Source organism: Triturus cristatus, chromosome 7, assembly GCF_964204655.1.
Source record: "Triturus cristatus chromosome 7, aTriCri1.1, whole genome shotgun sequence".
Lineage (NCBI taxonomy): Eukaryota > Metazoa > Chordata > Amphibia > Caudata > Salamandridae > Triturus > Triturus cristatus.
In genome coordinates this window covers 905,010,898-905,155,076 of record NC_140590.1, presented here as the reverse complement: position 1 = coordinate 905,155,076, position 144,179 = coordinate 905,010,898, and the positions used below count along the sequence as shown (strand labels likewise).

Genomic DNA, 144,179 nt, shown 5'->3' with positions numbered 1-144,179 from the left:
AGAAAAGAGAACCCCCTGTAACTGTGTGAGGAGTGACACTGTAAGACAAAATCATTTCATCCAAAGAAACTCAGCCCTCCTGCCTACATTAAGTTGGATGCACTCTTTGATCAATCGGTTGACACGCTCAACCAAACCATTCGCTTTTGAAAGGTATAAAGGAGTTTGAAGATGTCTAATAGAATTTTTTATGGGAAGCTTTCATTTGTGCAGATATAAATTTTACACTATTATCGGTGACAATAGTTTGTGGTATACCTTCACTTTAAATAACGTCATTTAAAAATGTAATCATCATGTTGGTATCAACGTTGTTCACAATTTTGACCACTACCCATTTGGAGTGATAATGCACTAAAGTCAAAACAAACCTTCCCCCTAGACCACTGCAATTCATTGGTTCAATTATGTCCAAATCGACATTATAGCAAGGGGTCACAGGCACATCCACAGCTGATATAGGATTGCATGTAACTCTCTTGCTCGTACCACTGTATGAACAACTCTCACACTCTCCAATGTTCTTCCCAGTGATCACATCCGTGCACGGACACCAATAAATGTGTTGTGCCCTGTTTTTTATTGGACAACAGCCTAGGTGACCCTCATGCGCAAAATTGATGATCTTGTCATACAGTACTTGACGTGGAACCGACCTGCCACCTCTATAAACATTGTTGTCAACAACATAGAGTTCATTGCAAACTTCCCAAAAGATTTTTACTTCCTCATCCCATCCTGAACACTTCTTAGGACATCACATACTAGAGAGGGGAAACCCTAAATGATGTGCGAATGTTTATTCTGTCCCCAGCAAGTGAGCGGAAAGCACCCAGGTAAATTAATGCCCACACCACATTTACTGGGATCTGTATACTATTTCCAGATATGTATGGGTCTGTCTGCTGACAAATCTCTGTATTATATATATATATAGAAACATATCATTATATATATATACATATATGTATAATAGGGTCCTTACCCACAGGTACCACCTTTGGCTTGCTTTATCATTGGACCCTCACTCATGTACCTTATGTGCATGAGTGGGCTTAGCTCGGTTGTAAGCGGAGCTCTTATAAATACGAGTTAAGGGAGTGAAATTGATTTAAAATTACCTCTAGATCCTCTATTGATGGGTTTCAGTCCATAGGGTCTAGGGCAAGATTAAAAATAGTCAGATGACATGTGGATGTAGTGTTCCAGGAAACCTATAAGGTCGACATGTTTCAGCCATATCTCTGCCCATGTAGGGTCAATAGGCTTTCTTCAGGACCTGCTATAACCCTGCATTAATTGTTTACACAATCAATATTTAGTGCAAAGTAAATATTTAAGCATGCACGCAAAAAAACAACCATAGACGTAGGACATTTTCCCGGTATAGTCTTTTATCTGAAAAAAAGAAAGCTATGTATTAATTCAGTACTCTTTATTCTGTGAATTTTTGCGAGTCCAACTTCCATTGAAAGTGCATGGAAAATCATGCTACATATGTGGGAAAAACCACCCCATAACAGAAAGAAAATATCTATATGGTCTAATTTGTTTTAAAAACAATGTGGGTACATATATTCACTCAAACTGTGGGCATGCAGTGTTGAGCGCAATTAAAAAATGTCATTTTAAGAAGGGCTACCTACATGGCTTGTTCAGTCAAAAAACACTGTGGGATACTGTAGGGAGAGACTGTCCTTGTAGTCACACACTGGAAGAGACAGTTGTTGAATATTTGTAAATAGCGTGGCATGTAAAGCTTGTGAGCCACAAGGAAGGGAATGGAGAACGGAGAATAGGGGATATTATATTAGGGTCCCATTTTACACACACAAAACAATAGAAATTCAGCAGTTATAATTAGAGTTATCTCACATAACTGTAAATCTTGCAGTGAGATAACTACAACTCTTGCCCCGCAAATGTTGCACAGATATTATCTTTGAGGCCATAGAAGATGTCATGAGTGATGTAATATGTTGGGTAATTGGCAGTACATGGCAAGGGCACAAGTTATATCACAGATTTGTGTTTGACCATGGCAACTCCATCCTCAAGGGCCGTCACTTAAGTTTAAAGTGAGGGAGGCCATGAGGCAAACTTTCCTGATCATTAAATGGCCCCAGGACCTTATACCCTGGACCTGTCTCACTTGCTGTGTCCCGGGGAGCCCATAACCAGGACACAGCGGTTTCTCTGTTCACACCAGCACGGGCAGGAAACATGTGTTTGTTCCCATCTGGCAGTAGCATTTTCAAATTTCCTGCCAAATGGGAGCAAACACTAAGTCTGCTTCCAGTGGACGGAAGTTTTAAAACTGGTAAATAGCTGCTACCTCTGGGCAAGTTCAATGCAGGCTCCCACTCCATGCAGCCACCTGTCTGGGGACGAGGGGTCCTGGGTCTCCCCCCATGGCCCCCAAAATGTGCATGGCGGGATAGGGTCCCCGAGGCATATTAGGCTCATGGAGGGAGGACCGCATGACCTCGTCCCCTTTTAATATACATACAGCTCTGGGAGATGGCATCCCCAGGGCCTAATGATGCTCAAGAATGGGGTTGTGCAGCTCCCAAGTCCTAATTAGGCTCAGGGATGGGGGTCATGCAGCCCCTCCTTACATTTTAAAATATGGCACAGGTCCGGAGGATGGGTTTCCAGTGGGTCAAATAGGCTTTGGGAAGCGGACGGTGCCCCCCCTTCATTAATTACTCAGTTCTGGGAAATGGGGTCCCCAGGACCTAATAAGGCTCAGGGAGGGGACCGCATGCCCTCTCCTCTTTTTATTTGGATGTGGCCCCGGGGAATGGGGTCCCTGGGGTCTGAAAAGGCTTGCAGAGGGAAGCTGTATGCCCCTTGCCCTGTTTAATTGGGTTTGGCCCTGGGGACTGGGGTCCCCAGAGCCTAAAAAGGCTTGGGTAGACCAGCTGTGTGGCTAACCCATGCCACTTGCAATGAAAGGCCGTGCACAGGGTGGAGTTGGCTGACAGCGGGGGTTAGACTGCCTCTGGGTGGGTTGGCCAGGCCCTTTTGCCAACCCCCTGCTGTGTACCACCAAAGGTCTTACCTGGGGGGTTAGTTTTACATTCATTAATAATATATACTTTTGTGTTAAAAAAACCTAGAAATTCACTGAAAAAACAGCGTTTACTCTATGGTGAGGATTTACTCTTTATCATATTTTTTGCAGACTGTGAAACTCTCATGAGAAATACACCATGGAGTATTAAAGGTATCTTCTAAGAACAGTATGCACTCTATGCAACACTTGTCAAAAAATACACTATTTGCTTAAAAGAACCAGGGTCTGAAGGTGTTCCATATTGTGGTGAAACTTTACAGATAGCCTATCTTCTGAAGCAATAGAATCACATGTAAATAGGTGGGTACTTGGTGCACACAGTCTTCTATGTTATATAGATATTGTCATACTGAGATGATTCTGTCTAGTAACTCAAGCCTGCTTACAACACTCAAGGGAAGATTTATCAAAACATCTTCCAACACAGCACAGCCCCCAGCGAGGCTGTGCTGTGTTGTGAGACAGGCAGGGAGCAGTAGAGCACCATATCTTCAAAGAAATGGCTGTCTCCTCCCCTTTCCCTTGTGCCGGCACTGACTCCAGCTACCTTGCACCATGCACACATATCAGCGCCATCGTGCTAGGGGGTGGGTGTGAGTTTAGCATAGGTTTTGTACAGGAAGGGTATCCTTCCTGTAGAAAATGTCATGCCTAGAGAAGATCCAAAGCTTTTCCCACTTTGTATGCATGCTGCACCAATTCAGATCGCATGAAAAGTTGGAAAAGGAAGGAGAGATTAAAGCGTTTCTCCTTCCTTCCTCCTACTTTAAAAGGGCGCAGTTTTTTCACGCTAAACTCAAGCTACTTTATTTAGTAAATTGGATTTAGCGTGAGAAGCCTTGGGTGGTTGCATGGGAATGCCCTTGGCACGCCCCCCATTGAGCGAAGTATTGTACAGCAGCACCATGCACTGCTTTGCATTACTTTTCTGTTATTTCCAGCGCCCAAACAAGTATAGTTCTGGAAAGTAAATTGGACAAAAAAGATTTTGCACTGATTTGCGTCACTTTTGTGATGCAAACACAGCGTAATATCTTCAAAAATCTCCCCCTAAGTATCTACTGCACAGAATATTTGCCCTGTTGGAAACTTATTCTGCAGAACCAAAAAACGTTTGTGCAACATACTAGACACAAGTTGTTAACTGTCAACGGCACACAGAGGTAGTCTTCAATACAAAGATTTATAACTTGTTCAGTTGCTCTACACCCCTATGATGCACTAAGAGTGAATGCGTTTTCTGAATAGCTACAACCAGTAGCTGGACACAGGCTATACTAAATCAAGTATCATTGCATGATTTCATCAATGATGTCATAAATGATGTCATAGAACATGTCATGAGCAATGCAACATTAGAGGTCGTAAGCAATGCATGACAGGGGCAAAAAATGTTGTTAGCTCAGATAAATAACAGGTGAATTTATGTGTTTTTTTTTAGTTCAAAACATTAATGTTGTCACTGACATAGTCACCTAGCTATAAGTTACTCTGAACTTTGCTTTTTTCAGTGAACTTCTAAGTTTTTTTAAAACAAAAACATATCGTTTTCTCACTTCTTTCTTTAATGTTTCTTTGATCTGTAGTCTCTCTCTCTCTCTCTCTCTCTCTCTCTCTCTCTCTCTCTCTCTATATATATATATATATTGGGCCACAAAGTGAATGGCCACCTATCCGTGACTGACTAATATAAATATAATTATGACTCTCTCTCTGCAGAATGAATGCAAATTGTTGATCTTCATAGAATGAAGTATTTTGAGAAATCTAAATGCTGGAAGTTAATGTGTTATAAAATGTCATGAACTAATTTATTTATGAATTAGGGTATTTTGATGAATTATGTTGTGCAATCTACCGCTATAAAAAACCTTGAATATAAGGATCATGAGACTGTGTTCCAATCATTTTTATTACTATTCTTTTGACTACTACAGTCTCTATCCTAGGAACGACATCGAGGACGCTTGTAAACAACTATTGTGTTTGTGATTAAGTCTGTCTTCATTGTTTACTAGTGCGCGCTGCGACGTGCCGAAATGAAATGTATATATATACTTCCTGGTTCAAAGAGGAGGTCATGTGACCAAGGCTGCTTGTCAGCCGAAACGCGTCTTTTGTCGTTGGTGTAATAAACTTTACACTATTTTCTGCAAGACTGGTGTGGCTCGTCTTCTTTCCTGTTGGATGCTCGGAGAGGACTTCTGTGCAATATATATATATATATATATCCATCCAGCAACAGAGTCGCTTATGCCCCAGCCAACTTGCATGAGGAGTGTGTGGCGAGGTAGCGAACCTCAAACATTCGATCCACAACTGTAATTACGGCCTGTCAGAGTTCCCTGGCTCGAATACCACGGTACCGCCACTCAATTCATTGTTCAGCGTGTATTTATTCAACACTTAGCAACCAAAACAATCCCCAATGGGTTTCGGAGTTTCCTCACTCCTTGGTCATGGGTTAGGTGTATGCTTCATTTTCCGCCTTATTTTAAAGGGCCGGATCGTACGTTTCAATATCAACAAATGACATAAATAAAATACTTTCATTGTTGGTCGGTACACTTCTCAGTATAACATACAGTGAAATAGCTTATGAGTATAAACATTATCATTATTATCAGCATTGTGTTTGGCATAATGATGCACAATCTTTCTGACCTTTGGTAATATTATGAGTAATACATTGTTACATACCAGCGCTATCATTTTATTTACCCCACTGCATGATATTACATCACAATATTGCCCACGTGGGCTGTCAGACGAAATCTGTGCGTAAAACCAATGATTCACTGATGTGAACCACCATATAATGGAGGTTCTTCAAGCCACCTTTCCTTAATCTTTTTACGATATCGCTCGGATTTTCGTAGCTGTCAATAAAGCGTCAATAAAGTTATACTGACAGCAAAAAATAACTGCAAAGGCGCAAAGTAAACAATAAAGCCCAAGCGGGCAGTGCATGAGTGTAATTCCTCATTATTTCGTAACTTAAAGACCATTTAAAATCATGATTTCAATAACAGGACAACAAATATTCTATAGCCAAATTCATAGCCAATAGCCAATTCCACCCAAGACTGCACTAGACTCTCAGTGAGTCAGCCTTCAAATCAGTACACCCTCTACAATGTTGGAGAAAATCTGCAAATCTAGTCTGCCTCCCAACTTTCCTAAAACAAACTTTTGACTTGTGGGCACCACCCAAATGCCACTGAGAGAAAGTATATAAGCAAAAATGTTGTTCCAGATTATGTAAGAACCTCATTTTGAGAAGATATACATGAACCTGTCTGGTGCATTATTTAATATTTGGAGCTGCAAACTACGCATCACCCTCAGAAAGAACAATTTCAAATTGTGATATTAAACTATTCTAAAATGTTGCAAAATATGAAATTAGCTTTAACATGTCATTGGTAGTCATGTTTTGATTTTGTCTTATTTCTCAAAATGACCTTGTTAGACTTGAAATCCTTGGCATGGTTTCACCCTGACTTTTTGCCATCAGACCACATGCTTCTGCTGTCTTCATTTTGCTGGCCTTAGGATTCTGCGCACTTTACTGCTGCTAACAATTGCTAAAGTGATTTTGCTCTTTCCCTAAAATGTGGTAGCATTGGCTTATACCCAACTGAGAAATGTAATTGACTTATAAGTCCCTAGTAAAGTGGTAATACATGTGTCCAGGGCTTGTATATTAACCTTAGTGGGTCTGAAAAGAACATTTTATGGACAGAATGCAGAACAATGTCATACATTCACACCAGTACAGAGATCTGGGCCTAAATCCATTGTTTCTTTTGCTCCCCATGCAATTCCAGTTTGAAACCAGCCATATGCAAATCAGGCTTGACCCTGAGCCCAATGGAACTGTCCAGCCCGAACTGCCAGGCCAGGTCCTTACTGGACTGGAAACAAGCATCCTAGGACCTGTTTCAGTGTTTCACCCCTCATCAGCCAGGATAGCTTGACTCCAGTGGCATGGAGAGCATGGGACCTAGGTCTAGGCATACCTGTCCCACTGGGTGAGAAATGCAAAAAGAACTAATGATAGACAGAATGCAGAACAAAGTCGTACATTCACCCCAGTACAGATATCAGGTCCTAAATCCATCGTATTTTTGCTCCCCATGCCATTCCAGTTTGAACCCAGCCATATGTAAATCAGTCTTGACCCTGCGCCCAATGGGAACAGACCAGCCATACTGCCAGACCAGGTCCTGGACTGGATGTTTTCAGAGTTTCATCCCTCATCAGCCATGATAGCTTGACTCCAGTGGCATGGAAGGCACGGGACCCACGTCTAGGAATACCCATCCCACTGGGGGTGACAAAAGCAAAATGAACAATTGATGGACAAAGTGCAGAACCATGTCATACATTCACCCCAGTACAGAGATTGGGCCTAAATCCATTGTTTCTTTTTTATCCCCATGTCATTCAAGTTTGAACCAAGCCATATTCAAATCAGTCCTGACCATATGTTCAATGGGAACAGTCCAGCCCGAACTGCCAGGCTAAGTCCACCCTGGACGGGAAACAAGCATCCTAGGACCGGTTTTGGGTCAGTGGGTCTGCAGCACTGATTGTACCACCTTCTTTAGTAGCCCGTTAAACATGTCTCAGGCCTGCAATTGCAGAGCCTGTGCATGCAGTTTAACCTACCGTTTCGATCTGACAAAATAAACCTGTTCCCAGGCCCAAACCCATTCTTTTTAACACATACGAGTCACCCCTATGGTAGGTCCAGACGGTCCCAAGTGCAGGGTTCAGTGTATTTAAAAAGTTGGACATGTACTTTCAAGTTTTACATGCCCTGGTAGTGACAAACTCTTAAATTCATTTTTCATTACTGGAAAGGCCAATCTGTTCCATAGTAAAACATTGTAGTTACATTATTATATTTTATCAATGCAATTGACAAATGGAAAGAGATACTTAATTTATGTTTGTTGTCTATGGAATCCTAATGTGAAATGCTAACTTATGGTTAAGTCAGATTTTAAATTACATATCTGAAATGTCCACCTTTTAGAAAGCTGATATTTTCTTGCCTGAGACATTGTGTGCCTTTTCCTGGGTAACATGATTGTGTGTAATTGGCAGTTGGGCTTTGTGTATTCCTCCTAGACAGCCATACACAGTGGGAGCTTAAGTGTGACTGGATGGGCCATCACTGGCAGGATGTGATGTGGGAGCTTGGCCTATCCTCTCTTACACCTGAAGGGGCTGTGTCCTGTCTCCACACAAATTACCTAATGATCCTGCATTGTCACTTTAGCTGGCTTAGAGCCAAGGCAGGGGTGGCAGGACATATGTGCACTTCAAAGGCATGCCTCTAGAAACGGTCCCGACAACTGTGTATAAAAAAGGACCCCAGCCACCATCACCTCAGTACACTTCTGGACCTTAGGATACTCTGCCGGGAAGAAGGACTGCTGTGCTGCTACAAGGACTGCCACTCTGCTGGACTGCTACTCTGAATGAGCTGCTGCCTTGTGTGCTGTCCTGCCTGGGGAAGGAGCTGCAACCGCCATCTTAAACCCAGGACCCCAGTGACTCAAAAACCTAGTCTGCTGGCAATCTGATCTGAATCTCCGGGATATGCCAGGCTCCCCCACAGCTCCTAGACCCATCTTCCGCGAGTTCCTGATCCTCAACAGGCACCTGTAAAGTCCTTAGACCTTGGTGTGGTTATCGAACTCTTACATTCAAGCTTTTGGGCTCTTGGCAACTGGAAAAGCACCACTCGCATGGAAATCAGCGCACACCACCAAAAGTCTATCTCTTCACATGACAAGCATCATCAGCCCATGTGGACTGCCAATAGAAGCTCCTGTCTGCCCATCCGCAGCACCTGGCCTGTCTTGTGCCACACTGACCACCACCAGTGATGCTCTTCTTACCCCCTGCAGCCCCATCCATTGTGAATGGGACTCTTGGCACAACAATTGACTAATCAGGGACTGTATCCAACCTGCACGCTGCTGTCAACCTGAACTTTTGACTTTAACCCAGTCCAGCGCAACCAGATAGCCGCAGTTGAAACTTTATGCTTTTAGGCACTATATTGCAGTTTTTTCTTTTAAAGTCATAACTCGGGTTCTACTGATTGAATGTCGGTTATTTTGGTAATGATTTATTGATCAAATTAAGCTCTATTTTCTATCCTGGTTCGGGATTTTTTTGTGCAGTGTTTTCACTGTTTTACTGTTTGCAGTGTTGCACAAATACTTTACATATTTCCTCTATGTTTAGCCAGACTTCTGTGTGCCAAGTTCCCAGATGGTTGAGCCCAGGTTAATTTGAGGTTTGCTTGTGCCTTACCCTGACTATAATTGTGGTTGCTGGTTGACCCGGGCTCACACACCAGTCAGCCAGTCACCCAGTTTCTAACAGACCTCTTTTATTTAAAGATGATCTAATATGTTTACTACTGAGTACTTCAATAATAATTCCTAAAGTTAACAGCTGAGTGTTGTTTTTGAAGTATTGCATGGATAAACAGCCATAGACTACATGTTAAATTTGACAAAAGTTTTCACAGCTCTGGGGAATTTCAAAATGCTGAACCTAAGCATATGCGTTACAACAAACAATTGATGGACGGAATGCTGACAATGCAGACATTCTCCCCCAGTCAAGAGATCTGGGTTAAATCCATCGTTCTTTTGCCCACTACGCCACCCCAGTTTAGACATGGCCATATGCAAATCAGTCTTGACCCTGTGCCTCATGGGAACAGTCCAGCCCGAACTGCCAAGCCATGTCTTCCCTGGACCGGAATCAAGCATCCTAGGGCCGGTTTCTGGCTATCAGCCGTCATCAGCCAGGATAGCTTGACTCCAGTGGCGTAGTGAGCACGGGTCCCACGTCTGGGAATACCCATCCCACTTAGGGCGAAAAGCGTTACAACAAACAATTGATGGACGGAATGCTGACAATGCAGACATTCTCCCCCAGTCAAGAGATCTGGGTTAAACTGGGGTGGTGTAGTGGGCAAAAGAACGATGGATTTAACCCAGATCTCTTGACTGGGGGAGAATGTCTGCATTGTCAGCATTCCGTCCATCAATTGTTTGTTGTAACGCTTTTCGCCCTTAGTGGGATGGGTATTCCCAGACGTGGGACCCGTGCTCACTACGCCACTGGAGTCAAGCTATCCTGGCTGATGACGGCTGATAGCCAGAAACTGGTCCTAGGATGCTTGATTCCGGTCCAGGGAAGACATTGCTTGGCAGTTCGGGCTGGACTGTTCCCATGAGGCACAGGGTCAAGACTGATTTGCATATGGCCATGTCTAAACTGGGGTGGTGTAGTGGGCAAAAGAACGATGGATTTAACCCAGATCTCTTGACTGGGGGAGAATGTCTGCATTGTCAGCATTCCATCCATCAATTGTTTGTTGTAACGCTTTTCGCCCTTAGTGGGATGGGTATTCCCAGACGTGGGACCCGTGCTCACTACGCCACTGGAGTCAAGCTATCCTGGCTGATGACGGCTGATAGCCAGAAACTGGTCCTAGGATGCTTGATTCCGGTCCAGGGAAGACATGGCTTGGCAGTTCGGGCTGGACTGTTCCCATGAGGCACAGGGTCAAGACTGATTTGCATATGGCCATGTCTAAACTGGGGTGGTGTAGTGGGCAAAAGAACGATGGATTTAACCCAGATCTCTTGACTGGGGGAGAATGTCTGCATTGTCAGCATTCCGTCCATCAATTGTTTGTTGAACCTAAGCATATGAGCATGCATCTATTGTTTCCCTTGTTAGGTATGATGAACCTGTTTGCAGAACCTGTTTGCAGAACCTAAAATGTTCAGATAACTGCAATGTTGAACCGAACCAACGTCCAAGATGGACAGAAAACAAGTTGTTTTCCTACATAGAGAATTGCTTTTACCCATCAGAATGATAGTTCTGAGTTGTGGGAAAATGTTAATTTTTATAACTTTTGTCAAGAATGGCCCTTGAGAAATAGGGAACTACCACAGAAATAAGATTTTCTACATTGTAATTGCATGATAATCTACAATGTTCCACCTTTTACAACACAGAAATGTCGGTGGGGGGTGAGGGGAATGTTTTGGGATTGAGATATGTCTTCACTTGTATTTGCTGATTCCCCTACAAACTGGCTCAGTTGAGAACTTCATAACTCACAAAGGAGGCTGTGGTATTATTGTCTAACAATTAGTACTAGAGACTTCTACCATGCCACTTATCTATGTTTTCAGAATGTGATGGCATGGGGCTGTCCAACTTTAGGAAATACCTTTGGTCGAAATTAATCTTTATTTCAATTATAATTGTTCTATGTGGTTTCTTCACTTTGCTTTTACAGTACCTCCCAGAAATTAGGCTTTGACTGCTCAACAAAGCTACTTATGATTGTCAAGTAGGTTTTTTGAAGGTCCAATCTTCTGATGGTGACCCAGAAGCCAACTCTCTAGACATTAGTATCCACATGAAGTTTCTCATTTCAGAAGGAGAAAAGGTGGCTTCGACAACTTCAAGGATCCCAGAAAATGGCTGCTAGCATTTGAGTTGTGTGCATGGGTGAAAATGCAGAAGATGGGCTAGCAAACTGGTTTAAATATCTAACTGCCTCTGAGGAAACTATAGCTCTGTGTATCTTTAATGATGGTGATATTAATGAGGAAATGGAAATGATGAGGCAGCCCACCTTTTATTTTATCAGCACGGCGCCTGCATCAGGGATGCCACTCTTCAGGTCGTCATCTTCTTTCCTCTCTGGCGTGGCTATGTGCGTGCCTTTATCCAGGGCTTTAAGTGGGAAAAAACTGGGGGTGCTCTAAAAGGGGCGGGGCAAACCTCTTAAAGGGGTGTGGCCTATCCAAGTTGGGGTGTGGTCTAAATCAAGATAACTAGCATTGTGTGCTTAAGAAAATCCCCTCCAATTATCCTACCTTTGGAAAACACTCTCTTTAAAGGATTTCCCTTCCCCTACAACGCGGCTCACCAGGCATGACGTCTTCACTTCTCAGTAGTGAGCGATGTGCATGCTCTCACTGCAGTCCAATTAAAAAAAAGAAAGTGGACTACCTTTACGAGGCCCCAAAATAGAGCCCGATAGAGACCCGTTTTGAGGCCCCCTGAAAATAATTGCCCATGCTCAGACCCCGACAGACCCAGCCCACTTAAAGCCCTGCCTTTATCTTATTTTATTTTCCAACTTGTGTTGTGAGCTTCGCTCTGTATCATCCCAGCCGTTGCACTCCTGGCGCTGCTACCTCACCTTTTGCATTGTGATTTAGGAACATTGGGGCATATCAACAAGGGCTTTATCTCTGCTTTTTTGGCTTTAAAAGCCAAAAAAGGAGAGATAAAACTAGCGCGCTATCAACAACAGGGTGCTGACATGCAAATTTGCATGTTAGCACCCTTTTACTCTACGCTTCCCCTTGCATCTCTAATGAGATGCAAAGGGGGCGTTCCAGAGTAAAATAATAGGAGAAATGTCGCTAAGCGACATTTCTCCTATTATCAAGAATGTCGCTAACCCTGTTAGAGACAAAAAAAACAGCGCTAACAGCGGTTAACGCTGCTTTTTTACGTCTGGTATTTTTCTGACTTAGCCATGATATCCTATGGAAGGAGGATATCATGGCTAAATTTGCCTGTCCCTATCAACAAGGTAACGTGAGATTATCGCTGGGTTTCCAGAGATAATCTCACGTTAGCCTGTTAGCGTGAGGATTTTTATCACTATTGAGATAGGCGTTGCTAATAGCACGCTATCTCAGCGATAAAAATTCACGCTAGCCGGCGATAATTATCCTAGCGCTAAGTGCGCTTAGAGATAATTATCGCCGGTTGTTGTTGATATGCCCCATTGTTTCTAATGGTTTTAATTAAAATCTGATTAAAAGATTAAAAACACATACCGTTTGTGTCAGTGAAGTGAGGTTGCCCCATCTTTGCTTGTGTGGAGTTTTACACAACGTGTTGCCCCCATGCACGCAAATATGTGCATGTATTTTTTGTTACTGTACGAAAGCGACCACCTCCACCACAGCAACACTGGTTCCTGTGACAGGTGTATGAGAAACAATTCGAAGATGCAGACAATGATACTTGTATGATCACAATGCATTTTTTTTGTCAGACAGCTGTGTTCCCATTTGCGAGTCCGTCTGACAGTGAGGCTGTGATTTTCTTTTTCCTTTCAAAGCATGTGCTTCGTGTGTGCTCCCGGGTGTTTGCATTTCCTGTTCACAGCTACTGATATCACCGTTTGCAAATGTGGTGTCCAGTGTCAGTGCGCCCTGCCTTCTGCTGCCGATGATCGGAGGAATGTGTCAGGAGGCGTCGCGTCAGTATCACCCTGAGACAAATATCCCATTTTACTGCGGCAAAGGAGCAACCCCTCGTGTGTTTCAACAGGCCTTCCTTCCACTTGACTCTGTTTAATCAATCAATCAATCAATATGTGTCATGTAAAGCGCGACTGGTCCCCTGTTAGGTACTCAAGGTGCTGAAAGTGATCTCCATTTTATACAGCGGATGGCATATGTGTGGTGATTGATACTGGCACAAGCAAGCATGAATGGAATGTAGGCGGCCAGCATTTGCATAGTGCTTCACCCTAGATGTACGCGTGCTTCGAAGGCCCTTCCATGTGTGTCCCCATCCAAAAGAATAATGTCACCAACAACACTTTGTTGCAGGACAATCATTTCACTTACTGCAAAAAGAAGCGTTTTGGCGTGAAACACACCTTTATGAAGTAATGTGCCTATTACATTTGAGAGGATGTGGCTTAACAGCCATAGCTGTCAACTTTTTATCTGGGGAACCAGGATTGCGTCTCGGCATCAACTCAATATCCTGTGATTCTGAGCAAATCACTTGGGGGCATATTAACAAGACAGGCGATAAAAATTATCGCCGCTTTAGCGGCAGAAAACTGCCGCTAAAACGGCGATAATGGTCTTGATAATATGCTCTATGGAATTCCAATTGAAGCCCATGTTAGATGTGAAGGACATCTAACCTGAGCTTCAATTGGAATTCCATAGAGCATATTATCAAGCCCATTATCACCGTTTTAGCGGCAGTTTTCTGCCGCTAAAGCGGCGATAATTGTATCACCTGTCTTGTTAATATGCCCCTAAATCTCCCCGTGCCTACCAAAAATGAATGTGTCCTTGTGTGATGTAACTAGTGCTCATTTAAAGCGCTTCAATATCTACGGGTCGAGTTCGCCCTAAATAAAATCTGGAGAGAAAAAAATCATGTAAACAAATATAAGGATAATTTCATAGACAGAGAAAAAATAAACATGTACAATTGTAACTTAAGCAGTTAAAAAAACAGTTCATGAATCCACTGTTATGATTTTACATCCTTTACCTGGTACATTCAGAGACGAAGCCCCTCTTGTATTTCAGAATACTGCTGTATGTCACATTAATTTCTGAGATGTGGAATCAGCGGTTAGTGTGCCATGATTGGACTCAATATCCCATGGTGCTATAACATTCGAACTCGCCCGTTGTCAGCCAATCAGGACAGCTAACCGACACATGACAATCCACAAATGGGCTTCATTACTGAGGGAGCAGGGGAAGTGTTCTTGCCAGTGCTTGGAAAAAATGTATAAAAAAAAGTCTGTAGCACACCCAGCACTGTGTGCGCTCCCGTTCCTTTTGAAGTGCATGAACTCTTTCTTCCGGTTGACCCATGAAATTCAAAATAAAGGACGTCCTTCTTTAAGGTATGCACGCGCGTTGTTGTTGCTGCACCTGGGTGGAAATATTCAGAGGAAGCCAGAAGAAGAAGAATCATGAATCTGACCAGTACTATCATTGAACGTTTAAGGACATATTAATGGCATTGTTGTCGCGCTCGGGGCCCACAAGCTGCAATGCTTCTAGCTACAGCATGCCCGCTCACCAGTGCCAGGTGAAGTAACAGTAGATGTTGTAGCTCCAAAGGAATAGTGTGCTGCATGGCTAAGTACTTATAAGATCCCAAAGGTGAGACCTACTTGCGATGCCAATGCTTGTTCTTACTCTTGCTGGTTATTGTATATCGGTCGTGTAGCGGTGTTACAAAGTCATCCCTGTGCCCTGGGCACTCCCAATTTTTTTTGCTGACCTGTACTGGTGGTAACTGACTTTTACTGTCCCTGGGCTCTACCTAACCAGGCCCAGTGCTATGCTGAAAATACACTTAGAATACAGTGAAAATACCTACATAAACTAGGGTACACTATGGGCTAGGGTACCCATATGATTTGCATGACCTCCCTATAAGGTACTAGGGCAGGTGATTGAAACCACCATTAAGTCCCTAGTATATAATAGAACACAGCAGTTTAGAGGCAAGTAGCCCTTCCTGCAATTGCATGTGTGCAGTGCTGAAGCCTAGAGCCCAAACTCGACTTTGGCTGTTGGGGGCACTTACAAATTAATAACCTACAATGTTTTGGCATATTAGGTACCCCCAGGGTCTCCCCTAGGTGTCCCAGGGGTGGGGGGGGGTAGGTATTTATAAGGAAGGTCCTTATAAAATAACTTTTATATGCCTTGGGGTTAATGAAATTGCACATTTCACTCCCCACATTGCAGTGAAGTGCTTCCCAAAATCGACATTTGTGCTAGGAGCACTGTGGAGTGAGAATCTGCAATATCTTTACATATTCAGAACCCCTAAAGTCTCCCCTAGGTGTTTCATGGGTGGGAGTCCTGTAGATATAGGCAGGGTCCTTATAAAAGATCTTTTATAGGCCCTGGTGTTAGAGAAATTGCCCAGTTCATGTTCACCTTTGAAGATCCCCAGCCACATAGGTTAACATGGTAAAACGTTATTAAATAATAAGTAACATCAAGGATGTCATAAACATGTAATTCAAAGACTTCCTAGAATGGTATTGATAAATCCAACAATATGCTATTGTTGAATCTATCCTAAAATGTACAGAAAAGAGGTTATGAGACTTACTTGTCTGTAAGCCAAAATTCAGCCTTCCAGTGATCTGTCCTGATTGGTCAGAGTTAAATGGATTAGCCAGGCTGCTTTGATGAGGTGCTAAGTAGCCCCTGGGGTTAGAGAGCCATTCTGGGAGGGCAGGGTTCTAGTACATAGGAATGTCGGAGCAGGGGAAGGGGTCGTAAACAATAATCTTCAATAGAAGGAGGAGGCAGGCAGGAGAAGCTAGTTTCATTTACACCCCTACTCTTTGAACCCAGCCAGATGGCAGGATTAAATTAGGAATGAGCAGAGGCAAGGGGGATGGACAAAAGGGAGATGTACCATCCTGAAGGTTGGCTTAGCTAACTTGTCTCTCTGCTGAAAAATCAGCCATGTTGAATTATGGGGAAATTGTGCTCTCTGGGAGGCTATACTGCCACACTTTGGAAGATATGGTCATACTCTAGGGTGTCACAATGCACCTCATTGGACAGAGTGCCCTCCTGCTAGACCCGGAGAACTTGGAATAAGTATATGAAAGGGGCAGAACCTCTCAGATCTGCTGCTTGAAACAAGAAGAAGGGTCCATGCTGAGAAGTTTGATTTGCACCAACCAGGCCCTGTACTCTGACTGACTACACCTGCTGCACAATCTGCAACCACAGCCCTGTTGAACTTCTGTGCTTCAAAAGGACTAAAGAGTGGACTCCCTGCAAGCTATAGGTTAACAGATCTCACCTGGACGATCACCACCAAGAATCCCCTGCCTAGAGTACTACCAGTGAATTTGGAAGGGTTTTGCCTGAATTGTGGGAAATGAAGCCTCAAACTTTCAAGGACCATCTTGGAGCATCCAGACCTTGGACATAACCTTTAGACACTTTGGGACCCTCAAAGGAACTTCAGGAAGAAGTTCCACACGTTTGAGGAACTGTGGATCAACTTTGGAATAAAGCTCCATAAGTGGACCAACTTGAGCTAGCCAGCCAAGCCGATGATCTGCAACAGCGAGCCGGCTGTCGTCCAGGTTTGTCCCGCTGAAAAGCTCCGGAAGTCTGATTTCCAGAGTTTGACTGGGAGTTTGCTGAAACCCACGCTGGAGAACCCTCACTGAATCCGGCCTGGTGAATAGCAGCGAGGAACCCCTGAAGAAAAAGCTCTGTATAAGTTTCTAAATCCGAATGTAGGAGAGGTGACCAGGACCAACCACGACAGTCAAGCCACCCACCTAAAACCTCAAGCCGGCCTGGATCTCTGGTTTGTCCCGCTGGAAAGTTTCAGAGGTCGGACTTCAACAAACTTGACCGGGTGCTCATTGCAAGCCAAGCCGGTGAACCCTAACCGAATCCGGACTGGCTAAGAGCTTCAAGGGACCACGGGAAAAAAAGCTCCAAAAAAGTTTCTAATTCAGAAGAGAATATATTTGATCAAGATCTACAACGAGGGGTAGCTGTGCAGGGCTCCATTGCGGTCGGCCTGAAACTTTGACTTTGTCCCGGTCTAGCGCGACCAGATGTCCCAATAGGCAATATAGACTTCTATGTGCTAGATAGTGCTACATCTTTAAAAATTAATATTTCGGTTCCCTACCTATGCTGGATTTTTTTTGTTTTATTGTTATTTTAAAGATACAGGTATTCCCTATTTTTATAAATTAGTTTTGTAATTTTATTGTGTGGTGTGTCTTTTATTATTTACTGAATTGGTGTTTGTAAATGCTTTATATACCTATCTTTGAAGTTAAACCTGTCTGCTCGCAGCCAAGCTACCAGGGGTTGAGCAGGGTAATAATTTTCTAAGACCTATTCTTAACCATGTATTGTGTTAGCGGCCTTATTACCAGTGGCAGATGTATATTTGCCAATACTAATAATTCACTTTCCAACAAGCGGTCATTCTTGTATCTTGTATTGGGATAGGTTACGTGTAAATTCATCTGGTCCAATTGGTATATGTTTCTTTCAGGGAAGCACTACATTAAACTGGTTCTCTAGTTCATAATACACGTTCTACATACAATTTTAAAACATGATAAATATTACGGGAAAATTACTTCTGTACAAATAGGTTTCATTTACATAGACTTTGTCTTGCTAGACTTCATACATCTAGTCAGGCAAAACTAGTCTATTTTCTCTGCGGTTTGGACTACTGCATAATTAACTATTCAAATCACTGACCAGGCAACTCTACCTATAATTGGGAATAATTTTTTCTTTCATTCTATAAAAGTTTGAAATTAAGTATTGTTTTTGTAAAATTCCTCATTTGGTTAGTGGTGACTAATAATTTATGTGAGCACTGACATGTAGTTTTAGGCAGTTTGCTTAGCTCCTAATAAAAACGTCATATTACGCATGTTGTTACTTTTGTTTTTAATAAGGGTGCACAGATTTTTGTCAAGACAAAGGTAGTGATGAATACTAGAGCGCTCTTAAACCCTTCAGAGTAGTTATTTATCATTCAGTGTGCTATGAATATATACGTACCTAGAAGGACGAAGAGGATCCGAACTGAAAATAAATTGTTTTCATAATACGGATAAGTATTCTTGATGTCATAACAGTAGGCCTGTACCAAATATCCTAGGAGGGACATTTCACAATCTGACAATCTAAATTGTAGTATGGTAAGGCGTGTTCAGAGGGCATTACTAGATCAGAGTGAATTTGAAAACAGGAACAGGCTTTTTGAACCACTGTGAATATTGCCTAATCAAGCTGGAGTCAAGCTTGGCATGCAAGGGTTGCTGTAAAAGAAATCACTGGTAAGTGCTTTTATCTGCATGATCCTTTACTAATGTGAACAGTTGTAATTCTGTGCTTAAAACAGTGAGTCGGTTATTCATTTTATATTCATATTTTCAGAACAGTTTAAACAGACTTTCAGAAGACAGTGAACGTTTTGAAAGAGATTTTCATACCTTTTATTTCAGTCAATACTCTGGAAAATATGTGTGGAATTTTGCAAATGCATTGACAAGGGTTTGAGTGTCTTCACAAGTCTTCTCAGTCAAAGGTTTCCGTGCATCTCGGCATCACTGTCTTATAGTCAATTTTCAGGTCGGTATCACGAGGAATAGCCTGGAGATGGCCTGCTAGAAATCCATCTGTCTGTTGAGGCAACCATTCTGCTCCTGATTCTCCAAGGTGCCACCCTCATATACTCGACTTGACTAGACATGCCTTACATCGCATTGCGTTCGACGAACCCAGCAGACAGAGCAAAAGCATCTTAAAAACAAATGTCACCTGGTGGTGAAGCCAAGAAGCATGCACTTGCTTGACTACCCTTAGACTTTTGTTGGAACACATTGGCTCATAAGTGGGCAGGATTGGGGCCAATGGATTTTCTCCTGCTGAATGCAGTACTGTAAAGTATTGTCTTCATGGTCCTCTGTAAGACCGTACCACACATGGGAAACTGCTTTAGAAACTACTGGAAGGGTTATATTCCCAGCAGACGCAATTTGGTTCTCCACTAGCAAATCCACTGTCTGCTTATAGAAGTACATGTACCTTGCAAATTCCATCAGATCTAGAAGTGACGTGACTGATAACTGGGTAATGTCAAACTTCCTCTCTTCTTCCACCGACTTGTTTTCTTATTGCTTACTGAGGTATCTGCTTATGGACGGTTTTCTGTGCTAGATTCAAGAGAAGCATTGCTGCCATTGGGCAATAAACTCTGACATATTCCACCTTCTCCTCTTCCAGGGTGCTTGGGTTCCCATCCTCTAAATGGAAAGACTTTTTCATCTGTGAAAGTGTCCAGCATGTTCTCCAGCTCCTGAATATAATTCTTAACTCTGCACAGAACATGCCAATTAGACACCCCATTAAACTGATCCATCTCAGGGTAGACAGTGTTGTGCAGTTGCCTGACGTGGTCTGAAAGGATTACCCCTTGACTTGCCTGTGACAAACTCTGCCTTGCTATGCTAGGCTCCAGCAGGTGCGAATTGAAATCAGAAAACGCCCTGGAGAATGAGCTGCTGCTGTCATTATCCCATGAATATTAAGTACTATTAATGAATTTGATTTACGATTTGATAATATGATATTAATGAAAACAAGAAAAATTTATTTGCAGTAGATCAATTTACATGTAAAAAATATGAATTTATTGTTTCATGTTGTAAGATGTGCACCGAAAATGACAAAAGAAAAGTAGGTGTTACACGGGTTTAATTAAAGTTGTTTTCATATAACTTTCCTCTAATGTACATTTTATATATGTGTGCCTTGAATAGCATTCATGTAAAGAGATTCATATGTGTAAAGTTGAGACTTAAAATGTTTTTTATGAGTACCTTATACTTATACAAATTAATTATGATTTGATTGGAGTGTTTATCAATGTATTCACTTATGAAATTAATAATGTTAGTTATTGATGCGAGATTTATAATTCACCATAACCCATCATGTATTAGCTGTATTTTATGTAGGCCTCATATCTTGCTCTTTTTTCAAACATGAACTCGTGAACTGAATAGTTTGAAACTTGTGGGAATATTCAGCAAATTTACCATTTGTATTTCAACTCTTAAATGTTTCCTTTGACATCCCCAGTACAGCTCAACTACAATTGCAACAATTTCTGTTACATACTAGAAAAGCTGCTTGGGAAAGGAGTATCAATGAGTTATCCTTTTTTTCTCTTTCTATCTGAAATATTTAATTGTTCATACAACTAAGCTTACATGATTTAAGGAAACTAAATAACTTGAATTACTTAATTCTTCTAGGTTGTATTAAGTTTACCCACATCACCTTCATCCCAAACAGAATAACCAATAGGACAGAGCGGTCTGACATTTCTGGTAATGATAAGGGGTGTCACCCCACAAACTTTTGGAATATATTTGCTCAGCTTTTGGGACAGATGCAGTGGCACCCATTCTTGGATTGGAGGTGGCTCAATTTTGGACATTCAGGTATTTCGGCCACTTAAGATATGACGCTGCAACTTGCTAACGTAGCAACAGACTGAGGCAGATTGTTGTCTTTCACAACCTAGAACTGGTCACTTGAACCTATGAACTTTCTGAAGGTTTGTATGAGGCTCAACTGATTTACTACTAACACATATGCTCTTTGCGTCATAATCTGCTGCGGCTGAGGAAGATACGCCCCATCATCCTTGAATCTTTGAGGCTTGGTTTTACTTAGTTAAATCCTTCACAAATTGATAATAGGGCAGTATGTTCTCATTTTAGTTAATACTGTTCTTTACTTGCAAATGAATAACTAAACATTTAACCCTTTCAATGCGCATGACGGAGCGGTTCCGTCATGCGCATCGGTCGCGCTGTGCGTATGACGGAACCGCTCCGTCACGGCCCCGCCCGCGCAACGAACCTTCAGCACGGCGCGGTAATCCGCGCCGCGCTGAAGGGGTTAAATTAAGTTCTGCTGATTTTGACTCATCATTTCTTGTGGGTAAATCCTTTGGTTTAATATCCTTACGGGTATTATTGAGCATTTTAATGGTAAGTAACATTTGAAGTTGGCAAAATATCCTATTCCTGATCCTCATTGGATAATTGCCCATCCTCCGAATATCCAGTCCCTTTCAGCACAGAACAAGAACCATCACAGGACCAATGAATTGTGATAGGTAGCAAGTGGTTAGAGATGAATAATGTAAAAGAGTAAAGAGTTTTTTGGGCCCAGTATAACGCTACAACAGTGTTGCTTTCTCATTCACTTGATGTGGCATTACTGGTTCTTTGCTTTACTGATTATGAGAGCATACATGTTGGAGGGATTGTTGGCCTTATTGTTCTGGTCAACAAAGTATGATCTTTGCTTTCAGATCATAAATGCATGTTGAGGAAGGTACACAAGACTATCTTGGAACACAGTGAGATTCTTTCTTAGGTTTGTCTACAGGCAGCATTTAATGTCTGGCAGGATATCATGTCTTGACTGCACACCAACACAACATACAGTAAACACACAGAAAGAGACTTTAGATTAGCCTTTGTCATCTATTGGCTTGTTTTGCTGAGTTGCCTTTAAATACTGACTCAATGGGTTGTCTTTTCTTATTTTCTACAAGCTGTTGGCATTTAGCAAATGTATACATATTTATATTATTCACAAAATGGCCCAATCTTTCCTCTGCTGCAGGGCTCTTGCATCCAAATGAGAGCATCCAGTAGCCCCCCCCCACCCACTTACACTTTTTTTCTCTTTACTGCTGGCTGATGTCGGTGGAGGTGTTATAACTCAACCACTCTGACCCCAATCACTGCTCTGCAACTGCTATTGGCCATTCATTCTGAAAACGCTATATTGATTGCATCATTTGTTCTCACTGATCTGTGTGCAAAGAAGACACAATTGCAATGCAAACAGTCTGGAGCATGACCCACAATTGCTGCATCATTACTTCTGGAGAGGTGGGGCTGCTTTTACTGGTGCCACCGGAGCAACATGTCAGGTTCCTTCTGGGGTGGGTGGGGCATCTTTCCTGTAGCAAATCATTGACATCCCATTAAGGCAGAGCCAATCCCATAAGAAGCCAGCCTTCCAGTCCACAAACAAGCTTACACCCAGGTAGTTGCATGCAACTGCTTTAATATGCCACACATATTTTAATTTATGGTCCCCTATAACTTTTTTTTTTTAAGTAATTTTTGTTTCTTGATTAAGAAGCAAACGAAGAAAACTCTGCTCTCTTTGAAACGACTCATACAAGCAAAGCGTTAAACTAATCTATTCCATTATATTGGTGAAATGTCCTGAGCAGTGTTTGATGTGAGAGCATAGATTATTCTCATGAATGTGTGTGTCTTTTCCTCCCTCTCTTGTTCATATCGCCACTTCACCTCTTGTTCCCTTCCTCCCGCTCTCTGTCTCTCTCTCTCTCCCTCAATATCTCTCTTCCTTCCCCCTACTGCTCTGTCGGTCTCTCTGTGCCTCTGTTTATCCCTCTCTCTTGCACTGCAATGGGAAACACTGTTTAGGTTGATACCTAACACACCTTATGGTGAGATAGAATTTCTTCTGTGGTCTGATTAAACAAATCAAAACAAAATAAAGGATTACGCTTTCTTCAAGCAATGACTGAAAGGGGTTACCTCAAAAAGAAACAATGCTTGTATAGGGCTCATGCAAGGTCCTTCTCTGTGTTGGTATTTTGGTAATGGTGACATGAGCTCAGGAAGATAGCTAAGAGCTGTCTGAGCTAGGCCTAAAAAGAAAATGTAATGCTGCAAAATGATGCACTTAACGTATTTTGGATAGCATCTTGCTGGCAAATATGCAAATAATGAGTACGCTGCTATTGCCATATTTTGCCTGAAATTGTAGTAGGTTGTTTTCTTTATGCACATGGTTTCAATGCAACAATATCTGGTATTCATTGGAACACTTGTTCATCTACAGTCTACGTATCTCTTACTAAATTTTCTAAAGTGAAGGGTAGATGAGCGAACACTTGATATATTCAGATGTAGTCTGAGCAGAAGACAATTGTTAAACTAGAAAAATAAATATGCCGGACCTTCAGAGCTTAAGTCAGATTGGCAAGTTTATGTATTACAGTATTTAGTGGATCCTTGCTTTGTTGATACTCTGGCTTTTTCGCCCTAACCATACTAATCAAGAATAAACCAAGAAAAACACAGCCCATAGAGAGGATCTTGAAAAGTGAACATTTCAAATAAATTGTAATAATGTAGTGTTTGCTTCATTGGGTGTATGCACAAGACTACTGCAGTTTGAAATGCTTTTCAATCTATATTTTGCGTCTTGCTTCTGGTCATCACTCATTGTCTAAATGCATTCTTCCTGATTCAAATGTGTTTTTATTATTTTACTGCATAAGACAAGACAGGTATGTACATACAAACGAAGTCCAGCCGCAAACGGAATAGATGAAAGATTAACAATTGAAAACGGGTTCCCAACTAATTCCAATCCTCCCCTGTACTTGCTTAGAAAGCAGAGGCTACTGGGTGAATGATGTCCTCTGCATTCTCAGGGGGCCTCGAGTAGGCCACGCTATGCAGGGGTGTATCAGGTGTCACGGACAATCGCTCACAAAGTATCCCCCTGTCACTCTAGGATTAAGCGGAGGACCTTCAAATATTTGGGTGAGGTCATCTTATTAAATTCTTAGGAGAGAAGTGAAATGAATGATGGCCATAATTTCTGATAAGAGTCAAGACTGTGCTCTGACACCAGAGTCAGTTTTCCCATGCGTAGGACTAGCGAGAGTCTGTGCAGCCAGAAGGTGTGTGTAGGAACTTGTCAGAGCCCCAGTGGGAAATAATAGCCTGAAGAGCCACCCAGATGGCCAATCCTATCTGGAGCCCTCACTTGGATTTAAGTGGGTGAGCCAGGGCTTTGGAAAGGCCAAGCACAATACATGTAGGGCGACGCAGCAACTGTGTATTCATTTGTGTGTCAATATCCATCAGCACCTCCTTACCATAGCAGGTCATCTTGGGGCAGGACCATAGGAGGTGCAGTTGGGTCTAGTGGCTCCACCGCCACACCAGCAAGTCACACTGTGTGTCAAGTTACCCAGATGCAATCTAACTGGAGTGAGATACCTGTTTGTAGCTAGTTTTATGGTTGATTCCGTGGTGGCTGTATTACACACAGTGTGACATGCATGGCAATAAATGTCCTCCCATTCCTTAAGCGTGAGGGGGCATCCCACTTCCCTTTGCCAGTGCAATTACCCTGCAGATTTCTCTGCTGCAATGGCTTGGTTGAGGAAGGCAAAGATTTGGGAGATAAGGCGCTTGTCTCTCTCCATTGAAAGCAACCATTTCTCAAAGGGTGTCAGGTATCTCAGTGCACCGGACCTTAAAGTGGTTTGCAAGTCCAAGTGATGGATCTGAAGATAGCGGAACTCCATAGTCCTCTTTCAGTTTGTCAAATGGTTTGATCCCATGGGAATCAAGGAAGTGGTTAATTGATTTACAGCCAACGCACTGCCAAGCAGAAAAGGCTGTGGGATAGAGACACAGGGAACAGTTTGGGTTGCCTAAAATCAGCATCATAGGGGAGAAAAGTGGGATCAAGCCTCTGTGAGTTACTATAGAGTTCCAGGCCGCGAAGGTGGCTCTAGTGACAGGCCATGAGGAAAGGCCACAAGCTCTAAGCTTACTTGAGATCTGGGGTACCTTCCATTCATGTGTTTCTGTCACCACTTATGAAGCACCATTACTTCTCCAAATCGCTCCAGTGCCATTGTACCAGATAATGAAGCTGCGCAGCCTTATAGAATTGTAGTTGGTTCAGGATCCTCAGGCTCCCCTCCAAACCCAGGTGACACTTCAAGGCCAGAGGCCTACTTGGACATGTACTGTTTATACCAAATGATGGAGCTCCACCTGCAGTTGCTTCAGCAAGCCCAATGGGTGCAAAAGCAGAAGGGCCTTAAAAAAGTAGAGAACTCTAGGGAGCATGGACATTTTCGGAGCACTAATACAGCATAACTTTTCCATGAAGAGAGGTTTAATATAGTGTGGTGAAGGGAGGGTGTGGTAGTTGAATGCCTCTACTGGCGAGCGTGTTGGCTAGCTGGACACCGAAGTAGGGGCATAGATAGAAGCACAGGTCAGGGAGAACTGGGCCGCAGGAAGAGAATGTAAAGGGTCGCCGAACACTAGCAAGAAGTCGAGGCTAATAGTATGGGTATCACCTCAGAATAAAAGCCCAGTGATAAGAGGGTTGTCCTGCATATGTTAGGCTAAGCGTTCCATATAGAGTGCAAACAGCTGACAGTCCTGTTGCATCCCCAACATATATGAAAGGGCTCCGAGCCAATATTGTTAACCCTCACAAGGGCTAGGAGGGCTCCAAAACCACTCAGGATCCAGCCCCTGAACCTTCTTCCAAATCCAAAGTGCTCCAGGGTCACTACTAAGTTGGGCTGATGGATCCTATCAAACGCTTTCTCTGAGCCAATATCCAAAAGCATACTCCACCTCTCAGTGCGTCTGACTTTGTCTATAAGGTGCAGATCCGCTTGGTATTGTCACCACATTGTCTGTGGGGGATAAATCCCACTGGATCTTGCTCAATCAAGAGTGGCATAAACGTGTTGAATTGGGCCACCAGGATGCTAGTGAGGAGCTTAGCATTGTCGTTGATCAGAGAAATAGAGCAGTAGGAAACGCAATTAAGTATGTCCTTCCCCGGTTTCAGGATTGCGGTTATAGAAGCTTCAGGCATTGACTAGGAGAGAGACCCCATGCCCACAAAGGAGTTGTTCAGCCTAGTGAGATGGGGTGCGATGGTCAGGCAGAAGGTCTTATAGAATAGAGGTGAAAAACTATCAGGGCCAAGGGATTTTAGAAGTTTCAAGTGGGCGATGGCTGCTATGACTTCCTAAATATAGTTGGACCGCTCAAGAGATTCCACTTGCTGAGGAGTTTGTTGGAAGATGCAGGTGCCCTGAAGGTATGCCTGGCTATCGGTATAACAGATGCACAGCTGTGTGTAGAATTCCCAGAAACACGCTGCTATGTACAAGTTGTTTGTCACCTTGGAGCCATCTGTTCTCCGAAAGGCCCTGAGCATACCGGTCTGTCGCTTGGTGCGCAGCCAGTGGGAGAGTAGTTTACCGCATTTGTCACCCCGGTGTAAAACTTATGTTGGTGTTGTAGCATTGCCACAGTGATTTGGAGCCCCCCACACGCATGCACATAACGACATGTGTGCAGCCAGTGTCTGCCACTTTATCCTCTATGATTCCCCGAAAGGAATAAGAGACAATTATGGTAACACCATCCTTCTTGGCGGGGCTGGATGAGAACTGGTGCAGGAAGTGTCAGGATTTCATTCTGTGCCAGGCCTGGGCCAGCAGGTGGTTTTACAGCAGGAGATATAATCCCCCCTCCCAAGTGCTCCATCCATGAGAGCAAAGCCTTCCTTTTATCTGTGCTGTTCAGTCCCCCCCCACCCCACCCCACCTTGAGGCTGACTATTAGGAATTGTACGGGCTTGAGTCTCCAGTAAAGAGGTCACTCTGGGTCTGCCTGACTGGGATAAGGGGCCCCCATGTGTAATGCCAAGGAGTGCGTATGACAGTCTGTTAAATTCCCAGAAGAAAATATAGCAAGAGGGAGTACAAACCCATTTCCTTCTTTAAAGAGAACAATAACTTTAGAACAGCATGAGTGTCCAGGAAACCATGGAATGAGAATTAGATGTCTGGAACTGACATCCCACAGAGAAGGTGGGTTTCCTTACATTAGGGTCACCATGCCACGCCGATTCCACCATGCAGAAGACAAGGGGCCGGCTGGGGTGATACATGTCCTCTATCTTTCCAGGTGTACTCCCCGGTCAGGTTGTCTAAGCCAGGGAGGAGTCTCTGGCTATCTAGTGCTGCTTGCCATCCCTAAACCATGGTAGCGGGATCCAGACAGAGGCTCGAGGAGGGTTTAGTGATGTGGCATCACTGTTGGCCTTGGCCTCCAGAGGGTGCTCAGGTGTCCCTATGTGAGTCGTTTGCGGTGGCAGGGAGGTGTAGGAGACAACAAGCCACATCTAGAGACCTGATTTGATGGATTTTGTCCTCCCAGTGAATGATGATCTGAAAGGGGGGGCCCTAGTTATATTCTATGTTAACGCTTCTGAGGAACACAGTAATTGGGTGGAAGCTTCTACATTTCTGGAGGGTCAGGTCTGCAAGGCCTTGGTATAGTTCTAATTTTTGATCCTTGAACAGGACTAGGTAGGTATTTTGAGTGGCCCTTATGATGCATTCTTTAGCTAAAAGTCATGCACACAAGAGAGAATGTCGGAGGTCTTACTCCCACAGCTCTTGCCTTGCCCACCCTCTGAGTGCGATTCAGCTGTATGGGAGTTGCATTGTCCTCCCTGAGGATATAGGGAAAGAGGCTTTGGACATATCCCACTATGTCTGTGCCCTTCAACCCTAAAGGCGCCCCACTGATGTGTGTGTTCTTGTGACAGGAATGATTCTTCAGGTCTTCTACATGGGCTTGAAGGGATGGATGCCTGCTGGTTGCGGAGTCAGAGGACCTCTTGCTATAGGGCTTCGAGTGCGATCACTTGTGCAGTGGAGTTGTCCTCTAATGCAGAAACTCTGTCTCCATCACTTCCAGATCTTGCCACACTACCATCAGGTCCTGGGAGAGCTCCCTTTTCACAGCTTTGAGGTCTTCCCATAAGGAGAATTACAGTGACTCCATGAAAGACCTCGTGGGGGATGTCTCGGGGTCATTGTAAATCTCGGCAGTGGAGCAGTGAAAAGCTGGCAGGTTGTCGTCAGCTGTTGATGTGCCTCCTGTGCGAGTGAGCATATCCTTGAAGTAGCGACCTGCAATCTGGGCCCTTGAAGATGGCTCGCTGAAAAGCCAGAGGGTCCATTTGGCCTCACACCTAGGTCACCTGGGGAGCACTACGGCACTTGTTGCAATGTGGGGGCCTGGTGATGGTGCATGTGTGCATAGAATACAGTCTCCGGCCTGTGCTGGCCAGCTTAAAAGGCGGCCCTGGAGTAGCCATGTTTGCTGAGGCCTGTTGCTGCCAAGTGCGGCCCTGATGGTGTCTGGATGTGCCCCAAACATTTCAGGACGGGAAGCCATAATGGGGGGTGGATAATGCATAGGACCCACCGGGAGAGGCCAATGTGGGCCTCAATCTGGCCCCCATAAAGGCCAGCCTTAGTTAGTGTGCTCATTATGACCCCTAGGTCACAGCCTTGTCTGCCCAACACAGGACTCCTTCTACTGGGTAAGGTTAGTTTCTTGGAGACCGCTGTACGCAGGCTGAAATTGCTTTGACTGTCTGTATGCCATTCAGGAACACAACAGTCTGCCACATAACCAAAGTGCTTTGGGTTGTACTGTTCCGAACTCTTACAACTGCACTTTATTGTTTCGGCAGAACAGTGACATGATGTACTGAATTGTTTTTTGTCAAAAGAAAATATTCCGAAAGAATGCACCAGTATAGATTTGGACACGTAAAAAAAAATGAAATTGTAAGTTTTACAGCTCACTCCTTTCCCTCCCAACACCTCGCTAGTGCTTGATGATAAACTCCCAGAATCATAGGCCATTAAATACAAAGCTCTCCGATTGGACCATGAACATGTTGTGTTAATTGATAACAAGAGCGACCTTTGGTTAAAACATAGTTATGTAGGAGGTGTTAACATTTTAATGCACATGTGGCCTTTCCCTGGAATCTTGTTTTAAAGATAAAAGGAAAAAAAGAGATCTTTCATCCGGTGGTGCATATTTATAAGTTGTATTATGTAAAAACAATAATGACATTAAATGGTGACCTTTCTCTGAGTTTTTTTTTATTCCTCTCTCATTGGCTTTGTTTAGCTCCACCACTGATGAACCTGCAGCAACCACGCACAGAAAGAAGCATCCCCCATGCAGAGTGAGCTCCATCTTCTGCCCTGGAAGGCTGTGGGATCACAGCACTTAGGCATAATATTACTATACACCCCTCCGACTAAACGCACTTAGCCATATTAGCTTTAGAAATTGTATGGGAAGATTTAATATTGCGGCGGTACACTTTGAGATCTGCATTGCTTCGCAATTAGCAGGCATAGAAGATGATTTAGTCACTGCACGGTGGCGCACTTTTAAAACCTAATCACACATTCACATTGAAGCCCATAATGAGTCCACCAGGAGTAAACAAATTAGACTCCAGGATGGAGCATGCATTAATTAATCAAACTAATAGTCTTATGAAATCTGTAATAGCTGGGAATTAGATTTAGTTGCTCATTTTGTCAAACAGGAATGGAGAAAAACTGTAATAAATTCCGCGCAATAAGAGAACCAACACATAGCAAATTAGGGCGACAGTAGCTAAATCATTGGTACTTTACTCATGAAATTCATTGTAGCATAGCAAAGGTGTTGAGCAGGAATGATATGGATTTCAGACGGATCTCTTTTATTGTTCGGCCAAACACATCGTCGTTCCTAAAGGGAACACCTTTATCTTAGTCTGGGCCAGTAGTTTTAGTTGCAAATACTCAATAGACTGCTTGAGGGCCAGTGGAAAAGCAAGCTGTAATAGGTAGTCCCTTAGGGGGTTAGAAGCTTGAGGTGTCTCAGAATTACATAGGGACATTTTGCTAGGTGAAGTGGTTGGTAAAAAAGACACTTGTCCTCTGGCAGCAAAAATTCTAGAAGTGACTCTAGGCTGCTTTGAGTTTATTGACCTATTGATGGATATATTTACACATCATAAAAGTGAACCCCATGCACCTTTATGTCATGGAATATGCCCCTCCCGTGTTTGTTCAATGCCTGCGCAAAAATTGGAGAAAGTGTCCGACACAGTCGAGCCAAGACACCCCAGCATTCCAGAGATTAAATGTACATATTTCTAAAATTCACCAAACACAACGCGTTCTAACTAGATAATTATTGTTATGAAAATTTCCCTTCGCAAAATCTAGTGCTCAAACCCGTAGTCCTGTTTAGACATATAGATTTTCATGGCCCTTTCTAGCACATTTAAGTTTCTGGTCACAGCGCCATGCTCCTCGTATCACAGCATTTTATTGACGCTCTCTAGATGGCGTCCCCATTGAGATATTCTAGCCTGTACTGGGATTAAAAAAAACAAAGTCCGTCACACTTACTTTGCCCCTCAGGTTGGCAGGGACCACAAGAGCTTCCCTTTAGCTTGAGACAGCAACTCCTTTTTAGTAGCTGCTTCTCTTGCTTGCACAAAAGTGTGCTAAAACTGAGATATGAAAAAACACACCTTTTGGCACCACTCCACAAAGACGTCCCCTTTTTATGACGGTCTCTTTTGATGTAATATCCATCTGACGCGCAGCACTTAGTTCAGCTAGAATGGCGTCGAAGCCTCTGTATGCACTGGAAGGTCTTCTTGGAGGACTACAGGGCACGCACATAGTCAGTACTTTGGAAGACACCTCACTTTCTGAGGCTAAAACACGCAGGTAAGTCTGAACCTCTGTTTTGAGATCTCTACTGACTGTCAGCAGGGCAAAGCCCAGGATCAAATACGTTAGAGTTACTTTAGCCTCATACAAGGGAGTCAATCTGGCCTCATTCCCAAGCAACTCAAGCTTCGATTCCAGTTCAAGCATTGTGACAAAATGGCAGATAAATGGCTGAGGCATTGGCTTCATCTTCCTGACCCCGTGATGCCATTCGTGAAAGTCAGGCACACATGCAGAGCTACTCCAACAGAAAAATCACACACAGAATACAAAAGTAATGTTTTTTGTCGCTTTATCAGCCCACACGCTAAATTATAAGCAGCAAATGATGCCACAAACTCAGTAGATTTCCATCGGTTACTTGTTACTCCTACCTATACACATACCTATACAGTGAGCCCTTCTATGTACCGCCTCCCCATAAACAATAAGGCATGAATGGGTGGGGGGCAAAGTTTGATTTTGTGCGCAGTATCACAGTTTGATTACTGTCCCACATAGATAGCTGAGTTTTTTTTACTTTTAGTTTCGCCGTGCCCTACCAGCGTTTTTCCATGCAATCTGCTTAACTGAGTGTTGGTGAATACTGAATGGGAAGGCACCGCTTTCCTTGGAATTAGTGTAAATACATTTTTTGCGCCCTTGAGAATGGAGGGATTTTGGTTATTTTTTCAGAAAACAAATTAAAAGTGGTACATAATGCCAGTTTTAATAAGAAAGCCAACGTGCAACAAACTTCACGAGCTACATGTATTATTGATGTATTCATAACAATTTCAAGGCGTTTGTGAGAGAAAAGCTTAGCAGGTTTGCACAACTTAAGGAGGAGAGTTTGGAGAGCACATTCGCTTCTAGTGCAAAATGCATCGGTGCAGCAGGTACGTGATGCTGTGGGTAATCATTGTTAATAGAGAACAGCTCCCTTAGCTTGGGGAGGGCAATGCGTATTTCTGTTTTCTGCTTTGATGGAAATGGAATTGTGAGAAATGGGGGTCCCTAGTTGGCAATGGTAGACACCTTTGTCCAAATAGGGACCCATGCTTCTAGTCAGTGAAAGGGGGATACACTTCTGAATAACCCCTGCTCACCCCCTTGATAGCTTGGCACGAGCAGACAGGCTTATCTCTGAGGCAGTGTGTAAAGCATTTGTGAACACCTACGGTACTACAGTGAAAACACTACAAATGGACACCGCACCAGTTTAGAAAAATAAGTAGTCTTTACTAGACTTAACACAAGACCAAATGACAAAACTCCACAATACAATATCAAGAATATGACTTTAAAATGGTAGAAATTACTTAGTTCAATGTAGATGGTAAATGCAACACTTTACTCTCAAAGTACCTTGGATGCGTCACGCAAAACAAACAAAAGGGTCGCAGGGAAGGTGATGCGTTGATTCTTTGCTTTGAGGGAGGTGATGCGTCGGTTCCTTACAGCAGCGCAGGGGAGGTGATGCGTCGGTTCCTCACTGGAGAGGAGGTGATGCGTCGGATTCTTACTGCGTTCTGGTTATGATGTGACAAGATGGCACCTCGATGCGATGCGACGATCCTGTGCGAGGCGACAAAATGGCATCTTGGATGCGAAGCGACAACATTGGATGCGATGCGTGCACGCCCAACAGCCGTGCGGTGAAATTGATGAACTTTAGAGCCATGACAGGCCCTGCGACCCGCTTCTCCAGTGATGCGACGGCGACCTCTGCGGCAGCGGCACGCTTCCCCGGTGATGCGACCCACTTCGACTGCAATGCGACGGCGAACAGCTACAGCGGTGGCACGCTTCTTCGGCGATACATCAGCAACTGCTGTGGCGGCAACACACTTCTCCTCGTTGCGTTGTGCTTCCAGCTCCCAGTGACACACAGTCTCTCAGAGGGCCCAAACAACAGCAGGCACCTCACTGCAGGTAGAATTCCCAGCAAGGGAATTCAGGGGGAGCTGGTGGTGAAGTCTTTGTGGCCCTGAGACTTCAGAACAGATGGCAGGCTCAACTTCAAGCCCTTGGAGATCTTACTCAAGATAGTAAAAGTACAAAGTTCCTTTTCTCCTTTCCTTGGCAATAAGTAACCACTGCAAGCCAAACCCAAACCAGTAAACAGCACAGGGGAAGTCTCCTCCTTCAGCTTCCTTGGTTTCTCTCCTTGGCAAAGGGTCTGTCTTGATTCCCAGAAGTGATCTTAAGTTCTGGGGTCTGAGCCCCAATATTTATACTGCAAAATCCTTTGTTCTCTGAAGGCAGAGAGTTTCTGTACCTAGTCAAACCCAGTTCTCTCCTCCTGGGTGCAGCTTCCTGGCAGGAGGTGGAGACAGCATTGTTTGCGAGCAGACCTGGCCCAGGTAGCTGAAAGGAAATCTCCTCCCCCTACTCTCTATTCTATGAGGGCTCAGGTCAGTGAAAGGAAATCTCCTCCCCCTACTCTCTATTCTATGAGGGCTCAGGTCAGTGAAATGAAATCTCCGCCCCCTACTCTCTATTCTATGAGGGCTCAGGTCAGTGAAAGGAAATCTCCTCCCCCTACTCTCTATTCTATGAGGGCTCAGGTCAGTGAAAGGAAATCTCCTCCCCCTACTCTCTATTCAATGCAGGTCCTATTCAGCCCAGCCCTAACCCATCAGACTGCTGGAGCCAAGGACCTCTCCAGCCCCCTGTCACTCACAAACCAGACATGGAATACACAAACCTAGCAGAGACATAATGGATGGTTAGGCAAGAAAATACCTACTTTCTAAAAGTGCTTTTTTCAAACACAGAATGTAAAAATCACCCTCACTAAAAGATGTATTTTAACATTCTGAGTTCAGGCATACTAAGCTCGAATTTCTACCTTCTTCCCTGGGTCAGTTAGGATTATAAGATGTAATAATCAAACTGCCCATTCTGGCCCAAGGGAACAGGTAGCTTTGCAATAGTGAAAAACGAAATTGGCTGTAATTCACAATCAGGACATGCCACACACATCAGGGTATGTCCTACCTTTTACATAACATGCACCCTGCCCATGGGGGTACCTTGGGCCTACCTTAGGGGTGACTAACATGTAGAAACTGGAAGGTTTAGGGACTGGCAAGTGGGTGCACTTGCCAGGTCGACATGGCAGTCTCAGACTGCACACAGGCTCTGCAACGGCAGGCCAGAGCCATATTATATAAGCTGCTTCTGTGGGTGGCACAGCCAGTGCTGCAAGCCCACCAGCAGCATTTGATTTAAAGGCCCTGGGCACACATGGTGCACTGTACTAGGGTCTGACAAGTAAATTAAATACGCCAATCATGGAGTCACTAATCCATTACAACAATTTACAATAGGGAGCACTTGCACTTTGGCACTGAATAGCAGTGGCAAAGTGCCCAAAGCATCTAGACCAGCAAAAACATAGGAGGTAACAGGAAAAAATGGAAGGGAGTCCCACGCCAATGGTGCCAGGTCTAACAGGAATGATTTGTGTCCCTACCAGCGTCTGTAAAGAGGAATCCCGGTCATGGAAAAAACAAGCACTGGGTGGCCCCTTATTACTAAGCAAAATCACACTTTAAGTCACAATTCTGTATGTTTAGTCATCATTTCATCACTACGTACTCCAAAGTACCTGCACAGTGGCAGTTAAACACACATAGAATACAAAGGACTTTTTCTCAAATATTTTTATGGTGATGTCAGTCATAGACAGTGAACCTGAAATTTGGTCTAATTCTTACCACACCCATGGACATTATGATATTTTTTTATTTTTTATTTTTTTTATTCAGAGAGGTATTACACATATAATTACATCCATTGCTTATTCATTACACAATGTCAATTACTTCCATTAACATCACAATCAATTTTGTATCTTAAATATAGATTCAGGTAATGACAGATTCAGAAATACACACAAAATTAATTGTACCCCAGTTTCTCATAAACCTGGTACATTTTAAATAGAGATCCAAATCATAGCAGATCACAAATAAATGCAAAATGTATTGTGACCCAGTTTCTCATAATCCTGATACATTTACCCTACCCCAAGCAACCAGTCTGTTATTGGGAACCAACGTTTCTTCCCCCACCTTTTGGCCCGATGCCCTTACATTCGTAAAGAGCTTGTTCTAATTTATAGATTGCAATTAAACGGGCCAGCCACTCATGGAACCTAGGGGCTCCGAGTCCTTCCATCTGGTTGCGATTATTAGCCTGATACCATGACTGAGATAAATACAATAATGATCAGGCCTTGGTCCAGCCCTATACTGTTATCATACCCCACCATCATAAGCGAGGGGGTTAGGCCCACACTTTTGCCCAAAATCTTCTCCCAATATATCTCCAATCCCCCTTTCAACGGGTCTAACTAAGAGCAGCCATAAAACAGATGTTTCGCCTCTGCTGGTCTGATCCCAAACCTGGGGCATTTATCATCCTCTTTTTCCACCTATTTAATAGTTTGTCAGGGGAAAATATAGGTTAAAGATCATCTTGAAGTGTTGCGCCTTTAGATTAGCTGATAGAAGCTGTTTTTTTGCCAGCAACAATTACACATCTATATCTTCATTCTATAATCTGCTGGCCCATTTCATCTCCGTTTTCTCCATATCATCAGGGGCTTCCTCCATTATAATACCATATAAGTGTTTTATATTTCATACAGATCCCCCCAAAGTCTCAAACAGTGGAATCTTAGCACTTGAAATCGCCTGCCTCCGTTTACCAGAGAATCCCTTCATTTGTAGGTATTTAAAATAATGCCTGTCGGGGATTCTACACTCTCTCTGCAAAATGGGAAAATGATATAGTTGATCTATTGCCTGAATATCTCCCATTAACCTCAAGCCTAGCTGTTCCCATTGTTTCCCAATAGCATCATAGAACGCCAGGGGAAAAAAGGACAATCACCAAATAGGTGTATACCTTGTGAATTTCTCAATAGTTAAGTGTTTTTGGATTTTTCCCCAAGTTTTCCAAGCATTCCTAATGATTTTGAATAGTGCCTTTTTAAAGTAACTGAGTTCAAACTGGCAAAGCAACAGCGCACTAGCACCTCCCCCAAGTGCCAACTCATAAATTGTTGGGAGACCCTCGGCCCCTACAGCTCTGTCTCTACCATCCTTTTCAAAGAAGAGTATATTCATATACTGCAGTAACGCTGCCCAGTGATAAAAAGTGAGATTAGGAGCGGCCCAACCACCCCGTGTTTGCGGCAAAATACGGAATTTCTGGGATCTCCTAACCTTATCATATTGCCAAATGAAATTACTAAATTTAGAATCTAGTGCTTTGATTATTGACCCTTCAATGTCCACTGGGAGTGCCCCGAATAAATATAGTACCTTGGTAATCATTACCATCTTGAGGACGTTGATTCTCCCTATGATGGTCAGGTGTAATGAGTTCATCCGCCTGAGGTCCGATGCTATTTTATTGATCATTGGGTCAAAATTAATTTGTGTGATCCGATCTACATCCGGATTGATCCTGACCCCAAGATAAGTAGCCGTGGGTACTCGTCGACTATCCTGAAAGATAATGTTTTCAGTGCATATTATTTGGGTCGTAGACCTATTGAGTAGGTACCCCGACTCCCTTCCAAATATGATAGCCATGGCTTCTATTTCCTTTATTGCCTTATCTGGGTTAGATGTTAATACTGCAATGTCATCTGCATAGGCTAACACTTTAGTTTCGAACCCCTGGGTTACAGCCGCAACGATGGCCCGATTCTCTATAATCTGTTGAATGAACAGATCAATGTATAAGGCAAATAAGATTGGGGAGCAGAGGCACCCCTGCCTTGTTCCCCTTGCCACTCTTATAATATCGGATTCTTTGCCCATCAGCTGGAGCTTTGCGTATGGTGCCCTATATATTGCTTTAATTGCTCTAATGACCCAAGGGCCGAACCCCTTGGCAGCTAAAACTCCCCATAGGTATTCCCATGCCAACTTATCAAATGCCTTTTCCACTTCCAGGAGGATCATAGCCAGATTCCGGTTGGTTTCCTTGGCGATGTGAAACAGAGCCACGGCTCACCTTATATGATCTCCCCTCCAAGAATCCGGCAGGCTTCCAGAATATTGCACCCCCAAAAATAAATTCAGCAACAAGGGAGCTAGCTCTGCTTGAAACATTTTGTAAAATGTCAATGGTATCTTATCCGGGCTCGCTGCCTTTCCCGAGGCCAGCTGCTGTATTGTTTTTTGCACCTCATCCAATACCAATTCAGATTCCAGCTTATCCCTCTCGTCTCCCCCAGCCTCCTACCCTCTTCATTTTGAAACCTCACCTGTGGACTTCCCTGAGTGTCCTGTTCCTCCTCAGTGTAAAGGTCTTGATAAAATGTATGAAACAGAGTATTTATGTCCACCGAATCTGTATGTGACCCCTTCGCTTGTTATTGAAGATATCTGGCTCTTCGCCGATTTTTGTCTCATCTTTAGAGCAAGAAGTCTCCCCACTGTTTCCCCATACTCATACCTCTCGGCCCTGTGAGTCTGATATCCTGCTGCAGCTTTCTGGGAATATTACGAGGCTATCTCTGCTTTAGTCACAATAATATCTAGTCGTAGCCACATCCCCCCTCAACATCTTAGCAAGATGTTCTCTTTCTTAGTCCCGAAGCTTGGCTTGTAACTGCTTACTCTTCAGCTCCAGTTGCTGTTTTTTATGTGAGACAAAGCTGACCATCTCCCCCCTCAGCCCTGCCTCGAACGCATCCCATACCATATTACGCAAAGCGCTATATCTATTCATATTGAAGAAAAATTGTTGTACCCGGGGTGTAAAATAAATTTAGAGTCCCATACATCCACTGATCCATGACTTTTCATAAATGATGACAAGGTTCTGTATACATTGGGCTTCCGTCCTTGATATCTCCTTGACATAGAGCTCTCCCTTCCTAAATGAATATTCAAATCCCCACACATAATCAAGGGAGTGGGCCAGGATGCAAGCTCTAGTTCCAAATCCTCTAATAACTTTGGCTCATCCTGATTTGAGCCATAGACTGTACCTATCGTTATTGCTGGTTCTAGTTCTACCAAAGCCCATCTACCACTGGCATCAAACAATATCCGTTTGACTGATCCTATTTTATTCTTTGCTAAAATGGCCACCCTTCTGATGTTGGAGCTTTGAGAAGAACATGCCAATAGGGAGCACCCCTTTGCAGTGATTAACCCACTTTTATCCCATGGTATATGCTTCTCTTGGAGACAGACAATATCCGTGACAATACATTTTATCATCTCCATAACCCTATACCACTTGTTCCTAGCCACTAGACCCCCTAAGTCAACAGAGCAAACAGTAATCTTACCCATTTGGTCTTCATGAATGATCCTTCTTACTTTTAACTCTAAGCCTTTTCCCCCACCTCTGGAGGGGACAATTTATTCCAATTTCTGTCATTGGCCTTGTTTACAGCCTTGCGTAGAAACCTTACTGATTACCTCTCTGAGTTTTTACCCTGCTTTTCCCCTCTTCTCCCCGTGCCCCCACCCAAAGAGAACCCTTAACCTCCCACCCCCTTACCTCCCCGTTCCCCTCCCCACCCTGACCCTTCCCTTTCCCCCTGTGTCCTCCCACCCTCCCCCCTCTTTGGGAAGAATCTAGACCGCACATGGGTATGTTGGAAGATGAAAAGCGAATTGCCAACACCGTGAACTGTTATGCATACTATGTTAAAATAGTAAAGAGAAACAGAAAAAAGGGAGACAGAGAAAAAGAACAAAAAGGGGAAAACAGAGAGCAGCCCCCCGCCGGCTGAGAATAGAAATGCCCGGATGCCAAGATCCCATCATAATCTTTCCTGACTTCCCTTAGTCTGATTTTATCCCGAGTCATTAGGGTGCGCTGGCTTCAGCCCTGCCAAAAACTCTTTGGCTTTTATCTCTGACGTAAAAAACCAAGTTGCACCGTGCCAAACTATTTTTAGGGAAGCTGTATTTTTCAGAAATGCATTGGCACCCTTATCCTGGAAGGGATTCATTTATCTGCCAAAATTGCCACCTTCTCTCAACGGTGGCCTGACAAAAGACCAGTCGGACAAAAAATGAGACATCACCTACATTTCTCCTGGCCTCAGACCTAGCTTTTTCAAATACTGCCTGCCTTAAGAGAAAGTTCCCCAGAAAAAACAGAACGTCCCTTGGCTTGGCCCCTTCCCTGAGAGGATGTCTCAGGGTAAAAGGTGTCCTGTGTACTCGTTGGACCTCTTGCTGCCAGTTCCAGTCCGAGAGCTCCAGGAATGCTTGCAGAAAAAGATCTAACATATCGCTCCTGATGTCCGTTCCCTCTTTCCCTTCTGGAATTCCGAGGACCCTCAGGTTATTATGCTGCTGGCGATTCTCACTGTCCTCTAGTTTCCATTGAATATCCATTATCTGCTTCTCTTGATCTTTAGATTGTGTACGTTTGTCAGCCACCTCCATCTCGACATTGCTGACTCTGGTTTTGAGATCTGTACGGTGCTCCCCTATTGAAGGTTTTAGTCATTTTTCTTACCGCGCCCTGTACTTTCCTTGCTGCACTCTGGGCTTTGCGGGAAACTGCCTTGGTCTCTTAACGGTGTTGCATAATCATTTGAAATACGGTTTCTAAAGTCGGGGAATGTAAGCCAAGGGTGCCCTGCAGTGATGTAGTTTGGATGGTGTTTACAAAGTCGGTTAAAGAGTAGTCCCATTTCAAGCTAGCAGCCCTCTGCAAGTGATGCCCTGTTTTCTTCCCCGGTCTGTCTTGCTGTCAAAAAGAGGGAGTTCCCAGCCACATCTGGGTCACTATCATTTTCACTTGAGGCGATAGAGGATCCTGAGACGTCAGCCGACCCTTCTGGGCCACCAGAGAGGGGGAAAAAACAGTCACTAGGGTCTAGCTCAGCCTCAAGATTTGCATGTGAAGTGCCTTGATCCTGGGACTGGTCTATGACATCCGCTTGCTGAGCTGCTTTAAAGACTGGGGGGCCTTTGCCCATTGAGTGCCCCCTTGGCTCTCCTCCCCCTGCCTGCTGTGCTCCCTCATTCATATCATCCTGCATTAAAGATAGTCTGTCATGTCCATGCCCCCCCTGCTGACTTATGCCCCAATGTTTTAGCAATAGTAGGGTTCAGTACATTTCCCTCTTTTAAAGTACTTACACTCTGGCTCCCCGGGTGTAGCTCTTCCACCATACTTGTGTGAAGACCAGCCTCTTCAGTAGCCACTGGTCCACTCCCTTGCACCGATCGTTGGGAGAAATCTGTTTGCCTCTGCCTCTGCTGCAACTACAGCTTCCACTTGGAGCACACAGCAGTTACAGCACTGTAGCACCCGTGAGGCGTTGTCCTCAGGAAACCCCGCCTCTTCCTTTCTCTGTTTCCGGCTCATTCTCCGGTGCTGGCCGTACTGAGAGAGGCGTCCGTTTAGAGCCTTGTCTACCTTTGCGGCCATCTGGATCTACCATTGGGGGCACGACAGACTTCCCCTTTGTGGCACTGACAGTCTTGGTGCCCATCCATGCGCTCGCTTTTGCTCGGCAGCGCCAACAGCCTGTGTAGGCGAGCACCAGCTCCGTCAGCCAGTCGAGCACCTAACGGCACTCCTGTAGCAGTACGACCCCCGGGCAGCTTTCAAACCCTGATCGGGAGTCGGCGATGGCGCTGGGGATCACTTTAAGCTCCTGCCGATATGTACGAGCTTTTAATCCTTTTTTTCTCCCTGTCCTTCCAGGTCCATTCTCATGGTGCTATGATGGCAAGTTCGCCTTAACGGCCTCAGATGGCCACCATCTTGCTTCCCACTGCTCTATCGTACATTATGATATTTCTTAGTGACTTTCAACAAAATATTTTAATTCATATCTCCTGTTCCCCTCATCTGATATTTGTCATCATGATCTTATGTTATTAATAGCATTTATTTTCTTTCATTTTTTACTAAATTGAGTTAGGAGTGTTATTGTTTAAATTTCTGACTTTAATGTTGTTAAGTTGCTCTTTACAATAAAACACATTTCAGTTTTCCGAGTAAACTGGGTTATTCAAAACAAGGTTTTGGTTTGCCAACTTTGTGTGAGTCCATACCTGGCTCTTCCCCGAGTTTTTAACCCCCAAAAGTGTCATGTATCTCAAAAACAAATAGTGGCAGCATCTGCAGAACAAGCATTGGCATAGCCAATAAGTCTTGCCTTTGGGATCTTATAAGTGTTTAGCCATGCGGTACATTATACTGGCTTCTGAGCTATACAATTACTAGACACTGGGTCACACAGTCTGATTCAGGAATACATGCTTGATTCAGGAAACATTTATGGAAACATTCTAAGTCTTTTTAAAGCACAGACAGAAAGACAAGTTCCTCGATGCGAGTCAATAGCACTATAACATTCTTTGTGCAACGGCATCACTAGAGTATTGAACAGTCTATGAAACCAACCCCTGGGGTATACGAACACTGGACATAGAAATAACAACAGAATGCTCCCATTTGTTAAGTAGAGGGGAAATAATGACTAAACAGGAACAGCGTCGGCATCCCTTAATCTCTGCGCGCTTAAAACCATAAATATTAACCTGACCTTGTATAATGGAACCACCACTTTTGTAAAGCACTCCAATACCTTTGGGTCAGTCGAGTTCACGCTCTATAAAAATGCATCCAAAAACTACACTGACCTTGTGTAATGTAACCAGCGCTCATGCAAAGCACTACCACATCTTTGGATTGCATGAGTTCACATTATATAATACAAAATGTCTCACAGTCCCTGGGGAGCTGCCGTGAATATGCTTTGAAATTAGAACTCTGAGAGGAGGAGGATGACAGCAAGAGGCAGCGGTGCGGGCAAGCAGCCACATGGGAGGAGGTAGGAAGGATGAATGCTGATCCCATTTGTCAGATAGAGCCAAAATAATGAATAAACAGGACAGCATTGGCATCACTTAATCTCGGCGCACCCAAATACAAACAAATGTACCTGACCTTGTTTAATGTAACTGGCGCTTTTAAAAAGCACTCCAATACATTCAGGTCAGTTGAGTTCCCACTCCATAAAAATCCCTCAAAAAAGGATCTGACCTTATGTGATATAATTAGCACTCACGTAAAGTGCTCCAACACCTTTGGGTCACTCGAGTTCACATTAAATAAACAAGGGTCAGAAAAAATGTGATTGGAGTTGCCCAATGTGAGAAGTTGGCCTGGTACATGCTGTCCACTAGTTATAGTGGGCACCCTGTACCAGTTCAAACAACCCCTTATTGATGATAGGTTAAAGACAGCCTTTATTGAAAGCTATCCTAGTGGTAGCCATGGAGAGCAGCCTTCAGGCTAAGTCTTGAAGGAATGTAAAGCAGCTTGTTTTACCAGTCTATAATCTCTTGAGTGGCTAAATGAAAGAAACCACACCAGGTATATATATAAAATATATGTATTTATTTCTAAACACACCCTCCTAGTCTCTTTATGAGGCTAGAGGTAAAAACACATAAGTTACACTTCAAATATTACAGTAAAATAGCACAAATACACGTCAGGCCTTAGGGACGAGCCAAACCATATACTAAAATAGTGGTATAAGAAACACGACTTAAGTAGACACAAGGCCTAGAGCCTGTAGAATCACTAGAACCCCAAGGAACCACCCAAGGTAGTGACACAGGGGACCCACGGGGGCCGTGTGCAGTGTGAGAACAGAGCAGCGAGCTCCTGTTAGCTTCTATGGGGAAAGTCGCGGTTAGATTTTTAAAGATTAGGGACACTTAGAAATGAGTCAGGACCAAACCCTTTGGGACTTAGGAAGTTCTTGGGTCAACACCCACGGGAGCACCAGAGTACTCACGCAGGGAAGCCGGGTGCATAGGTGTCAAATGGTGTCGGGTCACGTCGTCGATTTCAATGGGAGCTGGCAAAGAAGTGCTGCTGCCGGCAAGATGCGAAGTGTCCGAAGACATCCAAGCCTGGATCGAAGTCGAGAAGGACCTGAAAGCAGAGGGGACAGAGTATGGGTCACTGGCCAGTGACCAGGAGGAAGCCAGGCGGATGCCCACCGATGTTGGGTGATTTTAGGTGAAGAAGGTGAAGCTTGACTCTTCAGCCACGACAACCAGGAGCTGGATTTGAGCTGTCCCACAAAGGATGTCGAGTGCTGCAGTGTCGGTGCCCGGATTGGACACAAAAAGCCTTGGCAATGGCAACCCACGCAGAAAGGAGAAAGACGCTTCGGTGCAGACCAGTAAGGTCTGAGGGACTCACCACTTGGTAGGGTGTCAGGGCCCTTCTGGAGCAAGCAGGGAAGCCCAAGGAAAATCAAAGTTGCCTTCACAGGGACCCACCAGTCGACAGACCAGGGATCGCAAAGGAGCCTCAAGAGGAAACACAAAATGGCGGCCCACAGGTCCCTCGGGGTGACTAGGCTGACAATCTTCGGTAGATTCTCTGTTCGAGGTGGGGGCTGCAAGTAACCCCAAGGATGACTTCAAGAGACGTCGAGAAGTCAATGCACTTGCAAAAGTGCACGTTGACCAGGAATTCTGGTTCCACGCTACTCATGAGGGCTGCGGGTCTTAGTTTTGCTGGGGCCTCGGGTCGGCCTCTGAGATGTCTTGAAATCCTCCTCCTGGGCTGCAAATGCTTTGGAATCCAGTGGGAGCTTCGGAGATGCAGACCGGCAAAATGCTTTGTTGGTGCCTGCCAAGCAGGGGAGTCACTCCTTGACCCCAAGGGAGATTTCTTCAGTCCTTTAGTCTTTAGTAGAGCATCGAACTTCCAGGATTCAGCTTCAGAGTTTCGTCCAGGGATATCTAAAGTTCTGGTTACAGAGGTTCCTTACTTATACCTAACGAAGGGGTTGGACTAGCTCTAAGGACCCACCAATGGGAGGGTTTGGAAAGAGGGGGGGCTACACCCATTTCCTTTATCCAGTTTCACGCCAGAGCAGGGCTGGAAGCCCCAGAACCGGTTTGAGCTGGACTATGCACAGGGTCACCAAATGTGCCCCCAGTGCAGGACTTCAAAGCACTCTGAGAGTGCTCCCACCCAGCCCCAATACACATAAGCCTGTCTGGGAGGTGGTTACACCTCCCTGTGACAGGAAACCTATTGTTCAGACCTCCCCTGCTGGAGTTTCGGTCAGCAGAAGGAGGCCAGACCCGTGTCTGTGGCTGCAGCATCCATTTTGTGATGCCAGGGCTCTGTTAAGTTTCTACCAGGTATACCAGTACTGCCATGTCTCTCCCTCTAGAAGGGTGGGATCATATTCTCACACCAGGAATTGATGTGGGGGTATGATTCCAAGGTGTTTGACACCTAACACGACCAATTTCCGTGCAGCCAGTCTAAAGTTAGCATTAACCATTTAAGATATAATGCACTTAAGAGTATATTGTCAGGCTGCACCACTGACAACACCGGAGAAGAGATTCCGAAGGCTGCAGAGGGGCTCAGCTCATGCCTGGGCACCCTCCCACATATAGCCAAGCACCCTGCCTTCGGGATCGAAAAGGCCTGCCATAGGGGTGACTGATAGGTTACTATGTGCAGTGATAGGTGAGGTATAGTGAACCTATACCTCAGTAAGGGGTGCATGCACCACCTTACCCAGGCTGCAGTAGCAGACCTGTGGTGTCATTTGGAAGGGATTTCCAGGGGTGGCACAATAAATGCTTCAGCCCCCTTTAGGCCACCTATGCCCTGGGTACATAGTATACCATATACTAGGGACTCACAAGGGTACCCCAGAATCCAATCTGGAGTGTACCTAAAGTACATGCAATCAATTTTGAGAGGAAGCAGCTAGACTGGGGCCCTGAATAGCAGGGTCCCAGCCAGACTAAAGTCGAAAAACAGTGAAACACCAGCAAAATGTGGGGGTAACCATAAGAGGCAGATCCTACTCTCCTACACCCAAGCCTTGCCCTTAACTGTGCTGCACGGTCGAGTTGCTGAAGGCCATGTGACTGCTGCTACAAGCAGTGTAGCAGGAGGGATTTCAGGGAAATCCTTGCACTTTAAACTCAGAGAAAATTAAAGAGACACCTCTGAAAACCGCATCAGAAGAGTCTGACATTTCATGTCAGTATTTGAACAGGAAGGGGAGATTAAGTGAAGGGCACCAAAGCTGAACCACCGAAGATGGACAAACAGTGACACAAGCAGGAATAAAAGAAAACAAAGTCCCTAAAATGAACACGTAAGCACATAAGTGTAATGTTAATAGTATTTGGGCAGTGCTCTGTGGGAGGAAACCATAACCAAAAAGGAGGGACAAAAAGGAGGGGTTAACCATTAGCAAGTAAACATTTTTGAATGACAATCAAAGGGACGAATAAAAAAGCAATGGGTGGGCTGTAAGCCTAGAGAGTGAATGCAGAATGTCTCAGAGAGACAGCACATGTGCTGCCTAGGCTCAACCTAAAAAGGAATGAACTCAGAACAGAAAAAAATTAGTGTTTCAGCTTAAGGCCCCTATGTATTCTATCTGCGCCACTACATATTTATACATTCGCATATGACAAACATCAGTCACTTATAGCTGTAGGGTATTAATTATATCACATGCAATAATGTCCAATGCATATTCAGAAGACCCTGGTATCATTAAAGACTTGTATATTTGATATTACTCTGTAAACTTGCCCAGGTAACCTAGTCACTGTGCACTTCTGGAGCCCATGTTTTGGGTTCTTTGAATGCTCAAAGACTGCCTTGAATTTCTTTGAATGAGTGGGCCTGAGGTTTGACTATACTTGCACCTAGAGATTTGCCCCAACCAAGCAACCACCCTTCGGCAATAGACAGTGTTCCTGTTATAGGTCTACTCTTTTGTGTCTGCATTGCCTTGCTAATGAATATTGACAGCCCATTCCCTTCTACAGGAAAAGGTGAGTTCAGAGACCTTGGCAACAGAGAGGCTGGTGCAGATCACCTATCTATCACACAATAGTGCAGCTCTAGGACGTAATAGAGAGACTAATAATATGTGCATCTACCCCCTGAACACATTCATCAGCATAGCACATTAGCATATTATTCTCAATTTAAGTTTGGAGGGATGGTACATAACCTACTACTGCAACTTTAACTGTTCCAGAGGTGATGAATTGTACCAGAGAAATACCACTCCTCACCATCGTCCGAGGCTACATATAATAAATATATAACAAAACAATGGGAAACGCAGTTCATGATCAGAGACTCAAAAAATATAGTTGTTTAAGTTTTTCAAAGACAGTGGGTGGTTTGAACTTTCCTGTTGACAAAGAATGTTATATTTTAATAGTATAATATGTCCTCTGTTACATTTCTTGTCTAATCTAACAAGACATGAGTACAGCTCTCCTGCAACAAAACCTCCTCATGGGACTCCAGTTTTGGCCGCTGGAGCAAGGAGCAACACCCACACCCACAGACCATGAAAACAATCGAAGGATTATCCCCAATGACAAGCTCAACATGACCGCTCAAGTCAATGCAGTGTGCATCTCTTGCTTCCACATCCTATGCATGCTACGAAAGATCATAAGATGGTTGCCTCAGAACACCAGACTGACCATCATGCAAGCACTCATCACCAGCAGGATGGACACCAGACTGACCATCATGCAAGCACTCATCACCGGCAGAATGGTCTACAGCAAAACTATCTACTCCGGAATCTCCAAACAACTCCTACACAGACTCCAGACCATCCAGAACACAACTGCAAGACTCATACTTGACCTCCCATGCCTCACCCACATCACACCCCACCTCAAGAAGCTTCACTGGTTCCCCATTCACAAGCTCAGCCAATTCAAACTTCTCACGCACACATACAAAAGCCCTATACAACACAGGACCAGAACACCTGAACACACGCATACATATTTGCCAATCCCCCAGACACCTATGCTCTGCCTCCCTCTCACTTACACACATTTTCTGCATCAGCAAAAGCAAAACTGAAGTTCGCTCTTTCTCCTACATCACACCCGAAATGTGGAATGATCTTCCTCAACATATCAGAGACTCCTCCTCACTTCTTGAGTTCCGCAAGAATATTAAGATCTGGCTCTTCATATAAGCACCTTGAAGCCTACTCACCTACACACCTGACCAAGCACCTGGATACCCTCTTGGATGATTAGTGTGCTGTACAAATCAATATAACATAACATACCCTTGACTACAGATAAATTCTGGGAAGATTCCAGACAAAGAGGGTGATGGTGATGGAGCACAACACATGGTAAACCAGCATGTCAAATTGAGATGGTATATACACTCCTTTAATTGTCCATGCCTAGTACCTCTGATTGGAGATGGTTGGATAAACACATTTGTGAATTTCATGGGAATTGACATTGTTTGTTCATGTCTTGAGTTTTGTGTAAGGGTGACATGAACTTTTTGTTGGTGCCTTTTAATGCATAAAGAACACATAAATCCCAATGTCTATTTCCCTACACAGGTGATGCTTCCACAAAATCCTTTTACAAAGTCTGTCCAAGGTTGTCAGAGCTTGGAAAGTTATATTATTGCTCAAATTCTAAGCCATCTTTCTCAGATACAGTAAAGGATGCAAGAACACACTGCTGTAGCTCTGTATTGATAGTCACCTTCTATACACTTTCCAAGGAGCTATATATAGGGTCACACTACAGCATCCCTGAAAATGACAACTAGTTATACCCCTGTTTCTAGTAATGCTCATTTGTCTAAATGTGCAGCAACACCTATTCTAAAGACGTCTGACCCATTAAGGGTCAAGGACCACTTGGAATTATTTTCTCCTGCGTTTTCCTAAGATCCTATGTGATGCAGCTCCAAGTCTCACCATTTTGTTTAAAATCACTTCAAGTGATTTGCCCACTTTTCACCAGTGTTTTTTCTCTCATTAATCCTATCTTGATTAGTTTGCTAGGCTCACCTTTTGTTCATACCATAGCACTGACCCAAGAAAGAAGCAAAATCGCAGTGTCCTGTGCTCCAAACCAAAGAAAATTACAACATTTACAAAGATCACAAAGTTGCTGGCTGGCAGGCATTCCAACCTTTTGTTCATACAATAGCACTGACCCTAGAAAAAAGCAAAATCGCAGTGTCCTGTGCTCCAAACCAAAGAAAATTACAAAATTTACAAAAATCACAAAGTTGCTGGCTGGCAGGCATAGCAACTATATAAGTGGTTGCTAGCCCAGTGAGAGCTTCTGGATCACTGAACAGACTCAACTTGGCAGCTGCTCTAATCCTGAATGCTGCTTCCATCTGCTTATTTTGTGAGCAAGAGGTCTTAAACTCTTATTTGTGAGTAGCTCCTGATCACCAGCAAGACAACTGCCCCTCCGCCCTTAAACTCCACAAAACCACTTAGCCTGCCTTCAAAACTGCTTTTGGTGTGTTTTTTTGCACCAGAGCCACATTAGGTGCAAGGCATTATCAGGTAGCCACCAAACTGGAGTAAATGTAGATGTATCATTAGGGTAATTGAGAAATAAAAAATCATTTTGACAAGGATATGATAAGTTCTTGTACAACTCCGGAGTATAAAGTGAGATGCGGCTTCTTATTTTGGCAATGGCCAAGTGTGAAACTTTTAATGATGCCATCAAGAAGTCAATATGTCTGTAATGTTCGGCAATGAGTTTGATAAGATTGTGCCTGTTAACTGACCTTCCATTCATTTTCTTAAAATATTTAGAGTCAGTCCTAATTTTTCAGGCTGTTCTATTAAACGGTGTGGTGCTAGCCCCTTGAATATGCGTAAATAATCATACACACATATTTTACATCTATGCCTATGTCCTAGCTACTATAACAACTCAAGATATAGCTGTCACACTCCTTACAAAACTTTCTTTAATTACTGTTAATAGATAAATAATTTTCTGTGATGTCTTTATTTCAAATAATATCTACTGAACACATTTATATGGAAATCATTTACAGTTCGTGTAAAGAGTGCCTATTCTGAAGCTGAATATTAAAATAATAATAATTGTAGACGCTCTTGTGATTTGCATAACCGCTGCCAGTGATATTTTTGGACCAGGTTGTAATGTTAATCCGGATTTTATACATGTACAGTAGACCACGCTGGTAAGCCAAAAATGTGTGCATGTGCAATGCAGCACACATAACAGCTTCATAAAAGGAGGATTACTTGCAAAGCTCTAATTCACTTCAAGTATGCCGAGCAGTTTCTATCATCTGAGCCCTGAGATTGAATTTCATCTTAAGTAGTCAGTGCTGCCTTTCATTATTAATTATCTTTTATACAGTACACGAGGATATATATTGGAGCGCTTAAGCATTTTTCAAACTGTGAACCGGGCAATATGGGAGGGGGAATAAATGTGTCTCTTGACAATAAATCTCTCTGCCATTATGAAATGTGAGCGCCTGCTTTAAATTGGTTGTGCTGAAGATATAAATGACGGATTTAATGAAGGAGCAGGCAAATATTTCACTGCAGTAAGAACATTTCCACATTAAGCACAGATCGAGACTGGGTTTTCAGATTACCCGCCTTATTTGTATGATGAGAAATGCTCATATTATAGTGCACGTTAGAGTGTGTAATGTCCCTGTTGTTATTTTACTCTTCAGAGCATTGAAATGGTTTGACAGTGGCGCCACTGAACCTATAGGTCTCATAATTATTTTTGGTTTGAGGCGATTACAGTTTGCTTGTTTGTTTACGGCTATATTTTGTAATCAACTACTATTTACTCTTAAAGTTTAGGAAAATACATCTTTCTGATATCTATATTTGTACTCTTAAATCTTGGACTTAAATTCTGTCCCGTTTTGGTTTTAGAGTGCCCCGTGGAGCTGTTATTCCAGTGGGTGACGACACTGGGGCGGGGGTGGAGGGTTAATACTGACAATAAACGAAATAGATAAGTCATTCGATCTCTACTGGTTCGTTTTTGTTGAGACTGATTGTTCTGGACTTGCATTTTCCTCTTCACTTATATAATTAGAAACTTCCAGTAAGGTAATGACCAGCATGGTACCAGTAGGTGGATGCCATTAACTATGAGCAGTTCATATTTGGCACCCACATCCTGGCTCTCAGCATTCACATAATGACATGAGCATCAAAAGTGATTAATTTAATAACTAAGGTATGAACAACAGTTGTGCCTGTAGAGTTAGTCTGCTTACCGCATGCATTGCTCCTAAAGATTTGTCATTAGACAATCTGTGCCTTCAATACTGGGTCGTCAGCCGTTGCTTCATTAGCAAAAAAGCATGTACCCCATAATGCTGAATGTCCCATCAATATCCATCGAAGCTAATCAGTGGATTGTACATCACTATATACTAATACCAGCAACCAACTGTTTATTAGTTTTCAGACATGTGCTTCTTTGTCATTGTAATGTCACCTGAAAGCTGCTTATACTGCCCACTTTAACAGATGCAGATCCTCGAAGCATGGTCCGTATTCAAAGTTACGTAAGAATAGGCAAGTATCTAAGTGAACCTGAATCAGCATTGTCCAAGCACTGGAAATACTTCAGTCCCACTGCAAGAGTTTGAAGCTTCTCAAGAGTGGTATGACTCCAACATCACCATAATTTCCAATGGCTACCTGTTGCAGGCCACATCATCACTGCTGATAAACCATTACACAAGTAGTAAAACTTTGCAGAACAGAAATTGTCATGTAATATTTTTTCTGTTCAAAAGAAAGTGAAACAATCTGTTATTATTGCAGTGTCTTGTGTATTATAGATCGCGGGACCCCTATGGTCCCTAACGGACTCCGTAGTCTACCGAGCTCATTGCGTAGTGTGATTAATTTACTTGCCACCGGGCTGGGGAGGACACTACAACTGGTGATGAGATATGCGATACCTAAATCCTGCAACCTGAAAAGTCGAGAGTGCGCTCCCAAAGAGTACATCAAACTTCTTGTGCGTGCCACGTGTGCCTAAGTCGAAGTGAAGAATTGTCGATTGGCACCTGTGGAGTCAAAGTACAACACAACTCCAGTCAGTACGAGACCTTCAAAGAAAGTGAAGGCCCCACGGAAAGTTTCAGTTATAGTCAGTCTGAAAATTGTTAATAAGACCAAGATAAGAAGTGCCACGACTTAAAACAGAGCCATCATTCATACAATACGGTAATGCTAAAGGCACAGAACATCAGGACAGAAAGCGCAATAAACAGCAATAGGCAGATGCACAAGAACACTGTGATGGGAAGCAGATAAATGCAAAGAAAGGCCAAAGGTGGAGAAAACTGAGTACAATGCAGAAGGTTGAGAGTGGTGAAGAACAAGAGCAAGAGACTAAACTGCTACTCACATCTAAGAAGAAGAGGGTGCTTCAACACCTCCGTTCGGGTACAACGGACCAAGCACTCGTTAGCAGGCCGATGCTTGCAGTGGTGACACCGGGCCAGAAGACGCAGTAAGTCAAGTACGGCCCGAACAGCAAATAATCCTGACAGCAGCTGCAGTGAACAACACAAAGTATGATGCCAGCGTTTTCTTAAAATAGCTGTCCTTATTTGACACCGCCAAAAAGCAGAGTCTTGGCGCTTGATGGACTGCTTGGATTGAAATCTTTGATGATTTCATTGATGTGCTTGAAATAACCAATGGCAAAAACATAATCCAATATCTTAAAAACTTAGCATGAGAAGGAGTAAAGGAAGTGATAAAGAAGATACCACAGGTTGTCATTTGTGTAACTGTTTATGTCCCAAAACAACACAACATCCTTTGAACATGTCAGATCTTCCAAGACAGGTCTGGGAGAAAACTGCAATTGACTTCTTTGGACCCCTTGAAAATGGCCATTAGCTCATGGTAATTGTAGATGAGTACTCCTAGGTTTCTCTGGTGGAAGACCTCTCATCAATCACTCATGATCGAGTAATTGTAAGACTAGAAGGCATATTTGCAACCTGAGGTCTTCCGTTCATTCTTAAATCTGACAATGGCCCACCATTCAATGGTTGGGAGGTTAAAGACTTTCTTACTCATTTGAATACCAAGCATCAGAAATGCACACTTTTATGGCCACAGGCTAATGGCGTTGTTGAACGTTTTCTGAGCACTCTTAAGAAGTCTGTCCAGGGCGCTGCACTAGGGAAACTGAAGCTCAAGTATGTTCTCCATTCCACTCTTCATGCCTGCAGATCTGCCCTCTATTCTGCAACCCGTGAAAGCCTGGTCACCCTCATGTTTGGATACAAAACTGCCCCTGGTGGTCACTGAAAGAACTATTGATGCTCAGAAAGTTCGGCTCACTGATTCATCTCACAAGTCCAGAATGAAGACTTATGAAGAAAAGTGTTGATATGGTTGGGACATTACGTTTTCAGAAAAGAGACTGTGTGCTTGTCAAGCAGTGGCAGAAACACAAATCTAATGCTCTATTTGATGCCAATACATTGTAAGTTGTGACTAGTAAGTGACATCCGGAGTGAGACTTTGTAATCAAAGGTTCAGGAGAGACCCTGAACTACATCAGTGTCTAGATCACCAGTGCCTGCTGTGGTTATTTCTCCTGTGTTTCCTCAGCCTCACACTACACTGACCGAGCGATTTGAGCACCTCATTGAGTAACTATGATGTGTATATATGTTACATCTGGCATCTTTTGGCATGGTTTCCCCTGTCTTTTTGCTTCTGACCACCTGTTTTTGAGGTGTGCTGAATTTCATTTTTGCTGGTTTTAGGACTCTGGACACTTTAATACTGCTGATCAGGGCTAACGTGCAAGTGCTCTGTGTCTAAAGTATGATGGTTTCTCTGTGATTGGCATATTTGATTTACTAGTAATTCCCTAGTACAGTGCAGTATGTGTGTCCAAGGAGTTTAAGTCAAAATCTACTAGTCGACCTGCAGCACTAATTGTGCCACCCACATGAGTAGCCCTGCAAACATGTCTCAGGCCTGCCACTGCAGAACCTGTGTGGCCAGTTTTAAACTACCATGTTGACCTGGTAAGTGCACCCACTTGCTAGTCCACAACCTTCCCTTTCATTACATGTAAGGCACCACTAAGGTAGGCCATAGGCAGCTCCAAAGGCAAGGTACAGTGTGTTTAAAAGGTAGGACATATATGTTGGTGTTTTACATGTCCTGTTAGTGAAAAACTGCTAAATTCGTTCATTTAGCCAGGCCTATCTCTCATATATGTTAGCATTGGAGCTACATTGTAGCATTTTAAAAGTGTATCTTCCAATTGCAAGCAAGCTGATTGAAAATGGGAGTTTGGAGTCTCTGTACTCACAATTTAAAAGTACATATTTTAGTGAAGTTGTTTTTTTAAATTGCAGGTCTGAAAATTCCACTTTTAGAAAGTTGGCATTTTCTTGCTAAACCATTCTGTGCCTTTGCCTGTCCCTAGAATACACATCTGGGTTGGATGACAGTTGGGCTTTATGAATTTACTTTAGGCACTCACACAGAAAGGTAGCTGATGTGTGCCCTGCTGATCCTGATGGCTCCTCACCAGGCTGATGGGTCTTCTTGAGCTGGATTGGTGGGAGGAGTTGGCACTGACACCTGAATAGGGCTGTGCCTGTCCCCACACAAATCAGTCTCCACACCCCTGAAGTCTGTCTGGAGCCTGGGTCAGGAAAGGCAGGGTCTTGTGCACTACAAAGACCTTTCTTGCCTATCTAAAAGGACAAACTGGGTATAAGTACTGGACTTCTAACACCATACACTCAGAACACTTCTGTATTGAGGACATTCTGCCAAAAAAGAGCTGTATGGCTGTCAAAAGGGACTGTCACTTTGCTGCTTGTTTGCTTGCCTGTTGCTTCTGTCCTGGAGGTAAAAGGACTGGACTTTGATTTTCAAGTTTCTCCAAGGGCTTGAGTTGTGCTGGCCTCCTGTTAGAAGTCTCAGGGCCATCAAAGACTTCACCTGCAGCACCTCGGCTTTTTTTTATGAGAGTTCTACTCTGCCAAGTAGTACCAATTCCAGTTCTGGTCCCTTGGGAGTGAGTTTCTGTGTTAAAAGGAGAAACCAATGCATCGACTCCAAGTGTCTCTTCGGAACAGGCGCATCTCTGCGAAACCTGACACATCGCCGCTATCTGCACCGAAACTGTGGTCCCTGTTCAACTCTACGAGCACGACTTACAATGCAGGCCCCGACTTTGCCTCAAAACTTATGAAGAACCGCCACTGCATAAGTCTAGAGCACAGCTTCAATTAAGTCTGCGACACACCGGTCTGACTCTGACGCAGCACCTACATCGATGCCATGGAATCAACGCATTGCGGCTTAACCTTCAACACTCATCGACGCTGCACCACCATCAGTACCGAAGTCTCCCCGAAAGTGACGCATCACCTCCTGTGCGCAACGCATCATCGCTGACTTCATCATCAACACTGCACCGTAGTAAAAAATCAAGGTATCACATCTGGAATCAACGCATCACTTCCCCAGTGCCTCTCATCATCCCCATTTGCAGGTCAAGGAAGTGGCATCACTTTCAGGAACCAACGCATCACTTAGTACAAGCGATGCATCACCTCCATTGAGCAACGCACCATCACCGAGCACCAACATGCCAACGACCTACGCAGCATTAAAGAACTGACTCATTGCCTGCTTTAACCATGCCTCACATCCCCTATGCCTTGCATTGTCTTCGATTTTTGACTCATCCAAAGTATTGTACCAGGGTCTACGTGCTTCCTATAGCCAGCTTGCACTCCATTGTGGTCAGACTTAACTTGTGGATATGGCCCAGTCAAGCATGACCAGCAAGCCCCAATTGGAGCTTTTGTTTTCTAAGTGCTATAACTTTATTTTATCTCTGAAAAAGTATATCTTGGCTTGTGTATTTAGATGTTTGTGATCTTGGTCCTGTTTTATTCATGTAAATATTGACTATTTTTCTAAACTGGTGCGGAATACTTTTGTGGTGTTTTCAATGTGTTACTGTGTGCGTATACAAATACTTTACAAATTTACTCTGAGAATAAGCCTGACTGCTCTTTCCAAGCTACCAAGGTGGTGAGCATGGTTGATTCTGATGGTCTAACTTACTTACCCTGACTAGGATTGTGGGTCCCTACTTAGACGGGGTGCATACTTCAGACAGCTAGAGACCCCATTTCTTGCAATATATGTGTGTGTATATATATATATATATGTGTGTGTGTGTGTGTGTGTGTATATATATATATATATATATATATCTATATTATCTACTGGCGGTCGCCAGTAGATAGTTATAGTTAGGACCGTGTTTCCATAGGAAATCCGCAACATTCTATTTGGAATAACTTTGGCGCCGGTTGACGAATCCTCGCAAAATTTTCAAAAAAGGTGGGGCGCTCCGCTCCGCTCCTACCCTGAAAGTCTCGGGGTGATTCGTCAAGCGGGGGCCGAGAAAAAAGGGGGGTCCCAAAACGTGTTTTCCCCATGCATTTTTCCATAGGGACATTTAGTCCAAGGTACAGCCCGAACGGCTGAACAGAATTACTTGAAATTTGGCAGAGAGGTAGTCCTCAGGTCAGGGAAGTGCCTTTTGCAGGTCTGGTGTCAATCTGTTCAGTAGTTCCTGAGAAAATCAAAAGTAAAATCATATATATATGTGGGCGGAGCCTAACCACACATCTCATCCTGAGATCTGATTGGCTGTCAGCACTTCATCCAAGAAGTGTTGGCAGCCATCCTGGGACCAATATACATGATAGCACCTCTTTAAAAAGCATTGCAGTTAATAGAAGGTTTTAAGACTTTAGCTACATTATAAATCATTTGTTGATGGTACCATACTCATTTTAGGAATTGTGGTATGTTCTAAGGTGATTTCACCATGTGAAAAAGCCTTCTGCTGGGATATCATGACTGAGAGAAAAATATTTTCTCATGCTTTTCCCACAGAGGTTTGGAAGGTGATCTATAAGCTAAACTGAGAGCATATTTTCTGTAAATTCACATTATCTTTCTCAGTCATGTGAGAATGAAGTCTGACATTCTCAGTAAAACATGTACATCCAACAAGGGCAGAGACTGTCAGTTGATTCCTTTGTGTTCTACTGCAGCTTCCCAGAGTGTTCCAAAAAACAACTAGAGCGCTAACAGTCCTACTTATGATAAACGTATGGCACACCTGAAGCCATCTTGCTTGGATTAAAGTGGTAACTCTTAAAACATTTAATTTAAAAAGGAACAAAATGAGGGGGTTCATTTTTCCATAAAAAGTATGATTAGTGCTGCAGAAAGAAAAATTAGGGCACATTTTGAGTGACTTCTCAAATCCTCTTCTATTTCATTAAAAAAGTCTGACATGCAGACTGAAACATGCACTTTCAATACCAGCAGCAGTTTTCCCTGGTGAGCAGTAGCTTTACTACAGTGATCTAATGAGCAAAAAGTGTGCTAACATTCTAAATTTAAGGCAAATGTGTGACACATCTGAATGCCTTCATGATGGAATCAAAGTAAAAAACTGAAAGTATTTCCTACTGAGGAGACTGCAGTAAATGAGGAAATTAGGAAACTTCATAACAAATAAGTCTTCCAAGATGGCCACCAGAGACAAAAGAGCCCAAATGTAGCCCAAATATCACCCAGATGTAGCCCAAGTATAGCCCAATGACAGAATGTCCCAGAGTGTTCTTAAAAACAACTAGAGCGCTTACTGTCTTCATTATGACAAAAGTATGGCACACCTGAAGCCATCTTGATTGGAATAAACTGGTAACACTTAAAACATTTAATTTAAAGAGGAACACAGTGAGGGGGTTAATTTTGCCATAGAAATTATGATTAATTCTGAAGAAAGAAAATGAGGGCACATTTTGAGTGACTTCTCAAATCCTCTTCTATTTCTTTAAAAAATTCTGACATGCAGACTGAAACATGCACTTTTAATACCAGGAGCAGACTTCCATGGTGAACAGTAGTTTTACTACAGTGATCTAATGAGCAACTAGAGTGCTAACATTCAGAATTTATGGCAAATGTGTGACATATCTGAATACCTTCATGATGGAATCAAAGTAAAAAACTGAAAGCATTTCCTACTGAGGAGACTGCAGTCCATGAGGAAATTAGGAAACTTCATAACAAATAAATCTCCCAAAATGGCCACCGGAGACAAAAGAGCCCAAATGTAGCCCAAAATCACCCAGATGTAGCCCAAATATAGCCCAATGACAGAAGTGTGCAAAACACTTATTATTTTGTGTTTTTGCAGTGTTATATAGTGCAGACTTGTCAGGTATTGGAGTGCTTTACATGAGCATTGGTTACATCACACAAGAACAAATTCATTTTGGTTGTAGACATGGGGAGACTAAGTGATTTGACCAGAATCACAGAATGTCGAGCTGAAGCAGAAACTCCAACCTGGTCCCCAGTTGCAAAGTCTGCAGTTCTGGCAGTAACACCACATCCTCTCCCCTAAGTGCAACATTTAATCAAGTGGTCAACTGGATAAAAAAACATAAAGATAACAAATAATTTAAAAGTGCTTTGTCGCTATTTGAAAACTCAGAAAATATGTCCTTATTTTAGTCTTTTAGAGCACTAACCATAATTTTGATGCCAATAAGACCCTCTCATATATGTAATTTCTAAAGGAAATGCTCTAGGTATTACAGTTTTGATTACATCAAGATGACGTCAGGCGTTCCACACTATAGAATGTTAGCAATCTAGTTGTTCATTAGGATACTGTTGAGAGGCAGAGGCCAGGGGCACGGACTCTGAAAATTGAAGGCAGGTAGGAGGGTGCAAAGGCAACAATTTAACCACACTGAGCAGGCAGGAAGAGCCGTGGCAGCACAACAGACTATGGAGGGCAGTGGAAAGGGGGGCAGGGGCAACAAACCAACAATACAGGACTTGCAAGAGAGGCTGTGGCAATGTAATAGACCATTGTGGGCAGAAGGAAGAGGCAATGGTCGTACAACCATACATGCCAACAGACCCGATTCAGCCAGGAAACGTCCAATGTTTTTAAGCTCAAATGGGCTTTATTTGATCTGTCTCCTGTCTACAATCTCCTCTTTTTCAATGTAACTCAAAGGGGAAAATCAATACCCCAGTTTTTTTTCAAAATCTCCCTCTTACCAAGTTCAAAATGTTCGCAAGTATGGTACATTGGATCATGGAAGGAAATGGGGTAGGGACATGGACTTGGATAACAGAGGACAGGAGGGACATGGAGAGGTGCACCAAACTGACCCTGCAGGGCAGGCATCAGGGTTTGCAGCAGCACAATACACCACACAGGGCATGCGGTACGGGAGTGCAGCACAACAATCCATAGAAAGCAAGAGGGAGGGGACAGGACCATGCACATGGACAACAGAGTACAGAGGGGCAAAAGGCAATGGTAGCTAGCTGACCATAATGTACAGACAGGTGAGAAAGCTGCAGCATAACAGACCATAAAGGGCAGGAGGGACGGATCAGGGGCATTACAATGGAACAGACAGGCCAGGAGGGAGGGAGTAGGGGTCTGCACATGTAAACAGAGGGCTGGGGGCAAGGGGGCAGGGCAGGAGCAGCAAGATAGCCATGGAGGTCAGGCAGGATGGGCACTAGAAGCAAGACACACCATGAAGAGCAACAGTGAGACTGTGATGGCATACGCACAGACCATGGAGGGAAGGTGGGAGGGGGTCAGGGGCAGCTAACTGACCACACAGGGAAGGTGGGAGGGGCCATGGCAGCACAGAAGACCATGCATGGCAAGTGGGAGGGTTAGTGGCGGCACAATGGCTATGATGGCGAGAAGGAGGGTGCAGGGGCATGCACAAAGGACGATGGAGGATAGAAGGGAGGGTCAGGACCTGTGCACAGACAAGAAAGTTCAGGGGAAGGTGCCTCACAACAGACCGCACGGGGCAGGCAGGAGGAGCAGTTGCAGCACAACAGACCAGGGAGGGCAGAAGGGTGTGGCAGTACAATGGACCATGTGGACAGGAGGAAGAGGATAGGGGCATGGCATGTGGACAGGCAGGGTGGTGGTGGGAGGGACAGGTTACACTCATCTGACAATGCTAGGCAGGTGAGAGGGGAGTGGCAGCTCAACAGAACACTCAGAGTAGATAGGAGTGGCAGGTCCATGGAACATGGTGGGCAAAAAGGATGGAGCAGGGGCATGCACAAAGACATCGGAGGGCAGGGGGAAGGAGAATAGAGGCAGCAAGCTAAGCACAGAGTTTAAGCAGGAGGTCAATGATGGGACATAGAATTGGGCAATGGAGGGCAGGAGGAGTGGACTGGTACATCATACTAAATTGAGGGCAGTGGCAGCACATCAGACCATGCATGGCAGGAGGGAGGAGGCTAGTCCATGGATTCACACAACAGAGGATAGGGAGGAGGGGGATGGGGCAGCAAGCTAACTGTTCAGAGAAGGCGAGTATTAGGAACTTTATTGTTTTTAAAACATGTGTCTGTGCGAACTACTTAAAATATGAACAAGTATGCAGCATAATCTCACTTTTATTCAGGAAGAAGAGGACGTTTGTGACTGTGACTCCGGGCTCACTTGGCAGAAACACCCCCTGACGCTCCACCCCTATCGCAAAATGTAATGCCCGTGAAAAGGGTAGGTGAACACAGTGTTATATAGAACATAGTCCTGAGAGCACGATTGAAAATGAAAACTACATATAGTGTATGGTATAAACTATGCACCAAAAAGTGTGATATAAGATGAACCGGGTGTGAAATATAATATGCAATACATTGGGCGCAATGACAGATTAATTGGAGAGCACGAGATAGCACAGGCACTAGCGCGTGCTATGCGATATGCGCCTTGGAGTGTAATATGCACAGGGCAGTGTTGTGTAACCTAACTAGTCTCTAAAGTTGTAATATAAAATATGTGCTGGGGAGTGTAACGTTGCATATGCACTGTGACAAAGATATGGATCCCAGATTGTAATATGTATGGCATAGCACTGTGCGTTATAACATAGGCATCGAGGAAGGCACGTTAGATGGAGCAATATAACCCGTGCGAAGACAAGTGTGGCATGACATATTCACGGGGTGGTGTTACAGTGCACATGGGCTAGAGAGTGTCATAGCATATGCACTAGCCAGTGGAATACAACACAGAGGTGTGTGGCACTCAGCAGGCAATGGTGGGTGTAACACAGCATTGGGCTCTGCCAGGAGCGCGCTGTGACTCTCAAGTGATGTTCGTCCCCTTTCCAGAGAGTAAAATAAAAAGTATTACACATCCAGCAGTGGATGTGTGTTTTATTAATCGTGAGGAGGGTTTCTTGCATAGTTTTGGTCGAATTTTTGTCGAATCCCCTTTGAATGGCTTGGTGTGCATGTGTATTAAATGTGCCCGTCAATAGCTACCCATGTTTTTATAAATAAACGACAAGGGTGTCTACCGGGATTAGGCACGGTAGGGCATCAGACATGTCAGAGCTTCACTAGTGGTGTAAATACATTCCACGTGGATTCATTGTATGCATAGTCGCCTTTTAATGTATATCACGCAAATCGTCATGGTGATAGGTACGTACGGTTTGTCCAGCATGTCCTAGGTGTGTCTATAAATATATATTTTTTAAAAATAATAAAAAACAGTGGCCGGCCCTGAGGATTGGGGTCAAAAAAATATAATTAGGAGAGAGGCCCTGGGGGATGGGGTCATCAGGGCCAATAAATTAGAATAAGAAGGGGAACCACACAGCCCCCCTTCTTAAAAAATTAAAATAAATAAAAGACTGGCATCGTGCCGGAGGCGACGCCCCCTCCTTGCAGCACTCTGCAAACGCGCCCCCTGGCGAGTTGTAAGTTGGGGAATTAATTCCTCTTCAATACTGAGGGTCCCTGAGGGCCAACTAGCCCAACAGGCATCTCCAGTATGCGCCAGGGAGCTGCGCTGCAGACAGGTGTTCTGAGGCCAAGCCCCTTTTTACACCTCTCTGCAACGCAGCTCTGTGGCGCTTACTGGAGGTACCTAGTGGTCTAGTTTGACCCTAGGGACCCTTAGGATTCAAGGGGACTTAATCTCTCAACTTAGAACAGCCACAGGGTGCGTTTACACAGTGGTGAAGGGAGGGGACGGGGCCTGAGGTGACGTGTGCAAACACGCACTATGGCACGTTTTAAATTGGGGATATAATTTCCCTTCAATACTGAGGGCCCCTGGGGGCTAACTAGCCCACCAAGTGCTTCCAGTAAGCGCCACTGAGCTGCATTGCAGAGAAGTGGTCCAGGCCGTGCCACTTTTTACACCTCTCTGCAACGCAGCTCTGTGGCACTTACTGGAGGTACCTAGTGGGCTAGTTGGACCCTAGGGACCCTCAGGATTCAAATGAACTTAATCTCCCAACTAAAAACGGATGCAGGGCGTGTTTACACAGTGGTGAAGGGAGGGGACGGGGCCTGAGTTAACGTGTGCAAAAACGCCCTGTGGCCTGTTTTAAGAGGTAGTTTTAATCCCCCTGCCCTATTATATACTAGGGGCTTACAGAGGAGGTCATGCTAATCACAGGGGGACCCCAACGCATAATGTTCCCTAGTGTATGTAGGTGTTTTCACTGTATTCTAAGTGTCTTTTAACATAGCACTGGCTCTAGGACTGGTTAGTCAGACTCAGTTACCACCAGTATCCGTCTGAAAAAGTTGAGGGTACAGGATGATTTTGCAACAAGGCTTCTTTCTGCTCTTCTTTTTGTTCTTTCTGCACGTTATCCTTCTTCCTGCACTTTTCTTCGTCTTTGAGGACTTCTGTTGCTTCTTTCTGCACTTCTTTTTTTTCTTTCTGTACATTTTTTCTTCTTTCTTCACATGTCCTATCTCTGTAGGCATAGTTAGAAATTAGCATTTAGAAAACCTTTGAAATTCACAGAAAAAAACCATAGGTTTCAGGCACTTTATAGTTAGGAATTAGCATTTAAAAAACCCTCAGAAAATCACTGAAAAAACCATAGGTTTCAGGGGTGTTATAGTTAGCTGGACTTTTCACTTGTACAAAACCATTGAAATTCCCCCGTTATAGTTAGTTCAGCTAACTATAACTCGCGCGCCCGCAATGCACTGCTGATGACGTCACATATTACATCACTCATGACATGGTCAGTGACATCACTCATGACATCACTGATGACATCTCAAATGCAATTTGCATGGGAACACCCACCGCATAGTCCATGGAATGCCTCCTTTGTGCAGAGTTATGCAATGCAGCAATTTGCGCTGTGTTGCATTACTCCATATTTTGAAGCCTTTTAAAGCCACGCAAAGTGACTTTTCATGGCTCCATTAATTTGACTTAGAGGTTTGTGTTGTGTTTGTACTACATTGTGTGGTGTAAGAGCTCTCCTAAATATGCCTCCAAGTCTCTATGGCATCCACCAATACATAGCACAGCCACTACTGGACAAACCACCAACTAACTGATTAGTGGTTGTCCAGGACATGCCAAGATTCCAAGTGATGTACCCAAGACACAATATGATACAGAAGAATTAAAGGGGCCGATGACAGGCCAATAAAAGATAGGTCATAGCTCATTCCCCCAACTATTAAATAATTAGTCGCCACAACGCTACCCTGCAGAGCAATATTTATGTGAAAAGTGTCAAGTGTCTCCTTCACAGGGTCCCAATTTGGGGAAAATTGCCTTAAAAGCCAGTAAAACTCCTTGGCAATATTTGGGATTTTTGACTGTAGTTGGCAGAGGCTGAAAATAAGCCATCAAATCAACCCTCCAATTAGGGTCAAGATAGAGCCCTGCATGTTCTCTTCCAGAAAAGTAAACCTTAAGAAAATCATTTTAAAAAAGAGACGATAATCAGGGTGTTAGACCTGTCAGCCATAGGGTGGTCTTCCTCCAAACCTTTTGCCTTACTCCTCAATTTTTGCTGATCTCATTTCTGTTGGTACTAGGACTATGTGCCCTTTATCACTGCTGACCAGTGCAAAAGTGCATGTGCTCACTCCCTTAAACATGGGACCATGGGCTTACAAACATTTGCCACACTTAATTTACTTATATGTCACTGGTAAAGTGTTACTGCATGTACCCAAGGCCCATTAATTAAATGCTACTAGTTGGCCTGCAGCTCTGATTGCGACACCCACTTAAGTAGCTATTTGAAACGTGTCTCAGGTTTTTCATTGCAGCTTGTGAGTGCAGTTTCAAATTACCACTTTGGCAAAATAAACCATTTTGCTATGCCTGAACCTTCCTTTGTAATTCATATAGGTCACTCCTAGGGTAGGCCGTAAGCAGCCGGTAAGGCACGGTGCAATATATTTACACTTTTAATGCAATATATTTAAACTTTTACATGTCCTGGTAGTAAAAATCTCCTAAAATCATTTTTCACTACTGTAAGTCCTACCTCTTCTATAGGATAGCATTGGGCGACCTTACTACATTTAATAAGTGTTAACGTTCAATTGGGAGCAGGAGGGAATATCGAGTTTGGTGTCTCAAGAATTTGATTAAAAAACGTCTTCAATGGTAAAGTCGGATTTTAAGTCACAATTTTCAGCTAACACGTTTAGAAAGTTGTCATTTTTTTGTTCTAACCATTTAGTTGTGTCCTGGAATACATAACTAGATGTAGCTGGAAGTTGGTCTTTGTGTATTGTTCACAGACAGAGTGACAAAGGGGGACTTGTTGGCAGGATGGACCATCTCTGACTTGATGATCTGTCAACTACCACACATGCACATCACAAAGGCTCTGCCTCAACATACTCACACAGGGTTTCACACCAGAAAATCTGGGGCCAGGGCAGGGAGGCTGGATATTCCAAATACTTCTGAGGGAGGAAACCTCCAGAACCTTCTCCTACTTTAAAGCTGGTACCAGGTATAAATATTGGACCATATGACCCAACGCTTATTTACACCTCTGGCCCTGTGGAAGTCTCAGAAGGACTGGTGTGTTACTCCACTACAAGATAGACTGCTACTCTGCTAAGTGTAAATGAATGGACCTGCATTTTGAGCCCAGATCCCAGTGACTCCAAGGGCTTGTTGGCTGGCATCCTGATCAGAACCTCAGAGACAGAAAAGGCTCCAACCGCCCTTAACCCAGAACCTGGACTTTCTCTGCTGTGTGTCTTGCCTCCCAGTGGCACCACTCCAGTCCTGGCCACATAGAACTGGGTCTGAAGGTGCTCGGCCAGCCCAGATGTGGGCTCTTGGGCAGAACCGTTGCAGTGGAATGCATCTCCTCGCAGCTCTGCATTGGAATCACCATATCTTGACACATCCCCAATGAGGACCTTGCGTCAGAGCCCGCAGCTCCTCGTAACTCCCACTCTGCGATGCATCCCTGATGCGGGACTTATCATCGGAATGCTCTGTCAGTGGTGATGGAACAGGGGTTCGAGAAAAGAAACCTGCTCGGATTAATACCCCCATAATATGTACTAACAGTAATTAGTAAATAAAAACTAACATGCACCTTACACAAACATGTGGGAAATAGCTTTGCGCATGTATGCACTTATGAAAAATAATATATGAAAGAACTAAAACGTATTTGCAATGTGCTTTGAAGAAAACGAAAAATAATGCATGACTAGGCCGCATGTGCATTTCACAGTTTGCGTGTTGCACTTTGCTTTTAAACAATCTGTAATGCTGCTGTCTGCTTAAAGCTATGCTAGGAAACCCACTAACAGGGTGCAAGGGAGGGGGGTACACAGTGAAAACTACATTGTCATATAATTAATAAATGTTCATTTTCCATTTGCTATAGTGTACTGAATGAAAACGCCATTTTTTCGTGAATTGTCTGAAGAGGGAGGGGTGAACTGAGGAGTGGATCTGATCTGTCAGAGGCAAGACAGATGCGCTGTGCACAGCAGAAGAGATACACGGGTTGAAGGCCAATGTGATGAATGTCTGTCAAGTGATGGAATCAACCACGGGACCAGAGTCTTATTCTGCGGAAGTTGTCAAATTTATGAATACAAATGTTTAAATGTATCTTGTATAAGAAAACGTGAGAACGAGTTATGAGCCAAACTATGAGAAAGGATGGAGAACAATAAAATTACCAAATTGTAAGTGAAGTCACCATGGTGTGACAGATCCAACTCCTAGACCCTCCAATCAGCTGTCTAGTTTCAAGAAATGTTTCAAATGATGTGGGACGGACATGTAGGTATTAGGGTATAATTGGGGTGCTTTTAGAGGTGTGGTTTAGACTTGCGGGGAGGAAGAGAAGACTGGTGAATGCATTGCTGATCATCGGTTTATAGAGGGCCCTAGCTGTTTTCCTGTCCTGTTCCTGGGTTCTGAAATCTTTGTTCCCTGATTCTATTTAGGGAACACCCACCATCTCCTAGGCCAAGTGGGTGGTTTTCCCACAGACCATTAGGTTTGTATGTGTTGGACTTGGCCCTTTTTGGCTAAAGTTCCTTAAACTTTTTGCCCTCCTCCTAGACCTTTTTCTGACATTGTGTTGCCGACTTAGATGCTTTGGGCACTTTGCCACTGGTGATCAGTGTCAAAGTGCAAGTGCTCCCTGTATAAAGTGTTATGGTAATTGATTGTCCATAATTGGTATGTTTGTCTTACTAGTAAAGTGCACTATGTGGGCCAGGGCTGGTAATGTAAATGCTACTAGTGGGCCTGCAGCACTACTTGTGCCACCCACATATGAAGTCCTAAGAAAAGATCTTAGACCTGCCACTGCAATGCCTGCTCACAGTTTGTTAACTTCCCTGTTGTCCTGACAAGTGCACCCACTTGCCAGGTCTTACCCCTCCCTTTCTATGCACATCAGACACCCCTAAAGTAGGCCCAAGGTACCCCCCTGGGCAGGGTGCAGTGGATGTGAAAGGTAGGCCATGTACTGAGGTGTGTAGCATGTCCTGACAGTGAAATAGTTCCAAATTCGTTTTTCACTGTTGCAAGGCCATCTTGCCCATAGGACAGAATGGGGAATGCTGTGTCCCATGTTTTCCAGCATATCTTCCCATAGGAATAAGATGGAGAGGTAGAGTTTAGTGTGACTGAATTCAGAATTTAATAACACATCTTTCTATGAAGATGGTTTATAAATTGTGTGTTTAGAAACCACACTTTTAGAAGTGGCTGATTTCTTGACCTGACCATCCTGTGTGCCTCCGCCTAGTTGTGTATTGACTGTCTGGGTTTGGATGTGACAGGGTCTGGGGTCCTGACACCAGGGAGGAGTAGGTGAGGCAGCACAGGCTGGCCTGCATTTGGTGTGGGGGGAGGAGTAGCGCCTTTGAAGCGAAGAGGATTGTGCTGCTGCCACAAAAGAAAGGCTCCACCTCCTGTGGAGTGTCTGGGGCCCAGACCCCCACTATCAAAGGAAGAAGGTGTGCACTGGCAGGAAGGCACCCAGAAAACAAAGACTTCAAAGACATTTAGGGGTATAAATGTAAGCGCTGAAACCCCTGACACAAGGTTGAAATTCTGACTGAAAAAGGATTGAAACTACTATGATCAAGAGGATCTTCTGCCAAAGCAGAACAGCTGAAGAGACTGAAGAGAAGGACTGCCCTTGCTGTATATTCTTGGGCTGGTCTGCAGTTTGCTCATTTGACTAAGGAGAGGACAAGGGACTTTGCTGTGTGCTGCGGCCCCCTGCTTGAGAGGACCTTGCTGTGTGCTGTGTCCTAAAGTAACTTGTCTCCAAGGGCCCGAGGAGAGCTGATCCCCTGTTGTGGAAACTCAGGAATATCAAAGTTTCCAACCGTGTCTCAGTGGCGCTTGGTGCGTGTGCTTTTGCACGCCTGAGACTGCCATGTAGTCCGTGGTGCTGTTTACGAGGTGCCCCGTGACCGCATTGCCCTTGCAGCGTGAAACATCATCCACGCTACTGCATTGCTGTTTGTGGCATAAGTGAGGATCGCCGCCACCAGCCCGAGCCGCAATGTGCTAAAGGATTTCTTGAAGCTAAGGAAGCTGCAAGGTGAAAGTGATCGTGATCGTTGTTCGCCGAGAGGAATCTGCCCAAGATCGTCAACGAAGGAGACGGCAGCGTCGTAGACCGTCCGACTACAGCGTCGCCTAGCAACGGAGCTGCAACATCGTCGGTGCCACCCAGCAGGACTTTCAATGAGCGGAGAGAGAGAGAGCGGGGCAGCGCACCCTCCAGGCAAGGCTTGGACTCCGGCCGGGAGCCGCAAGCGTGTGTGGCCTGGGAAGGCGTGCAGGAGGAGTACAGGAGTGCTCCAATCTCTCTTCCACTGCACCGCGTGAAACGCGGTGAGTGCCCAAGCGCCTGATAACTGCCTAGCAGTACCGGGGCCGCCCCTTTAAGCTTACGACCGTTATCTCTGCGGTTGGGGCCTAGCGGTGCCCGAGTTGATTGCGCACATTGGCTTATAGCATTATTCCCTGCATTACAATCTGCCTGATTCTTGCATTACGAACCGCATTATTCTTGCATACGAACTGCCTGATTCTTGCATTACGAACTGCTTGATTTTTGCGTTACGAATCGCATTATTCTTGCATTAAAAACCGCATTACTCTTGCATTACGAACTGCCTGATTCTTGCATTACGAACCACATTATTCAGGCATTACGAACTACGTTATTCCTTGAATTACGAACTGCATTAATCCTACGTAACGAACTGCATTAGTACTTGCATTAAGGACTGTCTTATTACTACATTACGAACTGCATTACGAACTGCATAGCATTGCATCAGGATTGCATTAGATGATCATGAATTGCTCATTAATACCGCAAGAACCTACAAGTGATTGTTGGCCTAATAACCGGCAAAGTGAAATATTACGAATACGCATATGTTGGATTTCTATCATCTGGTCTCATCGTATTCCTTTTGATAAAGATACAGCTATTTTTATAAAACCAGTGTGGTGTCCATTTGTGATGTTATCACTGTGTTACTATGAGTGAGTTTGCAAATACTTTACAAATTGCCTTGGAGATAAGCCTGCCTGCTCGTGCCAAGCTACCGGGGGGGTGATCAGGGGTGATCTGAGAGTGTGTCCCTCCTTTCCCTGACTAGAAGCAAGGGTCCCTCTTTGAACTAAGGTACCTACCTCAGCCAACTAGAGACCCCAAGTTCTAACAGTATGTTACTGACTTAATCATGCAAAACTATTTGCAAATGTATTTAGTCTCTGACACTTTTGTCTCTTCACCTATCCACACTGTCATAGGTACATTGATACATATTATTTTAGATGAAAACTATTGTCTCGTCATCTATCCCCCCTGTTAGGTGTATTTTGTTTTGCATTTGAATTTTGCTTTAACTTTTATCTCTTAATCTATCCACTCCTCTATGCAACATGTCATTGCTTATATGATGAGTTTGTATTCATTTGAAGTTGCTGATGTTTATCTCTCCCTTTGTGAGTTTCATTATTTGCATTTTGTGACCGTATACATTGAGCATTTGCAATAATATTGAGATAAAACATTTTAAACTTTACAGAGTGTCTGTGATTATTTAGTCAACTAAAGGGTTAGTTAGAGAGTACTATCATTATCATGAACTATTCAACTAATTGGTCCATCAATCAAGTAGAAGGAAGTTGATATATAAATTAAGCAAGCATTTTGTGACATTATATACAACTTCATTAAAACAAACGCCTTTTAAATATGAAAATTCTGCGACCGGAAGACCAGCGGCAGCGTTGGAGCCGAAAACCTCTGCGTAAATTGGTCCTTTAAACAAGATATTGGCCCCTGTATACTCCGGGACCTGATGTGCAAAATGGTGCCGGCAGCTAATTAGCCCGATGCCAGCCGGGCTGAGAGCAATTACAGACTCACCGGATTAGACCTGTAACTGGCCCCCAAAACGACCGGACAGTACAATCCCCGCTGAGCTTCTGGAGCGATCTGCACCTAACTGCGCGGCAGAAGCCCGAGAACATCGTCGGGGCTCCGGCCCTGGCGGCGTCGGAGTCGCCCTGAGCAACACCGAAACTGACCGGCACATCGAGGTGGGCATGGTGAGTGCGTGCAGGGGCCTGGGGGTACAGCTGAGGCCAGGCAGATTGCACTGTGTTTTTGTGGACACTCGTTGGGCCCCACATGAGCCTCAGATGTGGCACCTTCCTGGATCAACGAAAATCCAGGAGGTCGGATGGACTCACAAGTGTCTTTTCATCAAGAAGGGCAGAGACCGAAATGCTGTGACGCAGCTGCCCTGTACCGGTGAGCTTGAACGCCCTATTTCTTCTCCGAATCTGCGTGTGCTCCTGACCCCGCAGCTGCTCTCCTAGTCCGGTTTTGCTGCATGATGAATGCCCGCGCTAACTCTCCCTGACGATGACGACCCGTTAATGATTTTGTCGACCTCCGACCTTCCTCCCACCAGATCTGGTGACTGGCCTTCCTCATCCAGCCCTTCTCATTGGATTTGTTTCTTTTTCTTTAACCTTGTTGTTGGATTTCTGTTCTACCGCAACTCCTCCATTTTGTTTTGAGGTTCTTGGGGTCCATGACTTGGATCCTCCATCTTGCGGCTACACCTGAATCTCATGATCGATTCTTGCCGCTGGTCACCACCTTTGCCGCCAGCCTGACCTTTTCCTTAGTTGGACCCCTTCTTATGACTCACACACCCCTCACTTCTTGTTTTGGTCATAGTAAAGCACCCTTGTGGCTCGTTTCAGACCCATGCCTTTTCTTTCTTTTTCGACCCGACGCAGTGATGGTATAAGGTACTAGATGTTGCTCTTTCACTGAACCCTTACTGGTTTATAGACTCGCATACTCTGACTTTTGTTGTCTCGTGAAGTACTTTCCTCCATGACAGATCTGCCAGACCAGATCTGCTTTCTAATCCCCTTTACTTTCCCCCCCCCCCTCCATGATCTATAGAATTTGTTCTCTATTGTTATTAAATGTACTAAGTAACTGATTTCATTTTGAAATCATGTTTTTTTCTCTATGCTATGTTTATGCTCCAGGAACTTATGTAACCCTGTAACCCACTGTAAACCTTTCTCATGTTAAGCGCTCTGATACCCCCGGGTCAAGCCAGCGCTTTCTAAACATTTTATAATATACTTATCTCGGTGCCCGAGCAATGTTGGCCGAAGTCCTGTGGTGCTGTCCTATGCAGTTTATTGAGGAGTTTGGCTCTTGTTCACCCCTTGGCCATCACCTACCCAGCCGGACATCGGACATTGTTTTTCTACGTCGGCAATGCCATTAGACCCTTTTACAGGGAGTGCCTTTCCGTACCAGCTTGACTCCCTTAAATGGCCCCCATAACTATGCCCTTTTCCAAAGCACTCCTACTCCCCTTGTTGGGGATGGATCCAGCATCTTTGCCCTGGACTCTCAGAGACACCTCTGAGAGAGTCCACAGTGACAAGGGTGACACACATAGTCGAGGACTGAGATTGATCCTCTTACCACAGGGAGCCGTCTCCTACCCTGCCGGACATCGGACACTGTGTTTCCTGCTGGGTTTCCCACACCTCCCCCACCTCTTCCCTCCTGCATTCTTCAGAGTGTTATTTCCCCATCTCCATACTGCGCCCCCTACCCCCTCCATCTCCGCTTCTTTCCTTCATTGTTTGGCGACCTCCCGTTTTCCTTTCCTCTCCCCCTGAATTCATCTCTACCTGCCTGCTTTGTCTATCCTTATGCCTTATACTCCACTTAATCTCCCTCCCCTCACCCTTCTACATTACCCCCTTACCCCTCTACACGCCAAGAATCAACGGATGTAACTTGTAACTGTTGCACCTTTTGTAACAATGTGTAATTTGTAACCTATGTAACTCTCCTCATTTAAAACACTCTGATACCATCGGGTCTAGTCAGCGCTATATAAAACTCAAGTAAATAAATAAATGTCATTGGATGAATTGAATATTGATCATTATCTACAAAATACAAATGTAAGAAAGAATTAAACATTTTAATTCGATTTTTTTTTGCGAAACCCTATAATTGTACTCTTTAAAGGAAAGAACAAAATGTAAGAAGCTGAAATTGCGCAACCAAAGATCATCATTGATGCTGAGTAAGTGTTTTTACCATGTGAATGTATAAGTGTGAAGAAAATAAGACGGAGGAGAAGCTTAAGGTGCTGTACGTGATCTCACAAAGCACCGAGACTTAGTTTCACAAACACCAGACAAGCAAGATCTTTACAGTGTGTCTCAGCCAGGATCATCATTGGCTAAGTGTAGGATACCAATGCGTCAAATGCCTGATATTACAGTTTTCTGTGATCTCTATTCAGCTAGCATTGGGACCTTGTGCAGCATAGCTGGAATCCTGTAACTGCAGGGATCATTCTGACATGCAGGGTTCAAACAGGAGAAGGTGTAGACATTTTATACACCATATTGTATTATTCCTAGTGTTAGACCTGGCAGCCTTAGGGTGGTCTTCCCCCAACTTTATGCCTGCCTCCCTCATTTTCGGTACTAGTTTTTGCTGGTTTTAGGACTCTGACCACTTTGCCACTGCTAACCATGTCTAAAGAGCAAGTGCTCTCTCCCTTAAACATTTTATGATTGACTTGAGCCTGTTTGGTATATTTAATGTACCTGTAAGTCCCTTGTAAAGTTGTATACCATATACCCAGGGCCTGTACATTAAAGGCGACTAGTCCACCTGCAAGCCACACAAGTAGCCTTTCAAACCTGTCTCAGGCCTGCCAATGCAGTGCCTGTCTGTGAAGTTTACTGCCAATTGACTTGTCAATAAAACTACTTGCCAAGTCTTAAACTCCTTTTTTTTACATATAAGTCATCCCTAAGTAAGGACTTTGGTAACCCAGAGAGCAGGGTGCTGTGTAAGTAAAACGTAGGCCAAGCTTGCTTATGTTTTACAAGTCATGGTATTGGCAAACAGCCTATTTAATATTTCACTACTGTGAGGCCTATTCCTCTCCTAGGCTAGCATTGGGAAGTCCTCAATAGACTTTAAGCTGTAATTACCGATCAGAGAGGAGTAGCTATTTCATGTTTCATATTATGGAATTGTCTTGATTAATCCTCTTTACTGGTGACATTGGATTTAACATTTCTACTTTAGAAATTGCACTTTTAGAAAGTGAACATTTCTCTGCTCTTAGATCTTTTTCCAATACACTTCTGGGTTTGGTGACAGATACACTTTGTGCATTCCCTCTAGATAACCACAAACACAGGAAGGTGAGGCTCACCTGCATTCTGAGAAAATTTCTGCATTCACCTACATTATCACACTTCAATAGGGAGTGTCTTGTCCACAGACAAAGCACTGATTTACCCCCTGGGTTAGCCAGGCAGACAGGACTTGGCTGAAAGGGGCTGTGTGCACTTTGGAGACCAACCTTTGATGCCACCTCCACTTCAAAGGCACAGTTGGGTATCAGTACTGGGTCTCTGACCCCATCAGATCAGACACTGGATCTTGAACTGAACATCTGTCTGAAGCACTGCTGTGCTGCCTAAAGGGCTCAACTGGACTGCTTTTCTGGATGGGCTGCTTTTCTGCTTGGTGCCCTGCTGCCTGCTGATCCCTGTCTCTGTTGAAGGAGATCTGTACTCTTCCTTCCCTCCAAGTGATCTCCAAGGGCTCAGGGTTGCAAAAGACATCCTGCAATTCTGCTAGTGCTGCCGGACTCTGCCTTCTGTGAGTCCTACCTTTGCCGGAGGTGCCCTCTCCAAGTCCTGGGCTTCAGAAGTGGTTTTTTCCACATTGAAGTCAATGCAGTGGTGACTTTGCGCTGATCAGAACCAACACATTGCCTTAAACAACGAAACAGGGGGTGTTTGATGACAGCGATTCTACAGCCAGTGCGGCTCGACACCGGCAGACAACGTAGATTGACATTGACATAGCAATTGCATCACAAAGGGGTTCGACACCGAAGCTTCCATCGATGGTGCAGATCAGCACTGATGCTCAACTCCATGCAAGGATTGCCACTTTGAACTCTTGCCTCGAGTCTTTGACATTGACACTTTGATCCATCATTGGTACTTTGCTAGTGGGGCCAGTAGCCAGCCTGCCCTCAATCGTGGTCAGACTGAACTTTACATTTTCCCCAGTCTAGTATGACCTCAAGTAACCTTTTAGCCCTAGTGACTTTTAAGCACTGTTTTTGCATTCATATCTGAACTTCTACACATTAGATTTTGGTCAATGTGGTCTTATTTTACTCAGATATATATTCTTTATTTTACTAAACTATTGTGGAGTCTTTTGGGGGTGTATTTACTGTGTTGGTGTATGAGTTATTGCACACATACATTACACATTGCCTTCTAAGTTAAGCCTGTCTGCTCTGTGCCAAGTCACCAGAGGGTGAGCACAGGATAATTTAGGATTGTGTTGTGACTTACCCTGAGTAGGATTATGGTCCCTACCTGGATAGGGTGCATACTTCTGCCAACTAGAGATCCAATTTCTAACACCAAGTAACCAACTATATCTAATCTTCTAGTAGTGTATTCTACCACTAATTCCCCAGCACTGTTTCTCTCCAAGACCTTTCGACAGAAAACCAATAATTTCCCTAAGATCTTAAGACATGACCTATAATGTATGGACCCAGCCTGCCTTTCAAATAGACAAGATCATATTCTAAAAGTATTTGTGGATCATCATCATCATCATCACCAGCACTTGATTCTTCACCTGGATTAAAATTAAAAGCATGTTCTACCAAAATATTGAGATGTGAAGTTAAGAACAGTAAGTCAATACTTACCTCTCTGTAAAAAACAGGTAAAACTGTGTCAGAGCATCAGCTTTTATCTCAGCCACAGGCTGTAATTGCATCATCCAAGTGTTATGATCAACAATATTAAATGAAGCTGTAAAGGTCTTGTCCACAGTGATAAGAAGACCTTCTCTGATAACAAGTAAGACCATCTCAGTACTGTGATGCATTTACCAAAAGGTATGGGCAAGGAGCTAAATAACATTGGACAGACTTCAGCCTCCAAAAGTCCCAGCTTAATTAAATTAGCCAACAAAGGTGAAGGCAACCGTTTTTGGGTTAATAATAATATTATTGGAGCCAAAGGCCAGTCCTCCTTTGTTACATCCTCCTTTGTTACATCAATATAATGTATCTGTCTAATAGTAGGTACCCTATCAACAAAACAAAATTCTACAAACTGGCTTATTAGAACTTCTGAGGGGATATTACCAGAATTAATTGGCAATAGATTCATAATCAACTGTCTCAGGATCTTGTGCAAAATGCATGAGTATCCTAAATTTAGTTGCTTTTCCAACAAACTCATGCATGCAACTAAAATGGGTACATTTCCGTATTCATATTATTTTCAAGTATTAACAGCTTTACACATTGACGACCTATTTAAAATTTATAAATCAATAACTATGAATTGTATACCTCCTATTCATGGGCTTATATGCTTGAGGATAAGGAGTTTACTAAATGATTATTCAAATTATGCGACAATAAGAAATTGGAGGATTTAGTAAGTAATACCAGGCATTTTTTAATTGCAAAAGCAGTTTCCATAGTTTGCTATTTGAAGATCATAGTGGAGTGTCACTCTATTATTGTTATGTTCAAATATAATATTGTCTGCACTTATTGCAAATAAAGAACATTTACAATTGTGAGTATATGGAACAAATAAACCTTATGCATTTATGTAATAAAATGTTGCACAAACTACCAGAGGCGGCCGGCATAGGTAAGAGCGGTGAGGCGGGACAGGGTTGGGGTCTAGTAAGTTGACATAGAATGGGAGAATTAAAGTTAAATAAAAAAATTAAACCACTTACCTTGTGCTCGCTGCATCGTCAAGTCGGTGATGCGGCGAGCTCAAGGTAAGTGGTTTTATTTTCCCGTCGTATGCCGACTTACCCGACCCCCGCCCCGCCCACCGCTCTTACCCGACCGGCCGCTACTGCAAACTACATTCCTTGTCTAAGAAATTGAGTTAATAGTTGAGAGGGTGGAAGTCCCACTCAGGCAACAACCAGAATCCTTGTCAGGTAGAACCTCAAAAGTCATTACAATAACCTGTGCTTAACTCTTTAGTAGCCTGACACAAAAGCAGACAGGCCTAACTTACAGGCAATGTGTAAAGTATTTATGCAGCACACAAACAGTAATAAACAACACAAGAGAAATCTCACACCAATCTGGACGAATAGAGCAACATGTAATTAATAATTTACCCCCAAAAAATGACAAAAATCCAATCAGTAAAAATGGAGTTATGCGATTTCTAAGATTTATGGTAAGTATAGAGCCTGAAAACACAAAGCTCCACTCATAGTTATCTGGTTGTGTGAGACCAGGTGGAAGTCACAAGTTCAGGCTTACCTCAATGGAGTGTGGGCAGGCTACAATTACCAGGTTAGTTTCGCTGAAAGAGCTATCTTCAGCACACAAACAGTAATAAAGTGAAAACAGAACACAAAAATAGATTCAAACTAATTTAGAGAAATAGTGTAAACTTTAATAAATAAATTGTTACCAGAACCACAAAAATCAGTAGATCCAGAGATATTGTCTTTTAAAGATTTTATTGAAAATACTATAGTGCCAAAAGCACAAAGTGCCAACTGTGGTTATCTGGTCACAAGAGACCAAGACAAAGTCATAAATCCAGGCCAACCGCGATGGAGTGCGGGCCCTGATGCAGGGACCAGGTAGTCCCACAGAGAGTTGTACCTTCTGTCCTTAATGTACTGCTAAGCATCACTTGGAATCAGGAACTGCACAGTGCTATGATGCAAAGTCATGCATTGAGTTTCATTGCACTGTATCGGTTCCATTTGGAAGCTGTGAGGACAGCAATGCGAGGTTCCGTATGGAGTTCTGTCAAGCTGCATTTGTTCAAATGAGGCTGCCAATCAGGACCTGCGAGAAGCTGTGATGTGAGGTCCTGCATCAAAATGCATCAGATTTGATGAAACCCACAGTTAGGAGTACACTCTGATGCCGGTCAAAGTTCCAGGACCTGTCTAAGAAATTGAGTTAATAGTTGAGAGGGTGGAAGTCCCACTCAGGCAACAACCAGAATCCTTGTCAGGTAGAACCTCAAAAGTCACCGCGAAGGAGCAGGGAGACGCCGTGACCACGCTTCCTTGTGTGTGTCGTGGGTTACCAGCTAGCGAGGGTGCTCCTGAAGGGGAGGGACTGCCGGACCGAGAGGCACTTCAGCGCGTCTGGAGGAGACGAGGAGAAGTAGGTGGAAGCTTATCCGTGGCATCGAAGTCAGCGGCAGGCATTGGGCGTAGTACAGTACTAGAAGCACTGACGGGAATGAGCACCGCGGCTAATGCCAACAAAAACAGGTTCAACAACAGAAGCTGTATATCTGGGGGTAACCCTGCAAAAAAGGCCAGGACCCACACATTGACACAATATTGGTTTTAGGGAATTAGTCTTCATAGGATACACTATTTTTGTATTTTGCCGATTATATTCTGGAGAAAATGGATTATAGCCACAGATTGAAAATACCTGTCTCCATGGCATTGATGAGACCACTATTAATTGCAATACTATTATTCTTACTATTCAAAAACCTAACCAAGTACTAAATGTCCATTTACTTCAAGACTTAGTTTCAATTCAAAATAAGTATGCACCCTTAGGGTGGTTGGAATCTGAGGGCAATGACTTTAGCAAACCTACAGAGAGGGAAGAACTGGCACAGGAATCCAAATCTATTGATTTAATTGTCACAACACCATGGGCAACGGCAGCATGTATACATAATGTTTCTGATACGGTTGTCCACTTGGTCAGTCATCCCAGCAGGTGAAGAAAGGGCTGGCCACAGTTCACAGAATAAGTTCCAATCGACTACCCAGGTGAATCTAAGGAATGGTCTAGCCTTTGGGAAACTGATGAGAGGATATTGGAGCTCATAACAACAGAGGGATATCAATGGCAACTTGATTTGGGCAAGTTGATTCACTATATGCATGATAAATTAAAACATGTTGATGTAAAAATGTTTGTCTTTTTTTAAGGATTTGACAATGTGGATTGAAAGTGATTTAGACTATTACTACATGTAAGAGCTGACATGATAGGGCTTTAATGGCTTAAATTAAGATCTTAAAAATAGATACTGTCATTATAATTTAAGAGACATCAACATTCCAGAAAGTTTTTATAGCCCTTCCATTCTTATTCTAATGCTAAATGGCCTGATATATGAAAATATTTTTGAAAGAAAGTGAAGAAGGCAATAAAGAATAACGGGAACCTACTGTGTCCCTTTCCAGCCAAAATCTAATAGGGAATATTTCTGTGCAAGAAATATGTCCAGCTTCAGAGTCAATGATGGATCCACATTCACTATCTATCCAGACATGACATTTGAAACAGTACTACGTAGTCTGCATATGCAGAGTCTACCCCTGAGTTTACATTGGCTCAGGAAGTGGAGGAGGCATTGGCGTATATATATATATCTAAATAAAGAGAAGTATGTAAGTCCAAATAGTGTACATTGATAAAATAGCTGTTGAAATCCTCAGATGATGGCTTGACAACTGTACCTACTTTCTTCCCACAAGATGCCTATCAAAGCATCCTGTAAGGAGAAAGGGAGAAATGGCTACTTCCTACCTACTGAGAGTCATAAACTATGGATCAAGGGTGGATTATACATCGGAAGGGTTTTAGGTTAGGAAGGGGACTGGAGAGGACACAAGGGTAGAAAGAATGAGATGGTAGAACTAAATAAGGTGACAAAGGTGTTGGGTTGATACGTTTGTTTTCCTTTATTAGGTCTCGCTGAGCCCAGCGCATGTGCTGGTTCGGAGAGACATTTTGTATGTGAGTTTTCAAAGTGCTGCTGGCTGGCCTAGCGCTTGCGTTCATGCGACCGTGCACGCGCGAACCGCTAGCCTTCAGCAGCACTTTGAAAACTCGTGCGCGATCGCGATCACTTTTGCTTTCAGAGTGATCGCGATGACGCACGCTTTCAATGCTTGTTTTCAATTATGAAGCGCGATGCACGCCTTCACTTTTACATTGTAAAAGCATCTGAGGCATTCTACGTTTCAACTCACATTCCATTCAAAGATGGCTTTGCTGCCTCTTAATCACGCCCCCGTCGTTTGCAGCTCCCTATGTGTTGGTGCGCATGCTTAATATCAAAAGCATGCACACGAGGTTTGCGTCGTCCCGATCCTCAGGGTGCACACGAGTAGGACATGCCTCCCCCAGAAGACCAGCGCTGAAGTATCACAGCGGCTCTGCTTGCAGAGGTACCACTTTTTTTTAGATCCCGGACCACCTCCTCCAATTACTGTTTCTTTGTTAAAATGAAAAGTGTTTCTCAGGGCGGAGGTGGGCTATGTGAGAATTTCTCTCCTTCAACTGTGTCTAAGGCGTTTTCCCATTCTCTTGTTGCCCAGTAAATAAATACTGATATGTCGCGCATTTGCAATGCGTGCTTGTTTTAGGTTGCAAAGTGCACATTGCTCATGTTGCACTGTCCCTACCGTACACCTCCCGCTCCATTTGTTCGACCCCAAACCCGGCTTTGCTCCCATCCTGCTTTCATGTCCTCTCATTCCCCCAAATCATTGTTCCCTTAGTGCTGCCGCCATTCCGTCGTACTTTTATTTTTTCAGTGAAGGACATTCTGTTTATTTAGTTCCTATTGCCATTTCTTTTTGGCTACGGAGGCAGTGTAAGAATGACGTATGGCGTGTAGCAAATATGAATGGCTTGCCGGGTGTTGTAGTTTTACTCCCTGTAACCCACCCCGCAGCTTTGCTCTAGTTATTCTAAACGTGTCTTAATTAGCGCTCGTGTTTGCCTGTGCCTTTTACATTGGAGCTGCGCTGACCGGGGTTGATTCTTGGCTTGTTTATTGTGCACTCTTGTCCTGCCGCGCATGCAGAGGTAATCTCCCTGTGGCGATCCCTGAGGGCAACAGTCGGCCACCACCCCAGTTGGCAGGGTTTTATTCTAATCTGTTATCAAGCTCTCATGACAAGTTTCATATTTGAACCATCTTCTATTATGGCATGCTTGTAACAGGAATCGTGTTGTTGTTTCCTGCAGGTGTGCTTTGGCATATTTAAATGTAGTTTATTCATGCATTCATTCACCTTTAGAAGGTTGTGTGGAAATCTCGTTCTAAAATTTATATCGTTGAAGTTAGCTTCGAAACAACCCATAACTAGTGATTTCTTCTGATATTATTTGGCTTCTCGGCTCCGCTGACTGCTGTTGTTAAATACTGAAAGATGACATAAGAGACTGGACACATTGGGTAACAGCCCCTACATTTGGTAGAATCCCAGTTACATATATTTTCAAACAAATTTCATTTCCTTGAGAATTCCCATAGAAGACCATGTTTTGGTGTCAACATGGGCTTCTATTGGAATTCTCTGCGGCATATTATGAATCCCATTATCGCCGCTTTAGCAGCAGTTTTCTGCCGCTAAAGAGGCGATAATTTTAACGCCGTCCTTGATAATATGCCCCGTAATACATATCTGTACATTTTCATGTATTTTGCAAAAGATTTGGAGCGCCTCTCCTCATAATTATGGATAAACGGAGCATAAGGCTGTTGCCTTTCTTATATTATTGGTTATACTTACAAAGTTGTATTGCTTTCACACCTGTAAGCTGCTCAACTCATGATTGTGGTTCAATATGGCACTTCTGTACACAGCTAAATACCGGAGTGTGATCATTCATAAGGCACGCGCAGTGCACATGCATATCTAGGTCTGAGTACCATTTAAACTCTTTAAGGGCCTGGTCTTCAGAGCTTGCCTCCCTGCGGTGCTGCTGCATGTGGTCCATCTGAGGGGGTGAGGGTTTGAGTCCGGAAAGCTATGTGTCACCACTGGCCTCGTCTGAGGATGAATCCCAGACAGCAGTGACCAGTGGCTTTATCAACTAAACATATAATTGTCTTACTAAATTCACCGAGGCAGTGGTTGCAGGTGTTGCCCACCAGCACTAATTTTTTGGGAACCGGCATGTACTTTTACCCATCAGACATTGACCTAGAGCAAGACTAGTGGGGGATGAGATGATGAATAAAGGCCAGAGCTGCCAATTTCGGAACAGAGGAATCTGATCCAAGTCCCGGCCATTCTCAGCATCCTTTGATCTTGGGCAAATCACATAATATCCACATGCTCACAAAAAAAAATGTAATTTGGTGCTCATGTTAAGTGCACTTATTCCCGTGTGTAAAGTTCAAGCTATATATAAAACTGCACAAAATTAACAATAGATAAAACACCAGAGAATTGAAAAGCAGGGGTTGAAAAGCATCGTAAGAGTAAAATAAAGGGGCAGAGTGTGTAATGTGGTGGAAGAAATAGACATGAGGTGGAATCAAGACAATGCAGCCTTGACATTCTTTGGTGCAGGCTTCTGAGAAAAAAGCTTGGACACCACCAGCACGTAAAACAAATGTGTCCACTGCCTCACTCTCTCTCATCTCACAATCCCACTGCCCCCTCTCACCCCTCATACTCCCTATCTACTCTCTATACTGCCTGCTCACACATACTAAGCACAATTTATTTCCTGTGCCTTTTGAAGATTGTGGGGGCATATTATCCAGCACTGTGTTAAAATTATTGTCACTTTAGCGGAAGAAAACTGCCGCAGTTACCATGGCAGCCCTGGGTTCGAGTAGCAGTGTCAAGCTTCCTTTCTCAGACTCCAGTGCAGTCCTTCCAGCAGCAATTCAGTCCCTCCAGCAGAAGGGCCGTCCTTCTTCTGAGTCTTCCACAGGCCCAGAAGTGATCTGATGAGTAGTTCTGCTGGTCCAATATTTAAACCTGGTGCAAGCTTTAGTGTGTGGATGAACTCCCTGACCTACCCCTACCTCTGGTTCTGGAAAGTTCCTCCCATTTTCTGTCCAGACTCCAAGCAATCTGGGGTGACAAAAGGTGTGTGTCAGGTAATTTTGGGTGTTCTTGAGGCAAAGCCCTTTGAAGTATAAGTGGGGCAGGGTACAGGTCCACCCCAGCCATCCTAGTAGGATAGCCAATCTGTCTCACAACTTGTCCCCTTTGTGTCACTGTTTAGGAGGAATACATAAACCCCCAGCAGCAGAGCCATTCATAGCCATGTGACCAAGTTTACTGGCAGAAGACCCAAATGGTTGCAACAAGAAAAAGGCAACTTTCTTAAACTGACATTTTCTGAATTGTGATTTGAAATCTGACTCTACCAGTAAAGAGGATTTTAAATTAGAACTTATTGATTTTGGAAGTTGTTTACTGCCAGTACATGTAAATCTTAAATACACATATCATATTTTTTTAATATCATGCACCCTACCCTAGGAACCATTGGAGCCTGCCTTAGGGGTCATTTATAAGAATTCAAAAGGAAGGTTTAGGCGTGGCAAAAGGTTGATTTTGCTAGATCAAGTTTGCAGTTTAAAAGTGCACTATAGGCTGCAGAGGCAGTCCTGAGACATAAATTAAAGTACTGCTTCAGTAGGTGGCACAATGAGGTTTGCAGGCCCACTGGTTGCATTTCATTTACAGGTACATGTATTACCATGTTCCAGGGTCTTACAAGCAAATTAAATGTGCTGACCATGTTTTAAGGAGAAGGAACAAATATTTTTGGTACTAATCAGCTTTGGTAAAGTGAGCAGAGTTGGGGGACTGCCACCCAGGGGGATCAAGTCTGACAGATAGCTATCTAAGCTCACTAAATGTCTGGCAATAGTCGCAAATAGACTGTATGTTTTTAGAATTGCCGAATACAGGAGATGAGGTTTTCCTGGCTATACAATCAAATGGGAAGGTTGCAGGTGAGCATTCCATACTAGCCGAGTTTTATAAGACCTTTCCATAACAAACAATTCCACTATACATTTTTTAGATAGATAGATTTATTTAGGTAGCCAGGTTCATACTACAAGGGAATGTATATTGATAACAATCTTTTTACAAAAGTGGGAGCCTCTAAAATAGAGAGATACTCACTAAATATTCGATTAACCAGGCAGAATTTATAACTCCAGCAGAACATCTCAGCATTTATATTTACTCCAACTCACATGTGGTATTAAATTAGACTTTTAAGACATTGGGCCCGGTAATGGAAAAGGCCGAGCGCTAATTAGCGCACGCCGCCATTATGGCGGTCGGACCGGTCCCCGGGGGAAAGGAGGAGGTGGGAGCACTCCCACCTCCCCATTATGCGTCCAATAGGGGCGTCTCAGAGGGGCGTGAACCGGAAGCACTTTAGTGCTTCCGGTTCACGCGGGCATCCAGCATGGGGGTCCGGCCGGTTTAGAACGGTCTGGCCCGTGCACCCCCCCCCCTTTAAAAGGGGGTGTGGGGAGCAGAACAGTCTCTTGTTCTGCTCTCCCCACGAGCTCAGCACCCGGGCCACCAGCGGCCTGTAATGTATTTTTCTCTTTTGTTTTCCTGCAGGTCTGTGGCGGCGTGCAATATCGCACCTTGATCTGCTGGTTAGGTGTGCTGGCGTCTGCGGAATGGTGGAGCGGGAGAACCAGCGGCAGCTGAATCTGCAGCACCGGAGTGCAAGGAGGGGTGCTTCACACAAAAATGTTGAGTACATGCACGCTGGCGTTATTTGTGGCGGCATGACTGTGTAATCCTGGCTATGCAGAGCTGCATTCGAGTGAGACAAGCAACAATAATAAGTGTCCAGGTGATACGGTTTGACTGTGACATTTGTTCAACTTTAATTAGATTTCTGTATAATTTGCCTTTATTCGAAGAGGATGTCGCCCAGGGACAAAGCCTGCACAGTCAATCGCCCGCCTTGATAAAATAATTAAGCGCTAAAGCGAGGTGAGGTGACGAGGCGCATGCGGCAGCAGCTTGGCAGACCTTTTGATCACATGCGGCTGGTACAAACCAACTCTTTCAAGGCGCGCTCCGGTTCAAAAGCAGCGAGGCCCAGGTGCGGGAGGAAACGCGGGCTCGTCCTCGGCTGGCACCACCCTCTCAGGCCTGGTTAGCAGAGTGAGGCTTCGGGTGCGGTGGCCCCGTCTGCCGTTGCCATGGTTCTCATGCAGCGGTGCCCACCGATGAGACACGCAGGGGGTGGCAGTTCACACAGCAGGGCCCGCCTAGGTGCAGAGGTGAGTGGGAGAGCCTGATGGTTGCTACTGGCGCACCTCGAGGCCCTCTTGGATAGCATAGTGTGCCGCCGACTTGTATTTTGCCGTTTCGGTCATTGCATCCAGATATGAGTTATACAACAAGTAACATCATACTTACAACAAGTCAGGACCATTGATTTTGTCCATGGTGTCTAACAGCCATATTGCGAAGAGGGACGATTATGATGCCCTGCTAGCAAACATTAACATTATCTCAAATTAGCTCAGACGCTCTTAGTCCGCTCCACTATACACCAAACTGTACAGGACACATGCAGTAATAAGAGTGTTTTAATAATTTATCTAGGCCTAGGTTTTGTTCTGAAAGGTCATGCTTCCATGAATTCCCACACACGCGCTGGCTGTATTTTACTGCTGCATGATGGTATGGTTCCAGAGACGAGTGAGCGCCAAAGCGCAGAGTTATTTTAGGGTCAATCTCTGTCCAGCTGTATTGTTAGTCAATCCTATGTACAGTGGCAGCAAGGTAGCCGCTCAGGTTGGTGTCAAAGTATCACAAGGTTGGGCATGGGTTTAAAGTGGCGTCGAAAAGTGCGCTTGTGCTTGTTTATGCGCAGTGGGTTTTTTAAGGTGTATAAAGAAGTGGACCACTGGCGCTCAGCCACTAATTATGACTAACCCTGGGCGAGACACTACGCTTCGCCCACGTAGTGTACGTAGCGCTGCCTGCTTCGCAGTTTTCGAAGTAGGCGAAGCAGGCTAGCGCTACGCACACCCAGGGGAAAGCGTAGCTGCCTGCCGCCGCCACCCGCCTCCCGCCCGCCCTCCTTTTAAATCAAATCCCCGCATTTACAATAAATACAAAAGTAAAGAAACTTACCTGAAGCGCGGCGTCTCCGGGGCTCCCTCTTCCATTTCCAACTTCTTCTGACAAATGCGCATGCGCGGACGCCCGCGCATGCGAATTTCTTGCGAGAAATGCGCATGCGCGGGCGTCCGGGCATGCGCGGGTGTCCGGGCGCGGGCGGGAGGTGGGTGGCGCATAGGGCTATGCGAAGCACGTAGTGTGCGTAGACTTGGGCACACTACGTGCTGCTTCACGTAGCCCCACTACGCCCACTGCGCCCACCCTTAATTATGACGATTCCTTGCTGCTTCACAGAGCTGGGTTAGCGATGCCATCAGACATGGCACTATGAGAGGACCTTTATTCCACAGGGCATAGGTTACATCCTTTATTTCTTGGGGTTAAACAGTTAAGTGTTGCCCGTCTAGCATTAAAGTTGGGGACGGGTTGAGAGAGTACAGTGGGGTCATCTATGACCTTTGAGGATGCCATTTCGAGCTCAAGAGCATTGGGGCAATTTTTGGGATCACACTGAGAGGGACCAGAGGTTGTTGTATGTAGCTCTTCACAACACAGTATTGGCAATTTCCGAGCACGGTGAATAACCGTTATTACTTCATGTTTGGTGCCCAGGGGATTATGTCAAATCACGTGGGTGGTTACTGCTTTGTGGGTGGTTACCACTTTGTGGGTGGTTTATCGCTTGTGGGTGGTTACCACGGGGGGTGGTTACCGCGTGGATGGTTACCGCTTTTTTGAGGTTTGCCGCATTGGTGTTTTACTGTGAGGGTGTTACCGCATGACTGTTATCGTGTGTTAGTCTGCGTAAGGGTTACCTCTGAGGTGTTAACAAGGGGTTGTTACTGCGTGAGTTTTACCATGTGTTATCAAAGTGGCTGTTACCACATGGGTGTTACAGCGTGTGTTACCGCTGAATTGTCAAGCGTCTTTATATCGCCCAGTTACACCTACGCATGTCGGCGTTTGGCACGCAATGTTGGTCGCTTACAAGGGACCCCACAGATTCGACCGGGTGTGGGAATCCAGGGGTGGAGCCAGTATCATTTTAAACCTTCTCACGTCGGTAGATTGAGCGCAGCGGGGTGATATGAGCACCCGTTATGTATAGTGCTTTTGAAACTCCAAGAAGGTTTGACACGCAATGTTGAGAAGTTATTTATTGTTTATAAGGTTTCGCAATAGATTGGAAAGATGTTTCAAAATGTGAATGGGTGTGAAGTTACTCTTCACATCGGACAGTAAGTGTAGCACGATGTAAGCCTGATGGAACCTTGATGCGCACACCGGTAACACTTGGCATTTGTAGGAGGCGCCATGCACAGTATATCAAGCGGTGTTATAGGGGTGGGATGTTTGAGAAGGGCAGCACGCTTTCACACACATACAAGTAGGGATGACTGTCGTGGCAGCAGTGTGCTACGCACGCACCTGAGGCTGTCTTTTGTAGCGCATAACATGAGTACGCAACTATTCCCTTTAAGAAGAGCATAGCGGAGTCATCCCATTTAGCATCACGTTAGCTACCTTGTGGCGAGGCAGACTATACAGCGGTTTATGAAAACACGCATGGCTGATTGTTTGGACACCCATGTCACGCCCAATGATACAGGCCAGAGTGGGTGGTCAGTGAATCTTTTGTGTAACACTCGGTGGGAGGGCTTTTGAAATGAGAAATTTATCAACAAGCACTAAGGTCAGCCTATTAACAGTCTAAACAGTGGTTGAAAGGGGACATTCAGTGATATTGTTGGCCACCACATACACCACCTCTTTTTTAGATACTGTTGAATCTAGGCAGAACACATATCATATGAGTCAGGCGGATGTGTTTCTAATGCAGACTAAGGTTGGGCCTGGGGGCTTAAGGGGCTAATTGTCCACTCTAGGAGCCTGGGTTTGACCTCATGGTCCCAGTTTCAAATCTCGGTGGGTTCATTCAGCCTTTATCCTTCTGAGTTGATAAACTGAATACCATTGAGTTCGGTAACAATAAACATCTGTGATTCAGCGCCAAGTTGCCCTCTGGTGAACGTGAGCTCTGCAAAAAACTGTACGGGAAGCAACTGAATGTAACAGATAATGCAGTGCGTAGAAGGTACTTCTCTACACCACAGTGCTCAATAACTGTATTGTCAATGTAAAACAACATCATGGGCAGAAGCAAGAGGCCTTTAGATTCAGGGGCACTACTGAGCAGTGCCGGTAGGGCATATGCTCTCTATCTGATGACAGGGATTGGTTTACCATGGGTGGCATATGGGATCTACTTAGAAAAGTGCAGAGTGTGTGCCAGGCACTCTCAGGGGATGCAGTTGGCGGTATGCTAGGCGCTCTCATTGAAAATCACATGCACTGTTCCTTATGTTAGCTATGCTAAGCGATCAGAATTGAGAGTCCGATTTCAATATTCCTCAAGTAAAGGCAACTGGTGCTATAATAGGCGCGCTTAGTTTTAATATGATTTTCAAAGTGCCTCACGTAATGCAAATGGCACTATGCTAAGCGGTCAGAATTGAAAGTCTGATTGCAATGTTCCTCAAGTACATGCAACTGGTGCCATGCAAGGTGCTCTTAATTGTAATATGATTTTCAATCTTCCTTCCCTCAATGCAAATGGCGCGATGCTAGGCGCTCCCGTTGAAAGTCACATGCAATGTTCCTTATGTAATGCAACTGAGGTAATGCAAGGCGGTCAGAATTGAAAGTCCGATGCCAATGTAAAGTTGTAAAAGCCCTGCTTCAGGTCAGCCAGCAAGGTGTATATATGCGGTATATTATCCGTTATTCTTGTAGTTCCATAAGTAAAGCCTTGCGAATGCGAACATAGCCCTGCTTGTTAAAGCATGAAGACGGCTTGGTTAGCTCACCCTGATAACGAAATGATAGAAGCATGACTGCTTACTATGGGCATTACATAAAGGCGTTTCAAACCGGGGTGACGTCACGTCAATATTCTGCAAGTCTTTTTGATGTCAGTCTCGAGAGGCGCCTGCCTCTGTGTGGTCATTTACATGCATTATTAGTACTTATGATGTCGGTACATCACAGACCTCACGGTTACACCTTCGAGAGTCTCATAAGCAAGCGGGTGCTGTTAGAAATATGAATATGAATTAGGAGTCTGTTCTCAAATAACATCTATGCACCCATCTCAGGTACACGTATGCAATGGAAGCTAGTATGTCACCTTATAGCTCTGCACCTGTGTGCTGGTACACGTACGCAAGACAGGCCTGCGATTTGTCACACATTACCTATGCACCCTTTGTACGCATATACTTAGGATGAGTTATGTATGGCATCAAGAAAAATCTCGGCACCCAGGTGCCTGAAAGCGGAAGCATTGGGATGGCGATGTCACACGGTACCCATGCACCCTTTGTGCTGGTGCAATCAAGATTTACATGCCTGAGGTTTCGTCACCCCCTTTTTGGGCTCATACACTTATACTATTAATGTATTGTGTCACACCGTAACTCGGCGCCCTAGTGCCTGAACACTTATGCAAAGGATGCCCATGCTTGTATCACGGTACCAATGCTTGGGCACATTCCGGCATTAGATGCACAGGTCGTATCATACAATACCTACGCACCCTGTGTTTTCCACACTTTTCACAATAGATACTATGGGGTAGCCAATGGGCCCGGCATGCAAGCCGCATCTTTTACCCAAAGGCGAGGAGCACTAAGCATCAGTGTTTTTAGGTATGGTGGATCCATGAGGGTGACATCTGTGAGGTGCCCCACACCGCAATAACGGCGAGCTGTCAGGGCCACTTCTGCTACGTGGCGATGGGTCACGCCTCACCATCTTCCAGTTCAAGAGTCATGAGTTTCGCCATCCGCGACGCCGGGTTGGTTTCGGCTGATTTGCTGTAGCCCATCGTTTCTGTTCATATGAATTGCAATTTTATCCTGTGACGCAGGGAGAAGTTTGCATCAGTGCACTGGTACATAGTGTCATGCACAGTAGTGTAAGTTTTAGCCTGGCAGTAGGGCAATACACGGACGGATATTCTATTTTCATGTTTGCATACAGTTTCACGAGGTCATGTGGCGTAAGTTGGGAACAGGAATAGAGTTAGCCCATTGGTTCTGTTTCACGTGAATGGCAAGCTTCTTTACCCTGTGACTCAGGGAGAAGTTTGCTTCAGTGCACTGGTACATAGTATCATGCACAGTAGGGTACGTTTGTAGCCTGTCAGTAGGGCAGTACACTGACGGATGGGCTAATTTTATGTTTGCTTGCAGTTTCCCGAGGCCATGGTGCGTAATGTGGGAACGAGAGTATAGTTACATGGGTATGCACCTAGGGGGTAACGACCCGGCTCGCCTGGGGCGAAGGGTTGTAGTTGAGTCTCGGGGCATGACCTTCCTAGTGGGCTGAGGGGGAGGACAGATAGTCGGGCAACTATGCTGTCCTCTGGCGGTAAGGTCATGATTGGTAAGCATAGTCTTCGGTCCTTAGCGGTCAGAACCATGTAACTCCAGGGACAGTGACAGCCGGTAGGTAGGCTGTCGGGGTGCGGGGGCCGGGGGAGTCATTCTTTCCAGTGGACCTGTGGCCATCCCCGCACGCGCATGCGCATCAGGGCGCAAGTATGCAGAATTTCTGCAGTCCCCGTTATGGAGTTTAAGGTATCCGTCCGATAAGCAGTACCCCCTGCGCAAGGCAACTCCGGCGAAGGAATTTCACGTAGTTTGCTAGTTTGCTGGGATCTGGAGGCTGCCAGTCATTGACCGTGCCGTAGGCTCTAGAGGGGACAAGCAGAAGGTGAATATATGCATTGTTAGATTTACGGTAGGAGTGTTGTGTGTATTAAAAGTTAAGGATAGCCATGTGACATCATCTGTCTAACAATGTATTTGGACTTTCTGCGTAATTGTGCATAATTTGAATAAATAATGTTTTTTAATTTTGCAATAAATACGGCCGGGGGGGTTACTCCCCCCTAATCCAAAGAAATCCAAAAATTGGTGTGGTTTCAATACTTGCCTTGTAGGAGGGAGGGAGACCTCATCGGGACAAGGGCTGTGGGTACCAAAGGTAAAGAGGGGACTTGGGGGAGTACCAGGCCATATGGAAAAGGCTGAGCGCTAATTATCACGCGCCGCCATTATGGTGGTCGGACCGGTCCCACTCCCCACCTCCCCATTATGCGTCCAATAGGGGCTTCTCAGAGGGGCGTAAACCGGAAGCACTTTAGTGCTTCCGGTTCACGCGGGCATCCAGCATGGGGGTCCGGCCGGTTTAGACCAGCCTGGCCCGTGCACCCCCCACCCTTTAAAAGGGGGTGTGGGGAGCAGAACAGTCTCTTGTTCTACTCTCCCCACGGGCTCAGCACCAGGGACACCAGCGGCCCGTAATGTATTTCCCCCACCCACCATCCCCTAAGGCAGGCAATTGTGTTGGTCAGGAAGGTATTTTGGTTTTGTTCTATTAAAAAATGTTCTTGCAGGTATTTCAGGAGATAGGGTTAATGCATACTTGATTGGGTACATTAATGGTGTTTATCAGCAATGTATTTGTTGGGTTCTTTTGATTTTATTGCAGGTATCGCAGGAAATGGGAGTAAAGAAAATTTGATGATTTGGTACATCGTAAATGTGATTGTCAGTAATGTATTTGTTTTGTTCGTTTACTTTTGTTGCAGGTATCTCAGGAGATAGAATTAATTTAAATTGATGATTTGGTACACTTTAAATGTGTTTGGCAGTAATGCATTTGCTCGGTTCTTTTCCTTTTATTCCAGGTATCGCAGGAGATAGTTAAGAAAAAATATGATGTTTTGGTGAATTTATAATAATAAAAGTGTCATTATTAGGAAGCTTGTCAAGTACAGGATTGGTTAATACAGAGTTATGTGATTGAAATATAACGTTTAAATAGATGCCAGTACATGTTATTTGATTTCACGTAATAATGTCGTATTTAGCTGTGTGTGTCTCCGGTCAGGCGGTAAGGTCATGATTGGTAAGCATAGTCTTCGGTCCTTAGCGGTCAGAACCATGTAACTCCAGGGGCAGTGACAGCCGGTAGGTAGGCTGTCGGGGTGCGGGGGCCGGGGAAGTCATTCTTTCCAGTGGGCCTGTGGCCACCCCCGCACGCGCATGCGCATCAGGGCGCAAGTATGCAGAAATTTTGCAGCCCCTGTTATAGACTTTAAGGCACAGGGCGTAGTGGGGAGCCCGGGGGAAAGTATCCGTCCGATAAGCAGTACCCCCTGCGCAAGCCAACTCCGGCGAAGTAATTTTGCGTAGTTTGCTAGTTTGCTGGCATCTGGAGGCTGCCAGTCATTGACCGTGCCGTAGGCTCTAGAGAGGACACGCAGAAAGTGAATATATGCATTGTTAGATTTACGGTAGGAGTGTTGTGTGTATTAGAAGTTAAGGATAGTCATGTGACATCATCTGTCTAACAATGTATTTGGCCTTTCTGCGTAATTGTGCATAATTTTAATAAATAATGTTTTTTAATTTTGCAATAAATACGGCCGGGGGGGGGTTACTCCCCCCTAATCCAAAGAAATCCCAAAATTGGTGTGGTCTCAATACTTGCCTTGTAGGAGGGAGGGAGACCTCATCGGGACAAGGGCTGTGGGTACCAAAGGTAAAGAGGGGACTTGGGGGAGTACCAGGCCATATGAGTATGGCAGCCCTGGGACCGCCGTACCATCATTGGCGATCTGACTGCCGCCTCCTCTGCAGTTTGACTGCCTGATAACATCGGCACTGCCATGGCCATTATGACCTGCCTTTCTGCAGACTTTTTCACGGCGGGGGCGCCGCCATGAAAAGGTCGGTGACAAGACAGGTTTTGGGGGGTACAACTGTTTCAGAGTGAGTCTGCCCTTGATTGCCGGTGTCAGCACTGTTTGCCCGCATGCTCTTAGGTTGTTTGCGTGCACTGGTTTGCTTGCAGTGTATGCTGCAAGAAACAGTGCATCTGACTTGTCAGGGACAGTGCTACATGGTCAGTAATGGCTTCAGGCTCTGTAGCAGAGCTGTAGTATACCACCACCATGCTTCCACTGATCATACACTGCCAGCCCCGTGGTAACCTTGTGATGCGTTGGGCAAGATGCCTCTGGCTTGGTGGCGTTTCATGGACTGTCGCTGCTGCAGGGTGGCGGTCCTCCCGTCACACTCGGAATCAGCCCCATTGTATAATCTTTATGCAACAGTGACATAGACTTCCAATATAATACATTCTTACATGTAATATAGATAAGATGAATATGCAATCTAAATTTTAAGGTTAATTTTGCTCTCTATAAGTATATTCCTCTGACGTTGTTTAAACGGCTGAAAACTGTGATTTCAGCATTCGTATGAGGTTATAAAAGAGTGCAATGAACAGCCAATTTCCTCAAAATCCCAAAATTTCGATTGGGTTTAGCATTGTCAGATTTTCATTTTCATTATTAGACTGCAATGGGTAAAATTATGTCAACCCTGATTAAGATTGGTAAAGATTATACATCAACTAATATATGTGAATTATGTTATTGGACTAAAGCTGCTCGATTGCTGATCAGCCAATCTGACCCTAGTCCTACAGGATCAAATTCAAGATTGTCATTGATGAGGGTTGGATCTGGCAACACTGTATAAATATTTTTTAATACATGTAGGCCATAAGTATTTTTCTAGCGGTGCACTATCAAACTTGTCTGCTATTTTTTCATGATATTATTGCTCGGAAATGTGTCCAGGGTAAGGCTATACATGTCGGAGCACAGTATAGATCACGATCTTTGAATATATGTTGAGCTCCGGAACGATTATCACTTGTCTAGTTCCGGATTTGTAAATATTTGCAAATAAGAGCTTTGCTGATGAAAGCTAATATCCAAATGGATAGTCTAAATCTACTTATAACTCTTAGGACACTGGCAGATGCCACTATACATATATAAATGCTGTACTAAGTGCCCAGCTGTCAGGATGCAATAAAATTTTGGGGGAACGTTGGTCTAGCAGTCTTACAACAGTCTCTTACTGTACCCATCACCCCCATTGGATTTATAATTGTGGCAATTTTGGAACCACTTTTGTCTATGCATTTCTTTCTTTCTTAGACCAATGGTAATGCAACTGCCTTCATGTTATAAGATACTTAAGATGTTCTGATAATTTTGGAACATTTGTCCTATGACCCAGAGAAGAACTTGCTAATTGTGTTAGATGTGGAGGCACTCTACACAAGCATAATTTGAGACACTGCTTAGGACTAATATGGTATTACATTACTTTGAATGTGGTAGTAAATATTTGTGTGCACATTTTTCATTACCTCACTATAAGACAGTAGACATGCTATATTATATTCCCAGCAGATTGTATCAATGGAACTGTTATATAAATACACAATGCCCCAGATGCCTAGGAAGAAACGTAGACCTGTTGCAAGCTTCATGATTATTTCCAGACTATTGCTCTCAAACTTTCTAATTTCTTGGCTTCATAAATAACCTCCTATACATTTTTTTTTTCTTCCTGGTTGTGATGTACATCCATGTGACTTAGGGCCACTGACCAGTGACCAGTGAACGTCTCAATGTCCCACGGTATATAGGCCTGTTATGCACAGAGTTCTCAGGAACTTAAAACCAGCAATGATTCTCATGGTGTGGGAGAAAACTTGCTGGCATCATGGCTAGTGCTGTTTTGCTTTGCAGAAATCAACGTCCACTTTGGGGTTTTGTTTCTGTGAAAATGAATCCATGCCAAGTGGGCTGGCATGACATTGTTGCCCACTCTGCATCACATTTCTGCAGATAATGCTCCCTTCTTGGTAGTGGAATAAATTCTCTACCACAGTAATGAGGAACATTCTTAAAGGTCTTTACTGCTCTGCAGAATTGGAAGATGGTCTGGCAGTCTTTAAATTACACCCATTGTCGTGTGTTTGATTAGATCATTTTTTAGCAAGAAAACCTACAGAAATCTAATAGCAACATAATTATTTAATGTAAAAATTCTTCACCAGAGAAATAATACAAAGTGCTGTTACAAGCGGCTCGGTAAAAATAGAAAAAACTGCTGCTAACAGGGGACACACCTGCAAATTGTCTTTTGATAGGTCTATTTAAAAATCTACCTTGCCCTGATGATCAGTTCTGCTTTCGGGCACCAATATAACGCCTACACTGCCTGTACATATTGGAGAGGGAAACCAAAGTGGGCAAGTATTTCCCTTAAATACAATCACCGGACCTGGTTGAAGGCCTTTTGGCATCAACCAAACCTGATATAATGGACAATGAATGGGTTGTAGATACCATTATCCATGCATGTGAGACAATAGGTGTTATTCTTCCCTTCCAACCTGCCACTGTTAGAAAGTGGGTTATTGACTTGGGAAATATATGCCTTCAGGAAGCCCAAGTGTGCTCTGGCTGGACTGCAGTTTCAAAGGAATGCAGTGATAAATAATAAGGAAAAGTCTCTGTGCCATGTGCATTTTATATATTACATGAGTCACCCCTAAAGTAAACCTTATAAACTTACAGGGCTATGTGCTCAATATATAAAAACAAAAGGCATACTCCAGGAATACTATGAATTTGCAATGAACATTTGTCTAAAGTCATTGTTAACTGTGTAGTTAAATCTGCATTTTCCATGAAAAGGCCAGTTATAAATAAACAAATATTGTATATCTCTGCCAGTACAATACTGGAGGGATAATTAATAGTTACTTTTCACTTAGTTTCAAAAATCTAATTGAATTTGGAAAGTAACTTTAGAAAGTGTGGACTGTTAGATTGTGTTTTTTTCACCAACAGGAACTTACATTTGCTGTGTTATCTGAAATAACAAGATACACTCTGAGAGGAATGAATCGAGTCACGAGTGGCACTTTATTCAAACAAATAAGTAACAAGTGTCAAAGACTCATCATTAATCAAGAATAAAGGCACACAATCTAGCAAATATTAAATCACGGCAATTCAAGGAGAGAGAGAGAAATTGAATATCAAAATGCAATGGGACAGTTTAACCTGGACGGTATAACTTTATCTAATAATCAATCAATTAATAAATCAATCAGCTAGCTGAGAGCACCTCTTTGTGAAAGACACTGAATGAGGTGATCAGCGAGTTGGTCAGTGGACAGTAGTTTTATAAGGTTTTAATAAGAAACTGGCGACCGCCGAATCAAAACATTAACAGGTGCTTTACTGCAGAACATAACAAAAGCTGGACATTTTATCGAAAAAATTTGCATCACTTATTGGAAAATTAAGAAAGCAGAATTTACGAAAAGGTACAAAAGTTTATCAAAAGGTTGCAGGTTATTTTGAGCTATGTCGCTGTCTTAGTTTCCAAAGCTAGCAAAACATCAGGTGAGAAGTTGCTGTTAGACCCCACCTTTCCTCTTAGCCCATCTTGTTCTTCTAGATAACAGATGTTTCCTATTTATCTCTTATGATCTCAATGTACAGTAAGATGTGCATGCAGAGGACAGGGGCTCGGGGACTAGCTTATCATTAAGGCAGTGACCTGCGATTATTGGCTTTCACGGGAGAGATACATCTGAGATTACAGAAGGACGTGAGGCCTACTACCTCTGTAGACACTCAAGACAGTGTGGGCATTTTTTCACAACCCTGCCTATGGACTAACAGGGACATTTGAGACTCTCATGCTTCAGATGTGGACAAAATGGGCCTGGGGCATTATATGGTAAAACTGGACCCTGCTTCAGGACCCAGTTTGACTCTCATCCTTACTCTAGAGGTCCAATACACATAATTGGCTGACTGTTAACAGCCATGCTTCTGAAGGGAAATGGCTTGGCCTCTGGCCTGGGGAGGGCAGGGCTGTCACCAGCAAGTGGTCGGTTAGCAGGAATTAGATATCTGGGAGGAGGAGAGGAACAATTGTCAGAACAAAAAGCAATCTAAAAGTTCTTCCTTTCTCTTGAAGATGCCATATGAGGCTGGATGGTAATACAGTCATCAAATCCCAGAGCCCAAAAAGACTTTCTGTCTGTAACCCCAGCAAGGAAGAAATACTGTTTTCGTCCTTACAGAGAGGAGGATCTCTTATTTCCATAGTAGAGTTGCTAGGGAAACTTGTGCTCCTTCAGGAGCAGGAGCTATTTTGTTTTAGGTCTCATATGAAGATTTGCAGTAAACCAAGAGAAAAAGTGCTGCAAACATAGGTGGGTAATTTTTAAGAAAATAGGATTGGGGTAAGGAGTTTGCCGATCACTTGTTGGTGTACAGGATAAGCCTGTGCCTGACACTTGCCGGGGGAGGATGTCCCCTTGTAGCTTTTTGCCACAGTTAGAACTCGTTCAGTGGGAACTCATATTAAAGTCATCTGGCCTCATGGTGCCCTGCCCGAATTAAGCTTCCTCTCTTGCTTGTTGGTGGAATTTGAGATCCAAGGATGCGATTCAATCTGGTAGGTAAATTCCTGGACAATGATGAGGTGGCAAATCTACCCCTTCAGCAATGTGATGTCAGTGGCTTTGAAATCCAGCTTTAGACTGACTTTAGCTCAGCTGTGATTGGCTTGAAAGGATGTATGTCGTTACAATGCACACTTTTACAATGCATGCACTTACAACGCATTTTTTACAACGCACAATCCATTACAACGCATGACATTACAACGCAGGACACTACAACGCATTTTTAAAAACTACCTTTACAACGCATTTCCATTACAACGCATACTACCTTTACAACGCATACCATTACAACGCATAATATTAAATTGCATTTAAGGTAAGTATTAGATAGTATAGGGGTAAAAATTACTATTCTAACTCCAGGGGGTGCAACAGTAGGGTAAGTGTTGGATAGTATAGGGTTAAAAATTACTATTCTAACTCCAGGGGGTGCAACAGTAGGGTAAATGTTGGATAGTATAGGGGTAAAAATTACTATTCTAACTCCAGGGGGTGCAACAGTAGGGAAAGTGTTGGATAGTATAGGGGTAAAAATTACTATTCTAACTCCAGGGGGTGCAAAAGTAGGGTAAGTGTTGGATAGTATAGGGGTAAAAATTACTATTCTAACTCCAGGGGGTGCAACAGTAGGGTAAGTGTTGGATAGTATAGGGGTAAAAATTACTATTCTAACTCCAGGGGGTGCAACAGTAGGGTAAGTGTTGGATAGTATAGGGGTAACAATTACTATTCTAACTCCAGGGGGTGCAACAGTAGGGTAAGTGTTGGATAGTATAGGGGTAAAAATTACTATTCTAACTCCAGGGGGTGCAACAGTAGAGTAAGTGTTGGATAGTATAGGGGTAAAAATTACTATTCTAACTCCAGGGGGTGCAACAGTAGGGTAAGTGTTGGATAGTATAGGGGTAAAAATTACTATTCTAACTCCAGGGGGTGCAACAGTAGAGTAAGTGTTGGATAGTATAGGGGTAAAAATTACTATTCTAACTCCAGGGAGTGCAACAGTAGGGTAAGTGTTGGATAGTATAGGGGTAAAAATTACTATATTATGCGTTGTAATGGTATGCGTTGTAATGGTAGTATGCGTTGTAATGGAATGCGTTGTAAAGGTAGTTTTTAAAAATGCGTTGTAGTGTCCTGCGTTGTAATGTCATGCGTTGTAATGGATTGTGTGTTGTAAAAAATGCGTTGTAAGTGTAGTGCGTTGTAAAAGTTGCGTTGTAAAGGTTGTTCCCCGCTTGAAATCATGGCTAGGTTCTGAAGTAATATTTTTCACTCAATGTAGGCTACATTTTCTGGGTGACTTTGGCCATAAAAACGTACAAATTCATATTTATGCTTCTTCTTATCCAATTTTGATCATTTTGATGTCTTTGTTAAATTGGTTTACCATGTACCTTTTCCTGTGTAATTTATGGTAGCCAATATATCACTTTGCTCATAATCAATAAGTTAAGCATATGTTTTAATGTTATCCTGCTTATCTTGTAAAAATGATGCTAAGACAACATATAATAGCTTCATATAGATTAAATAGTCAACATAATAGATAACGGCCAGAGAAACACAGGTTTTATTGCTGGTTTGCTATATTTTAAAATGCACAATAGTTATGACTCCAGGAGGCAACTGTTGTGCAGAACTGCAGGAACAGCTCTAGACATTAAATAAAGAGGATGTAAAACGATAAGTACTTTTAAGTGTTTTTAAAGGAGACATCATTATGACCATTAAATAGATTTTACTGCAAAACAGCATTAGCACAATACCACTAGGGAATATTTGTTCCTGTGACACTGCAGAACTGCAGGTCTGCTGTCGCAATAGCAGAATAAATGGCTATGCCTTCTGCTTTGCAATTAGCAATGTCCTGTTATCTCAATCAAGATGTTGTTACAAGGGTAATTTCCTGAGAAAATGTGTTCTACTGTCTCTCTGACAGTATGCTACCTTCTAGAAACTGTGATGCTTGACATAAAACGATGAACAATCTCAGAAATGCCAGTACTCATTTTGTAAAGTTATGTTTTCTTTCACACCCTTGAACAGCCTAAATCATTTTCTGTGATGCAGAAAGTGTAGCATATTAGTTTAGAGAAGAGTTCTTTATATGAAATGTTAAATGTTTGAAATGACTCCTTTATATAATATTTCTGTGTTTACTAAATGCACACATGCATCTGTAAAATACAGAAATTAAAAAAGGAGTTTGTGTCAAAGATAATCGCAATCACATAGTAAAACGTTACACTGATATATTGCACAACTGGGGAAAATTGTCATGTTGATAGGGTCTGTTCAATTCTTTGGAGATAACAAAAGTAAGAATAAAGGAGATGTGGCTTACCGATGACTACTTTATTCGGCCAGAGTAATTTATTCAAGAGTAAAACTCTCATTCGAATTTACGTACCACATTTATGGAACATTGTAGCAATTGCTTCACGGGAGATGGAATATTTATCAATTTTTATGAAATGCCCTTTGGTCATTCCCCATCATGGGGACCCATTGGGCCATATTCAATATAACAATGACCCGTGAGATAAACATAAGGGTTAAGGTTATGGCTCATACGCTGATCCCAGGAAACTAGCAAGGACATGCTATGTTGTGTGTTTTTGCATGACTGCACTTACCCTGTGAAGAATAGGAATCGTTCTCGTAACCCAACTCCACAACGGGACTAAGGGGCATATTATCAAGGACGGCGTTAAAATTATCGTCGCTTTAGCGGCAGAAAACTGCCGCTAAAACGGCGATAATGGGTTTGATAATACTCTATGGAATTCCAATTGAAGCTCAGGTTAGATGTCCTTCACATCTAACATGGGCTTCCATTGGAATGCTATATCATGTCAGGTCAGGATCGCCCACTTTGCATCTCATTAGAGATGCAAAGCTGGGCGTTAGTAATCCCCACGCTAAAGCAAGGTTTCCCCCGTTAGTGTGACCTTGCTAATATAGCGATAAAAGTATTGCCGCTTTTCGGCCGAAAACGGCCGCCAAAGCGGCGATAATTTTTTATCGCCTTGTTGTAAATATGCCCCTTAGAGAGCAAAAATCCAGTGGAAGGAGCACTTTGCAACCAACCTGTAATTCCAAGGCAGGTGCCAGCAGGATTAGGTCAACAATTGTACTCGTGGCCTGGATTGCATGTAGCATTACATACATGAAAAGAGGGAGCTCAATGATACTTTTTAGTGTTTTAAAGATGGACTGACATCCCAGAACTTAAAGAAAGTGAAATTAGTGAAAGGAAGGGGCTGAAATGATTTCTCATTTGTCAGTAGAGTTAGTTCTGCTGCATACGTTATCTCTTCATCCTTTTTTGTGCATCCGTTTAATTCATGGAAATGGGCAATGATATTCATATTTACATGGAACATATCCTCGTGCAAAATATCACTATAAAAAGCTGTTCAGTGCCCTGTTTTCCCAATACAGATGCCACTTTTCGTTTTAAAAACTCTGCGTGGTTGTTTTCTGCAAATGTCATGCCCTTTTGCAGAATGTGTTTACGGACATAAAAAGATGTGCTCTAAGGGTATATCTTTAAATATCCGTAAATATAATAATTATTGCTTTTAATCAAACCTTAATTTACCTCTAAATTTATACAAAACTCTCAAGATCCCCCAATACTTTGTAAAGTTCACAAGACCTATTTTTTCAAATGAACTCAACTGTTGCACAAACCGTTCATCCATTATACCCCAAAAAGCTGAACTCAGGGACTGATTCTAAGAAGCAGTCGTACATCTACACTCGTAGGTGGTATGATAGAGGCATGCATTGCTAAACCACGTGCGCCTCTACCACGCAGTCCGAACCATGAATGCATCTTAACCACGCATTCCTTTAGTACGAATGCCTTTAACACACAATTTCATGGTAAAGACATGAATGGTAAAGGGGTATGCATGGCTAAGTTTGCCACTACTCGGACCCCCACCCTAAACTACATACACCCTACCTGTCCGGCCGTCCTGAGGTCCAAAACCTTCCCCCAAACCCCTCCCACCCCTACGCTGTCCCTAAAACTACCCCAATCCCTTCCACTGCCCTTAGACCTAAGACCTAAACTCTAATTTCTAAAATGACCCCCGAACCCCCTTAGCTCTAAAAAAATACCCCACCCACCCCTAAGCCCTAGAAAATACCCCATTTACCCATTCCCTTCCCCTAATCCTGAGGCCTAAAACCCAGCCCCTTTACATACACTACCGTGACCACCCCACCTCCTGCGCTGTCCCAACCCTCTCCAAGGCCTAACACCCAAACCCCTAAAAAAAATACAACCCCAACCCCCATTCCCTGAAAACTACCCAACCCCACAGCCCTAAAAATTATCCCGATACCCCCAGCCCTGAAAACGACCTGGACTCCTCAGCCTTGAAAACTACCCTGACTCCCTTCCGCCAGACCTGAAACTACTCCGACCCCCAACCCTGAAAACGACCCCAACCCATACAAACTTCCCCCACCCCCCAAAACCCAGCCCCACTTATCTCACCACGTCTTCAACTTCCTTGTCCGTGATCTTCCTGCTTCTGAATTCTGCTAAGCTGGAGCCAACAGCTAGACCACCCACTTCCTTAAACACGCATATGCTTGGTTAAGGCATATGCGTGTTTAAGGCAAGCGTGGTAGCGCTTGCTTAGTCGAAACATGCGGGGCTGAAGCCGCGGTCTTCCGCATGTTTCTTGCACCCGTATGTTTTCTACCTTGAGTGGTGCAGATTTTAGACTGTTCCGAACTCACCAAACTTTTCCAGGTTATGGCTGGGAATCCTTCTAAAGACACTCATGTCTTTTTTTTACTCAGTAGAAAAAAATACAATGAATGAAAATAAACAAAGGAAGTGCAAGCACACTTCCAATGTTTATTTTTGTATTTTCCCCATGGTGAATCAATTTACACTCAACCCTTACCATTTTTGGTCTGGCCTGTAGGCAGCACACATGCACTATCACTTGTGACAATCCATCATCACTCTTATTTCCTTGCTTCTCATTGATCAGCACATGCATATTTCACTTCCCCTTTGTGCATTCATCCATTTTATGAGGCATGTATCAATTGGTAGAAAAAAAAACATCCTTAAAAGTTCTTCCTTTCTCTGGAAAATGCCGTATGAGGCTGACTGGATCTGCAGTCATTAAATCCCAGAGTGCTCCAAGACTTTCTAACTCCAATCCCAAACAGAAAGAGAACAAGTTATGGCCCTGACAAAGGGGAGGATCTCATTTCCACAGGGAGTTTCTAGGGGGATCACAGCTCCTTCAGGTATGATAGCAGGAGCTATTTTGAATTAGGTTTCATTACAAGGTTTGTAGTAAAGCAAGAAAAGGAAGTTCTCCAATCATACGTGGGTAATTTTTGAGAAAATAGGATAGGGGGGTAAGGAGTTTGCCAATCACTCCTTGGTTTACAAGACTGTAACTGACACTTGCCAAGGAAGGATGTCCACATGGTGGGAAAGAATATCTTCCACTTGTAGCTTTCTGCCAGAGTGATAGACTGCTCAGTGGGAACTCGCATTAAGGCCATCTGGCCTCATGGTGCGCTGCCCAGCTTCAGCCTCCACTTTTGCTTGCTGGTGGACTTTGAAACCAAAAGAAGTCATTCAATCTGTAGCTAAATTCTTGGACAAAAATGCGGCAGAAAACCTATCCCTTCAGCAAACTGACATCAGTGGCTAATCCAGCTTTAGTTTGCTCATTGTCTGCTCATCTGCAATTGGCCTGATATCATAGCTAGGCTCTGAGCTGGTATAGCTGAAGGCGCGCCTAGGGCAAGCCCGTCTGCGCCCGTCCGCGCATGACCGGACCCAGGGGCCAGGACTTTTGGCCGTTCAATAGGAGGTAGAATTTCCTACTCCTTTGAGCAGTTATATCAGTTTAGAGATATGTCGCCCCGTAACTGCTCACTGAGGTTAGCTAAGGACTGTCATAAATGTCCTCGGTGCGGCTTTGGTTTAGATTCTTGGGCCCGTCCGCGCATGACCGGACCCAGGGGCCAGGACTTTTGGCCGTTCAATAGGAGGTAGAATTTCCTACTCCTTTGAGCAGTTATATCAGTTTAGAGATATGTCGCCCCGTAACTGCTCACAGAGGTTAGCTAAGGACTGTCATAAATGTCCCCGGTGCGGCTTTGGTTTAGATTCTTGGCGTACGCCCGCTGGGGAGAAATGCCTGCCACTTTTAACGACTTTCAGGATGACTCTTTTAAACTGCCGCTCACTACCTAGACACACCATAGAACTTTGCCTGCTCCTTAAGGAACATGGTTTAGATGCCTTGTTTCTTACAGAAACTTGGCTCTCAAGTGTATCTGATCCAGCGGTAGTACAAGCCCTGCCCCCTGGATATGTGATTCAGAGACAGGACCGGGAAGGGAGCAGAGGAGGGGGCCTGGCTATTATTTTTAAAGACAAATTCAACTGTCGGATTGCACCTGGCCTGATCCCAGACTGTGAAAGCTTGCTTTTTTCACTTGGCTTGTCACCTACATGCAATTTTTCTGGAGTCCTCATTTATCGCCCGCCGGGCCCAACGGGCCTCTTTATCAGGGAGCTCCCGGATATTTTAGCTAAAGCGGTCAGCTCCTTTTCTAATCTCTCTGTTTTGGGTGACCTCAATATTAATTTGGATCTATCCTCTTCTGCAGATGCTGAGGCAATCATAGACAATCTGGGTGCTGACACTCACACTGAAAGTGCTCGCCCCTACCCATCAGAAAGGCCACCTCCTTGACCCAATTTTTTCCAACACTGACAGTCTTGTGGTAGGAAATCATACCCCCTTGCCTTGGTCAGACAAATATCTGGTCCCTTTTGTTTGGACAATCCAGGAGGGTAGCCAGCCACGGGAAAAGGGAAAAACATGGTGCCAAAACTGGTCTAAACTTTCTGTTGAATCTTGGGCATCTGCCCTTGACAACTCCAGACCGGTTTTGGGGGATGACCCTGAACGGGATAACCACATAGTTAATCTATGGCTGGAATCATCCTTAGATACACTTATCCTGGAAAGCTGGGTGACTAGGAAAAAAGATGGGCTCTGTGTAGCATGGTATTCCCCCAAACTTAGAGAACAGAAACAATTATGTAAACGCCTGGAGAGACGTTGGAGGAGGGACTTTTCAAGTGCGGAGAAAATTAAATACAGAGAAGCTATTAAAGTCAATAAAGCAGGAATAAAAAATGCCCAAGCTGAGTATTACGGAGGAAAGATTATCTCCGCGTCATACTCCCCCAGGCAAATTTTTAAAATCATGAAATCCCCCATCAAACCCCCTGCGCCGCCACTGCCATCAGAGGACATCTTAGGACGGTGTACAAGGCTGGCACAATTTTTTCATAAGAAAATTGATGACATCTACTCCACCTTTACTCCTCTATTGATCTCAGCAATGACCCCTGCAGAGGCAGAGCCCCGATTGTCGGAGCCCCTCATTGAGACGATCCCTCATATGGATACAAAGTCCCTTAAAACCTACATGGAGCAGATGAAATCTGGCTCCGCAAGAGATGCAGCATCTCCTGTGACTCTTAATCGGGATTCTGACTCTGTCGCAACAATTATTTTGGAGCTTATTAACAGTTCGCTGTCCTCTGGAATTGTGCCATCCTTATGGAAGCGAGCTATGGTCAGAGCATTACTGAAGAAACCTTCCCTGGACCCTGAAGTGTTTGCCAATTATCGGCCAATCTCACTCTTACCAGGGATCGCAAAGATATGTGAAAAATATGTTAATTTTGTGCTCTCCACTTTTTTGGAGGGGAATGAATGTCTACACCCCTCCCAAACGGGTTTTAGACCCCAACAAGGCACAGAGAGAGCCTTGCAAGCTGTGGTCGAAGAAGCCAGGAAAATTGTAGACAGTGGCGGGTCCGCAGCTATCATATTGCTCGATCTCAGTGCGGCATTCGACACTGTTAACCACAACTTCTGATTACAAGACTTAGAGAGGTTGGGGTGTCAGGAATCTTACTTAAATGGCTTGAATCTTTCCTGACAGACAGGTATTTTCAGGTCTTTGAGGGTAGCACTAGCTCTGAAAGAATGCCACTACGACGTGGAGTGCCGCAGGGCTCTTCACTGAGCCCTACACTCTTTAATGTCTATCTGCGCCCATTGGCCGAGGTGGTCAAAACCTTTGGGGTTAACATTATTACTTATGCTGATGATACTCAGCTGATTGTGTCCCTCAACAGCTTGGATAATACTAAGAGCAACTTGGCCAGCTGCCTGGAGGGGATCTCCATTTGGATGGATAATTCCTTCCTAAAATTGAATGCGGCCAAAACCGAGTTGATGCTCTTGGGTAAAACTATTAATATGGACATCAACACTCTCTGGCCGAAATGTTTAGGGGTCCAGCCTACCCCTAAAACTCAAATAAAATGTCTTGGGGTGTGGCTGGATCACAGCCTGAATTTTAAGGAACAGGCACACAGGGTGGCAGGTACCTGCCATGGTATTCTGAAAATGATCAGAAAAGTCCTTCCACTTTTGCCATTCGTTGCCAGGAAGCTTTTGGTGCAAGCCCTGATTTTCTCGAGGCTTGACTATGCCAATGTGCTTTATTTAGGGTCCCCATCCACAACCATTAAAAAATTACAAACAGTTCAAAATTGTGCGGCCCGATTGCTGCTGCAGGTTCATAGGCAGGAATCAGCTAAATCTCACATCAAATCTCTGCATTGGCTCCCGGTGGCTGAGAGAATTCAGTTTAAGGCCTTATGCACTGTTCATAAGGTACTCTCAGCTAAGGCCCCATTGAACCTTCGATCCATTATTTCCCCATACCTCCCAAACAGATCTTTACGTTCTGAGAAAAAACATCTAGTTATAGTTCCCAGAGTATATCGAGCTCGGAGTGGGGGACGTCTTTTTTCCCTCATTGCGGCTAAAGGCTGGAATCAGCTCCCAGATCATATCCGACTTGAGACCAATCATCTCACTTTTCGTAAACAACTGAAGACCCTGCTGTTCTCCGCAACTGTCTGAACGCTTGACTAACTGGTGGCTTGTCTCTAGCACTGGGAGGCCTCTGGTAGCCATGCGCTCTATAAGTACTATTCATTCTTTCATTCATAAATCACTAGTGCTTTACATTATCTAGGGGCTATTTGCTGTAAAAATGTACAGATTCATATTTTTGGTTTCCCTTATCCAAAGTTGATCATTTTAAAGTCTTTGTTAAATTGGTTGCACAATGTACCTTCTCCTGAGTAATTTAAAGTACCCATTATATCACTTGGCTCATAAACAATAAGGCAAGTGAATGCTTTAGTGTTATTCTGCTTTCTGATTAATGTCTTTATTGGTGTCCTTCCACTACTTGAGCTAGGGTGGAAGTGTGTTATTTGCTTTTACTCGGTCATCTTGCTTCCTACTTTGTTGCTTGTGCCTCCTCACTCCCAACCCTCCATCTTGCATTGTTGCTGCTGTCCTCTCCGCCCCTCTCGATTCGTCGCTTATTTGTTGACGGGTTCACCTGAAAACCTTTTTTTTTATTTTCCTCTTCCCAAGGTCAAGTGAAGTCAGCCCTTTCACAGCATATATTATTTTTTTTTAAATCCAGATGTAGTAAAATAAACATTTGATGAGGACCAGTGTTGCCAAATCCCTACCTGCAGGTCTGCGCAACTGTTGTGCTGGTGAATTGCTGCCCTACACCTCAGACTAAAAAAATTCCCTTAGAATTCGGAAAAAAAGATATGTCTTGCCAACTGCACTGCGACGACTGTATAGGGACTCAGCACACAACTTTAGCCAAAAATAAGCCCACTGCCTTTAGCAATTGGATCACCATCTTTTTTTTTTTTACGTAGTTTTATATAGCGCGAACTTGACCCGAAGGTATCGGGTATCAGAGCGCTTTACATAGCACCAGTTGCGTTACATGAGGACACATTCATTTTTGTTAGGCAAGGGGAGATTAAGTGATTTGCCCAGAATAACAGGATGTTCAGCGTCATTGCCGAAACTCAAACCCAGTTCCCCAGATTCAAGGTTGACCGCCCTAGCCGTTAGGCCAACTACTCTCTTAGTCTCTGAACTGGTTTGTTTTTCTTCCAGTATTTCTGTGGGTGTAAAAGCAAGCAGGACGTTATATCTTCTACAATGTAAAGCTTGGTAGCATTCTACAAATGTATGACCCAGTACCCTTCAGGTAGGTAGGGGTCACCAGCAGAATGTGGTTCTCTTCTCCAAGACACGTTTTTTTGTTTTAGTATGAATCTGTGCTAGCTATAAGGCTTATCAATACAGTTTTTAACACAGCACCAAATAGAAACTGTCTTACAGAAGAGCCTATTCAATAAGTAGGGTTTCAGTATGGGGCTTGCTGCTGATATCTGTGTATGACATAAAGCTCACAGGTTCAAACACTAGCTGGGCTGACTCTGTCTCATTCATCCTTTAAAGGTCGATAAATTGAGTATGGATGAAGTGGGTAAAATACAAAATTGGTGCTTTTTAGGTACTCAACTGACACAGTGCCGGTGTAGTCGCTTGTGAGGCATTTTATTAGCTTACAGTGGGTGCAGAGCCCTGCCATTGGCAGGTGGCATGCAGCCTGCACGTCCTATTCTTATGTTTGAGACTCTTGTGGAGCATGGCTAATGTACTGGAGTCCTTCTACTGCTCATGTTTTGAAAGCTACTATTTTCTTAATGTTCAAGCACTCCATGAAAGTGCTAGTACTTGAAAGCTGTTGCCCTTTTATGCTTTCTACCTCTGTCTGTGTTGCCTGTTCGTGCTGTCGGTGTCATTGTTTGTCCTCGTCAGCTTCATTGTTTGTCCTCATCCGCTGTCTGTGTTATTGCTTGCTCCCACCAACAGTCTGTGTTTTTGCTTGTACCACCCACTGTCCATGTTGTGGCTTGTCCCCAATTGCCTCAAGATAACTCTTTGGAGTAGTTATTTTATGAGTTTTCCTGTTTTCATTTAACCCTCTGTATCAATTGAAACCTTTGCTTCTGTCTCGCCATAAACTTCAATGTGTTTTTTCTACACAGATCAAAGTGAAACAAGACAAATAGTTGCAAGTAATTCAGAGACATTGATGGTGATGTGTGGCACCCTATTAAATAAACACAATTACAAGTAAATGATAGCCTGATGTAACTGGTTTTGTACTCATAAATGGTTCAGTGTGTAAAATTGTAGTCCTTGTGTATGCAAAACCCAAAGTTGCAATGTACCAAGGGAACATTGCCGTTCACAAATGGGATTGTAAATTATAATGTTAGCTTTGCAAACTTGTGAGACTCACAAAAATAAATAGGAGATTAAAGAATTACACCCTTTCCCTGCAGTATGCATGTTCATGTGTCTTTTGTTTGCAACTGCTACTGTGGTTGCAAATCACTGACTGGATACAGTCACTTCAAAGGTAGTGGCATTCATGTGGACAGTGGAAGCGTTCTTTATTGGATAGCTTCAGGGACGGACTGGTCGTAATGGGCATCTGGTATTCTACTGGGATGCTGGAAGGGGACCAGCCGATTTTGCAGTGGATAAGGCTGTTTTTGTTACTGGTCACCGTTTTGCAGTGGTACTGCTATATCAACCCCCATTAACAAAAAGCAGCTGTGGGGCTGGTCTGTTAAAATTGGTTGGGCTATTTTGGGCTCCCAGTCCATCCCTGGACAGCTTCAATTTTTTAGAATGTGAGCTGTTGGAATTCGGGGGGAGTAGGTGGTCGTCCAGGGAGTGCTGAATGCTTCCCTTAATGGTCCTTTCATCATGCAATGTAGGCATTATGCAAATGTCGGTGCGGGGGTGGAGTTCAGTTCTCCCTTGCAGGTTTCCATCCTTGCAATCATAAACATTTGGTAGGATTTAAAGGAGCCCTGACCTATTAATAATAACAGGTAGATTTGTCTGCAATCCCAACAAATTTATTATGTGTTTTAATTATTTAGCACACCCATAACATCCAAAAATATTATTGGCCGTCTTGCAGATGCTGTGCAAACACTGAGCCTGCAATGCGACTGGAGATAAGTGTATTGGACCCTTCGGGTAGAGTTACTAAGCTTTTGTGCCATGCTTGCAAAACGGCACAAAATCTTTTTTTTCTAATTTACTTTCCAACGATAAATTTGTTTAGCGCTGGAAATAACGTGAAAGTAATGCGCACTACTTTGCACTATGGGGGCGAGCCAAGGGTGGTGTATGGGCGTTCCCAAGCAACCACCCAAGGTTTTTCACGCTAAACCAAATGTACTAAACACTGTAGATTGTGTTTAACGTGAGAAACCTGCCCTCCGTTTAAACTAAGCGCAAGGAAGGAGAAATGCTTTCATTTCTCCTTCCTTTTCTGACTTTGCATGCATGCTGCACTGTGCAGCATTCATTCAAAGTGAGAAAAGCTTTCCCTTGTGTCTAGGCATAGTATTTTGTACAGGAAGGATATCCTTCTTTTACAAAACCTATGCTGTACTCACACACACACCCTAATGCCATGGCGCAATGGTGTGTGGGTGGCGCACGGCAGCTGTAATCAGTGCCGGCACAGGGGAAAGGGGAGGAGAGAGCCATATCTTGGAAAATAGGGTGCTCTCCTGCTCGTTCTCTGTCACGCAATGTATACTGTATATCGCGCATAGTGTATTAAGTCAGTGGAATCCGAAAGTGTTATAGTTGCAAAAGAAGACGAGACATTGATGATTTCAGGAGTCTTCTTTATTAGTACTTTTTATCACCACAGGTTCTAGTCAGCTGGAGTCAGCTGTGTAATGTTGAAAACAATCATTGGGCAAGTACCAACAGGGGCAATGGGATAGGGGGTGACGGAATTTACCATTTCATAAGATTATAACACACCTCCTTACATAGGGTAGCCAAAACGGAGAGGGGAAGGAAGCAAAACGGGAAAAGAGAGTAGAAGAAGAGGGAGCAAGGGAAGGAGGAATAAAAAGAGAAACATGCACAAGAAAGGTAAGGAGTGATACAGCACATGAGCTGAAGAGTTAACCGCAAAACAACAAGTTATTTTACAGAAAAGTGCCTAAGTCACACAGGTTTTTATTTGGTTCTCTGAGATCTCCTGGGAGCAACATTCTCAATCCCACTCTCCTGATCAGTACTGACTTCAGATCCACCCACCTCTTGTGAGAGACAATTTTATCCATGCTCCAAGTTTGTCCATTTTCCAGATGGACCACATTTCTGCCAACGCTGGCTATTATGATAGGTTCAGAAAATCTGTAAGCCTCCCTCCTACGTGGTTTGAGAAGGTCAGCATGGACCCGCTCTCCTTCCTCAAACACTTGACTTCGACATGTTTGGTCTGATCATATCTGTCTTATACTTGACCTGGTGTTCATCCACCCTCCTGGAAATTTCGTTGCGGTCGGCAACAGACATTCCTTTCTTCCTTAACCCTGGAGGAGATAGTCTGGTCTTAGAAACTCTACCTAGTAAGGACATAAAGGGGGAAATCCCAGTGACACTATTGGGGGTAGAACGATAAGCCCAAATACTATCTTGCAAAGCAGATTTGGCAGGGATTCCCAGTATCGCTGCTCTTTGTAAGCATTCTTTGAACATGCGGTTTATCTGCTCTACTAACCCTTTGGCACTGGGACAGTACAAAGCAGTCTTATGATGGGTAATGCCCATATCAGATAAGAATTCTTTCATGTTTTCTGTTGTGAATTGCACTCCATTGTCAGTAACAAGTTTGTCCGGGATACCCTCATCAAATAAAGCACTTTTCAAAAACTGTATGAGGATATCTGTGTTGATTTGGTGCACACACTTAAAAACCACCCAACTAGTGAGATAGTCCACCAATACCAGGATGAAATGCTCATTCAATTTTTTACAATTGAGTGGACCTAATATGTTGAGCGCTAATTTGGATCATGGGCAGTCAGGGACTTCTACAGGAGACAGTGGAGGCATACAGGTTTGGTGGGTTTTATTGCTTCAACTACACTCCAAACAATCTATTACAATGTTCTCTGCCATGACATCCATGCCCGGCCACCAGTAATCCAGATGGATTTTGTTCTTTGTGAGACTGCGCCCTAAAAATCCTATGTGGGCCTATTCCACAATTCTTTCCCTCAGTTTCTCAGGTGGGATGATCTCCTCGCCTCTACAAACATTTCCCTCTTGTATGTTTAATTCCAACCTCACCTCCCAGTATTTGCACATGGACACTGGGACTTTACTTTTGGCAACAGGCCAACCATTTCTTATGTATTCTTTGAGGGAAATCATTACTTCATCAGTTTCTACACAGCCATCCCACTCCTCCTTATTCAAACAAGACAGTTTAAGTATGACATCATCACATTCACCAAAATCAGTAACTTTCTATACCTCAGGTGGTGAGCGGGATAAAAAATCAGCTACAACATTTTGTGTTCTGGGTACATATTTGAATCTAAAGTTATATCCTTCCAGTCACAGAATCCACCTAGCTATTCTGGGGGTGGTTTTTATGGACCCTTTCATGGTGAATGCATATATGAGAGAGTTATGGTCAGTTTTTACAGTAAATGGTATGCCCCACAAAAAGAAACGGAAATGTTTAATCGCCCAAGAGCAAGCAAGCGCCTCTTTCTCAAGCATGGAGTAGTTTACTTCCGCACCTTTAAGTGCACGAGAGGCAAAGGCAACCAGGCCTTTATTGCTGGCATGAGTGCAAAGAACAGTGGGTTTGGTGGAACCAAACCTATCCAAGGACGGGGCGGAAGCAATGCCCACCTTCACCTCTACAAAGGCATCATGACAATCAGTGTTCCATAGGGGGTTCTGGACTTCAGTAAGCTCCACAACGGATCCACTATGGTGGCATAATTGCAAACAAAGTTAGAGTAATATTCTGATAAGCCCAGAAATGATTTGAGGTCTTCATAACAAGTCAGGGCAGCAGTATTTTGGATTGACTCCACCAAATCTAATTTGGGCTTGATGCCATCTTGTGACATGGTGTGCCCGAGGTATTCTACTGGCCCCACTCTAATACGACATTTCTCCATTTTTAGAGATAGGTTGGCGAACACCCTCCTCAGCATGGTATTGTGCTACTTCATATCTTTCCCATAGATGAATATGTCATCCTGAAAGCAAGGAGTTCTGGGAAGGTCCTTCAGCACATGTTGCATATTCCTCTGGAAGGCAGCGACTGCTGAAGCCAAACCAAAAGGCATACGAAGGTATTGGAATGCCCCAAAGGGAGTTACGAATGATGTAAGATGATGAGAGTCTGGGTGAAGCTCTACTTGGTGGTAGGCAGAGGAAAGGTCCAGAGCACTAAAACAACTCGCTCCCTTGATAAAGGTGAGGACCTTATGAATATGTGGCAGGGGATGTCTGTCCACCCAGATGTTCTCATTGAGATCTGTAAGGTCTACACAAAGTCTGATTACCTTACTATATGCTTTGGTGGTGAGGACTATCGGGTCTAACCACTGGGAACTTTCAATTGGTTCAATGACTCCTAGTGTTAATAGTCTGTCTAACTAAGCTTGGAGGGGGGCTTGCATCATATGGGGATGGGCCTATCTTTGTGTGCAACAGGTTTAGCGTTGGATTTAAGTTCGAAGGAGAGTTGATTATTTTTTAGTAAACCCAACTCCTCAGAGAAGACCTTGGGGAAATCATTGTAAACCTCCATCCCCCCAACCAACAGATTCACCAATAGAACCTGGTCAGGACTGTTGGGATATAATTTGATACCCAGTTCCCTTTGGTGCCTCCACCCCAAGAAATTGGATCCTTTCTGTGTGACATTTTCGCCACTGTACTCCTGCCCTTGAATCCTATCTCCATGGTAGCCATTCCTAGCAAAGGTATGGGGTCACCATTGTAACCACCAGGTTGAATATCTAGAAGTTGCATGTCCTCTTGCCAAGAGGGAAACAGTTTAGCAAACATATTAGGTGTAAGGGGAACAAGAATCAGCAAACACAGTCACTGGATTTTAATCCAAGGTGATCTGACATGAAGGAAAATTAGTTATGTCATTTATATTTTATAGTTGAATACTAATTTAGTATCGGAAGAAGAGTCATGTTCAATTGACAATACTGATTTGGAACACTGATCTCTACAGACCCTAGCCAAATGACCATTTTTACCACATTTATGTTACAGCTGTGGCTTGGCATATAGCATTGTTTGCTAAATGACTTGGTCTCCTACATCTCTAGCACTTGAGTTTGGTGCCTAAGGGAATTGTGTTTGTAATTTTATTCTTACTCTCTTTTCCCACACTATGTTTACTTATAACGTTGACATCTGCTTGCTGGTCTCCCTCCCCTTTCATGGCAACCATACAATCAGCGGTATGTTTGATCCCAACTGCTATATCAATGGCTTCCTTGAGATCAGGGTTAGCCACTTGGAGTCTTTTTTTGAATTTTTGGGTTGATGGTGCACCTGACCAACTGATCCCTGATGAGGAAATCTTGAAGAGACTCAAACTCACACATGTTAGCCTAGCCCTTTAATGCAGCAACAAAAAGTTTAACTTTCTCACTTTTCCCTTGTATTCTTGAAAAGAACTTGTGTTTTTCCAGCATGTTTATTTTCTTCCCAAAATGTTTTTCTAGCTTGTTTACTGTGACCTGGTAAACATTTTCATCTTCTTCACTATCACCATCCCCACCCAAAGAAACAGAAATATTATCATATGTCTTTCGACCCTCAATACCTAAATTGTGGAGTATGTAGTTTATGCAATGGAGAATATTTCTCCCCTCCTATAGCAATTCGGTAGGACTCCATTAACCCAAACCACTGTTTCCATGGTAGTAGGGGTTCACCCACCTCATTCAGAAAAGGGTGTGGTTGAGACATATTTGCTGTGGCCATATTAGTACACTGGGAATCTCCTAATGATAAATGCAAACGTAGAGTTAAGTTAATTAGGAGTACTTAAAAAGTTGTTAATTTGGAAAAGCTGTGCCCATCAACGAGAAGAACTGACCAGCGGTACGTGAGCACAGAGACGGTGACTGAAGATTTTCATGAACTGCAGGTTGAGCTGAGTAACAGGTAGCTGATAGGTTCACATATGAGTTCAAATGTAGAAAAGCTGTGTCTGTCAGTGTGAAAGTGGACAGGCAGTTAAAAATGGAAAACGTTGAAGAGAATATGGCAAAAGAGCTCACAGCGGAGTCATGCTCCCACACTGTTTGTAATAACAAATAACAGCTGTGCCCATCAGCTCGCAGCAGACAGGCAGAAAATGGACAAAGCGAGAGTAAACGAGGCAGTTCACAACGGAGATAGGCTCTCACGCTGTGAATGAATACCACACACTGGATGTGCACCCTAATACAGCAGGCAATTGTGAATAATAAATGGGGCAACTCACAGCAGAGTCAGCCTCCCACACTGTGGATAACAATGAGGAAAAGTTGTGCCCGTCAACGAGCAAAGTGACAGGCAGGCAGTAGCTTGATCCGCCTAAAGCTGAATGCGGAATGACACCACTGGAGGCCGCCTACTAACGCAGCCCTGCCCCAGGAAGAGTTGCCGCGAGGAAGCCGGGATTGCTGCGATGAGGAGACCTGATGGGTGGAAGGCAGCGCTCCTCGGGTAAACTCATGGCGGAGACCCACTCCCATGCTGCATACTCAAGTGAAGAGACCAGGCTCAGTGGAGAGAGGCAGCACATGCCATGAGGAGTGCGGGTAGGCAAGGAACCAAAAGATGATCACTCCATCTACACTGAAAGGAAGACACTCAAGGCGGGGACAGGTTCCCACACTGCAACACTCAAGTGATGACACCAGAGTCAGTGGAGAGAAGCAGCACCTGCCGTGAGGTGTGCGGGACAGGCAAGGAACTAAAAGACGATCATTGCCTCCACACAGAAGACGAAGACTCATGAAGTGGAGACAGCCTCCCATGTCGGAACACTCAAGTGTTGAGGCTAGGCCCAGAGGTCAGAGGGAACCCCTGAAGTAGAATGAGTGGCAGATAATCAATCAAACTTCAGTGCAAGACGGAGGTAGGCTCCCACACTGTTCCTTTCACAACAGATGGAAGGAGGCCAAACATGTAAGCAGAATGATGGGCAGCAGCAAGTGAAGAAAGAAGCAGAGCACACAGTCATGAACTCCCACAGCTGACTAGCAGAAGCAGGTGGACAGCAGTGGAAGATGTGAGGTAAGAGTAAGACTTGTAATCACAGGTTCACTTGTAAAGTGGTAAAGGGTGTACAGCTGGCACTGGAGAAAGCATTTGGGGTGATGGTGAACTGTCCCCACACGGTGAATCTTCGCCAAATGTTGCAAAAGAAGACGAGGTGTTGATGATTTAAAGAGTCTTCTTTATTAGTAATTTTCACCACCAGTCAGCTGTAGTCAGCTGTGGAATATTGACAACAATCACTGGGCAAGTACCAACAGGGGCAATGGCAAAGGGGTGGCGGAATGTACCATTACATAAGATTATAACAGTTATCTTTCAGTAAGCAAATAATACTTATGTCTTTAGGAAGCAGAGGATTCAAATTCTAAGCTGATCTTCTGAGCAGAAGACTAATTCCTTTTGATAAGTAACACATTTTTCAGCAAGGACTTCCTAGAGTGGAATTCTGCCTATTTGAGACTAGTCTGTGAAAGCCTTGGAAAACTGCTTGTATCCAATATTATTCTTGACTGGATGGGGAAGTTAGATTGCAATTCCTGGGAGGTTTTTGTTTTATCTTTCTGCAAAATTATTTTGGAATATTAGCTACTATGAAAACTGAAATGGTTGATTTTTTATAAATAATACAATTCCTTTTGATAACGCCTACTTAAAGTTGGAAGTGTTCTACTAAATGATTAAGGTTTGCTAGGGAAACAAATCGGTTTTACACTAAGGGCAAGTCCAGTTTCCCCAGAGTATGCAGTTGTCACTGAGCCCTATCAACAGGAAAAAGTACTGGTAACCAGCTTTTGAGAGACTAGGTCCACTCCCTGGGTAGTCATAAGTTAGCAGCTCAGTTTACGTACAAGGGGGGTGTAGGCACAGTATCAACACAATTATGACAGTTACAGTCAAAGATAAATGTTTAGCCCTTCTGCCTTCCATATATCCACATTCACCTACAACCTCTGAAAGAACATATTATTAAGCCCACCTCAATTATTCATAATTCACCACTCTCCCACATTCCTTTATTACTTTTTCCCTTAGCTTTGCTGTTTACTGCACCCGACCGCTAAGTGTCATGTTTCTAAAGAAGTCCCATAACTGAAAGGAATGAGAACCCATACAGAAAATCCCTCTGAACTCCATCCTTTCTTCATGCATGGATTCCAATAAATGCTAGAATTAAGAGTTTGAGGTACCCATATTATGATTACTGTATTTGTTTAGTGTTTAAATTACTGGATTGTGTCACATTGTGGCTGTGGATTGCCCAAGTTTAGTAGGATTTTCAATACAATGACTTAGAATAAAAACAAAGAGCTTGATTTAAATAATTGTGGGCAGCCTGCTGTACCGCCATGGGGACAGATTAAATAACTCTGTTCTCATAATAGATAGGCCATCTGCCTACTCTACAAATTACCACCAAGCAGGCGATCATTTGTAAAATTATTGCCAGGAAAAGCTGTCACTGTGGTTATTGGCAATGAACATTATTCTGTGCTATGGGGCTGCTTCAGCAGGATGTCACCCCGTAGCAAAGAGTAATTGTTTTTTCTCTACAAAAAGAAAATCCCAAAATGGAATTTTCTTTTTGTAAAGAAAAAATATAATGCTTGATTCACCATGTGTGTCTTTCTTCATGGTGGGGGAGCATATTTCAATTTTACTGTTTTTTTTACCACCAGGTAACACCTGGTGGTAAGAAACAATAAAACATGAACTCCCTGCGTATTTTAGTACAGACTTTTGTCAGGTATATGGATAGGCTGGATCTATATGTTAATTAAATAAAATAATTTTTAATGTCCTGTGGTCCTGGGATGTGACAGCTAAGTTCTATTTTAGTGGGTAGTCAGAAATTGACAAGCGCCCGCACATTCCCTTATCTTTGCTGCAAACAGCTCCTGGACTGAGCATCTCACTCACTCCAGCAGCAAGTTCTCAAAAGCCACCAATTCAATCCTTAGCCTTCCCCGCCCAAAGACCACTGGTGCCATTTTAGCCATCCAATTTTTTTTTAAGTTACAGTGCGTCCCTGTGGCCACTTATGGGGCTGAGATTTGGGGTATTGCAAACAGCTCCTGCATTTAGCAGGAAGAAAATAGGTTTTGCAGGAAACTGTTGGGTATCCCCATCTCTACCCCACAATACATTTGCCACAGAGAACTTAATCTTAATTTTCTATCGGACTTTATACGTGCTCGACCTGATCTTTTTTGGTTATCAGTATGGAAGAACCAGGCTGCCTCCCTTACTAGAAAGATTATTAATGACTGCGTTATGTGTGAGAAAGGGATGGATATTCCTTGGTTGAGTGGAGTGCACCAAAGTTTGCGCAGTGTCAACAAAGAATGTATCTTTTTAAACCCAAGCACAGCTGAAACTGTGTCTAAAAAGGAGTTAAGAGATGCCCTCTATTCTGTATATAACATAGAAAGGATTGGTTTGGAATCTAAGAAATCTTCTGTTCTTAGCTACATGTCTATTGAACAGTGTCACCATCCCCTACCCATATATCTCACCCTATGCATGAGTCATTGGGAAAGAAGCCTACTATTCCGCTTAAGAGCAGGAACTGTCAGATTTGCACTGTATTTTCCCCTTGGTTACCACCCTAACCTCGATCACGTACCATGCCCTTGTGATGGGGTGAGTGGCCAATCAATTTTACACTTTTTATTTTTCTGTAAGTATTATATAAAATACATAAAGTGGCTTTTATATCCATTTTTTAAAAAGATAAGGCCTATTAGTTTGGATAATGCTTACTCGTGTTTAGTCTCTCTGGCTGATGAAGAGTTGATTTTTCATACAAGTAAATTTTTGAGAATCGCTACCAGAGCACGTAAGACCATGTCCTACCCCTGAGATTTTATTATGATTGATTATCTTTGCACAATTGTAGGATGACATAATGTTTAATATAATAGTAATTTATTTATTTATTACCAATGAAGTTCATTTTAACTTGTAATCTAATTCACCAAAATGCTATGGTTATATCATTGTAAATGTTCTCATTGCCATGTATTTCTAAACTTTCCGCTTGTCACTTAATTTGCTATGATGCTGCACTTTTATGGATACTAAGCGAACCCAAATAAAGTTTATGAACTGAACTGAACTGACTACTTGTCTGCCCATATAAATTGTGCAGGTGGACATTTATTAATTTCTCTGATAGCCCTTACTCTACAGGGCCATAAGAGAAATTTGGCCACGGTGGAGTAGGAGTAGTATCCACCGTGCCCAAACTTAAGGTGTCCTCAACATTAAAATAGTCATCTGAGTCAGCATGTTGGTGGGGAGGGAACTCCATTGCTTCCTGCTTCCTTTTTTTTTAATTATTATTTAGTTCGCAGAAAAAACATCATACATAAATCAATCAATTAAATCAGCCAAAATATTGAATCATTACATATAGTAACACAAAATATAACTCACATTAATTCATGAAAACATGAGCATGGCCTCGTATAACATCTACTACTCCATATATTATAGCATTGGCTGCCAAATTTCAAGCCCAAATTGTTTCTTCCTCAAAGATCGTATACGATAGAGGCTATATTCTAAATTAAACACATTATGAAACTTAGAGCGCCACATTTCAAATGGTGGTGCATCTACTTGCAGCCACATAGATGCAACACAAAATCGAGCAACAGCCATCGCTATAAATATAAAATGACGAAAAGGATAACATATGTGGATAGGTTCAATATCATCACCCACACCCAATAACATAACCTCTCTAGATATATGAACATCTACCCCAGTAGTTTGCGATAAAAAAATTCAGAAATATCATATATATATTGTTTAAGGGCTATACAATCAAAAAATACATGTACAATATCAGCTTTATCCGCCTGACACCTGAAACATTTCCCATCATGTATCCCACCCCACTTCATCATCTTAACAGGTGTACAGTATAAATTAAACAAAGTTTTATAGAGTTGTGTGCGTAAATTTGCCGTCAATATGACTTTACTTGCCATAACAATTGAGGATTGCACATATGAACCAGAATTGCCGAATCTATCCTTCCATTTCGCATCCTGCACCTCCATATCATCCCGCTGAGTTGCCAATAGACTATCATACAAAGCCCCAATTTTAGCTTTTTTTAACAATGCCTCTAATAAATCATTTGTTGCTATAAAGGTGCATCTACAGTGTTTATTAATAAAATCTCGAATTTGCAGATATTTGAAGAAGTCGTGTTTGGATATTTTATAACGATCCACCAATTCGGAGAAGGGAATGATTGACCCATCCCTATAAATATCCCCTAGACGTCGTATCCCCATGCCCTGCCAAATAGCCATTTTTGTGTCCCAAAACACCGAAGGAAAAATTTCCATAGAGTTAAATGGTGTGTAGTAGCTGATCCGATTTATAGGAATAATTTTTCGTATCATCTTCCAGGCTTTATATGCAGCAAGTACAATTTTGAATCGAGTTCTTTTAAAATAACTTGGTTCATAGAACTTAAGCAGGGCCTCCCTCGCCTGAGTTCCCAACAACATCTGGTATATATCCGGAGTTTCGAAGGACCTTGCTTCGGCCCCAGTCACCAAGTATTGCATATTCTGCAAAAAGCAAACTAAATAATAAAAAGTAAAATTCGGCACACCCCATCCACCACGTGTCAATGGAAGTGTCATATATTTTGAAGCCCGTCTACTTTTTTTCCATCCCCATATAAACCTATCTACAATAGACTGTAACTGCATTAATTGTGCGCGTGTCAACTCCAGCATTACCGTCCTGAAATAGTACATTGCCCGAGGAAGTAAACACATTTTTAAAACATTACAGCGTCCCACCATTGATAAATGTAGGCACTCTACCTTTTCCAATTGCCGTTTTGTAGCGGCAAGTATACCTGCCCAATTTACTTCAACTATCTCTTGAGGTGACATTCTAATCTTTATGCCCAAATATCTTGCTTCCGGTGTAACACGCGCATCGCCAGGACAAAGTCCCTCAGTACATACAATCTGAGTTTTAAAAATATTTAACTTATACCCAGCAACTTCCCCATACTGCTGAGTCTGAATCTCAATCTCTCTAATTGCCTGCTCCGGATCAGATGTTACTACCACTATATCATCGGCATAAGCGAGAACACGCGTCTGTTGATACCCCACTAACATTGACTTTATACCATTAGTGGTTTCCAACATTTGCACCAGTGGATTAATATAAATGGCAAAAAGTAAAGGTGAACAGGGGCACCCCTGCCTGGTGCCCCTGGTTATATATACAAAAGGTGACTCTTTCCCCATCGTACAGATTCTAGCCCGTGGTCGTTTATACATAGTCTGCAAAGCTAACAAAAATTGCGGACCAAACCCCATCTTTTGCATTGTGGCCCACAAAAAGGGCCAAGATACACGATCAAATGCTTTTTCAGCATCAAGAAAGACTAACCCTATATGCTCTTGACAGATATTAGCATAATCTATCAACGAAATTACCCTATGTATGTGGTTTACCGTGCTCCTACTAGGCAAAAAGCCATGCTGATATCGAGAAACCAACAATGGTATAATTTTGGCTAATCGAGTCGCGAGGATTTTTGAGTACACCTTGTTGTCAGCATTAATTAATGATATCGGCCTATAAGACCCCGGATTTCTAGAAGGCTTGTCCGGTTTCTTAAATATGACTATATTAGCATCATCCCATGATGGTGGGAGATTTCCACGTTGGGCTTCTAAAAACATAACTAGCATATCGTCCTTAATGATTGGGAAAATTATCCGATATACCTCCAGGGGAAGTTTGTCCGGCCCTGCCGCTTTCCCTGACGCTAACCCCACTATCGCTGTTTGTACTTCTAACATTGATATTGGGGCTTCTAGTTCCTCTCAATCAGCTAACCCTATCTCAATTAAGTCTAGGTTATGAAGATATTGCTCTATAGTGCCCTGCGTCGCCAAATCATGAGTATATAATTCTTTGTAATATAAATGAAACACCTCCAATATACCTTCTATAGTCTCTACTACACCACCTTTACCATCTTCCAGTGCATCTATTCGCTGTGAGGTTTGTCTACCCCGCAGCCTTTGAGCTAGACATCTCCCAGTGGTCTCGCCATATTCATATCTCTCAGTTTTATAGGTTTTAAACTGAGCAGCAATATCTTGACTCCATATCTCGTTGATTCTAGCCTTGCAGCGACCCATCTTTGCTTGCATCTCTTTAATATCCACTTTTGCTCTAACCGCTTGAATAAATTCACATTCAGCTTTTTTTAACTCCTCACATAGACCCAGCATATGTTCTTTCCGTTTTTTCTGCTTTGCCCATCCATAACTAAATGTTTCACCCCTTATACCTGCTTTCAGGGAATCCCAAATCATTGGTTGAGCTGCCGACCCTTTATTGCTTTCTATGAATAACATGGCCCACGTTTGAATATGGTGGACATATTCCTCATCGCTTAACAATTTTTTATTAGATGTGAAAGATCGCTGCCCCCTTAGAAAGGTAAGGCTAACTAGATCCATAACCACAGGCCCATGATCTGACGAAATCCGAGGGCAAACCTGTATCTTTGAGCCAGCAGCCAACAAACGGGGTAAAAATATATAATCCAACCGAACACACTTATTATGCGGGGATGAATAAAAAGTATACCCAAAATCCCCATCATCATGTTCCCTGACCATCCAGCCATCAACTAGTCCATGATTTTGTATCAATTGATGTAGGGCCCTAAACACTTTGGGCTTGCGTCCTCTATAATTAGTAAAATGAGGTTCCCATGTCTGTACATCCCCATGAATATTGAAGTCCCCAGCTAATATCAAAGGAGTCTCCCAAAGAGACAGCTCAACATTTAACAGCTCCAAGGTCTCAACCTCATCCAAATTGGATCCATATACTACGCAAATGACAATCTTAACTCCCCCCAAGATACATTCAGTAATAGCCCACCTCCCAGCATTATCCACCCTCTCTATACCCGTACTGACTATACCATGGCGTGCCATAATCGCCACCCCCCTATTCATAGTAGATTGCTTGGAGGTAGATAATAAATTAAATCCCAGCTCCAATAATATCTTACGATTATCCCACGGGACATGCGTCTCTTGCAGACAAAGAATATCGGAGTTGATCAGCCGCAACTCAGCAGCAACACGCTTCCTCTTAAGACTATTGTTTAGGCCACATACATTAAATGTACATATGCGCAAACTCCTATCTGCCATTGCTAAAAAAATGCCCCTTGACCATCAGATTTTTCAGAAAATAGATTCTATAATTCCTACTTCTCATGCTGCGAACTGAAATTTTACCATTTACCCCCTTCCCACCCAGAACCCTACACCCCAAGTGCCCCTCTAAACCTCCCAAACACCCTCCCTCTAATCCCACCTCCCCAACCAGACCGTGGCCCTCCCCAAACAATAGGGCATTAGGGCCGATTGCCCTTAAGATGCTTATTGATTAGCCCATTGATACTCGCCCCCCCCTCTACATTTTGTACAACAGCCAAATAAGAAAAGCAATAATAAAGCAAACATAAATTAACAATAACAAATCCAAAGAGAAACCAGTCGTTAGCTTAGTATCCATAAAAAAAAAACAAGCAAAAACAAACGATTGTCCTTAGCCCAAGGATAGAAGATATTCTTTGGCTTCAACATCGGAAGTAAAGTACCTAGTCCGGCCCCTATTTACAGTCTTCAAAGTAGCTGGTTGTAATAGAAATGCTTGTGCATTTTTAGCTTGAAAAAGATTAATCAATTGCCGCAACTGCCATCTCTTCTCAACCGTAGAGTGGCAATAATCCGGTCTCACAAAGAATTGCGTTCCTTTGCCAACCCTCTGTTTGTTTGGCCTAGCCAAGTCATATAATGACTGCCTAGCCAAGAAGTTATTGAGAGAAATCAGGATAGCCCTGGGTTGTTGCGGCGCTTGTCCACTCCTTACAAGTCGTTGTCGAAAAGGAAATCTATGCGCCCGTTGTATCTCTTGCGACCAATTCCATTCTTTAAAGTCTGGGAATGCTTCCTCAAATAGCTCAACTACAAATTTTCAGGCGTCCTGCCCCTCAAGTCCTTCAGGCACCCCCAAAATGCGAAGATTGTTACGGCGCAGGCGATTTTCCAGATCGAACAGCTTATCCTGTACATCTTCTTTATTAGCTTTAATATCTGCAACTGCATCCTTTTGAGCCACCATCTGATCTTCAAGCAGTGAGATACGAGTCTCAACTTTCCCCATCCGGGCAGTAAAATCATTGCAAGTTTTCGCCAATCGTCTGACTATATTTTGCAACTTTCTACATGCAGTATGTGTTTTTAAATTTTCAGCTCGTGTTTCCAGCCTTTTCGATGAGATTAATCTATAGATCGCTTCCAATGATGTATGATCTTGGCCCTCTTCTGCTACTCCCCCACTAGCTTGATCGGATAAATCAAGGCTTTCCAACACCCTCCCTCCACTTGAGGGTTCCCAATCCAAAGTTTCAATCGTCGACAAACCAGTTACTCCTTCCTTGACTTTCTTCCGCACAGTCTGTACCTCTATAGACGCCCCCTCAAGAGAAGGGTTCTCAATATGGCCTCCAACAGTGGAAGTCATATCGCCAGGTCCCTCCTCGTAAGATTGGATATGTTCTTCTAGGTCCAATTCTTCCAACTCTTCCGACTCTTCCGAATGCTCTGAAAGTGAGTAAAATTCACTATCTTTACTGCTGATAATAGATTCATCCCTATCCTCCCTGATAGAGCCAGTCTCAGCTGGGGGTGCCGGGTCATTAGAAGCATCTATAACCCCCTCCAATGGAGCAGCATGCTCCGGAAAACGACCACTGTCCTCTGTAGATAATCCTCCTTGTTTAGAAATATCAAAAGGATCATTCGCAGAGGTCGCTGCTTTTTTCCCAGGAATTGTCTGGAAAATCTGTGATATCTTAGGTGTCCCTTGAACAGCGCCTAGTGAGGAGGTATCCTGACACGCAGCGCCAGATAGATCTTTTAGGCCCTTTGCCGCTAATGCTGCACGTGTCCCTACAACAGACTCCCCGGAGGCTCTTGTTTTTCCACCTCTAGCAGTTTTGGGCGCCATATCAAACAGGGGAGAAGTAGCGTCCAAAAATGTTCAAAAATGCTCAGTAGACACAACAAACCGTCAGTTTCAATTTCAATTCCAGTTGCTGTAATTCAATACTTTTTTTCCCCGTAGCTTTAACTTTCCTTTAACTTTTTATATTTCTTTCTTTCCCTTCTCCTTTCCTCTCCTTTCCTTAACTTTCTCTTCTCCCTCACGGGTTTTAATACAGGTTTGATACAGGAGCACAGGCTTTCTCTCCCCGTACCTTCCCGTGACCAGCCAACTCACAGCTCACAGTCAAATTATTATTTTGGATGGTAGCGTACTCACTGTCGATGCTAAACAACTGCCAGCTGTACTTTCCACCGATTTTCAAAACTCTCCAACACCACTGCAACCTGCAAGCCGAGGTGCCGGTCGTAATTTCTCCACAAGCTCAATCGACTGTTAACCATTGACCGTCGGCACCCATCAGCAATCCATCTCAAAAGGTCTCAGGTGAGGCTGCAGCCAGTAGCCTAAAGCCGACTCCCTCTCCTCGCTTCCTCCTCCATTTCAAAACTGGATGCTGCATTGGCTGCAGGGGATACAAAATTAGGTTCCATTTTAACATCTTTATATTGGTTCCACGATGCTAAGGGTAACCGTGATCTGAAAGCCAACAAAGTTGGGACAACACCTGGTGTTTGGAAGACCCTCACTTTATGGACTCCGCATTAGACTATGTTGACCAGCATGCACCTGGACTCAGGGAAGCACGAGATGCAATATACTTTTTTTAAACAAAGGCGGGGTTGTAACTTCCAGCCAATGAGAGTGGCTATATGAGCGTCACAGGACAATAAATGACCCCCAGGTGAGAGGCTCTGTTTGGAAACCGGCACTGAAGAAAGCTTACCGGCAGAAATGCGTCTGCGCAGCATTTCCTGAACATTTGCAACGTTTTTGCTTTTCAACTATTTGGAATAAATCCTTTTTGTGTACCCCAGCATATGTAGGCCTCATTCTTCGTGTGGAGTGAGGATTGGACTTTGAGAGCCCAAATGCAGCACAAATATCACCCAGATGTAGCCCACATGTAGCCCAATGACAGAAGTGTGCAAAACGGTCCCAATCGTTGTATGTAGGCCCCGGGGGATGGGGTCCCAGTGGAGAATAGAAATTAGTGAGAGGTGCTAATTTTTTTTTTACGGGCAAATTAGGAGTCACGCACCCAGCGCGGCGCTTAGCGCGGCCCCCTGGTGTGCATGCGCTGGATGCGCGACTCCTAACGCGTCGAACACGTATATGACATCACACGCAAGTGTGCCAGTTGCATAGCAATCGCGCAGGAAAATACGCACCCATCGCACATCCTACGCGGATCATACACAATAATCCTAAAATGGTGGCTAGGATCCGCGCAGCGATCGAGAAAGGTACGCTTTGGCTGCGCGACTCCCCAAAATAATATGGAAAAAAAAACAATAAAGAAAATAATATAAATATATTAAAAACAATACATAAATACAAAAAACATTAGTTTCAATATTTGTAAAAAAAGTTTTTTTCCATTTATATTAAAAATATATAATGTAATTTAAAAAATAAAATATGTAAAGATAAATAGTTAAAAACATGTAGAAAATCAGTATCAAAAAAATAAATATAACTATTATTACATTTAAAATTTGTCATTTAAGAAATCTTTGAAATTCACTGAAAAAACATAGGTTTCAGACATTTTATAGTTAGCAATTAGCATTTAAAAAGCCTTTGAAATTCACTGAAAAACCATAGGTTTCAGACATGTTATAGTTAGGAATTAGCATTTAAAAAACCTTTGAAATTCACTGAAAAAATCACGGGTGTTATAGTTAGCTGGACATTTCACTCATACAAAACCATTGAAAATCCTCCGTTATAGTTAGTTCTACTAACTATAACTCATGCGCCCTCAATCCACTGCTGATTACGTCATATATATATATTTTGCCTTCTTTGACCTTGCTCCTTATTCTATTAAAAACCACTCTTCCCTAATACTTTAGCTGAAGAGTGAATGAGAGAGATTGGCTTATATCAGCATGGGCCACTGCGATTGCCCCTTTTTTAAGATGAGTACAATCAGGGAGGTCGACCACGAGGACAGAAAATTAGAGGCACTCAAGTTGGTAAATAAATTAATGAGCAAGGAGGCCCAAAAATCATGTTACACTTTACGTGATCAATATGGATGCCATCGGGTCCTCAGTTACCTCCTGCAAGTCTATCCTATTAGGAATGCTCAGTAATTAGTGCTGGGATTGGGAGGATGACATACGAACAGTCACGAGTGCGATAAATATCTGAGAGATGGGCAGCCCACTGTCCGGCGTTAATATGCGAGCTAGCATTTGATAAAGTGTTGTTCCTCCTTCTAATGGAATTTACAGTGTGCCAAAATTGCCTCAAGCTTTTAGTCTTATTGGCCACAATATGGGCATGAAGGTTGCTTTTTCTGATCTACTTTTTCCTGTCACTAATTACTTGCTTTTATGTAGCCCCACTTCTTTTTTATACTGGGATGAAGTTAAAGCAACAGTATAAATACATATACTACAAAGAGCTTTTCTCGACCTTCTGTTGGCTGACTAGCAGGCAGGCAGCATTAAACCATCTAGGAGTCTGTTCAATCAAATGTGAAATGAACCTCATAAGTATGCTTGTAGCAGTCATATATCTATGTAAATGCCTCCAGTATCAACCCACCTGCAACCTGCAACAGAAAGACTTGTAAAAATCACATCAGCATTACACTTAATTGGGGATTCAAGGAGCAAGCTGGGATTAGGTAACATCCACAACTTCCACACCAAGTGCAGGTCCCCGTCCTTAGTGTAAAATTTAATTCTAGAGCCAGGCCAATGAGTAGACTGCAGAGATGAAAGCATAATTAACACTTTAAGAGGATTATGGTCCTGATACATAATTTTAAGAATTTCACTCATTTCACAAGGCTTGTCGGTGATTAAGTCATAACTACGTAATCAATCATAGACAAACAGCGCCTCCCAAAAAAGTAGTATCCGGGTCATCCTGCTCATGGATGTTAATAAGGTTAATCTCTAAGTTAAAATTGCCTAATTCATTACCTCTAAAGTTGAAACGTTCATTGTTTTTAAATGGGGTGCTAATATCACTGCAGCAAAGCTCATATGTATTCACATGCAGAGCTGAAATTTAGTGCCCACAGCTAATCATGTTTGGGCCATTAACAATAGGTCTATCAAATTGGGCATATCGACAACTTCAAACAGCCTCAATAGATTATTATTTTTAGCATATATAAATGTATTATTATTAAAAGTTGACCAGACAAAAGTTAAAATTTGTACCACATATGATGACAAACATCGGAATCATATTACTATGGATATCAATGGGGAAAACCTTACACTGTAGAGTGATAGTCTAAACCGAATAAAAGGGCCACCCTTTTCTCTTACAGAACCAGACGGCTACGCTGAGCAAATATAACCATCATGAAAAATATCTGACTCTCCCTTAGTCTCCTGCAATAAAACGATGTCTACTTTACCATGAGGAAATGTTATACTGGGCCCAAAAGTTTAATTTGCCTTATTTGAAGACAAATGGCCGAAGCCAAAGAAAGTATTATACAACAAATTGCACCGTTGACAGACTGCTTTCTGACAATAGGGGTAGAACTCAATTGGGTAGTGCACTCAAGCCACCAACTAAGCGGCTAATCAATCAATCAGGGGGATTATAAGCGCACTACTCACCCATGAGGGTCTCAATGCGCTGGGGAGGGGGGTAAGCATTCCGTTTCAGTTGAATAGCCAGGTCTTCAGAGCCTTCCTGAAGGTGTCCAGGGAGGGGGCACGTCTATAGTCAGTGGAGAGTTTGTTCCAGGTCTTGGCTGCGATGTAGGAGAAGGATCTTCCACCTGCTCTATGGATGCGTGGGTTTTCGGTGAGGAGGAGTTTGGTGGAGCGGAGGTTTCTTTTGGGTATGTGGAGGGTGATTCTGTCATTGAGGTATTGGGGTCCGGTGTTGTATAGGCATTTGTAGGCATAGGTGAGTATCTTGAAGGAGACAGTTTTTTCAACGGGGAGACAGTAGAGCTTGCGTAGGTGTAAGATGATGTGTTCGTGTTGGGGGATCCCGAGGATGAGTCTTGCGGCATTGTTCTGTATAGTCGGGAGCTTGCAGAGTAGAGACCTGATGATGCCGGCGTAGAGGTTGTTTCCATAGTCCAACCTGCTGGTGATGAGTGCGTGGGTGACAGTCTTCCTTGTCTCGGGGGGAATCCATTTGAAGGTTTTGTGGAGGATGTTGAAACAGCTGGAGGTGACGCTGTTGACCTGTCGATTCATGGAGAGGGAGGAGTCGAGTTCAATGCCGAGGTTCTTGGCGTGGTCCGTAGGGGTCAGGGGCTGCCGAGGGCGGGGGGCCACCAGGTGTTGTTCCATGCCGACGGGGGGGTTCCGAGGATGAGGACTTCTGTCTTCTCTGAGTTGAGTTTTAGGCAACTGTTGCTCATCCAGGCTGTGAAATTCTGCATTCCTTCCTGGAAATTGAGTCTGGTGGAGGTTGGGTCCTTGGTGAGGCAGAGGATGAGCTGGGTGTCGTCAGCATAGGGGAATAGGCTGAGTCCGTGCTGTCAGACGATGGTGGGGAGGGGAGCCATGTAGATGTTGAAGAGGGTTGAGCTGATTGATGATCCCTGTGGAACTCTGCCATTGATTTCTGTGGGTTTGAAGAGGAAGGGTGGCAGTCTGATCCTTTGGCTCCTGCCAGTGAGGAAAGATCTGATCCAGTCGAGGGCGGTGTCTTGAATGCCGGCATCGTGGAGTCTGGCTGCAAGTGTGGTGTGGAAAGCCGTGTCAAAGGCTGCAGACAGTTCAAGTAGAATCAGGGCTGCTGTGTGGCTTGGTCGAGGAGGGTGCGGATGTCATCAGTGGCAGCGAGTAGGGTGGTCTCAGTGCTGTGGTTGCTTCGGAATCTGGATTGGGAGGGGTCAAAGATGGCGTTGTCTTCGATGAACCTTGTAAGTTCTGCATTGACGGTCTTCTCTGCGACCTTCGCTGCAAAAGGGAGGAGCAGAATGGGCCAGTAGTTCTTGAGGTCCGACGGGTCTGCTTAGGGCTTCTTGAGCAGTTTCCAGTCGTCAGGGAAGGTGCCGGTCTTGAAAGTGGTGTTGATGGTGCATTGTAATACTAGTGCGATGGTGATGGCGGCTCTGTGCTATATGTGGGGTGAGCAGGGGTCTATGAGACCCAGGAGTGGATGCCTTTCATGGTCACGGCGGTCTCCTCGGCGGCCGTTATCAGTGTCCAGGCAAAGATGGTGGTCAGGCTGGCGTTGCCACAGGGCGGCCCTGCGGGGGGAGGCGTGTGGTCGTTTACGTTGTCATAGAGGTTCTTTATCTTCAGGTGGAAGTAGGATCTGAGTTTGTCATAGAGGTCCTGGGAGGGGGTGATGTCCGTGGCTTTGCTGTGGGGTTGGTGCATTTCTGGATGATGCTGAAAAGTTCCTTGGAGTTGCTGGGGTTGGAGTGGATTCTGTTGTGGATGAAGGTCCTTTTGCTGGATCTGATGCGTCAATGGTATTCTGTCATAGCATCCTTGTAGCTGTAGCTGGTGTAGTTTTCGGGTCCAATTTTTCCCCATCCGTCTGCAGGTGCATCTGGTTTCTTGGAGCTCTGTGGTGAACCAAGCGGCTTCATGGGTCGTTGCTTGTTGGGGTTCCGTAGCAGGGCGAGCTTATCTGCGCAGATGGTGATCCAAGTTTGGAATTCTATGGCCGCGACGTTGGCGTTGGTTGCGGCTGAGGGGGTGTTGCCATTGAGGGTGGAGTTGAGTTGTTCCTCGGTGACTCTGCTCCAGTTCCTGTGAGGGGGCACAGAGCAGCTTTGGGTGGCTTGGGTTTGTTGACGAGGAAGTGTACGCAGTGGTGGTCAGTCCAAGGGGGCTTTGTGGTGTGGCTGAAGTGAATGTTGCTACCTCCAGTGAAGATGGGGTCGAGGGTGTGCCCTGCCTTATGGGCCGGTTTGGTGATGAGTTGTTTCAGTCCGATGTTGGCGGGGTTGTCATGGAGGGTGGCAGAGTTGGGGTCGCTAAGGTGGAATTTCAGGGCTCTGATGAGTAGGTAGCAGGCCTGGGCATAGTTCGCAGAGTTTTGCTATGCTGAACTCTGCGAAGTGACAAAACAACTCCGCGAAGTTCTGCGAGGGGCAGAGTGCAGTGCGAACTGCAGTTTGTGCTGGTATTCCTGCCACTAAGGCAGAAATTCTACCCGAGCGGCAGCTCACAAACTTACTGTTTGCGATTGGGAACTTACTGTTCATGATCGTGAGCAGGGAAAAAACTCCGCTTCACATCGCAAAGCGGAGTTTTCTGCACTCTGCGAGCTCTGCGGAGTGCCATTAAGTAGGGAGGGATAAGCAGCAGGGAGGCTGGTACCGTCCAGGGGGAGGTGCCGCAGGGCAGCAGCAGCTGGAAAGGGGACGCAGGGGAAGCAACAGAGCGGACACAAAAGCCAAAAAGCAAGGCTCAAAAGCAACAGACTAAAGCAAGGGAAGATAAACACCAATATAGAGACACAATGCTAGTAGTATAACAGAGGTCAGGAGGATCGAAGAACTTCTGCCTTATGCAGAAGCCCTATCAGAGGTCATTAAGCTGGACACATGCAGTAAAGTGGGCTGGATTGCCAACGTTCAAAAATTGATGACAGCGATAAGCCTTAGAGCTTATTGGGATAATCAGGAACCACTGAGGAAATAGGTGCTCAAGGGCTCTTATTGGAATTGGGTGGACCAGCAAGAGTTCAGCAACCCTAACTTGGGGAGAATGACCACAGAATTCCTTCTTCATAAGCAGGAAAGACATTTGGAGCCCTTTCTAGACATAATCCAGGTCCCGCAGGATAGGCTCTTATATATTCATTTTAGGTTCGGTACACTTCCCGTCAACGAAACCATAGCTAAATGGCACTCAAGCAACTTAGACTCTAAGGTATGTCCATCCGGCAAGGCCCCTAAAAAAGTGTCACCCACGTCATGTTTGCATGCCAAGTGTATTCCACTCCCAGGGCCATGTGCCTAAAACCGGTTTGTCTGCAATTGGGCCTCCGGGAGCATCAAGTTGCCTTGTGCATTCTCAGGTCGGACCCAAGACCACTTTTTGTATGCAGTGTGGCCAAGTTTCTAAGCCACACATGGGTAATTGGAAGGAAGGCCTTGAAGCAGAAGCCCACAGCCGTGTGAGGCCTATGTGCTGTCGACTTTGGGCTTCCAGGATAACACACCAAGGCGTTTTTATTTTGTATGTGTCCGACTTTGTTCCCATTCTACTGCCAGTACCTTCCGGCTGGGCGTTTGTAAGATAGGCCCCTTAGAAATTGGACCCTCTAATGGATGTTATGCTGCCATGTTTTATCCTTATTTTAATATTCCAATCATATCATCTTGTCTCCTATCGGCACTATTGATGGTCTGGCCGTGATATGCTGACAGCACGTTAGATGAAGGCCTAAGTTCTGTATTAGTGTCGCCGGGTAGCATGCAATGGTTGTAGCACTTATAGGATGTTGGAACTAATTTACTCTGTTTCATGTATCAAAAACTGTGTTTTTTCCTATTATCTCCTACGACATGAGCGGTCATATTAGCATTAGTACTAACGTTTATACAATTGCAACACTTCCTAGTGGGAGACTAAACGCACCAAAAAGGGGATTTTAGGACGGCCATGCTGTTATTATTCATTTTAGCTGTAACTTTGATTGTTTGATTGTCTTTTTATCTGGAAATCAACTTTTATTAATGTTATTAGAAATTAATTTAGAGGATATTTCCTTTTTTTTATCTTATATTCGAACTTGAAGCTTTGCCTTCTATGCATTTGCACTTTTTTGGGGTTGATTGTGGCACATTTAATGTCCTTTGATACTATCTCAGTCTCCCAAAGTTGTATTGTATGTATTGCACTTTTATGGTCGGAAATGACCGAAATAAAGTTTGAAATTAAATGAAATATAACAGACCTGCCAAGGAAACGGGATTAAGGCAGAGTCAAGTACGGGCACACATGGAGCAGATGAGATGCGGGCGGTGACCTGGCGAAGAGCAGACTGTGGCCTCGGACCCTCCCAGGAGGAGGCTGGAGGGCTCGGCGGCAGTGGAGACAGAGAGGAGCTGCTAGGGAGAGAGCAGGCCTGAGATCAAGGGTCAGAGGTCCTGCTCACGCTCCCCCGCAGCGGCTGCCATTAAGTAGGTAGGGGGGGACGAGCGGCTGGGAGGCGGGAGCGAGGACCGTCCAGGGGAGGGGCTGCAGGGCAACAGCAGCAGGAAAGGGGACGCAGGGGAAACAACAGAGCGGGCACAAAAGCCAAAAAGTGAAGCACAAAAGCAACAGGCTAAAGCAAGGCAAGATAAACAATCAATATAGAGAGATAATGCTAGTAATATAACAGACCTGCAAAGGAAATGAGATTAAGGCAGAGTCAAGTACGGGCACACACAGAGCAGATGAGATGCGGGCGGTGACCTGGCGAAGAGGCAGTTCATTGGTGACAATACAATGTATACAAAACTAAGGAGAAGTATGATATTAATGAATCAGCAAGTTAATATCATAAACAAATCATTATCATAATTTCAATGCAATCCATCACGTCACAACTAGGCCTGGGCAGTAAATTCCGTTCCGCTCGCGGAATTTGCGGAATTTGGGTAATTTCGCGTTCCGCGGAGAACGCGAAATTGCCCAAAATTCTGCTTTCCGCAACTTCGCGAAATTTTTTGCTTGTTCGCGTTCTCAAAATGCGTGTTCGCGAGATAGTTCTCCCCGAGCACGCAAACAGCGATCGCGAACAGGAAAAAAGCATCGCGAACAAGCAATTCCGCGTGTTCGCGGAATTTCTGCGTGTTCGCGGAGATTTATTACCGTTTCGCGAAGATTTGCGTAACGCGATTACGCAAATTCCGCCCACCCCTAGTCACAACCCTTATTATTTATATAGTCTTTTTACATCTAGTGAAAGCGTGACAATCCAAATATAATCCCAAGAGTCCAATGGTGAGTATTATGAGTATAAAACCCATTGTGTCAATACAACTCAGTATTCGAGATATAAGGTACCTGATTAATTCCTATATGTAATTGGATCTGTAAATGTCAAAGAAGGAAATTACTTAAGATAAGGCAATGGTCTTAATCATGGTGACTATATAAATAATAAGGGTTGTGACGTGATGGATTGCATTGAAATTATGATAATGATTTGTTTATGATGTTAACTTGCTGATTCATTAATATCATACTTCTCCTTAGTTTTGTATACATTGTATTGTCACCAATGAACTGCCTTGATTAGCCCTTTGCACTGGGTGTAAGTGTTTCGGGTTTTCTCGATTTGTATGTATATGTATTTTAATTTAAAACATAATTCTCATGTTATTTTTAGCCTTGAAAAAGTCGTAGGCTTAATGCCATTATCGACGAAACGCGTTGGCTCAGGCATGGCTCAGACATAAGGCTCAGAAAACTAAAGAATGAGAAGACCTATGAATATTAAAGGAAGAAGAATAAGAAATTAATTCCTTTCATGTGTACTATTGTGTAACAATTTGTTTTGATAAATTGACGTATTGGCGACAGTGACCCATTGGAGCGTTCATCATAATCACCTACGTACGTCTGCTACACCTTTCAGGTTTCCTGAGACCCAATTCCCCCCCTTTTTTCCCCCTTTCTCTATGTTTTTCGATTCCTATTTGGCCAGAATCTCCTTCAGGAACAGCTACCCCTGAGTGTTTTACAAGCCTTAAACCCCCATTTTATTACACATAGGTCACCTCTAAGGTAGGCTCTAGATAGCCCTATGGGCAGGGTGCTGTGTAACTAAAAGGTAGGACATGTACTTTCAAGTTTGACATGTTCCTGTTAGTGACAAACAGCTACATTCCTTTTACACTACTGTGAGGCCTACCCCTCTCAAAGGTTAATATTGGGAATTTTTTTGTACCATTTTAAGTGGTAACTTCTGATCTAAGAGGAGTAGCTTTTTCATGTTTTATGTTTTTGGAATGGTATTGATAAATCCTACTTACTGATGAAGTTGTATTTAACATTACCATTTTAGAAATGGTACTTTTAGAAAGTGGACTTTTCTCTGTACTTACTGCTCTGTGTGCTTAACAGCCTGTCACATATACACGTCTGTGATATGTGACAGCTACACTTTGAGCATTCCCTCTCGACAGCAACAAACTCAGGAAGGTGAGGCCCATTTGATTCTCAGCACTAATCTGCATTAATTTGCATTGTGATGGAACTTCCTCGGCAGGGAGGAATGGGAGGGGCTGACACTTGCATTTCCGTTCCGTTCATATATATTTTTATTTGGCAATTAGCCAAAAAAAAATACCACAGTACAACATACAATTAAAAGTCAAGTATACAAACAACAAGCCCATACAACTATATAAAACTCAATACAATCCTAATAGAAAATACCATAGGAGTTGAGCCACACTATAGGAGAGTTCTTAATTCATCAGCCAATAAGGAAAGATCACATATATACATATGCCTTTCTATATACATGCGGGCTTCCAGGGTTCAAAAGGGGATATTCTCAAGTCTTGGTTAACATCAATTTCCTACCCCCCTACCCATTTCGAATTATATTACCAATTTACTCATATTGCACATGTTCGATTTAAAAATCTCATGTTTATCAATAGACCAAGTGCTTGTTCACTGCTTTCAGTTTTATGAATCATAAAAATAGGTTTTAAAAATCTTTCCGTTCTTCTAAAAACCACAAACAATACATCAGGATATGTAGGCCACTGCATTTGACTTGTAGTCCACATGTACACAGACCCTGTTCGTTCGTCATTGCAGATTTTATCTTCCGATCAGTGTTACATGGGTAACTCAAATAGGTAGTGTCCTGTCCACACACAAAGCACTGATGTAACCCCCACAGATACCCTGGCAGACAGGATTGAGGGACACACAGGCACTTCAGAGAGCTGCTTTGAAATCACCCCCAACATCAAAGGCACTTTTGGTTATAAGTACTGGGTCTCTGACGCCCTAACTTCAGACACTACTGGACTTGTAACTAAGCTGTTCCAGAGGAGCTGCTGTGCTGCCTAAAGGTCTCAGCTGGACTGCTCTTCTGGAAGGACTGCTTTGCTAATTGTAGCCCTTCTTCCTGCTGCTTTCGTACTCTGTTGAAGGAAATCTGGACTCTGCCTTCTTCCAAAGTGATCTCTGAGGACTTGCTGGCTTGCCCCCTGTTCCTGAAGTCTCACGGTCATGAAATACATCACTTGCATTGTGTTGTTGTGGGACTCTGCCACTCAGGAGTTCTGCAGCTGTACCGCTGCCAAAGACCACTGCGTGCTGGATCGCCGTTGTGCTCTAGGAAAAGAACAAGCATTTCACTTGTTAAGGATCGAGCGCCCCATTTTTGCAAAAGGCACTGCAGCGCTGATGGAAGCCCTTTCCTGCACGGCCCCTCCTGGCTGCCTTGACCACGATCAAGGGTTTTGTTTTGTTGGGACCAAGCGCCCTTTTTCTGTAACAGACGCAGTAGCGCCGAGGAAGCCCTTTCTGCGTGGCCCGCTGAGATGCCTTGACAACAGGAAGCTTCTTCACATCAGCTACATCCGCCAATGTGATCAGAAAAAACACTGTGCACGCAACTGCACTGCACCACAAGAAGGTACTGAGAACGATGAGACCTGTGGCCTGAGTGACATCCCGGGCCGCTAATTCTAATTCAAATTCAAATATACCGGTCTTGAGGGACCTGCCATAAATGTACTCACCACAGACAGTTGGAGTACTGCTTGTTCACTCCAACATTAAGAAAGCTCATTTGCCTTTTTCTAGCATTACGTTAAGGGACCTAATTGAAGCAGATGTGTTTCCCTCACTATGTTTACTTTTATGCTTTTTAATGTTGTAACATAAAAAGTCTCCATTGGATTTTTGTCATTTTGGTCTTGTTTTGTTGACAATACAATAACCTAGTTTTATAAACCTTGTAAAAGTATCCAAGTGGTGCAATGAAAATACTACTGGCCTGAGTGTTGAATTTCTGAAAAAAGAAAGTAAGTTGCTAACACTTGTAGTCATTTTAAAGCTTTTCAGAATGGTATCCACAGCTTATGTCTTGGATGCTGATCTTTTCCAGGATACTGTGAAGGCTTCCAAGGGATTGTATCCCCACAATCAAAACGACAAATGCAAATATAGGAAGGAATACATGCACAAGTAGAGCAAGTAACTTCATAAAGCCCAGTCTCCTCAATAGGAATACACAGAAAATAAATGCAAACACAAGAGAAACCCATGAAGGTATTTTTATGTACAGACATTCAGTAAAACATTTTGGCACTGTAAATTACAGGAAGGTACCAAAATGTGTTCTTAATTCAGCTGTTTCACAAACTCTGTGTGCACCCATTTTCAACACAACTACCAATATCCTTTTAATTGTCATGTTCCTAGGTCACATTGTCTTGTTGAAGACATGTCTTCTTACTTAAACTGCCCAGAAGTGAAGGCAGTGTGCACTTTGAAAAGATCATGAAGATTGTCATGATTCGCACATTATGCTTTTTTTCAACCTTCTCCCTGTTTTGTCTCTGACATTTACTGTCAGCCCAGCCTGTCTAATCAGTTACATTGTTATGATGCTGTCTCTCTTGTTGATAGGCACACCACGTCTCAAATATCACAGGCTCCAGTTTTTCTGATCTCCTGTCACATTATAAAATGTAATATTTTCCCAGCAGAGCAGAAACCTATGTCTGATCTGGCAGTAGTTCAATAGACGCAATTGCTCCTGATAGCCTCTGGCTATCAGAGTATTCTCTGAAAATTTCAAAACTATCTATTCTGGTATAATGCTATTGATGCATTTTGAATGCCATTTCAAGGCAACCCATAACTCATGCAGATAGTCAAATCAAAATAATGGATGTAATGATTTAACAAACTACAAGTAGGTAAGTATCAAATCACTCAAGACCGGCTACCATTGGGTTGGTTCCTCCTAAATGAATCATTTTGTGTCTGTCTCTGTTACACCGTGACATTTGTTGAATGTGTTTTGGAAGTCCCTCTATCCGTCCTAAGTCTTATGTACATTAATCTCTAGAATATTTGTGTCCTTCCTGCCAAAGTTTCCATGATAAAAGTTAAAGTTATTGAACCTATCGAATTATTTGGTTGCAATTATTCCAGTGATCTACATCTTTGCACATGCTAAACAACGTCACTGGAATTACTCTAGGCATATGTCCAAGTGATTGCCAAAATGTTGCTTTAGTTTTAATATACTTGCCATCTGTTCATGCAAGAGTTTCCTGGCGCTGTTTTTGTTTCGTATAAAGTTTTATTTTCAAACTACTTCTGATCAGCAATACTTCATATTTTTCAAAACAGTTCAACGTTTCTCATAGGGGGTTCATGTCATCCATTGCATCTGTATTGGTCATCCAAGCAAGTCTTTTCATTTTTTTATCATTGTGCCTAGATGTTTACCTTGCTAACAAGTATTAACCGAGTTAAAATCCCTTCTTCAGGGTATTAATATTACATTCTTACTGATATTCGTATCTCATGTCCGGGGCCCTATAATCGTCAATTAGTGTACATTAATGATAAAAGTTCAATGTGCAGTGTAACAGTAAATGACACATCCCATGTTCTAGCCACTCCAGATGACTTCATTTAGCATAAATATAAAAGCCACCACAGTTGGAAATATATATCCAGGTAGCCCAATCTGTCTGAAAACACTTCCAGAAATGTTCCTCAGACAACACATATTAGGTACATGAAGAGGCACACAAATTGCAAATCAGTAATAACCACGTAGCTTTAAGTCCTTAAGAAATAGGTAGGTACTTTTGATCACATAAGAACATGGGGCCTGACTGCCACAGATGTTGCTGTGACTTGTTCCTGCAGTACTCCTGGCTTAATCCTGCCTTCCAGGAATAAGTTGTGAGTATTCCTGCATCAGTACTGGAAATTATCAGTAAGTCACGATTAGTACAAGAAAGGGTCACACCTAATCGCAAGAAGATCCTTGCAAGTAAGGCTTACATTGCTTAAGCCTACAAATGTGATGTAATTAATATTTTCTCCATGTAACATGTCAGGCATTTCCTCTGCTTACTATGGCCAATGTAGGGCACCTGGATTCCAGCACGGGGCTTATCAGACATCAGTTTCCTTGAACCTACTGTTGCTTGAATATAAATTACCTTAAATAAATGAAAAGCATGAGGCTTTTGGCAAAACAGGAACAACTTGGATTAATTAAATGCCGCAGCTGGGGGATTATCGACAGAGGCATGACTGAAGACAGTCTCAGAGTACAGAAGTTTTGGCTGCACAGATATACATTTTGTGGGTACAATAAAACAGGTCAACATTCTTTGAAAAGCATCATAGTAAAAAATAACAAGACAAAATATTGGATAAGGGGGACGCAGATAGCTTTTGGCCTCGGGAGAGTTAATGCGGCCCAGTGTGTGCGTGTCCAAATTTCCAGGGTGGTATGCACATGAGCACCCCATGCGGTGAACATGTTGAGTCCTGATTGACTTTGTGTTTCTGAATACACATGGTATTTTGGGAACACGCACCTTTGGCAAACATGTTTCTATTGAGGCCAATCTCCACGGTCCTGATTGTGGTGTGATTACCTATCTATTGGATCTTTGGGCTAAGTGTAACCTCAGGTGGCATGCAATTCTTTGTGTGAAGGCAGTACACAGCCTATTCAGGAGTAAGTGGGACAGTGCCTAACTCTGCCCCCCATCCTGCCAGTGATGGCCCATCCAGGCACAAGTAAGCTATATATTGTGTGTGGCTTTCTAGACCAACTGACAACTACACCCAGACATTCCACCCAGAGACAGGCTGAAGCCATTAAATGGCTAAGGCAGTAAAATGCCCACTTTCTAAAAGTGCCATCTTCCAAATTGTAACCAAAATTCGGAAATCACTATAAAAGATGATTTTTCGTTACAAGTCCAAAAGAATCCAAACATGAACTGTTTACCTGTTCCTATTTGGAAGTTACAGCTTATTGTAATGAGGTAGCTCCAATGTTATCCAACGGGAGAAGCAGGTCTTGCAGTATTGAAAAACAAATTTAAGTGATTTTCACTACCAGGACATGTAAAACTTAAAAGCGCTGGTCCTTTTTTAAAAATACATTTCATCCTGCCCTGCGGACTGTTTGGTGCGTATCCTAGGGATGACCTGCATACATTAAAAGCAAAGGTTTGGGCCTGTCAAAAGGTTTATTTTTCCAGGTTGAAATGGCAGTTTAAAACTGCCCACACAGGCTGCAATGGAAGGCCTGCAACATGTTTAAAGGGCTACTTAAGTGGGTGGCACAATCAGTGATGCAGTCCCACTAATAGCATTACATTTACAAGTCCTGGGCACATGCAGTGCCACTTTCATTGGGACTTGCACGTAAATTAAAAAAATCAAATGGGAAGTGAGCACAAGCACTTTTGCCTGGGTAGCAATGGTAAAGTCCACAGAGTGCCAAGGCCAGCAAATGCTACCCCATCTCCTGGGGCCGAGGGATTTGTGAAAAGTGAAGTGGACATGCAGCCCCCTCCCTATGCTATTGTGGAAATGTGGATTTTCCTGATCAGTTATGTCCCCTATCTTGGACCCCAACGGTTCTATATGCATGTTACAAGTACATGTATGTTCCCTCCAGTTCCAGTTTCTAAGACGCAAACATATGTGTGTCTACCGTCGACATGTTCTCTGTCAGATCCGCCATCAATGGGCTGGATATTCGATTCCTAAGTATGAAAGGCCACCGACTTTATATGGCTAAGTTACTCCATTTTTACAGTTCAGGCGAGTAGGCCCGATTCTGTCCTCAAAGCCTTTCCCTGCTTTCTGTCTCTGACAGCTTCAGCTTGAGCTCGCATCTGTATCCATGAACTTTGTCCTACTCCCTGTGCAGCTAACGGTGCCTGCCTCGGCCAGTTTTCGCCTGTCTGCCAAGAAGTTGTATTTCACCTTCGAATTATCTATTTTGCTCTCCAGCCGATGCATTCCTGTCCAGTGATTTAGGTAAACATTTCCTTTGGCTCACAAGCAAAGGACTCAGCCTTTCCGTCCTCCTGCAAGTGATTCATAGCCCTGTTGCCATGGAAAGTTTTCTGCCCCTCGCATCTCATATAGACACTTAGACGCTTGTACACGTACACAGTCAGTATAGAATAGATTCTGTCCGAGAGTCTCTTCCTTGTGGATAACATAGTTCTTTAAACATAGGATGTTAGATATGATTTGGGATTAGGTTGACTTGACCCCAGACTTCTCGTCTCCACATGTAGAGCTAAATGTCAAGTCCCCTTCACCCCCTAGTTGCACGTCAATTACACGTCATGCTGCCGCGCGCGCATCTATGCCAAGTATTATCTTATAGATCCACCTATGTCTGATAATTCTAACCAATCATGTTTCTTTTATTCCTTATTACGCCTAGTTTCGATTATGTCACTGTTTTGTCACTTTTCTTATCAAATGTTACGCCTTCTACATTCGTTTCATTGTAATGTACTTATTATAAAAATACATGTCTGTTAACAAATTATTGTACTTCACTTCCTGAACCCTCGTGGTGACGGAACCTGAAGGCCGCGACTCGAGTCGGCCATTTTGAATGGAATAAAGCCCATTAGAAAACCTCTTATACCACGGATTCTGCCTCTTGTTATTTTGAGCTATTTACTTTATTTTAAGATTCCGTATGAAATTCAGTCCGGTATTTTTATTTACCACATAATGGCGCCCGAACAGGGACACTTTCTCATCTCACGCGCCGGCGGTGCGTTGCAGGCCCGGTCTCCTGCCACAGCTGGACGGACCATAAACGCGTACCAGCAGGATTTCCTGTAAGCTCCCTCCGGTCAAGCGGGGGCGACTGAGGCTGCGATCAACCCAGACGAGGCGGTGAGAAGTGCGAAGTATCCCGACCAGAGCCTAGCTGAGAGAGCAAGATCCGAGGTATACAGAGGCCCACCAGGTTTTCCGAAATCCCGACGTCCAGAGGGTCCGATGTCCGCAGTTATCGAGTCCTGTCCATTCTCTGAGGCCTTCCGTTTCAAGGAGCTACTCGGTGAGTACCATCGCCGGGGAGGCGTGTTGACGCGCACATAGGTTGTGCCGGTCAAGACGGATTTGGGTACACAAATCCGGTCTGCACTGTTTAGCAGTGTATATGTACTGTTTAGCAGTATATCAAGTATTCCGAAGTATTCAGTTATTGTCAAGAATTCAGCGTGGTGATTAGTTAGGCAGACTGTCATCATTGTCGATCATTGTTATAATGTTTAATGTTTAATGTTTAAAGTATTCAGAAATGTCTTGCATATTGTGGTATGAATGACTGTTCATTGTTCACTGTTCATTTATGGTGTTTTTCGTATTAAGAAAATTCAAGAGTAAGTATCAGATCAGTTGTCAATATGCCGCTCTTCTCGAAGTTAAGACAGATTACTACCAGAAAAGGGGTGCTTGAAGAAGCAGTTCCTATTCCTCCTAGAGACACTCCAGGGCATTTCATGTACCATAAGCATGGCTTAGATGCCATATTGTTTCTTGATCTATGGGTAGATTATACCAAAGGATTACCGGAAAGTCAAAGGTGGCCCATAGCGGGAACCTGGGATGTAGAGTGCATCATGAAAGTGGAGGAAGAGTTATGGAAAAGAAAGGTCAGACAGTCACAGAAAGACGCTGTTGAGTTATGGCGTAAAGAATCTCATAGACGAACAGAAAAAGCACGTAGACAAGAAGAGAGGAGTAAAGAAAGTTCAAATAAAGTTCAAGAAAATCTATTAATTGAGGAAGGTATCCGAGTGAAATCAGAACAAGTGAATAGACAAAGAAATGCTCTTATGAATGGTATGTATCCCCTTCTAGCCGAAGGACTACCTAAGGCTGCTCCAGAGATACCAAAAGACTTGCCACCCCCATTATTTCCAATTAAGGTACATCCAAAGGGGCATCCCAGAACCGCAGAAGATGTTTTTCTTTCCTCATATCTAGACGATGCAGCTCCCGAGTATGCTAACGCCACACCACATAGACCGTCTGGCGGAGGGGTTCAACGTCAGGATCAGGTATCTGTCCCCGTGCAACAGCAAGTCCCGATACAAGCTTCGGCAAGCACATCTGTTTCCGCATCTGTCTCCGCAGTCGACTCTACAGGGGTATCAACACCCATAGTTGCTGTGTCACGTTCAACGAATCCATTCACACCCGACGCCCCAGATGGGGCCACGGGAGGTGCTAGCAGTACTTTTACACCACCTAGAATAAATAAACTTGTTTTTCAAGAGTCAGCGCATTCACGTACACCAAAATTCGTAAATGAACGTACGCTTAAGGAACTCCTTGTAAATTGTAGATATGACCCCGTGGTCGGTAAAGAGGACGAAATGGTCCTGGCATCATTACGTATCAGGCGAGCCGCAGAGTATTTAGCAAGGTTACCAGGGATGACTACGCATCTAGATAACATATATCATTTTGTTCAAACAGGACGAGATTCAGGATGTATTAACAGAGCTATGGAATTCCAGAAAGTAGAGATACAAGGGGAACTGTTACGTTTCCTCATAAACTGTGTAATCAGAAATCAAGATCGTCCGGGGGTAGACCCGAATGCAATGCTTATTCTTACAAGATGGAGTCAGAATATATCAGAAGGGAGACACGATAAGCAAAATTGTATAATAGCCATGTGCCGAAAAATACGTAAAGAAATAGAGCGTATTCATGAAGAGAGATTGGGAACAGACGAGTTTGAGCAAGATGAAGTGTCCGAATCAGGGAATTCCGCAAGACAATCAGAGACCATAGCCTATGTAGGCAGAGGAAGATCTTGTGAAAATACTAGATGTTTTTCTGATCCCATACACTCTGTATGTCCAAATAATAGCAGAACGTATCCGACGCCTGTAATGAATCTGAAGTCTCCTGAACATTCGTTTCAAGCCGCAGATAAAATACTACGAGAACGAAGAGGTTACCACCTCCTCGATTCCATGGATGAGCAAGAATTAGCCAGATCAGCCGTTCACTGGATTGACAGTCCTGAAAAATACGGTGATGAGACCGTAGCACACACGTTTTTTAACCTCAGTACAGATGAACAACGTTTAGCTGGAATATATATGATTCAGCAACTCCTCATATTATATAAGAGCCAACATGCTGACCCTGGTCCTTTACCTGATATATTAACGGAACTACTCACGAACAGATGGAGAGGTTCTAGTAACAAGCTAATTAAAGAGATATTAGTGTCACGTAAGCAGTATGTCCTTTTTGTAAGTCCGGATTCTCTCTCGCTGCCCCACAGAGAAAGAGTGCCGTACTATATGGATAGACAAAATCCCCTACGAGAAGTGCACCCAATAAAAGGCGAAGACAATGAGTTTCACCGTGTATTTGTTTACACACCCATATCAAAAATGGAATTATTAGAAATGAAAAAAGTAGTACCTAGTCATGACAAAGACCCAGCGGGTTTCCACCGAGAAATTAAAGACATGTTACTGATGGGAGAGTACACCTTTCCTGATATTATGACGATATTAAAGGTGCTTTTGCCTGCTGGCATTTATGAAAAACTGAAAGAAAAAGAGTGGGAAGTGGGAGACCAAAAGATAGACTGGACAGCATTAGCAGAGGAAGAAAGGGGCCGAGCTGCAGGTTCAGGGCTCGGGGATAAAGTTAAACTATTACCAGGTTTACTAGTACAGGTACTACCACGTTTATTAACTACAAAAAAGGAAGATTGGGGTGCAATCACAGCCTGTAAACAAAAGCAAGATGAAGACACAAGCGATTATTATGCTCGATTTGAAAAATGTTTTGGTATAAATAGTGGTATAAAAGCAAGTAGTGACTCATATCCACATTTATTTGTGACAAAATTAGTGGAAAATGCATTGCCTCCAGTGAAGAATAGAATATTGAAATTCGAGAGTACCTGGCAAAGTAACACTCCGTCGCAAATGCTACAAATGTTACAGTATCATCACAATAGAATTAGGGATGAACAAGAACACGAGCATAGACGCATGAAGGATACAAAAATGAAAATGCTAGTTTCTCAGACAGTACCAGCAGATGGTCACAAAAAGGGTGTGACACATTCTGGTGATTCTGCAGTTCCTGTAAAAGGAACCTGCAATTACTGTAAACAACTAGGCCATTATGTACATGATTGTCAAGTCCTGAAACGTAATATAGCTACAGGTATTGCAAAAGAGAGACCACGATTAGTTAGACAAGATCAGAATGAACAAGGAGCTATGCAGCATGGACAGTCCATGCCAGTTCAGCAACAGTCTATGCCAGCCTCACAGCAACCCATACAGTTTGTGCCAGCTGCACCACCGTTGCCTGCTACTGCCACACAAACCACAACACGACAAATGTATCAGACTGCACAGTATGAATACCCTGAGTATCAGCGTTACGCATGAACCAGCCTAGAGAGGGAAGTTGACTTACCGCTTATCGAGATTCCGGTAGATCAAGAAGGACCTTATGTACATAGTGAATTATTAGGTCAAGATAGAAAATTCTTACTCGATACAGGGGCAAGTCGAACAACCATAAAACGTAGTGAAGTTCCAGGGGCACCCCTCTCAGGCTCTCAAAATGTTTCCCTTGGTTTTTCAGGAAAACCTATTGTTAATGAAGTATCACAGCCTCTACCACTTACGATAGGACCTTTGACACGAACTACAGATTTATTGCTTACTAAATCATGCCCAGAAAATCTGTTAGGAATTAAGACTCTGAAAGCACTAGGAGCCATAATATGTTGTTCTCCGGAAGGAGTAAGGTTGTTTTTGCGTGATTTTAAAGGTCACTATGTGTCCAGAGACATGGATCCCCGACTACAGACTTTACCAGTACATCTATGGGCACAAGGCCCTACGGATGTTGGCTGCATGAACATTACACCCTATCGAGTTACATTGAAAGCAGGAGTGGTACTACCACGAATGCGACAATACAAGTTACCGCATGATGCTGTAGTGGCTTTGTTGAAAATCATTGATGAGCTAATTGCCCAGGGAGTAGTTGTAGAAACAGACTCCAATGTATGTAATTCACCGATAATTCCGATTCTTAAACGAACTGATCCTACTGCTCCACCAGTGTACCGATTGGTTATTGATTTGCGTGAACTAAACAAGTGTATTGTACCACAATTCCCTGTGGTCCCTGATATATCATCATTGTTGACAGCAATTGATTCCGAAGCAACATTTTTTACTGTAATTGATCTCAAGAATGCCTTTTTCAGCGTCCCAATAGATCCGGAAAGCCAATACTTGTTCGGATTCAGTTTAAATGGGCGCAGCTTTAAATTCTCACGCGCTCCTCAAGGATTTACAGAAAGCCCCAGCATCTACAGCCAAGCATTGAAACGAGAACTTGACAGTATCCACATGCCAGTCAATACTGCACTGCTTCAATATGTCGATGATCTGCTGATCACCGCGAGAAGCGAGCCAGAATGTGAAAAAGCTTCTCTGACAGTTTTACATTTCCTAGCCGACAAGGGGCACAAGGTGTCCCCTTCTAAGCTGCAATTCTGTGTTCAGCGAGTTATTTATCTTGGTCACTCGCTGTCCAAGGAGGGAAGGCAGCTTACACCAGATCGCA

At 43.6% G+C, this 144,179-nt stretch overlaps 1 pseudogene; it reads right to left on the bottom strand.

Moving 5' to 3' along the window:
- Positions 1-19,023: 19,023 nt before the first annotated feature.
- On the bottom strand, positions 19,024-20,038 carry LOC146810822 (stimulated by retinoic acid gene 8 protein-like; annotated as a pseudogene).
- Between the last annotated feature and the right edge of the window lie 124,141 nt (positions 20,039-144,179).